Source organism: Lissotriton helveticus, chromosome 6, assembly GCF_964261635.1.
Source record: "Lissotriton helveticus chromosome 6, aLisHel1.1, whole genome shotgun sequence".
Classification (NCBI taxonomy): Eukaryota; Metazoa; Chordata; class Amphibia; order Caudata; family Salamandridae; genus Lissotriton; species Lissotriton helveticus.
The window spans coordinates 473,214,618-473,358,796 of NC_136067.1; positions in this window are offsets into that span (position 1 = coordinate 473,214,618).

A 144,179-nucleotide genomic window follows, 5' to 3' on the forward strand; every position below is an offset into this window, starting at 1 on the left:
TTGTGTCGCTACAAAACACCTCTGTCTGTCAGCTGGGGAGGAACTCTGGCGCTCCCTGGATTGCTAAGAGCCATGGGTGCTGCTTGCTGATCCGCGATGGGCCTGAGTTCGAAGCTGAGTCCCCATCTGCTGTATCACAAGAGATCTGGGCAAGGCGATAGCTGCCAATCACCTTCCAAGTGAGCTGCACAGGAGTACAGGCATTTCCTGGCAACCAAGCTGCCCAGCCAAAGAGGTGGCCGGATGATGAGTGCATGTCGCAGCCCCACCTCCTCTGTGATGGCCGACTATGGTGGGCAGCTCCCTGAGGGAAGGAGAGCCGGAATCAGGCAACCGCGCCAGGTCTGTGTGCTGCAGCCAAGCAGCCCACACGGCAGGCTGTTCGAGACCAGAGGAGGTCTCCACAACTGATACCCTCAGCAGTTGAGGGCTGAAAAGCACCAGGTGATGGGAACTGCACCATGTGTTTACGGGCAGGCCCCTTTGGTGATTTCTGCTTGCAGAGGACCCCATGAGGTCTCCCAGCAGACGTGGGCAGGGCATGTCTGCCCCACAACCTAGTCTGTATATTGGAAGCCAGAAGTGGTTGGTGGCTGCATTGTGTGGTGGCAGACAGCTGGGGGGCAGCGATTCCACTCATGAAGGACCCAATGAGGTCGCTCGGCCAATGGGGGAATTTTTGTTTAGGAGTAAATACCACCTTGGTATTGCTGGCATTATGGGGGCATGGCAGGACTCATTGGCCTGAGCAGAGTGGCTTGGTCCCCCCACTGCATTTCTCTCAGCAGCTATACGACAGAGTGGGCAGCTGTCACAAATTTGAGGGCATTGTCTTTGACATGGCGTGTGCCCTGGGCGGGGTCCATGATTAGGAACTTTCTGCCTTTGGGAGGAGCAAAAAGAGTAATACCACAATCCCCTGAGAAGGCACACAGGAATTCTGGTGCCCTAAGGTTCTAGGTGGGGGTCACCCCATAAATTTTTGTAGAGGGGCAGGGGAGCTGCAACCCTCTAGATTCACTGTTATAACAGTGATATCTGATGATGTATGTGTAATGAATCTATAGCCGTTTTATGTTCTCAGGTTATATTTTATGTGCTATATGCATTGTACAAAGTGATTTATGTACAAGGTACGGGTACTGGTTCAGTACACCGGAGGGGATGGTATGTTTGCCTGATTGAAAATGCTCATGTTTACACAGCAATTTATGTGCAAGGTGTTTGCCTGGCAGTAGCATCCCAATAAGTAGTGTGTTCAGAGACTGGATGTTACATACAGGCAGGGTGCAAAATGGTGTGTTCATAATGTTTGATGACGTGTGCAACTTATAAGTATTTACTTACGTGCAGTACATGCTGTGTAAGGGCCTTTACCTAGAGGCAAAGTGATTTATGTGACTGTGGTCAAATATGTTTTGTGCATATTACAAAGGATATTCTTATATAACCTTGTGTGTGTCTTACAAAAAAGCTTTACACATCACCTCTGGAATATAAGCCTGACTGCTCAGCCAAGCTACCAAGGGGGTGAGCAGGTATCTTAGGAACCTGCGTGCAGTCTGGTACTGTCATGCTGGCTGGGCAAGTGCACACACTTGCCAGTCCTAAAACCTTCCCTTACATTCATATTAGTCACACCTATGGTAGGCCCAAGGGCAGGGTGCATTGTAAGCATAAGGTAGGACAAGCCCTGATGTGTGTGGCCTGTCTTAATAGTGAATTACAGCCATTTTCTTTTCCACTATTGTAAGGCTACCTGTTCTCCATAGGCCAGAATGGGCTGCTGGAATTATTACACCCTATTATCCTAGCAGACTCAGAGAACATGGTAGAAATCCAAGTTTAATATGCCTGAACTCAGAATAATAAAATACATCTTTTAGTAAAGTTTATTTTAATATCCTGTGTTTGCAAATGCTACTTTTAGAAAGTTAGTATTTGCTTGCCTAACCATTCCAGCCCGCCTCTGCTAGGATGTGTATCTGCTGTCTGGTTTCTGTGAGTGACAGGGCTGGGGAATTCCAGGAGACAGGCTGGGGCTGCCAGGTGGTGAATAGAGATATTACACCAGGATGGGTGAGAGGAGTGCCCCTTGACTCTGAATAGGGCTGTGCTCTGCCACCTCAATGCTGGCTCCACCCCCTGGGGAGCTTCTGATGTCTCTGCCCTGCACACTGAAAGAAAAAGCCAGAGTCTCCAAAACAAAGTGCTCAGGAGCTGGACTGGATTAGGAAAAGGCCCCCCTGGCCTGAAAGAACAAAAGATTTGCAGTATAAGTATAGGAGCCCTGCTCCTAAGAAATCAGATCTTGCTTGAACCAAGAAGAAACCTCTGCCTGAGGAGAAGGAACTGGGAAAGCTGAAGGAGGAGTACTGTCCCTGTCCTGAGGGATTGGCCTGCAGTGGTTGCCTTGCTGCTGAAGGAGAGGACGAACCTGCAAAGACTATTACTTTCAAAGATTTGTGTTTCAAAGATCTCCAAGGACTTGTGTGTGAGCTTGCCCCCTGAGCGGAGTCCCAGGACCATTGGACTCCACCCTGCCTTCACAGAAAGCTGTTGGAATTGCCTGTCTTCTGTTGCCGCTGACGCCATGAGCAGAGTGCGCCTGATCGAACCCTGTCCTCTTGCCGCTGAAGCCCTGAGCAAAGTGCGCCTCATTGACCCCTGAAGTCCGTGCCGTGGCCGCCCCGCAGCGGGCGTCTCCACTCTTCTTCGAGCTGCAGCACGCCCCGTACCTGAACCGGGTCACACCGCACCTCGCCTAAAACCTCCTCCCTTGGACACACTGCTCGCTGCCACTTGCGCCTTCAGATCAACTTGCACCGTACAATGAAGTACGGTCTCTCGCTGCCGCCGGCCTCCCTGCACCGTCCCATACGAGTCGGCATCCCCGCCTACCAAGGTGCAGCTCGAACATGTACGCCTCAAGCGCCGCATCATCCTGTGAAGGTCCGCCACGAACCGGGCCGCGCACAGCAAACGCCTGAGGACTCGAATTGTCCGCATCACTCCCCCAGAGTCCCGCCCTACGCCTCGCAACTCGATGCCTACTGCGAGCCGGACTCCCGGTAGAAAGCCACCGACAAACATCCCCGGTTCGCCTTCGGCTGCACCCGCATCAATTCGTGTCGACCTCTACAATCCTAAGGTACTGTGTAGGAATCGCACCACAAGGTGCACACCTCGGACCAGAGCGTCCGCTTCGATTGCTAGACTCTTTTTGATTCACTTTTAATCGCCTAGAGTCGCCCCGAGGTGTGCGAAGCACACAGAACTAAAAATTAAGCATTTTCACAAAGACTCTTAATCCTTACAAAGTATTGTGGCCTGATCTGAAACGTTATCTGGGTCTTGTATTAAGTCTGCTTGAGATATATATAAACTACCTATTTTTGATAAAACTAGACTGGTGTCCATTTGTGGTGTGTCATTGAGTTACTGTATGTTGTCTTAAATGCTTAACCCATCACACCCTGAAGTTTAGCCTTGTCTGCTCGCGCCACGCAGCCTAGAGGGTGAGCAGGGTTTATTCTAAAGAGTAAGTCCCTTGTCCTGACTAGAGGAGAGGGTCCCTGCTTGTCACAAGTACTCACCTGTGCCAACCAGAGACCCCCAAATCTAACAATGGGTTATTGATAATGTTAGAATTGTGTTGTTTAAAGAATGTGTTTGCAGTGTTTGGATTCAGATTTTCTTCAGATTTCCTTCAGAGTCTCTCTCATACACACATTAGAAATGTAGGTGCCCTTTCGTTTTCATTCAGAGGTCTTTCCTTTTCTATCTTCCTTTAGAGCCAGATGCTTTTCTGCCTGCCTTTCGATGAAGATTCCTTTTTCCCTCATTTAGAGCAGATGTTTGCTACAACCTTTCATAGGATTTCTGGCAGAACTCTGCTATTTTGTCTTCTCTTCAGGTTTCTCTAGCATTTCCCTTACTTAGCATTGTATGGAGGTTCCTTTTCTGGGAGAATAGATTTGCTTCATTCTGTTTAGAACAACATCAAATGTTTATATTTGTTCTTAGGATTTTTAATTTCTTTAGATATATTGAAATATGCATTAACATAGTGGCTATTAAATTAAAAATATTCCTGTATATTTGAGTTTGTCACTATGCAAATCCTTTTTTAAACCTATATGGTTTTTAACTTAAACATTCTTTGACTTCCTTGTGTGCGTCGCAATATTGAAAGGTAGCAAGTGTGATGCCCGCCTCAGTCAGAACTAAAGATTTATCAGGGGGCTCTTACAGATGTAGGATTAGCACCAGAATGTACATGAAGCAGATGTATGTATTTATTCATTTTTCGTTCATTATATAGCGCAATCTCGGCCTGAGTGCATCAATGTGCTTTACAGAGTGCCATAAATAGCGATTACAGGAGATGTAAAACAGCAGGATGCATTCTGGAAATACAATACAAATAGGAAGCATACGGTAATGTAGAATATAAGCTGGGGCTGAATATACAATGGGGGAAGGTAAGGATTGTCAATGCAGTTCTGAGGTAGTTACAGAAGCTTGCGACACAAGCCGTGGCATCATAGGTCGGGATAAAGCTAGGCCTGGGCGGTAAATTCCATTCCATTCGCAGAATTTGTGGAATTTGGGTAATTTTGCGTTCCGCGGAGAGCATGAAATTGCTAAAATTCTGCGTTCCGCGACTTCACGAAATTTTTTGCTTGTTCGCGTTCTCAAATGTGTGTTCACGAGATTTTTTCCCCCGAGCACGCAAACAGCGATTGTGAACAGTAAAAAAGCATTGCAAACAGGCAATTCCGCGTGTTCACGGAATTTCTGCGTGTTCGTGTAGAATTTTTACCGTTTCGCGGAGATTTGCGTAATGCGATTACACAAATTCCGCCCACCCATAGATGAAGCAATATGTTCCGAGGTCAGGAGGTGTAGCTGGTTTGACTACCGAGGCTTGACTATGGCAGTGCTGCGCTATGCGGCCTCCCCAAATACACTTTGGCTCCCGCTGAAGGCTTCATTGAACGCTGCGGCCAGACTGATTACGGGCACCAAGTGAAATGCCCACATCTCCTTGGTCCTAAAATCTCTAAACTGGCTGCACTACGAAGCTAGAATTCAACTAAAGATTGCATGTTTATCGCACAAAGCCCTCCACTTCAAAACCCCCAAATACCTGGCACAAAAGTTAAAACTATCCAGAGAGGGAGACCGTCAAGGAGTGCTAATTCCTTCCTCCTGAAACCCCAGATCTTCCGCAAAAAGAGAACATGTCAATGATCGTTCTCGGGATCTGCTCTAAAAATTTGGAAATCTCTTCTAACGGAAATCCAGAGAATCTCCTCCAAGGTTGCTTTCGAACTGGAAGCAAAAAGATTCCTCATGGACATATTCATACCTTCATAAGAAGAGCGATGGTCAGCTCTTAGAGCATCCGACACACTCCAAGAATGGATCTCACTCCCGGTATTTTTCTATTGTATTTGCTCCCCTTGCTGTTATATTTTCAATGCCTAGCACATTTTACGCCTAGCCAAGGCCTATATTGGTCCTTTCCTGTGTACAAGTTTAGCATTTTCTATATATATTCCCTATTTGAGTCTCGTACTGATGTTACCTCATTCCCTCAATGTGTAAAGCCCTCTGATATCCTTCGGGATCAAGTTCGCGCTATCTAAAACTTTATAAATAAATAAATAAATTTGGGAGGGAGGGTTTAGGTGTTTGTTGAGAAGAGATAGAGGTTTTTCATGTAGTGTAGGTAAGATTGATTGTCACGTGCTCCTTTTGGAACAGCGTTCCAAATTCTGAAAACAATCACTGACAAGGAGCAGAATAGAGATGTATGAGTCTTGCATTTGGGTGTAATCAAGAGAAGAGTTTTAGAGCTTCGAAGTGGTCCCTTTTTGCCATTTTTTGAGATTTATTTGGCGAGGTATGTTGGATTTCCAGAGTAGAGGGCTTTGTGGGTAATGCAAGCTGTTTTGAATATACTTTTAACTTCAATTGAGCAAAGTGCCTTAATACAGATGCACCCAAACACATACAAGAGATGAGACACCAGCATTTATGAAGGACTAAATACAGCAAAGTTACCAAAAAGCTGTGTGTTTATGCTTGAGTTAAGGTGAACAATAGCACACTCAGAACTCACACAAAGCAATCTAAACACCAAAATATATTGTGCCTAAAGAAGATGCAAATTAGTAGGGCATAATTGCCTTCTCTGAATTATACTGAGCAAAGAAGCAAAGTGTGCAAACCATCCCCACTTTTCTTTCACCTACCTTCTAAAATTTGAGCACAAATTCATAATATGAAAACGTTGTCAAAGGTACTTTACAGTACAAGAAATGCTTTCTGTGTATATAGGTTTTATTAACAGGTTTTGAAATGAATTTTCGAGCCTTTTAATAACCAAGATACCAGACGTAAATGGCCCTCTAGCAAGAAAGGAAACATATCAAATCAGCTCTAGGAGTCCCTAAGTAAGCATTCATTATCACTCACATATCATCTTCAAAGTTTTGGAAATGCACTTACTTTTTAATCAAATATCAGTTTGTCATTTTCATGAAATATTATATTTTTCATTCATAATCAATAAACAAATGTTGTCCCACAACTCCAGTTCGTTATTTTTATTTAGTGAAAGTACACCATTTGTCTCCACTTAACATTTGTTTTACCTTTTTTTTTATTGATTCCATTTTATCTTCAAAATTAAGAATGACATTTTCAAAAAAGCACCACTGTCAATAAACTTCAATGAATCATTTTCTGTAGGTGCATTCATTAATTTCGTTAACAAACATTGTGTATTAATACAAATGACATTTAAAAGCACAACTTAAACCTCAAAGAGGTCAGGCGACGCTACAAAACAAGTGGAAGCAATGCTACACAATAAAGTTAAGATCAACATTCCGTTCCTCTCAAACATTGACATGCCTTTTTCAACACATGTACTAGCTATGAACATGTTTTTTAACAATCTAATTCATCCCAAAATACCAGCTTGTCTTTTTCTCCATATACGCTATGTTATCCCTTTATATGCGTTTATCATTTGCTGTAAATGTACTAATGTGCCTCCAAATATCTGCTTATGGTTTAAATGAATGTGACAGTACCAGTCTACAGCTTATTTCTGACAGGTGAAGAGTCAGCAAGTATTGCTAACTGCACTGGTGTATAATAGTGTGCATAATGACATCAATGCTGTTGTACACTCACTAGAAACAGATTTAGTGACAGATTAGCAATTTACAATTGCAGGAATCCTGACAAAAAGTGAAGGCTGTCGCATCCTCCTTATTTTCAACGTCTACACATCTATACACACTTAATAGATGGAACTGGACATCTGATGTTTTTGTGGATGCTTCACATCCACAAAACTCTAAATTAGACCCATAGTATTCAAAAACGTTAGTGCCATAGACGATAATGAAATATTTGGAAGTAAGGGTAGCTCGGCTCTGCAAACACAACCAGTGCAACAAGAGTGCTAGAGAAATTGCGAGGCGTTCACTTTTGCACAAACTATAAAGCAAGAAATAAAAGAGCCATAATATATCAAAATCAATCAGAAAAAAAAACACATTTCCCAAAAGACAGTCAAAAAACTATGCATCGTTCCTTGAGAATAAACAGGTTATAAAATTGGCTGCTGAGTATCCACTATTCTGTCATAGGATTGGGCATGAAATGTTTGTTTTAATATATCCATGTGGTTGCATTTAATGTTTATAGCTTCACCCTTGTGTCAATACTCACAAATTATATTCTAATGGTCTTCTGTTTTAAACGTTTGTATTTTCTCATTTATTGACTGTAACACTCCTAGCATAATTTTTCATGCAAACAATGTTCATTTTAATTTGAGAGAGGAGGAAGACAGTAAGAGAAGGACAACAGGGACATGGAAGGCAGAATGTGACAGAAATGGAGAGTTTTAGTCAGATGAGAGTAACAGGGATTGAAATAGAAGAAACGAAAGTCAGAGGGGCTGTGAAATGACAGTTTATAAATGGGATAAAGTACCCTCTGCTGTATATTATATGGGTGTTGCAAACAACACTGGGGAGTTCCTTGACCATATACAGGATCAAGATTGAAGGCTGAGTTTCTCTATAAGGACACGAAGCCTGAGGCAGATTGCAAACATCTTTAAAATGTACTTCAAATTGTATTTTATTCTTTATAATACATGGTCATACCATTCTACTTCTCATCCCAATGAAATTCTTTGATTCATGTTCTTTCATGAAAGAGACAGCATAGTTACAGACATGAAGAACAAAAGCAGAATTTAGTGTAAAGTAAAACAGATCAAAAATGAGCTGGAAATGTGTTGCAAAAAAGATATTAGAAACAGTTTAATGTAAGTAAAATTAAAGCAAATGATGGGACTCACAATGAGTAGCTATTTAAAGATGTGTTTTATTTTTCCTATGATTACTTTTATTGTGCTATAAATGAACATGTTACTATAAATATCTCCTTCCTACTCAGCACTGCTCCATTGAGGAAAAATTAAGATCAGAAAAATGAAAAGTCAGTTTTATTTTAGCTGCTTTATTTAAACTGCTGTCTGTATGGTGGTCTGTGACCTGCCTTTTCCCTTGGCTGCTGGCAGGAAGATTATGACATCACAGTTAGACTGTAAAATCGCATATTACATGGGATTGTGAAATTCCTATATGAATGCCCTTATCAAATTCCATTATGATCTGTGACGTGTGACACACCTAGTCACCAGTAATAAATAAAAGACATTAGAGCTCAACTTTAATAACTTATTACAGTTATGTTCTGATTTCCAGGGCCAGACAGGCGGTACCGGGAGCTTTTTACCGGTAGGCTGCCAGGGTGGGGGCCAGTTTTGGGCACCTGCGGGCCTATTTTTGTTACCTGGGGCCAGCAATATCGGCCCCCTGTAACAAAATTGTCCGAAACCAGCCCTAGCAAACAGTTAAGCCGCACCCCTCCTCCCGAGCTAGACGAGAAGTTTGCCAGGGCTTTATTTGGTTCCCAGTCCGGCACTGCTGATGTCACAGTGCCTGCCTCCAGAGCCAGCAGCTGACGTGATAAAAATTAAATGTTGTTTTTCATTCTTTTGTTCTGTTTTTCTAGGTTACAGTGACAAGCAGGAAAACCACACTTATTTTTTACACTCATAAGATATAGAGATTCTTCTGCATGTTTCTATACGTTCTGAGCTGCTGCTTTTTTTATTTTTAAAAAGATCTTGTATTTAACTGATTCTGATTGCATTTATGGACCTCTCCTCGGCTTTTGACCTAGTCAACAGATCGAAGTTGTGGGCCATTTTGTTAGAGATGGGTATTGATGAGGCCTTGGTCACTTTTATAGCTACCCTGCATCAAGAACTCTCTTCTAGTGTACACGTGACAAATGAGGGCAGGTGTACCACTCCCTTTAGATCATTAAGGGGGGTGCGGCAGGGCTGCATCTTAGCCCCCTTGCTCTTCACCATCTATATTAACGGCCTGGGTGCACACCTGGGTGGACAGGAAGCCGACGTCCCGCATGTGGGAGCAATTAAGATCCCGGCGCTCCTATACGCGGATGACGCCGTGCTGATTGCCCGCACGGGTGTTGGCCTCCAGTGCCTTTTGAATGCATTTGGTTCGTTTATGGAGCAACTGGATCTTAAGATAAACGTAACCAAGTCACACACAATGGTGGTGGGTCGAGAGTGTCGTAAGAGGAGAAACAAAACATTCACATGCAGGGGGGACACAGTCTCTAGGGTATCTACATTCCCCTACTTAGGTGTACTGTTCGACCAGAAAGGGTCTTGGGGTCCGCAGGTAAGAGCTAAGAGGTTGGCTGTTATCAGATCTTCTTCAGCGCTCCTGGGCTTCGCCGGTAGGCTAGGGGCTAGGCCCATGGAAGCTATATTAAAAATCTATAACAGTAAACCCGTAGCCATTGCCTTATATGGGTCCGCATTGTGGGGTTACGTAAATGTGGAACCAATTCAAAAAGCGGAAAATAGATTCATCAGAACCCTACTTTCTGTTCCCCAGTCGACCCCAACGTATTCGACCCATAAAGAAGTGGGCCTACAGTTTCTTTCTGACAAGCTGAGCATGGCCCCCTTGATCCTTTGGCTGAAAATGTGGATGAATGAAGAACTCCCACTGAACCACAAGATCATGTCTGACGTGCTGTCCTTGGACAGATCCAAAAAGATCCCTTGGGTGGCTTATTTGAGCAGGGCATTTTCAGATCTTGGTTGTCCGGATCTTTTTTCCTCCCCTGAGAATATTAAGATCCAAGACATTGAATTTGTAAAAAAGTCATTTCTGGAAAGGAAGGAAGCACGCCGTGAAGAACGCGAATTGGTAAAACCGGCAGTGAGGGACCACTGTTTATTGGTCAACTCATTATCACTTGCACCTTACCTTGGTTTTGTAACAATCCCCTTCCATAGGTTTCTTTTAACCAAATTTAGATTTAATTTGTTACATTTTTATCTAGGTTCTTTTAAAAATTGGCAGAAACCAGAATTAGCTCTGCCCTGTAGCTGTGACCAGTTCTCAGTGCAGGACACGATGCATTTTGTTATGTTTTGCGGGTTGTTTTCAGAACCACGGAAAAAATATTTGTTGCCCATACTCAAAAAGGCCGGCTTCACCCAAGTAAGACCGGCTTTGCTCTATCTACAATTATTACCCAACCCCCATGTTACTTTTTGCATTGCTAGTTTTCTGGTAGCCGCCTCAAGGGCGAAAGCTGTTTGTCAAGATTAGTTTTAGAGTAAAATGTTTTTTACCTTTTTATACTTGTGTGTAAATGATATACTTTTCAATTGTATGTTAAATTGCTATTCATTTAATGTTTTCTGTATAATTAGGATAATTTTATATGAAATGTATTTATTTTTTTTGCTTTGTATGGCTTTTGAGTAAGCCGAATAAAGTTATTCTGACTGACTGATTCTGATACTCCATTTCAACAAATAAATAACAAGCTTATAATTTGTTTAATTTTGCACTAGAGGTACTATTTTTATTCTTTGTGTTTGCAAACATGTTATTTCTTTAATATGAAAGAGTTTCTCACTAAAGATTTAAGTGGTTTGTGGGAAAGTTGATGGTGTGACCATGTATTATATGAGATAAAGTACCCCACCGTACATAATGAGGATATTGCAAGTCACCTCAGAGTTCCATTACCTTATAAAGGGATGTGGTCATCGGCCTCATTCCTCTACATGGTTTTGGAACTCCTCAATGACTTGCAATATCCTTATAATATATGGCAGGGGGTTCCTTATCGCTATATTACAGTTGAGCAGCTACGGCATTTCGTTATTACAGGTGTCTAGAAACGTCATAGGTTACCTGTAATAAGGAAATTAGAGATGGGCTTTTACACACAGAGAGCATGCACCCAAGTATTAGAGATAGAATGTATAAAAGAGAGAAACTGTGTTTATGTGGATGGGTGAGTGAGAGAGAAAGGGATGTTACATGGAAACTGGAAAAAAGAAAATTGACAGCTGAGGGCAGAAAGAGGAAAGGTGTGGGATTGAGGTAGTGAAAGAAATATAAAGACACAAAGGGGAAACAGTTAACGAGTTATAATGATAGTAAAATGAAAATATGCAATTTTATACACCAGTCTTCAACTGATTCCATATTTTACCATAAAACATAGAACCTAGTAAGCATGCATCCTCATGCATAGCCTGAACTATAATAGTTGTAATATAAGTTGGTCACTTGTGTAATTTAAATAAGTATTTTTATGTCTCAGCTCTGCAAAACGTTGCCTGGATTTCCTGATAACCAGTGGCGATGACGTATGAATTATCATGAATATGCCGTGTGAATGGCACACTAAATATAGCAATAAACTGTTCGTTAAAGTAAAGAGGCACTCGTTTTCCGAGTTACAGAGAACGGACGCACCAGTAAAAGGCCTCAGCTTCTAGCTCGGACATTACAAAGCGCACGTTGCAGCAACAGCGCCGTTGTGAATTTCTGTGAATATCGCATTCCGTGGCATTTCTCCCGTAGAATAGGATGCCTTCTCCTCGCGGGGTCTGAATATTGGGGGGCGGTGGCGGGGGTCGCGAGCGAAGAAACCCTGCTTGCTCGCTCAGCCATCCTTAAGCTACAGCAGGGGAACATCATTAACATGCTGCAAACAAGCCTCCCCGCCGAACAGCCAGAGAAGCAAGAATGACAGCCATAAAGCATGTCCGTACAAAGGCCCCCCTCTAACAGAAAATGTACCTCTCTCTACGAATCCAGACGAAGGAGCCTTGGTGAATGGATTTGGGGTTGTCAATCGCGGGTTGCATGCAGTACAATTCTGTAAATCCTTCTCATGTAAGTAAACATGCAGTGTTACCGCGGTTCCCGGGAAGGTTTCTTGAGCGTAACAGTGATCCCACACAAGAAACAAACACAGTGTAACACGCAGGAAGAAGTGCTTGTGTCCACCTTCTATAAAATAAACAGCAATAAACAGCAAGGGCCATGTGGTGGGGATGGGGGGGGGGGTCGAATCTGCATAAGTGTGCTCTTTTAGTCTTTTCTATTCCAAAATGTCTGTCGACGCATCTCTAATGCCCAGAATCAATTAGTCCATTTCCGAGAGAGCGGTCAGCTCGTTATTGTACTCTCGCAGTCTCTCTTCGCCCATAAGGACGTACATTAGAGAGCGCGTGAAGGCCGTGCACTTAAATAAGAGTCCAGCAGCAGGTGGCTTCACTCCAAGAGGCATTCACCTCTTTTCTTGCAGAGAACACTCTGGTATTCTCACTTATAAGCTGGCAGGGGAGACTTCCCTCAGTCTCATTTTAGTGTTCGCTTCATAGACCAATTTCCACAGTCCTTAAGTGTTTGGCAAGACATCGTTACAGCATTTTTTTCAGAAGGAGCAAAGGAAATAAAAACAGCACTCGTTGAAAAATGATTCCAAGATTACGCAGCTCCGTGTGTGCCGAGTTATTGATTTACAGTTACTAAAAATGCAATTTTTGATTACAGAATTAAAGAATAAAAAACAGTTCAATACTCTCGATGGCATAGTGCAGGCAATATACGTCTCAGAAGGCAATTAGGGTGGCTTATTTAAGTGCAAGGCTTCTTTAGTTTCTCCGTCCTAATATCTATAGCCACGCAGTAAAATGTTTCAATACACAGGCTGCTCTGGGATACCGGCGAGACTATGTGAAACGAGCAAGGTAGCCGCCCATCTTCGACTCTCAGCCAGTCACCAACTGCCTGTCCACTGTGACCCGCAACCCTGGAGATGGCCACTCACAGAAGCTGTGAAGATGTAGAACCAAGGTGGAACCGGCAACCTTCCCAGTTTTTGCACCAGTAATAAATACAGGTCAGGAATGTCTCTTTGCATTCCGTGGTTTGTACTAATGCGATCCCATTATCAAGTCAAGACTACAAGTCCCAAAATGCAATCTTAAATTAAACGGGACTGAATGAGTTACCTGGAAGCTTATGAGAACTTTAATAGGATGGATGAACCATTCTCGTGATGTGTCTTCATGCAGGCGCTCATTTTTAATGCAGTGCCCAGATCTGCAGCTGAAAGGATGCTTCATCCAGAAGCTTCAGACCATGTTCCTCGTGACACATATCTCCAGGGTAAATACCCAGCAGCTCGTACTTGATCGAACCTACATGGGCAACTTCCACACTGAAATCTTAGATCTCCTACACCTGTCAGCTGGTCGCTCAAGGAGGCTTTGTGACTCGACGTACATGGTTTAGACCCAGTCTCTACTGCATGTGTGCAAATGCTTGGTGTGCACCTGCTTCCACGGGAAAGGAACAGCTCCAGGCTCACGTGTGACTACTGAGAGTATCTATGTGCAGCCATTTTCAAAGAGCAGTCTCGATTTCTGCTCGGTCTGTGAGTACACACCTCGTCTCTGTATTCAGTCGGCTAATGATTCGTCCTAAGCGTATGATGCACTTCTCTGTGAACCCCTCAATATCCAATGTCATCTCCAATTTACATGCTTAGCCCCAGGGTGCAGAACGCTACAAGCTACTATGGACTATTAACTCTAATGCAGGCTCGTTCTCTCGTATTCCTTCATTACCAGACCTTCACAAGTCTTTCTTTCCCACCACCACTAAAGTGCAAACTCAGCCTCTGATGGATGTGTGTGACCAGACACCATGAGGATCTATGCAACGAATCACACACAGAGTGATGCGCTAGTTTTTAGTGCACATGTGAAACCAATCTGCAGCAAGAAAATGTTCCCACAACATCTGATTCAGGCTTTCCTACCACAAAACTTTATGCCTAGCCACATATACGGTGCAGTCTCCGCCCTCAGGTACATATGTGTGCACATGCCTTTATTAGCCTCGTTGTGCAGCATCGGCCAAGGTGAAGGCGCTGACTTTGTTGCAGTTGTATTAACAGGCTCTTCACAAGACTTTTGTGCCGTTACCTCCATTGTGCAGGTTAATCTTCTAGGGGCTGTGTGTGTGTGAGAGAAAGTGAGAGAGAGGGGGGGAGGGAGTCTGTATATACCAAACATGTTTGCAAAACATATGTCTGGAACTCAACAAACTACTTTGATTAGTCTTCTCCAGAGATCCGATATCATTACTAGTGTATTTGCATGTCCCTAAACCATAAATCTCTCAATGAAGCTAAAGCGTTTGCTGCACATGTCTCAACATAACCATGCATGCTTTTGTGGGCAGCTATTTCTAATGTGCAGGTGCTACTTTGGTGCCCATCTCTACAATGTTCTGTATGATGATCTCACCAAGATACGTGCTTATTCCCAAGACACCTCTTTGACAAGACTCCTATAAATGTTGGTATATTGCTAGCTCCTCCGTGCAAGCTCAGTCTCTGGTTTATTCATTAATCCAGGCCTCCAGAGGTCTTTAGATGTAGCCACCAATGTGCCAAAGGTTAACCTTTGTAGTATGTATCTAACCAGGCTCTCTGTAGCGGTACATTCATGTGCAGGAGGAATCTGTGACTTACGTGCCATTGCTTGTCAACCATGGTCCTTCAAACCCTCTCTGGAAAACAACCAGCAGTGTTTAGGCTGCACCACTGGTGTATGTGTCTAATTATGCCTCAGAAGCATCTCTGGCCAGCCTCTGCCTGGATGCAGATTTAACCTAGGTGTATCCCCCGATAAGACAATCTCAGTGGCCGACTTTGGGAGGCAGCAATTCGGTGCTGTGAGTTTATCAAGCATCTCAGAGGCCATCTCCAAAATCGATGTTCAGACTGTTCTCCACGTGAATGACCTGCACAAACCTATGTGTGAAAAGTACTAGTGCCATTAAATGTGCCAGCTCAGTCCCTCGTTATCAGGGAGTTTCTCAAAATGTTGCTTCTAAAGTCATATTTAAGTTACAAATTTAGATTTGGACACGGGAGCCCATAATCTCCCAACCACTTAGCACGAGGCCTCTAAATTTCAAGCATCTCTAATGAGCAGGTTCAATTACACAAAGGACCTCAACAATGCGTTTTCTCGTTTCTCAGCTGATTACTTTTCATGTTGTTCCTTCTCTAGTTCTGTGTGCAATGGAAGGCATTTTGCTTGCTAACAGATATATGAACCTTTAAAGTTAAGGGTATTTCATTTGCAAACAGCAGAGCCCGTCCAGTCCTCCATGCCTTCACTTGGTTGCCATTATCTGGTCCTGTCGTATGGTTGCATCCTCACAGAGTCGACCATTGCCCACTGGGCGTTGAATGTTGAAATAGTACTGCACTGCCGGATGCTCAGGACACTGCACCCCAACCCGCCGCTGACATTAGCATCAGTTGCTTTAAAATTGTATTATTTTGGGCCATATAATGCGCATTATTCTGCGTCCAAGACTATACCTTGAACGTTTGATGCCCACTGGCCATGGCTTTGATGGCGAACCTTTGTACAAATGTAATATGCATCTGTGCTCCAAGAGATTCCCATGTGCCTAAATTCAATATACATCATGGCCATTGATGCAGAATGCAAGATCACTCTTTTAAATCCTGCAACACCCTCTCTTCTTTCATTCCTTCCTCATTTGCCACAGTCTCTCCCCCACCTCCCTTCTTTCTTAGTCCCATTGGTCTTTTCTTCCGTCTTTCCTGTACATCTTCTTTACTTCGCCTCCGCTTCTTACATTTCTCCCTTGTGCCTTTTCCTTCTTTTCATTACTCGCCCATTAAGTTCACAATCTCCAGTCACCTCTACATAGCTCCCTCTTGCTTTCCTTTCTCGTTCTTCCTTCCTTTCATTTTTTAATTCCTTCTTACCTCATTGTCTCCTTCCATCCATTATAACTCCTCTGATACTTTCTCTCCTCACCCTCATTTCCCTCGTTTGCTCTTCATTCCAGTGTTCTTTCCACTTACTGCCTTAATTTCCTCAACACGGTATGTCTGCCTTTTTTCCACTTTTCTACCCTACTTCGAGTATACCTTCCTTCGTTTTCTTCTTCCTTCCCCCTTCCTTCCCTTCCTGCTCTCTCCCTTGCTTCCGTCCGTTTGACTCCACTGTGACCCCCTTTCTCCTCATGAATGTGGAGAAGTATATTCGGCTTTGTTGTACTTTGCACACTGGACTATTTATAGAGGGGACGTGCCTTTGCTCTCCCTTTGCTCTGAATGTTAATAGGAGAGTCAAGGAGATACTGTGAAGTGAGCCTGTATTCGGCTGCACAATGCTTCAGTATGATGTACACAGGTCTTCGCTTGTGGCTTCGGTGACGGCAATTATGAGGTATGAGCTATGTGACACAAATCTCTGACAAGCTACACCTGGGGGAGACAAATGTGAAACCTTTGTGGCAGAACTGACGTGTCTAATAACGTTAATAATTGCGACACCCCGCCCACAGATTCTTCCTTGCCGTGAAAGGTCCCCACGTCATCTTACAGAGCACGGGGAGCACGGTTGGTGGGAAGGGAGCACGGGGGAGCATGGACGGTGTGGCAATTCACGGATGGACAGTGCCCTTGCTGTGCTTTCCCGGGCTCGCGTGGCACGGTACTCTGGCGCGCGACTGTGGCACAAAGCTCCAATAATGAGGGTCGTCTCCCGCTAAGAAATGCTTGGCGGCCTTGTGAGGGGAGGGACGCGTCATCTAAATTCGGCAATACATTGTGAAAAGGAACAGATGCGTGGCATGTGATGGTCGTATGGTAGGTGGGATTCAGGTACGTTAGCAACACCAACGTGCAGACACAAAGCTGCGTTGCAACTCAGTCCACACTTATGTACCCGTGAGGCGAGGCGTTTTTGAAACAGTTGAGCCAGTGTGGTGCTTTCTGTGGACAAGTCACCACCATGTCGGCGCCTTGAGCGTGTACACTCACTCAGGGCTCGGAGTACTGCAAAGGCGAGAGTATTCGGAAGCCGACCGAAGCTCTGCAGATTCGAGTCAGTAGTGTAGCAAGGGTGCAATGGGGCTGATGCAAGCGGGGCAAAAGGCCTTTTGACTGCTGTTGATGTGGTCCACTGGGCCCCTCAGGGCCCGGGCCCCGGTGCGACCGCGCCTGCTGCACCAATGGTAACTACGACCTTGATACGAGTAAATGGCAGCGTGACGTGGTTGACAGAATGACACACAAGACAGAACAAATATGGACTAATTATTCCTGTGGAGATGATCTTCACAGGGGGGGGGGGGGTCGCCACACTGCATGATTGATGGTGCACGTGTGAGTCCAGCAGATTCAGCGTAAAGTGTGTCACAGAAGTGGAAGAAGAGTGCCTGATTGAGGTGCCACGCCGGGGTTCACTCAGCGCATCCTTTCGCCTCCTTTTGAGATGAGGCACATTGGAGGCACAGGTGTGCAGGAGGTGAGAGGCTGGAGTTTGTTCATTGGTGCTTTGGGGAATTGCTGTTGCCTTTAACTGGGCAGAAGCAACAGTGCGCAGTGGTTTGAGGTAATACAAGGAGGAGGTATGAGGACGCAGAGGTGGCTCAGTGAGTACACTGTGGCCTGCACGCCAAGAGGTTGGATGCCATCAGGCCCGCCTAGACTTCAGTCCTTCTGAGCTCTGTCTATTGAGCACAATTAACCTGGAGATTATATTCGATAATAGTGAGACGTGCAAACTACGTATGAAGAGCCATGTAAAGCAAGTTATTACTATGACAAGATAACCACCTGTATGCCACCAAGGCGGCGGGGCGCCAATGACTGCGCAAGCCGCGGTTTGGGGGGAGGGTTAATAGGTCGGGGGTGTCTTTTCTCAACTCTTGATGTCGTGAATGAGGGTTGCTCCTGTTCCAGAAACGGGGAGCTCGTGCAGATAAGGCATTTCTCCTTGTACTATAACACCGAGGACGGGTGAACGGGAGGCCAGCGGGTTCTCTGATGGTTTAAAACTCCTAGGAATCAGATATGCGGCATCCAAATGTTATGTGTCAGCTACGCTTGGGGAGCCGTCCGCATCTCCAGGCTCCTGGGGACAAAATCAACCAGCATCTGCTGCACAACAAGCGAAGAGAGATGACAGCGGAGCCTGCTGCCCTGACATCCGCTAGCAGCAGCATGCAAGCCCCGGGACACTGGATTAAAAAGCGAGGTGAGTTCTCTAGGCGCGATAAAATAAGGAGTCAGCAACTGGGTCAGTGGGCGCCAAGCAGAGCACCGCCGCTGCTTGCTTTCCAGCAGGGGTTAATTGACGTATCGATTCGGTCACCACCGTATTACGGATATTAACAGCTGCGCGCCAGGTTCACACACTTCTTTATCGCGCCAATAATGAGAACGGGCATTAAAACAGGAAGCCAGACAGGTTATTGTAAGGAGCGAGGTTGTTACACAAAGGAAAAGGGGGCGCACATGACTCAAATCTGCGCCTCATAGTCTCAGGCTGCAGGTGAAGGTAGCAGGAGCACACATCCTCGTGTCACGGGCACTGGCTCTCACGTTGGCATGAAGGCACGGCTGCCCTCTTACAAGGCTTACGTAAATGTCTCTCACTTAAAGAGTGGGCGTAAGCAGACCCGCCTACTGAACATAAGTGTTATAACTGTAAACGGAGGTGGACTTAGCCAATTAGAGGTATCCAGGTGTAAAGGATGTTTCCCTGGCACGTTCCATGCCACCCCTGGCACTGCCTTTGGCTCCCTCATCTCATGGCTCACATGAAGTAGACATGGTACTCTGAGCCCTGCTAACTGAGAGCCGCTGTTTAGCTGAGAACCTTCATGCCATGCGCTTTCCATGGCTCCTCAGCAGGAAACAGGAGCCTTTTGAGGGGCAGAGGGCCTTGTGAGGCCATGGAGGTTATATGGTTGATTATGTGACCTATGCTACGTCCGGTATTATAGCAACGCAAGTGACATGTGCAGGAGTTTTTTTTAAACATATTGGCTTTAGTCTGAGCATTGATAATACGTGTATCGTAATTAGGTAAGCACACTTGTAATGCAAACGTTTATTGATGTCGGCCCCCTGGAATGAGCTAGGGCGTGTGCCAGTGGTAAGGGGTTCCCATTTCCTTACTTATTTCAGATTCACGAGGAGAGAGACTCATGTCTTCAGATGGCCCGAAGTGGCGTAGTGCTGGGTGTGTGTTGCAGTTGTATGTCATGGAGGCCTCACTGTACACCAGACTTCGGCGAACCGCCCAGACGCAGGAAGGGCACATGGTCCAGGAAGCGAGAAGCGAACGTCTCAAGTTGGAGAGCAGGTGGGCACCTGATTTACTCTTTCTGGTAAGTGATGGCCGGCTGTCAACAGGCGTGGCAGGGTGCCCGCCTTCCCAATAACTTGATATATTGAGACATAACATGCAGATAAATGAACACGCCCTGTCCAGAAGTGCTCATTTAGTATGTCAGGTGACACAACGCCTGTCTCCCCACGCCTTCTCAAACACTGACTGTACCAGGAAAAGTCAACAAGCAGCAACAACTCTCCTTCCCTGACAAGAGTTGGTGGATGGGGTGTCTGGAGTTTGAAGTACAGCACATTACGTTATTTTTTACAAAGGATTGAAATGAAAAACATGCCCATTTCCACTACAACACTGCCAGATCAATACACGGCTCCGTGCCCACAGAGAACCTGCCAGGCAATCCAGTCTATTCTGCAGCCTATGAAGGTTGCTAGAGAAACAAAGTAAGTCTATGTATCCGCGTCCCCACTGCTTCTCCTGCTGGAGATGTATGAAAGACCACAGTTCAGGATGCACAGTGATGTATGAGAGAAATGAGAGCGGAATCTCAAAACTGCATGTTCTGAAAACCAGACCACAGCAGCAGGACCCACCGCAAGCCAACTTCAACCACGCAAAGCTCCCGGTGCGCAAACAACTGTCAGCACTCAAGATTGGGAGTAGTGGGGGGCACGGGGGCTGATGTACATTGATAAAAGACAATTAAGTCAAATAACTCTTACCCTCCTCTGCTGCAGCCAAGAGTCCCCAGCAGAACACGAGCAGAGACCTGAGCGTCCTCCACGCTGTCATGTCTGGAAATATACAATCCAATCCTAGGGGCTCCAAACGGGGGAGATGTTGCCAGCGCTGTAATCTCCCCCAAAACGGTGCAAAACCTCACAGCGATCCGGGACCGAAGAGGAGAAGGTCGGACGCCTCGTGGAGATGGTGGTGCGCTCTCATCTCATCCAGCACCAGGGAGAGCAACTGCGGGGACGAGGCGCGGAGAGGCGGGCGGGCAGAGGGAGGCGCAGGGGAATCCGGGGCGATCCTGGGAAGCTGCCGGCTGGACCGAGGCAGAACGAGGCGCCGGAGGGGCAGATCAGCACAGACAGGCGGCGGGCAGGGGGAGATGGGTAGAGATCGGCTCTGCACATAGGAACGTGGAAGGAGGAGGAAAGGGGAGGGATCCAGACGCAGCAGAGAGCAGTGCAGACAGACTGCTACAGCGGCAGTACCAGCAGCTGGACTCAACCATCCCTCGCGCACGTAGGGGAAGGAGCAGGAGCTGCGCAGGCAGAGACCTCCCCAACAACAGCCCAGTGCGCAGAGGCACACGCAGACCAGAAGCGCAAACTGGAATCAAACGCGAAAGAAAGAGCCAGCGACACCTTCTCGCAGTCGCTGTGCTACCCCCACCAGTGCCAGTCTGTATCCGAGGCCAGAAAATTGCAATGCACGCATCTTTCCCATGCGAATTATCCTCCAAGATCAATCACATCGAATCAAGGCAATCAAACTTCAATCGAACTTGAGGAGTTCCAGTGGGTGTGGGGGAGGGTTCATAGATCTGCCCCCCGACACCCAGGGCTTCTTTTGATTTGTCCCCAGGTTCCGATACGAATTAGATCGCCGTTGGTTTTTTTAAGTGTAGGAGCACCGGCTATACAGAGTATTGGCTGGGAAGGCAGAGGATTGGGCGGAAGCCGTGTGATCCGATGACAGGGCGATGCTCCCCGGGGTTGCACACTCCTTGGGCAGCAGGCGCTTTCACGTCTCTGCTTCACAGCATTGTAACAGAGCGCGCTCACTTCCCTCCCGAACTCACGATCTCGCTGCTGCTGCACTCCTACAGAATCCGCAAGAGGCTTCCCACGGGCTCCAGAAGGGAGGGGTGCCTCTGACACGCGCATATCCCTCAGCAGCACAGTGATGGGATCCGGGCAATGAAAGTAACCAGCCCGAAAGGGACATGATAACAGTGCCCGCTCTTTGGCGTGCTTGGACCGTGGATTTTATGTGTTTGGTGATCGGTTGGTAAAAGAAACGCCGGTAATGTCACTGCACAAAGAGGAGTGTGGAGGTCTGGCGTCACAGGTGTACTTCAAAGGGGTGGGGGGGTTACCTACACAGGGTGGCATGTAGCCAACAGACCACAACCATGCCACCCGTCCCTAGGGATTATCTTGAACCCCGAACTCCAATGAGATCACAGGAGATTGCTGAGGTCACCAAACGAATCAGCGTCAAAGGTTGACCCAAAACCCCGGATTTGGCGGCCCTGAAAGACTAGCACAGGTCTTGGCTTGCAGATGCAACATTACTGAACTGAAACCTCCCTTTCAGAGCGATTTTTTCTTAGCATTTCCACCCCTAGCCCCTTTGTTTTCTGATACATCAATACACATACATTTGTGACAAAATACAGTTGCATCATCGACAATACAGACCAACACTTTTTTCTTCTCAGAAAAATGTCTCAAGTTTATTCTGTTATACAGCACACAGGTAGGGTTGGCTTACGGGTGATCATACGAGTGCAGCGCCGTTTAGGATTAACAGCTGACACCCATCCTGGAACACTCTCCAGCCACCGGGTATTACGTTGCCATCTCATTATTTATCCGGTGCTGTATATTTCATATTGGGGCTGAGGCCCAAATATTTTTATGTGGTTGTGCACCTGCCACCACAGATCGAGGTAAGGCCAACATCCAGCTGTCAGGCTACCCACTGTCCATTCCAGGACAAAGGGGTAGCTGTTGCATTCTTCTCATGGTCCCCTATGGTCAGAAGGCTCTCATATTTAGGAGCCTCCTCACCATCTTAGGGGGTATTAATCGCTTTTCGCATTAAGATCACCCTGTAACTCCGCTTGCGACACTGAACAGCGATTTACTGTTCTTAGCTCCTCTGTTCTCGCTGGGTGGGTAGGTTGCAAATTCCTCTGCTGCTGGCTGATGAAAGAGGAATGTCTAGGTGTGTTGCACACCTAAATAGACTGCCGACCTCCAGAAAGTGACATAATTCCTGGGAAGAAGAGATCTCATGTATAAACAAAAAGAGAGAAAGGGAAGTCGATGCTTCCACTCTTATTCTCCAGGGAAATATCAATTAAACAATAGAAAAGTGAAGCTAGAAAGTCAAAGAAGCTTTTAACAGGGATCACTCATGTTTGTTAAAAGGGCCCTCACCCACCAACCTAGTTGGTGACATGTTTTATCATTGGGCCTGCACCAGAGAGGCCGAGTGCCTCTCCGGTGTGCTACGACGCCTGATTACAGCGGAGTGTTTTTTTTTCGGTGACAAGTGCTGGTCCATAGGGTGAGATTAAAATGAACTTGCTGCTTCCGAAAGAAATTTTTATTAGGTGGAGAATAAGGCAAGGTTAAAAAGACATGGTGGATGCTGTGGTTGAGTAAATTGCTCAAGAACATCCAAAATTAAGAAGTCGGGTCTAGATGTTTCAGCCTCTGAATGCTAGTTGCCAGGCTTTCGTCAGGACCGGAGACCATGGTGGTGTGTGCACGCTAAGGCGCATCCTAACCTATGGTCTGTAAATGGGACCGAACTACTCACGGTTCCACGATAACTACCTTCCAGATTATAGATCGCCTTTTACGAACTTGTATGGAGAAAAAAAGGGGAGGGAAACGTAGAAAAAACACAAACATAAGATGTGATAATACACAACCAATTGCGTCTGGTTATCTGCCCTCAAGCTGATCGATCCTATTTGTGCCTTCGCTGGTGTCCGTCAGTAGGTCATGATGGGGAGTATTTAACTCACAACCAAATGTGAATCTGTGGCTGTGGCAATGTAGTGGCACTAATACGCGTTGTGCCTGCTTTGGCTAAAAAGATCAAGATTAAATTTGTCCATGATCGTGATCAAATAAGTGAAATGCACTTGCAACAGCACTAAAGGAATATCAAAGTGCCTGTATAAAATTCATACTAGATTAACAAAAGAAACGCTGTGTTGCTGACTTGTTAGATAAATATTTTGTGCCTCCATTTGTTAAAACAACCCAGACAATGGGTAAAAAAGAGCTTACATTTGCCGTAGCGAAGTTTTACTGCATGGGTCTCGACGGTAGGCAGTGACTCGTAGTCACACGCTCGTGGGCACAGGGAAAAAAGTAAAGAATCACTAACCCGTAACATAGCCATCAAATACCTTATGTCATCCTGTTAGTTGTAAGAAGACTTACTCATCCGTAGTACACCGCCTGCATTGTGCCTAGGTAGTGCCCATATCCGGGACCCCTATGGTAAAGCTGGGCTGTTTGTGAAAGCTATTAGTAACTCGCGTCCATAGAGGGGATGACTTTAACATGAGAAAGCGTGATGATGTGTGCATCGCAGAGAGTGCACCGCTAACCTCATGAGCGTGTTGGTATGTGGAGAAAGGAGGGCGCATGCACTCTCAAAACACCGTCAGTTGTGATGACGCTATCGCATGGAGGCGTGGCGGTGCCTATGCTTACATTTCTCTGAGTGCACCGCTAACTTCATGTGAGTGATGGTATGCAACAGTGAAGGTGCGCATGCGCTCCTACAATATTCTCGCTTGGCTCAGATGCTAATGTTTACATATGTAGCCTCAGGTCTTGGTAAATAAATAATGCTGAAGCGATTGGTGATGTGACTATTTGTATGTGTGTTAGACTGCATACAAACAGTTGATGGAAGTTGTGATGGCAAGTTCTGATGTAAAGTTTGCCTTCAAGTGGTGTTCAATTGCTCTGAGCTAAATTTACCATTGTAGATACAGTAAATAGTACTGAGACATATGTTGTTCGGTGTGTGCGCTTTGAGCTGGCGCGCTGTATAACTGTGCCCACACTGTGTTCTGATTGAGCAAGGTTTCACTCGTAAAGAGACTTGCTTGAATTCAACCCTCTCGAAATATTATATAATACTTTAATCAACATGTTTTGTCTTACTAATAACGCACCACACAACATTTCTAGCATCTAGGGGAAGCTTGCATATGTGCTTACACTAACAGTAACTTGAGTGACCTAATATGGCTGCCGCAACGGAGGAACTTTTCTGCGCATGCGTCTGTCACACTCACGTGACGTGACGTATTCTTTGCTTGGTGGGAAATCTTTGCTTCTGTGCACTAGAACTGAAGATGGCTGCTCTTTTTTCATGTGCTAACGCTTGCATTGCTGCTTTTACTAAATTGTTCGTTCTGCTTAATTCCTAACGCTGTAGTTAAAATAAAGTAATGGGAATAGAGTAGAGATAAGTGGTATACAGTGCATTCATTTATTCTTTGTTCTAAAACTGTTTCTCTTTGACTTTGCTACTAGCTCGTATTTGGGCCTGATGTGTCATTGCTGAACTCCATCTTGAGATTCTCAACGCGCATTTACTGATTTCTCCTGAGCCCACAAGCCATGGCACTGAATCCATGCCGACGACAGTCTTGCCTGCGATGCACCTGAGAAAATGAACTATTAACCCTCAGAAAGGAAGACAACTTAAAAATCTTCGTATAGATTGTATTTGTTATTGAAACATCCATTGTTGGGTGGAATAAAAGTGAATGGGAAAATAAAACTATGGAAGGGAACATTAATTTGAATATTTGAATGAAATGATCTCATAACTAGTATGGTGTGATGACCTCTCCTCGTCTTTGATCAAAATTGAGGGAATACACAAACTTGCAACATTGGGGGGTGGTACACTGCCCTGGAAAATGGTGTAACTAAAGTAGGCTTAGCTAGTTTGCTTGTCCGTCTTGTCCGAATAGCTGACCTGTCACTGACCCAACGCACTCAATAGGCAATCAAGAGTAGGGGTGCTGCCGGAGCACTCTGTCAGAAGAATCGATAACCCAATCAGGGTACTGGGAAGAAGAATCAATAACCCAATCAGGGTCCGACTGTTAGCTGCAGAGAGGGTTGCGACGCTGGCGTTGCACTTTAGCTGTGGGTGCCGGTCCTGACCTGCGGTGGTCCTGTCCTGATCCAATCTGGTCCGTACTTATCCTGATTCTGATCTGCACCTGTTCTATCCTGTTGGCACCTGCATTATCGGGGGTCCTGTCCTGTATCCCAGCCCATGACCAGGGTTGGTCTTCACACCACTCTAGGTAAATATAAATTAATGTGGGTATGTCATTGTATTGTTTCTTTTTTTCTTACCCTTCCTATGTTTCAATGCTTAAAGAAAGTCTCATAATATTTTCACATCATCTTTCTATGATTATATTCTTCCTAATTGAACGAGCTTTGATTGAATTGGTATGGACTCTGACAATTAAGAATTTACATAGATAAAGTGTTTAAATCTTTCCCGAGTCTGTGATTATTTTATGAATGCATAGGTTTTGTTTTTACTGCCTATTATGCTAACACCCTTGATCCTTTAGAACTCTAGTTACCAGTGACAAGGATTGGTAAGACAAATGGTATAGGTCCTAGATGGTTAATTTAAATTTCTGATCAAGGTGTAGGTTTTCCTGTTTCAAAGTGTGTACGTTTTATGGGCCCAGGTGAGTATGTAAAACGAGCAGGTGAGCCCACGCTCTATCAGTTCAAGAGCCACTTTAAGTGTAGATAGCCCTTTGTCATCTCTGTTCAAGGTGGTTATCAAAACAATGTTTTGGAATTTCATGCATGTTTTGATTATCTGCTTCAGCTTTTTAGTACTGTGCCCCACGTAATGTTGTCGTTCAGACCCTGTTTGTGGTGCCCAGATGATACACCCAGATCTCTTCTTTTTCAAAAAGGGCACCCTGTGTGTTGTTGTTTTGTTTCAATTGTCTGATCACTGTCCAGTGGATATCATTAGTGGTATGATTTAACTGAATAAAGTGATCTGTCATCTTTGTCTTGTTTTTTTGCAGTGGATATTGCTCTGATGTTCACATATCATTTGCTTGATCTTCCTGGTGGTCAGGCCAAGGTACCTTAAGCCACATGGCCACGTGATAAGATATATCACGTTGCTTGAATTACAGTTTGTGTGGGCTCTCTGGGTCCAGATTTTATTAGGTTTAAGTGTAAGTGTCTTTGAGGCAGAGGTAAGTGTGGTGTCCTCCGTTCTATCTGGAACTTGGAACACTCGGAGTGAAGAGTGTTCCTGGAGTTCCAGATGTATCGGTTGGCCCGGGCTTCACGGATGTAATATCTTGTACTCCGAATAAATCTCCTAATTACATTTACCTCGTTTCCTGTTCCTTGATTAAAGGAGAACACTTCACTGGCGACGATCGGGTTGACGGACCGACTGAATTTCTAAGCCCGGAGCACTGCTTGTCGGAGACCACGATTTCCGTTGTACTTTTCTGGCGTATATTCTCTCTACAACTGCTGTCGCATGCAAGCGCGACCGAAGCGATCTACTGACGTGAAATTCCCGTTCTTTTGGTGTGAACGGTGAGACTTTAGCCCATTTCTGAATAATTTTCATGTTTTAGTTGTTTCTTGTGACACACATTGTCTCAACAACCTCGCGCAGTGTCAATTTCTAGCGCATGCGCAAAGAATATCGCGCTGAAGCAGCGAAGTGCACGCTCTCTAGCGCATGCGTAGAAGACATCACGCTGATCGCGCTGAAACGCCGAACATTCCATTTCTGCAGTGTGTTTTCTGTTACTAGGCAACACAACCTTTATGAAGTACTTACCTTGCAGAGCCTATATTTCTCCATGATGACAAAACAATGCTTATGACTCACAATTGAGTTTTTCCTTCATCAATTTTTCTGGGCTATGATCTCACAATAGCTCATATATTTACTGCAAAAACCCTACTTTTCTTTATTCTACAGTACATAGTGTGTTTTATATTTTTTTTAACACTATATTCAACATGGAAAGTTTCAATGATCCTCCTCCATTCTTACCTACGCCTTGTGACCCACTTTTAGAATGGAAGCAATGGAGAGAAGGTTTCGAAGCATACCTAAAAGCAATTGGTGGCGATAATTTCACCGATAAACGTAAACTTGCAATTTTGAAACACTCTTTGGGTGCAGAAGGCAGACAGGTTCTTAGTCATCTACCACCTCTTACAATGGACAATTCAAGTGATGAAGGAAATGTTTACGAAAATGCCATTATGCAACTTGATAAACAATACATCAAAAAAGTAAATGAAGTTGTTTCACGCCACACATTTTTGAGCAGATCCCAGTTGCCTAATGAATCTATTGATTCTTTTGTTAAAGATCTAAGGATTTTGGCTGCCAAATGCAATTATCTTGAATTTCATAAGGTGTGTGTTGGTGGGTCTTCCCATGGGAAAGTGTGTCGAGATGGTTTCTTTCCTCAGGTTGACACGTCTAGGTTGAGGTATCAACAAGATCCGACCACAAATCTACCTAGAGCTAGTTTTAGGTCAAGACAATTTCCTGTATGGTGCAAAGACTATGTGATGCACAAATAATTTGTTTTGATAATACTTTGTTACCGTATTTTTCTCTTTTTGCTGTAACCTTTATATTTCTTTTTGTTCACTTTTATATTTCCTTGTATGTATCTAAATTTGTGTTCCCTTCTATTATTTCTTTAAGGAGGGAGATGTGTGGTGTCCTCCGTTCTATCTGGAACTCGGAACACTCGGAGTGAAGAGTGTTCCTGGAGTTCCAGATGTATCGGTTGGCCCGGGCTTCACGGATGTAATATCTTGTACTCCGAATAAATCTCCTAATTACATTTACCTTGTTTCCTGTTCCTTGATTAAAGGAGAACACGTCAGTAAGATGACAGACAATACAATTGCCACAAGGGAAATGGCCCACTACATTCGGTAACCCCCAGGAATTTAGTACTGAGGGATTAATGTTAACCTCGGGTCTCTTTGGGCGAGTGTGCACCAGACAGTCTGTAATACTTCTTGCTCTCTTAAAGGAAAAGAGTAGTTCTCTCATTTCCTATTGCCGGTTTCGAGGATCTTCCAGTTTCTATTGATAGACTTCATGATTGCATTGGAAGCAGTGCTATATGTAGTCACACATGTCAAATGCGTTCTTTCTTCAGTCCTTGTGTTGTCTTCCAAGAGTGCTTCACAGGCTTGGTTTCTTGCCCGTTTGTAACTTTTGTTAAGAATGTGTTCTGGGAAGAAAAGATCTCACCCATGCCATGGCCAACTTCCAGGCCAGGTGGCCACAGCAAAAATACTAACCCCCTCATGGGCAATGAGGATACACCAAGGAGCTGCCTCCTCTAGTGTCTCCCTGTGGGGAACGTTGGCATCCACCAACTCTTTGGTCCACACACAATCCTAATTTCATCCTAACGGGGTAATCAAAGAGCCAGATAAAAAAATAATAGTAATAACAAAATATAATAATGGAGAAATTATGCAACATTTTGCTAATTTAAAGTCTGTTTAGTTCATTTTTATATTTTGTATTGAAGTAGTGGTTTGAGACTGATTTCGGGTTTTTTAAAACTACATACAGTTTTATACGCCATTGTTTAGAAAAACATAGTTAATTTTCCGCAGTTCTAATTTCCAGCAGTTGTCATCAAACTATCCCTTTGCTGTCAACTTTGACTCACCCATGGGACAACATAACACATGGGACGCAGCTCAGTGGAAAGGTCTGACATTTCCTATTAATGGTTTTCAAGGGAATAACGTCAGCTTTTGGGGAAGGTTACCAAGGCTGTATTTAAATTGTTAGTGGCGTTACTGGCTGCCGAGTAAGAAGTAACAATGGAGGAGGAACATAGAAGGAATTTAGCATTTATTTTTTCAGATTAACATAGCTAACTTGGGCCAAATATATGAGCGTCTTACATGACCACCAGTCATTTTTACATGAGAGCCAGATCAAACGTGTATTTTAAACAAGGGAGGTTAAGTGATTTGCCCCACGTTGTTCAATATCTATGTATCCTCTCTTGCCCCAGTGATTCGTGCCTTCGGATTTGAGTTAACCTCTTACGCGGACGACACTCAGATCGTGGTTTCAGTGTTGCCGGGAAAAGAGCTGGGGGTAGCAGCGAGATTCCAGGATTGTATGTCCGCTGTAAGTTTATGGATGGCAAAAAGCTGTTTGAAATTAAACTCCTCCAAGACCGAGGTGCTCACCTTTGGCTCTAATATAAACCTTTGGAGTTCTAATTGGTGGCCTACGGATATGGGCCCGCCACCATCCCCAGTTCAAAAGGTTAAGAATCTGGGAGTTATCATAGATAATCAGTTGACCTTTAAACCCCAGGTAAAGGCGTTAACTTCCTCCATACACTGGATACTGAAAACTATCAGGAAGGTTCTTCCCTTTCTGCCAGAGGGAAGTAGGAGAACAGTGGTGACGGCGCTAGTTCTCTCGCGCCTGGACTACTGCAACAGCCTCTACTTGGAGGCTCAACAGGGGGTGCTTAACAAACTTCAGGTCCTACAGAATGCAGCTGCCCGCCTGATCGGGGGCCTGTCCAAGTTCTCATCAGTCACCAAGGAACTGGAAAGGCTGCACTGGCTCCCGATAAGGAAGAGGATTCTATTCAAGTCCCTCTGCATCGTTTTTAAGGCACTGCATGGGGTGGGACCGGCGTTTCTCCAGGAGCTTTTCCAGTGGTACAGACCAGGGAGACAACTGAGGTCTGCCACAATGGGACTGATCAAAACATCACGAATCAGGAAAGTACACTGGGGAGGCAGGAGCTTTGTGGGAGGCGCAGCGAAAGCTTGGAATTCCCTCCCTTTGTCCCTTAAATCAAACACCAACCTGCTGGCCTTCAGAAAAAATCTTAAAACCTGGCTTTTTTCCCTCTAAACACTAACGTCTGAACCTTTAGGGAGTACCACTTCAGCGCCAGGACACCGACTGGTAATTGTGCGCTTTATAAGTGTTATAATAAATAAATAAAATAAATAAATAAATAGAATCACAGGATAATAAGCGAGACTGGGATTCAATATTGTTCCCCAGTACCAAAGTCTCCAGTTCTAATTATTATAGGACTCCATTTAACAGAGCGGGTCTAGTCAACGACGGGCCACTATGGGTGAAAGTGGAAGCATAAGGGCCATTTCTAGGTTCTGAGTTTTGTGTTTTTTTTAACAACCTTTATAATGGAAGTGAAAAGTAATGCTGTAAAAGTTTCAGTTTTGGTGTTTATTTTTCACTGACTTCATATTTATTTAAATTTCAAGATAATTTCATAGATTACTCAGCATCCTTATTTGGAAATACAAAGTGTGTTAAGGTATAGTCCGTCCTGTCACCTGCTTCTCTGCAGACAAAGGGGTATATTTATGAGCCCCTCTGCATCGCTCTTGCACCATGCAATGTGGTGCAGTAGCGATGTTCTTAAAAATGAGGGGGTTATCTATGAGAGCCTTGCGTCAATTTTGAACCCCATAAAGTGGTACATGCGTGACACAAAGCTCAGAATCAGATTTATGAAGCCAAGCATAGCTACCCCGCATGGCTTTAAGTGGCCTCATTTGTCTTGAGTAAGGCAACATAGTACAATTTGCTGTGTTGTCTTGCTTTGCTCTTCGGAAGCGTTGCACGAGTATTGTGGTGGGTGTTTTCATGCAACACCCATGGATTTTGACACCACCCTCAATTTACAAAATCATGTAAACCAGGGAAAGTGCCAAATCCTGATGCCTCCTGAGGTGAGGCATAACAAGGAGAAATATCTTTATTTCTCCTCTTTCTATGTGTGCTGCTGTTAGACTTGACATCTAGGTGTGGTTTCTCCTGACTTTTTGCCTCTACCTCCTGTATTTTTGATGCTGTGCTGGATATCCTTTTTGCTGGCTTAAATGCTCTGGGCACTTTGCCACTGCTGAACAGTGTCAAAGTGCAAGTGCTCCCTGGGTAAATTATTGTTACAATTGGTTCACCCTGATTGGCATATTTGATTTACTGGTAAGTCCCTAGTAAATTGCACTGAAGTGTGCGAGGGCCTTTAAATCAAATGCTACTAGTGGGCCTGCAGCACTGATTGTGGCACCCACACAAGTAGCTCTGAAAAGGTAACTCAGGCCTGCAACTGCAATGCTTGTGCACAATTCTTAACTGCCATGTCGACTTGGCAAGTGCACCCACTTACCAGGCCCTAACCTTACCTTGTCTTACATGTGAGGCACCCCTTTGGTAGGCCCAAGGTACCCCCTTGGGCAGGGTGCTGTGTATGCGAAAGGTAGGACATGTACTGGTGTCTGTGACATGTCCTGATATTTAAATACTATTAAATTCGTTTTTCACTATTGAAAGGCTATCTTGCCCCATGGGACAGGATAGGAGTTTATTTATAACATCTTATAAATATAACTTTCCATTGGGACAAGATAGAGAAATTAAGTTTAGTCTCTCTGAACTTAGAATTTATTAACACATCTTTTAGTAAAGATGGTTTTTAAATTCTGTGTTTAAAAATGCCACTTTTAGGCATTTTCTTGTTTAACCGTTCTGTGTTCTCTGCCTGTTTGTGTATTGACTGTCTGGTTTTAGAGTGGCAGGGGCTGTGGATGTACATTAATTATAGACTGCCACTGAGGGGTTTGAGTTATGCCTATCCCTACCTGGATGACTCAGAACTGGGGTGAATAGACCCTGGCTGATTTTAGATTAGTGGGAGGAGATTTCTTTGCACCTGAGTAGGGCCTGTCTCCCTTGCATAATGTTGTCTCCACCGCCTTCAGTCATGCTGCACCAGTGAGGACAGAACTGGTTTGGACTGGGCTTAGAGACCCTTGCATAAAGAGAACAAATACATTTTGGAGTATAAGTATTAGACCTAAAACCCCAGAACTTTAAACTACTTAGGCAATCAAGAGGAACCTTTACCAAGGAAAAGAGCTAGAGAAACTGTGGGAGGAGTACTGCCCCTTTGCTGTGTGCTGTCTGGGGTTGGCTTGCAGTAGCTGTTTCTGCCAAGGAAAGGAGAATGACTTTGCTGTGTGCTGTGTCCTCCTACTTGAGGAAGAGCTCCAAGGGTTTGAATAGAGGTTGCCTCCTATTCTGAGGTCTCAGGGACACAACAACTCCCCCCCAGCCCTCTGAACTTCCTTGCTTGGGAGATTTGACCTGCAAAAGGTGCCTGTGACTGTGTTGGGCCTCTGGAGGTTGTTCCTGCTGTTGGAAGCTGGAAAAGCAATGCAACTACAAGAAAGTAGACACATCGCTCTTCTTGCAGCAGTTTTCCCGATACAGCACCGCGGTGCGAGAAGAATCACCACGCATTGCGGTGCCACTGCCAAAACCGATGGAGCGCCTGTTGCCGCTGCAAGAAACAACGCATCGAGGGATCCTGGCTGAAGAAACTGACGTAGCCCAGCTCGATGATGCTGCATCGATCACCAACGCATCCCGCATTTCCATGCATCGTACCTGTGTGGCAAGTTTTCCAGCCGCATTACCCGCGATTAGAACCATCTCGGAATTGATGCATCACTTCCCCCTACAGACCAGATTCAACGCATCACTTCTCCTGTGTGCAGCAGAACTGTTGCATCGCTTCCCTAGGGTCTCAAGAACTGACGCATCTATTTGTTTTTTGACGCTTCCCATCTCTGCGGCTATTTGGCCTTGTGAATTTTGTCAAAACTACAGTTACTTTGAGAGAAATCATGCATCCATAATTTTCCCTGTACTATGTTGTTTGAAACCTTTAAATGGCATATTCTTAATTTTTGTATGTTGGATTTTTGTCATTGTGGTCTTGTTGAGTTTAGATAAAGATACTTTATTTTTCTTAACTGGTGTTGTGTCCATTTGTGGTGTTATCACTGTATTACTCTGTGCCTTGAGTACAAATACTTTACACATTGCCTTTGGGATAAGTCTGTCTGTTCGTGTGAAGCTACCCAGGGAGTGAGCAGGGTTTATCTGAAGTGTGTGTCCCCCTTACCCTGACTAGAAGCAAGGGTCCCTATATGGACAAAGGTACTTACCGCTGCTAACAAGAACCCCCCATTTCTAACATTGGTGGTCAGCGGTGAGAATTTAAACCTGTATTTATACTTGACCCACAGTGATTGGTGCACATCACTAATTTAGTTCAGATCACTATGCAACCACATAATGTGTTTTATTTTTGGTTCAATTTATGATCTGACTCTTGAGTTATCCACGCATCATGTCTCTAAATGGTAAATCAGCAAGTGAGGCTGCAGAATTGGAGTTAGATATTGAAATGTTATTACAAAGTAGAGCAACTCAAGCAATTCTGCAAGAGCTTTGGATGTCCCATGAAGAGCCCTTCTAGGAAAGAGGAGCTGCAGAAGGCCTTAGGGGCCTGGTGGGGAGCCCGACAAGCTGATGAGGGAAGTGATGCAGATGTGGGTGGGGGGTGCCAGAGAATGGTTTCAGATCCCGGGATTTGCCTGTTGGGAAAGCAGCCTCTATGGCTGGCAGCAATCATTCTTCCAGGAATTTGTCGCCAGAGGAAATGGGGGAGAATCAAAGGGTCAGGGATCATACATTGGAGGTTATGAGGCTCCAGATGAAACAATTGTAAATGGAGAACCAAAAAGCTGCCATAGAGAAAGAAAAGATGGCAGAAGAGAGCAAGAACGCTCGTGCTTTGGAGAAAAAGAAATTGCTTTAGGAACAGGAGTTGAGCATGAGAGAACTGGACATTAAAGTCAAACAGGTGGAGTCCAGTAGAAATGGTGGCAGCGCACAGCCAGTGCAAGGGGGTATGGTTTACATTCCCAAGGACCTCCTACAGAATTTCAAGAAGGGGAAGGATATTTATACTTTGTTTGCATCTTATAAGGCAGTACTGCGCATTCATGAGGTCCCAGAGAAACATTGGGGGGCGGGCCTGTGGAAACACTTTGAGACCACTGGAAGAAATACCCTGACACCTTTGGAGAATGCTGGAGCTCTGACCTAACCCAATATGAAGGAGGATTTATGCCTCCCATATGGGCTCACATTTGAGCAGTACAGGGCAAAGTTTAGGTCCTTCAAAAAACTTGAATCCAATGCTTGGGTTGAGTGTGTGAACATGTATTGCAAAACACTGGATGGTTGGATTAAGGGCAGCAAGGTATCTGATTACCAGGGGTTGTACAATCTGATTGTAGGAAGCTCTTGAGTAATCTTTGTGTTTCAGCGCTGCACCAGCATCTGATGGATAGTAAGCTGACTAACCCCAGGAAGCTGGCTCAGGAGGTGGACTGCTGGACAAGTACCAGAGTCCACAAGGGGTTTGTGGGCAGGGTCCCCAGCAGAAGAGTGGAAGGGGCAAGGGTAACCAAAAAACTTCTCTAAAGGGTCCCAAAATAATTCCCAGGGTAAAAATTTCCAGTTCTAAGAAGCCATGGCCCCCTAAGTGAAGCCAGGCAACTGGGCCCTAGCGATTTTTATGGATGTGGACAGGAAAGCCATCTTGCAAATGATCCCAAGTGCCCCAAGGCACCACCAGCACCCACTGGTACACCATCACCCGGGTTTGCTTTTGTAGTGCAGGGGGAGGAGTTGGTTGCTAGTGAGGGTGGGGAACCAGTTGTAATGACCCTTGTGTAATTAGGATAAAGAGAGATGGTCCAGGAAACCTGCCTGCCAGATAATACTGAAAAGTACCTGCAGTGGGTGACCATCAATGGGTGGAGGGTGTCAGGCTCTGAGAGACACAGGAGCCAGTGTGACATCAGTCAGGTGCCAATGGGTGTCTGAAGAGCAGGTCATCCCCAATGTGCCTCACCCTGTAGTTGCTGCAGACAACTCCGAGTGCCTGTGTAAGGTGGCGCAGGAACCCTTTGATTGGGGGGGTTCTCAGGTTCCTTGAAGGTCATTGTAAGTCTGCCCATGCCTGTTGACTGTCGGCTTAGCAATGACCGGTAGAGCTCACATCACAAGGAGGTGGAGGGCCAGGCTTATTTAAAGATGTTGGCACTGCCTGAGTGGGCCTGTGTAACCGCTCGGTCAATGACAGCCAGTAGGGGTGATCAAGAGGACCCATAGCCTGCCAGAGGAGGAAGGACAGGGTATGTGGGAAAGCATCCCCAAAGGTCCCATGGTCCAGGAGGAGGCAGAACCAGAGAGGGATTCCCTGGAGCCTACAGGGGAACAAGTAGCCAAACTGGACATCCTGTCTGAGCTGACCCATTTGCAACAGGAAAGAGGTCCCTCCAGGGAGGAGTTCCACAAGGTGCAGATGGAATGCCCTACCCTTGTTGGTTTGCGGGCCGAAGGCTGCAGACCAAGCAGCAGATGCTCTGTCCAGATCACATTTAATTCATTGGGAGAATGGACTCCTTTACAGTGAGCCTAAGGTTGCTGAGCCTGGGGCAGCCCCTGTGCTGGTGGTATCCGCATACTACAGGACCTTCCTACTGGGTCTGGCTCATGACTTACCTTTCGCAGGACATTTAGGGTGTTGCAAGGCCTATCACAGGCATGTCACCCACTTTTACTGGCCACAAATGCAGAGGCACATTGGCACATTTGTAGGTCTTGTCAGACTGGCCAGGCAAGTGGCAAGACAGAAGGCAAGTGTAAGGCTCCTCCATCTCTTTCCTGTGTTGAGCACCCCTTTCGAGCAGGTGGGCATCAATATTGTGGGGCCAGTGGAACCCAAGACAGCCTTAGGCAGCACGTTTATCTTGGTCTTGGTACCAAGAAGCTGTCCTTCTCAGTACAATCACGGCACCTGTGGTGAGCCTTGCATTGATGGGGACCTTTACCCATGTGGGGTTCCCCAGAGGTGGTCTCTGACACTGGTACAAACGTCATTTCCAGGTATATGAAGTCACTGTTGGAGGAGTGCTCTGTAATGTAAACATTCTGAGTGAACAAAGAAAGGGGGGACCGGGAGCTCGTTATAGTCCAGTGTCCGTGCTCCTCAAGTGGTAGCTAAATCAAAGGGGTCACTGTTCCCGGTTTTGGGTGCGGGATGTAACCCAAACTGAAAGAGGAGATAAAGACTAGAATAGAAAGGAGGTGGAAAAAAGGGGGTGAAAGAAGAGAGAGAGGCAGAGGTTCATCCCCAGTATCAAGTATCCAATCCCGAAGGGAAGGGCCACGTCGTGCCTCTTAGTGGCCCTCACACACCCCGAAGAATGTCATGCTTCATCATCAAGCTTTTTTAGCTCCTCGTCGGGCTGGCGCTGCAATGCCCGACAGGCCCCCAAAGGGTCTCTTTTATGGAGATCTTTTGAAGAGAAAAGCCATTTGGTGGATGTGGGTGTGTGGGGGGGAGCGAGAAGGGATCCAGTGAAAAAGTGGTAGTGAGGTGCGTGCAGGTATGGGTTAAAATTACCTAGGGGTTTCCACTGGAGGATTATTTATTTTTGTGGTACCCCTGATAGGTTAAAAAAAACAAAATGTTAGTGACTCGCAACAAGGCATAATGTGCCAGTGTGACTAAACACAAGGTCGACATGTTTCACGCTATGTAAGTCCTAGTGATCAGTAGCGTTTCTTCAGGACCTAAAAAGGAGAGTGTTGGTGTATATCACTAGGGGCACGGGCAGGATGACCAGTGCTCTTGAGGCGCTGTTAAATGCCCAAACTGCACATACAGCTGCTCTGGATGTGCCTGCCAGTGAGGAGAGCACCAGCAGGAGCAGCATAGGAGGCACCCTTGTCCCTGAAACAAGGAGGAGCAGGTGCCACGCTGAGGCCACAGGCCAGCAAGACAGTGAGCAGGGTGAGCAACCTACAGGTGTTACAGAGAAGCGAGGAAGGAAATGACTTTTTAAAGTTCATGGTGACGTGAACCAGGACCGATATCATTGCTGTTAAATACTTTTTGGTGCACAGTTGTGCTTTGAAAATCTACCTCTTTACCAAATTAAACTACATTTGGTGCATACTCCACCTGTCTGTGTATCTTAACTCACTTAAAAGTAGTTGCATGTGATCTCATCCCGCCTGTGTCTGCCATCAGTAGGTGTTGCAACTCCAGATGCGTGTGGTTCAGGCACTGCTTCCTCATCATCATGGTCCTCGCAATCTGAGTGTTCCACTGCTGTGCCCTTCTTGACCGCAAGGTTCTCCAGCATAGCACAGGCTGCAATCATCTTGCAGTAGATGATTGGTGTGTACTGGCGGGCACCTCCACTCTTGTGGAGGCATCAAAACCTGCTCTTCCACATGCCAAAGGTACGCTCCACAATGTTACGGGTTGTCTTGTGTGCCCTGTTATATCTCCTCTGACTTGGTGTTGTAGGGTTGAGGTAGGGAGTGAGGATGAAGGACCGGAGGGCATATGCACTGTCCCCTAATGGCAAGAGAAAAAACATTACTCACATGCACACACACACATCCACCTGTAATACGTTTCAAGGGAGTTTCACACAGTGTGTTACCTAGCAAGTATCCTACTCCAAATTCCCCCACTGTCAGGCGTGCGTAGATCACGCTGTTTTGGAAGATGTAGGAGTCGTGGGTACTCCCGGGGAATTTGGCTACTAGGTCAGTGATCATGTACTTGGAATCACAGATCACCTGTACATTTATGGTGTGGGTGGACTTCCGGTTCCGATAAATGTACTCTGTGGCAGCAGGTGGGCATATTGGTATGTGGGTACCATCAATACATCCAATTATGTTTGGGAAATGCGCCATCTGATAAAAGTCTGTCTTTGTCCTTAGCAGTTCTGCATGCGTTGCAGGGAAGCTGATGTACAAATGCATTCTCTGCAACATGGCATCAAGGAATTTTTTTAAGAAACGTGACAGACAGCTCTGGGACACCCCACCTACCACAGCAACCACACTCTGGTAACTCCCAGAAGCAAGCAGGTGTAGGCTGCACAGCACCTGCACATGGGGTGGGATGGCGTGTGCCCTTGTGGTTGGATGTTCCAATAGTGGGTGAAGGTCCCTGATTAGGTCCAGGATAGTTTGGGGAGCCAGCCTGTACCTTTGGAGGATCTCAGGCTCAGTAAGCTGGAATAAAGTGATCCTCTGCCTGTACACCTGCTCCTCCCTCCTCCAGACCCTCGCACCTTCTGCCTGTAGCCGTATCCGCCTCACAATGACATAGAATGCCGCCATTCTGGTGAAAATGTTGCATTTTGGAGCCTTTTTTATACCATGCACCTGTTTACCACCTGATTTGAATCCATGGTAAATACCGACTCTCAAATACCGAATTTCATGCAAAATCGGTATTTAAGAGGTTTTCTACATCTCATAAACTCATTTTACCATTTCTTATTTTCCGATTCGGTAAATTTACCGATTCAGTAATGTTTCCGAATTGGTATATTTTCCGATTCGGTATTTTTTCAGAATCGGTAAATTTACCGATTCGGAAACTTTACAGAATCTGTATTTTTTCCGATTCGGTAAGGTTTCCGATTCGGTAACTTTACAGATTCGGTAAATTTACCGATTCGGATGTTTTCGGGTCCCCTACATCCCGAATGCCCAATACCGGTCGGTAACGGCTGAAAATTGGTAAATTGGCCGTTACCGACCGGTATTGGCCTTTCTACATCTGGCCCTTAGTCAGGGAAAAATCACGGTAAAGAAGGAATTTGGACCATCTTACTGAAAAGCAGTACCTGTCTTAGCTATCCACGGAACAAGATCAGTGTTACTACCACCCCTTGCTGGTAAAAGGGAGAACAGAGTTGTGTCTATCGACCTGGTCAAACTACATCATGTGGCCGATAATAAGTAGTAGGCCTAGTGAACTTCCAAGATGTAGCAGACGACCAAGTCTTGTACAATCCAAGAGTTTCAAACTGAAAGACTTATCACCTTTGATAAACCTGCAGTAAGAAAAGAAGTACTATGCAACAAAGCCATGGAACTTGTGCCTCTGGATACCCAAATAACAGTTCGTCAAGAAACACCTGTCTACAATGATATAGCATCTGACTATACCAACATAGCAAAAGAAGATACAGCTCCAGCGATTTCAAGTAATCCGGATGCAATTCCAACAATTGACAGAACTGCCTCTGGCTATTTCATCAACTTTGATACCTTCTCTAAGGATCCCAGTGAACCTAAAGCAACGCCAGCAAATAAAACTTTCAAAGAAAAAATAACAGAACTCTTTCATCAACTTGAGAAAACCTATCTGGTTTCAACATTGGGTTGAGTTTTGGATTGTGTTAGGTGTACTTTTTCTCCTGCTTTGGCTCATACTGTGTTAAGTTTGGGAAGGATGATAGATGGAAAATACAGTACAATGGACACAGCAAGTAAGAAAATCAACTTGCACCTGAAACCTCACAAATCATCTCATCGTGAAAAAAGAGACCTGCCATCAGTAAACATCACAGCCGTTCCTATACCTGTTGGTATAGCAAGGGACAGAACTGAGTATGACATCTATGGCCCGGTGGAACTGCTGAAGATTCCACATCCGTTTAAGGTTTCTTTAAGTGACTTTGTCTCACCCAGCACATTTTCTGATGATTGGGACTTTGAAACTGTTAATAACATGATGACAGATTTAGAAATGTCAGCTAAATTTACAGAACATGAATACCTAGATGGTTCATCAGATTATGAACAAATGTATTGTTTTAATCATTATGGTCACCATTATTTGCATAAATCTGCAAGCCTTAGAAATGTTTTTACTTACAATCAATGGGAACATTGTCCAACCCCGCCAAAAGGCAGTTCAAAAACATTTTATGAAAAGTTTCTGTACTTCTCAGGGTTGAATGTTACAAATCCAGAAACGTTTTATTTTAAAAATGAAAATAAGACAGGAATGAAAACAATGTTGACCAATACCAAATAAATTTATTCTGTAAACTTTTATGCTCAGCTGTCTACATTAGGGTTTTACTTTTGGAAAGACAAAATTGAGACAAAAACTGTCTGGGGCACAAAAGATTGGCAGGTGCAAGGTTTAGAAGCCTTGTTCGGAGCCTGCATTAAACCACAACAAATAATGTTTTTAAATGACACTGTTCAACAAACTTCTTATCTTGGCCTGGCTAAGATAAAAGATTTAAACAAACCGTCCATACCAAAGCCCTCACCTGACAGCAATAACTCTGTGGATGAGGAGGTTGACGTAAAACAGATTTTTATTCAAAACAGAACTAATCCTGATTGGAAAAAATGGTTAATATGGCCCACAGACACGAATAACTGTCAAGATAGATTCCTGAACAAAACACAAGGGTTCACAGTGAATAGGCCAGCTCCAAGATACTCCCAGAGACAACATCCAGGGATCGTAACTACTTACAGTGTAGGAAAGCTATGCCTTGAGTGGCTACAGAAATCTACACTTCCAGAAATCAAACAACAGTTATCTGTACTTAAAGAAGGCAATGATTTGTGAGATTTCTTAATGGGGCCTCGCAAAACACGTCAAAAACATTTCATATATGCTGGTATATATACGCTGCTTACAACGAAGCATGGAAAATAACGCAAATGGAAACTGTAGAAAGAATACGAGAAATTGATCGTATTAATTTAGAGAAAAGCCTCTCTGTAGTGGACAATGGGTTAACAACTCTGTCCTCCAGAATATATTCTTTGGACAGCAGGGTATCCTCTGCAATTGACATAATAGAGCAAGACTTGCTAATGTTACAACATGGACAGTCTCAATAACATTCTATAATGCTGCTAGGCTGGACGTTACAAAATCTCTGTTCAAGCGACGTGCCATGACGTTTAATCAATACCACATCATTGTTTACTGTGTTTAACCTTACAGATAAACAAATCTCTTTGGCACAAAAAGGAACAGACTATCTGGTGCTGAGCATTGAGAAATTGGAAAGATTACCTTTGACAGTTTCTGAGAAACCTGTCATTGAATGGATAATACATGGCACCATCACAATACCAGTGACGATTTCCCAATTTCTGTATTGTCTACAGCATATACCAGTATGAAAGGTTGGGTAAAGAATACATTAAGTCGACCTGGAATTTACCTTACACACACAAATGTTGGAATGGGGAAAGGAGGTATTCTTTAGTGGTAACTCACTAAGTGGTACACTTTTGTACCAAGGTATTAATTTACATGGAGCCTGCGAAGGTTCTGCAAATAACCTCTCATGCCACCTGCACGGTTCACCCTCCACAGTGATAGAACGAATTTTCAGGCAGCTATCCAATGGCAGCTACGTTATGCTCAATGACCATAGCTGTTGTGGCATGTTGCCAGGAAAAGCGTATCTAGTTAGTGTGTCATCCAGGGTCCCTTGTTGTATGCAAGTATTGTATCCAAAAAGCAAGACAGAAAGGGAGACGGTGTTATGGCCTTCACTGAATATCTCTTCTATACCAATTGATACTTTAAGCAGAATAAAAAGTCCTTCTTTTACAAAAAACTGTGCCGCTGACCTCGTCTAGAGAAACGTATGATCTGCAAATTGCAAGGACTTCAGCAGAGATACATGCATTATTATCAACAAACTGCCCAGTACATTTCGCAGAAATGTTAAGTCAAATCTTAAATATGTTTGATACCAGTGGCATCGCACATGTATTTAAGACGATTTTTTCCGGACTGTTAGCACCATTGGAAGCAGTCCTCGGCATTTTTCCAAATATCGTGAACTCTGTGTTCGGCGGCCTGCCTCTCATCTTGGGACTCGTAGCAGGAATTCTATTTTTATTCCTATAATGATCTCTGATATATCAGGTCACTATATTTTAGACATTACACAGATAAAAGATCTCTCCTCCGTACCAGTAGTAGTTTGTAGTGTAGTTCCTATATTCCCAATAGGCTCTGCGCATTGGAATTATATATTCTGTAGTTTAGACATAGGACTGGGGTCGACTAGGTCGCTACCGAATAGATTAAATTTAATTGCGAGTACCAGCTAGCTCAGAGGTCAGTAGAAACTTTCTTGAATTCACAAGAAGGGATTAGTTTCTGACAACCGCATAAACATGACAACTTTGTTTCCCAAGAATAAGAAATCAATCTCTAGAGTCGCGGAAACAATAGATAGGGCATGGGTACTAAAGAGGGTTTCTAGAGGCTACAGAATGTACTGTGCCACCCAGAGAGATCCATCACCAAACTCATGCTCATTGCCATTGCAGCCTGCCTGAAATGTTTGTGAAAACATGACATGGCACACACCTTGTGTGCCATGTCCACATACACTGCATGCAATATATGTAAGTCACCCCTACAGCAAGTCTTCTAACCCTAAGCTAGAGTGCATTATCTTACATGTGAGGACATAACTGCATAAGCAGATATGCCCACGTTCTCTGAGGCCAGAAACAAAGCCTGCGCCAGAGGAAGGTGTTCACACCACTTCCAGCAGGATGGCTAGGCATTTAGCATATCAAGGCCAGGTACTTCAAGACCCCTTTGATATATGACCCCATTTTCTCCCTTACCTGGGAGATACCACCTCCTGTCCTGAGGCGCATTTGGCACCAGGACAGGCGAGTAGTTAGATATGCAAGTAGGCACGCCGCACTACCCAGTCACAGCCCTAAGTTGGGCTGCCTGGTGTGCTCCATGAAAGCAGGATTTCACCATCTTGGTTTTGGTGGAATTAGGAACTCTGGGATAGGGTTATGTCTAATTCACCAAAATAAGTGGGCATATAAGGGTTGTAGTGTCCCCAAGGGCAAGTAACCCATTGTCTACCACCCTTCACACCCCTTAATGTCACTAAATGGAGCATTTAGTTGGCCCCTTGGCACCAGGGAGTCAGATTTGACTGACTCAAATAGAGGAAGGACAAAGAAACGTCGAAGAACGTGAGACTAGAGGACTAAATGTGAACTTTAGCACCAAACCCTGCCTGCCTGCGACAATTCCTCAGACCCGACTCGTCCTGCAGTTGTGTATCTTCAACAAGCCCCAGATGCTGTCAATCAGCCAGCATCTCCCATGAAGTGGAGGAGCCACTACTCTGCAGCCTGCAGTCTCTGCCCGTGGCATTGGGTACACCAATTTGCTAACCACCGGGTCCACTGTAGCGGGCCTCTCTTAAGTCCACTGAGTGATTACTCTTCGCTATATCAGTCCATAAGTGTTTCCATTCCTCTTCTGTAATATCCCTCCCCACCACTTGCTCCCAAAAGTCATGTAACTCGCCCGTGGTGCATGTACCGTTGAGAGAGGAGATCACCCCCTTCATGGTGCCCGTCCTCTGTACAAACTGTTCTACCGGAGTTCGTTCTCTGGTGGCTGCTTCTCTAATCCGAGGCTGGGATACCCAGTGTTTAAGTTGGAGATATTGGAAGTGATCGCTATTTGGGACAAGAAACCCTTTGGCATCTCTCACATGTAAGCACGTCAAAATTGTGACCATTAAGCAGCCACCCTCCCTCCATCCATCAAATAGGCCTTCTAGCACTGCTGAGGGTAAGTCTGGATTGAAGTGGATAGGGTGGAAGGCAAAGGGAAGGATGTCCATCTCCCATCCCTCATAAGGTCGTCCCATATCTTGAGGGTGGTTTGTGTCGGGGTACTAATGTATACATTGGCCGGCCTGTCTTTCTTCTGCTTCTAAAGCACATCTCAAATCGATCTGCCAACTATTGCCCTGTCCGTGTGGAGCCAAAGTTTGTCAGACTCCCTCATGGACCACTCTACCACCACCCTCAGTTGGGCTGCTTTGTAGTACAGGGTAAAATCCGGTAAAGCCGCTCTCCCCTCATTCTTCACAAGTCGTAATGTGTGTAACAGGAGGCGAGCCCTCCTATTCTGCCATATGAATTTAGTTATATGAGAGTGGAGTTTGGGAAAGAGATCGCGATCCAGATCGACCAGGATTGCCCGAAACAGATAAAGTAGTCATTTTTATGGCGTTGATCCATCCAAGCCAAGAGATATACAGTAGTGTCCAGCACTTGAGGTCTTGCTGGAGTTGTGACAACAAGGGGGGTTAGACCCCCCTTGTTGTCACAAGGGGGGATAGAGGGAGACCCTCTATCTGTGGGATGAGCTGAATACCCAAGTATTGAAGGGAACGTTTGGCCCATGGCCCACTGAAAAGGGGTCTGTCCCCGGAGCTGCTAAACTGCTCCTTCTAGGATTGTGAGGTTTAGAATAAAGGATTTTGACAGGTTGACTTTGAAGCCCGCTACATCTTCAAATTTTCGAAGTTCTGCCTGCAATGCCTGTAATAGGGGGCCTGGATCTGTAAGTGTCATCAAGATATTGTCCGCAAATATCGAAACCTTATGGTCTATACCCCCAAAACATATCCCCTTAATCTCTGGGTTAGCCCTAAACTGAAATGCCAGAGGTTCGATGCTCAAGGCAAATAAAAGAGGTGAAAGTGGGCAACCCTGTCTCCTGCCTCTACTCAGGGCAAATGGGAGAGACATTGACCCGGTGACCTGGACTCTTGAGTGTCGGTGCTTATAGTTGTCTCTGACCATAATATTAAAACTTTTGCCAAAGCCGAAGCGTCGCATAGTAAGAAAGAGGAATGACCAATCCACCCTGTTAAAGGCTTTCACGGTATCTAGGCTAACCAACATCGCTGGAATTTTAAATTTGGAGACTTTTTCGATCAGGTGTATTGTCCGCCTAATATTGTCATGTGTCTGTCTCCCCTTTATGAAGACAGATTGGTCAAGGAGGATTAGTGTAGGCATAAGGTTTTCTATTCTTGTGGCCAGTATGGCTGAGAACAGTTTAGCATTTAAGCTTAATAGGGCGATTGGCCTGTAGGAGGCGCAATTCTGGGTTTTTTTCCCCGCCTTGGGAATAGCGGTGACTGCTGCCTCAGCCATGGAGGTTGACACATTGGAATCCTCCGCTATTGCATTGAACAGAGAAGCAAGGTGAGGTATAAGCTCCAACGTGTATGTTTTTATAAAAGTGCAACACTAGAAAATTCCCTCACAGCCTATATAATTTATACATTTGAACATTGTTCATATTGTTTTCTTAAACCTTCAAACACAACAATGACTCATATAATTTCCTGATTGTACTTTATTTTATATTTATTTATTTTATCATCACTTTTTATCTCTTTCTTTCAACTTATTATATTCTTTTTTTCATTTTTTGTAAATATAACATGTAAAAATGTAGTACATGGTTTATCTCAGTTCCACATGATACATAAATGTGTCAATATTTCATTGCTAATATTTTAATACAAAAAAATATACATTGCAAAAACAGAATTGATTTAAAAAAGAAAAACACATTCACCCCTGGTTATAGAATACCATACATGCTATCACACTACAATCACTCTGATTCATACACTTTCACACCAGGCATATACATCCAGTATCTGTACACAGTAGAGTGTATTATATGACAGGAAAGGCCTCTGCCATAATAAGAACTACAGATTGTTCTACAGGGTTCCACGCAGGGTCGACGCGCGTTTCGGTGGGTTTGGTATATTACAACCACTTTCCTCTGGACTTATGCAGATACTCACCCTTCACTTTCAAACACCAGGGGATCTGAAAATACATAAAAGAAAACACTGTTGTGTTTGTACAAAAACAGCACTAATATAGGGCATTTTATATCTAGCAAACTAATGTGGTTGGAACCAGTATGGACACACATCTATTACAATCGGGGGGATACACCAATCTCATACTAATTTATCATTATATACAACAAATCATCAAAAAGCTAAATACATCTATTCACTTTTTTCAAAACCTATCCCTGTTTCCAGAAACATAGTCACAATCATGCAAATAAGAATAGCCATCACTAAGACTTTTAGAGAGAAATAGAAAAAAAAGGAAAAGGGCCCCTGTGAAAGAAAAACTCTTTATGAAGAATCAAAGAATGAAAAGAGAAATGAATATTTTTATACTGTATGTATACCAATTTACTTACAATAGTTTATAAAAAAATCCATATTAAAACTCCAATTTTAGGTCACCTTGGAGAGGGACAAGCGCGAGGCGTTCCAGGCCTACTACTCTGCACTATATCAGAAGGAGCCGCCATCCCCGGAGGTGGTGGCAGACGTTCTGAATAATTATACGGGGGCAACGCTGCACCCGCACTACGCTAAGACCCTGGAAGGCCCCATCACCCAAGACGAGGTACTAGCAGCTATGAGGGATCTTCCCCTTGGGAAGACTCCGGGACAGGATGGTCTGCCCCTATCTTTTTATCGCATGTTCCAGTCCCAGCTGTGGCCACATCTTATAAGGCTGTATAACTCCTTTACTGACACTGAGGGACCGTCTCAGGATATGGGTATGGTGGAGATAGCATTGATTCTAAAGCCAGGGAAGGACCCCACACAGTGTGCGTCGTATCGCCCCATTGCCCTGCTAAACACCGATCTCAAAATTTACACCAAACTCCTGGCGAAGCGTCTAGACCCCTATATGCCGGGCCCTGGTGGATCCAGACCAGGTTGGTTTTATCCGCAATCGGCAGGGGGGCGGATAATGTATGCAAAATAGCGCATTTAGTGGGTAAGGCGCATGGCTGGGGGATCCCGGCTTGCCTTCTTTCGTTGGATGCGGATAAGGCGTTTGATCGAGTGGATTGGACTTTCCTGTGAGCGGTTTTAGGTAAAATTGGATTGGGCCAGAGCATGATCACCCGGATCATGGCACCATACCTTGTCCCACAGGCTAGGATTCAGATCAATGGCCGTCTCACGGAGCCGTTCACCATTTACAGGGGTACCAGACAAGGGTGCCCGCTCTCACCTTTCTTATTTGCCAGAGATGATTCGTCAGGCGCCCGATATCTGTGGCGTCCACATGGGGGGACGTGAGAACGAGGTGGTGTTGTTTGCGGATGATCTTAACGCGCCCCCGGGAGTCCCTTCCGGCCCTTCATACTGCGCTGTGCCTTTTTGAACGAGCTTCTGGCCTCAAAATTAATCATAGTAAATCCTGTGCTCCCAACCTTACCATCCCGCAGGAAGAGGTCTCCCTCCTGGAGAGCCTGGTCCCATACCAATGGGCCTCCCACTCCATTCTCTACCTCGGTCTCCAAGTGACTCCCTCTCTCGACACGTGGACGCAAGCTAATTGGTGAGACTGTCGCAGGTCAGTGCTTGAGGACCTGAGGCGGTGGCGGCCGCTGATGCTATCGTGGATGGGCCAACTCAACGCCATCAAGATGTCGGTCCTTCCCAAAATCCTATATCTTTTCCAATGCCTCCCCATGCCCATTCCGTTACATTGTATATGCAGCCTCCAACGCGACCTCACAAACTTTATTTGGGGTGGGAAGAAGCCCCGGTTTTCGAAAAAGCTCCTGATGGCACCGAGGGATAGGGGGGACTGACATGTCCCAATTTAGCGGACTATTATTGGGCCGCACATCTTCAGTATGTAGTGGAGTGGGTGGTAACAGAGAGTGAGAAGGGATGGATGCACATGGACCGGGCCGTGATGGGACAAACTATCTGGGATCTGGCCTGGCATCACCGGGCAGGCGTGCTCTAGGAGTGCCTATGTTGCGATACCCACAAAAACAGTCCTGGACATTTGGGATAAAGTAGCCGTACGCAGAGGCCTCACGACCTTTCCTTCGCCACACACCCCGATACAGGGGAACCCATCCTTCCCACTGGCATATCACACACGGGCCTTTGCCAAATGGTCGCCAGGGGACTGCCGGGCTATAACGGAACTGTTCGAGGGGGGTGCGCTTAAATCCTTTGCTCAATGTAGGGAGGAGTTCCGAGTCCCGTCGACGGCAGGGCTACAATATGCCCAGCTGAGGCACTGGGTGTCTGCGGAGGACATGCATCAGGCAGCTACGCGGGCATTCACTCCCTTTGAGCGCCTGGCCCAACATCCCATTGAGTCAAAGGGGCTTGTATCCCGAATCTACCAGATTTTGCAACAGCCACAGACACCGCCTTCCCACCCCTATCAACGCCGATGGCAGGAAATGTTGGACGTGGATATTTCTCCCGCGCAGTGGAGCAGGTTGTGGCGGGACATTCCCAAAGTGTACTGTAGCATTCCGCAACGGGAAAACGCTTATAAGCTCATGACTCAGTGGTACTACACGCCACAACTCCTCCACAAGATGTTCCCCTCATCCTCCCCTTTGTGCTGGAGATGCTGATCTGAGACGGGGGACTTCATTCACATCTGGTGGGCCTGCCCGAAGCTGACTAAATTCTGGAAAGAGGTCCTTAGCCACATCATGAGGGTGCTGGGGTTCCCTTTGCCTAAGGTCCCCAGTGCGGTCTTGCTAGTCATCAAACCTGCTGGCCTGAAGGCGCTCACCAGGAGCGATTGGATTTTGGCGCTTCAAATGTTAGGAACAGCCAAGCAGCTCATTGCTCTGTATTGGAAAAAACCTGGGACCCTCCAACCGCTGCCTGGTTTGTGCGTTTATGGCATGTTGCCACCGTGAAACTCTTCACAGCGCGATTGCAGGCACGCGACACACGCTTTAAGGCTGTTTGGCAACCTTTAATTAAATACCTATGCACGGTTGAGCATGCCCACCAAATTGAGAACACTGCACCTTTTCATGGATGCTGTTATTCCTTCGGACCGAAGCAGGCTGATTTCATAGCGGCTCTCCTGCCCTGTGATCCCACCATGGCCGGCATAGGGTTGGCCTTCATGCCCTGCTCTCTCATCCCCAGCGCACACTGTTCTTGCTCTCCCTGTACTGTCCTTCTGATAAAAGCTCAAAAGTCTGGTAGAATGTAGAAGGAGCTTTAATGAACAACCATCAACAGCAGAAGTTACAGCAAACTGTATTCTCAGTTATTGGAATGTAATCATTCTAACAGTGATGTCACTGTCCATGACACTCTTAAAGATATAGCAACATAACACATCCCCTATACTTATATAAAAGATAATTGGAACATTGATGAGAATACACAACAACACAAAATAAAAAGAAGAACAAAGAGTAGTAGTGAACATTAATGCATTAATGCATCACATAATCATTGAACTTCTTGGGAAGTTGTAAAGACCTCCTAGGAGTATTCTTTTGGTGACTGGTGGAAGGAGAAACATTGGGAGTATAGGGAAGTTTAGGACTATCAGAATAATGATTTCTGACATCATTGCATTTGGCCAGTTTGGACATGTTCCAAGTGCAACCATTGTCTAAAGTGACAACATTTTTCTTAATGGAAACAATGGTGAAAGGACCAATAAAGTTCGAAACACCCTTGTGACCAAATTTCGGCTTTTTCACTAGAACACTGTCACCCACATTCCATTTCCTGTGTTTGACAACCATTCTAGTATCATAGCGTTGTTTGTATTTTTGCTGATAATTTGTCAATACAGTCCTCCCTCTCACTTCCCTTTCTACACTGTCCTCAACCACCTTTTCCGGAAGCCAAGTTGGATTTAGCTTTGAACAAGTTAATCTACCTCTCAAAGCTTCAAAAGGAGACCTTTGCATAACAGCATTGGGAGTTGTGCGATGTGCCCACCATGTCTCCCTTAAAACATTGCTGAATGAAGTCTTGGACTCTAAAGCCCTCTGTGCACAGCTTTTTACAACCCTATTCATCCTCTCCGTGAGACCATTTGCTTGAGGAGAGTAAAGAGCTGTCTTCTGATGAATAATACCGAGGCTTTTCAAGAAGTTGTCCATCTCACTGGAAGTAAATTGTACCCCATTATCAGTGAGTAAAAACTTGGGAACACCTTCAGACCCAAACACATCTTTTAAGAATTCAATCACAGTTCTTGAGTTAACCACACTCATGCATTTAGACACAACCCATTTTGAAGTGTAATCAACCAATAAAACAACATATCTTTCATGTGAGGGCATGAGCACAAAAGGGCCGGCAATGTCTAGGCCTAATTTTGTCCAAACAGTCACAGGAACTTCTACAGGTGACAATGGGGAGTGTCTGGTGGTACGTGACTTGTCATTGACTGCACATAAATGGCAATCTTTAACTACGGTTTCCACCATGTGATCCATTCTAGGCCACCAATATACTGCCAACGCTTCTCTTTCAATGCAGCGGAGTGGGTGCTTTAACAATACTCTCAGCTAGCTCTAATTTGGGTTGAATTCCGTTCCCCGAGATAACGTGTCCCAAATATGTGACAGACTCTAAGCCAATACGACACTTTTCCTTTTTTACTGTAAGTCCACTCTCGTTTAACTTATCTAACACAGATCTTAACACTTTGTCATGCTCACACATGTCTACACCATGAATTAAAATATCGTCCTGAAAGAACATTACATTGGAGAGACTGCCCAAAATAATTTTCATCACCCTTTGGAAACATGCGGCTGCTGAGGCTAAGCCAAATGGCATTCTTAAAAAACGGTAAGCACCTAGAGGTGTAACAAACGATGTTAAGTGCCTGCAGTCCTTATGCAGCACAACTTGATGGTAAGCAGAAGAGAGCTCAAGCACACTAAATATCTTTGCTCCTTTTAGGATGCTGATACTCTCAGTTATGTTAGGCAAAGGCTGACGGTCCACCCAGATCCATTCATTCAAACCGCGAAGATCCACACACATCCTAATTGATTTCCCACCATCTTTGGGTGCCAGAACCACTGGACTCAACCACTCTGAGGATTCAATCTCTTCAATCACTCCTAAGCTTAGTAATTTCTCTATTTCAACTCTAAGTGGCTCCAGCATCATGTTAGGTACTTTCCTGACTCTGTGTACACATGGTCTGGCAGATTTTTTAAGGATGATTTTATGTTCAAATCCTTTCAGACACCCCAATTTATCAGAAAAAACATTAGGATAATCATTAAAATATTTACTAGATTCACATACTATATTTATCTGGGGATGAAGATAACTGGAAAGAAAATCTTTCATCAGCATGACTTGATTTTTTGGATCTTCAGCTCCCGGATTAAGAATAATCCCTAAATCATGTTGATGTCGCCATCCCAGGAGATTGTCACCTCTGACAGCTACATAAACTTTCCCAGATATACACACACCACTAAATGAAATGTTGGCCACAATATATCCTAAGATCTCTATCTTTGACTTGTTGTAGCTAAGGGGAGAGATATCAGAGGGTAATAATTGAACATTCTCCAACCCAACCACTTCATCCCAAATCTTATTACCAATTAACGTAAAAGGAGACCCAGAGTCTGCCATGAGTTTAAATACAAATTTGTCAATTTTCACTTCACAGAATGGCATAAAAACACGTTCTGTGTCGACCATTGCATTATTAACATTTGACACCACAAGTGTATGTACAATATCAGAGTTTGGCTCACTAATTTCTCTCTTTTTTCCAGATCTACACACACGTGCATAGTGTCCTTTGATACCACAGTTATTGCAGATGCTATCTCTAGCGAAACAATGGGGAAAATTAGAAGAGTGAGAGAAACTCCCGCACCTGAAACAACGTATCTTTTGGTTACTTATAGGACGTTGTTGGCGAGAGTCACGCTCCTTGGAGAAAGTAGACTCTTTGGACGAAGAAGGCCGACTATCAAAATTGGGCAAATGTCTTTTGGATAGGTTTGTTCTTAGAACTTACATTGACTTTAGCCACTTCTTCGTGACATTCACCAAACGGTTCATCATCTTCCAACATATGTATAGAGTCAGAAACTTTCTTTTTACCATCACTGACAGTGTGACTATCATCCTCTTTATTTTTTCTTATTTCCTTTACCCATGTAGAGGTATTCTCCATACCCTCCACTATGTCTAAAGCTTCTTTCAATGTAGGATTTTTGGATAATAACTTCTCTTGAACTCTTGAACTGTTCGTGCATCGAACGAGTTGATCTCTAACTAGAGATTCGGATAAATCACCAAAATCGCAAATTCGAGAGAGAGTTTTCAGAGCTGCGACATATGTGCCCACACGTTCACGAGAACCTTGGACACGAGTAAAGAACCTATGTCGCTCTAATACAACATTAATTCTTGGACCGAAATATTGTTCTAGCATAGTCATAGACATCTCAAAAATGTCTGCAGGTTCCCCATCAGCCCCACCAACAGGTATGATGTCCATACTGTCATAAGTGTGCCTGCCTTCAACTCCTAAATTGTGCAATAAGATGGCTTGTTTTCTAACTGCTGAAAACTTTTCTCCTCCAATAGCAACTAAGTACGAATCAAATAGGTTTCTTCATCTCTTCCAAGGAAGAATGGGTTCACCCTCCTCCGAAAGAAATGGAGGTGGTTGTGACATGCTAGACGTAGTAGCCATAGCGAAGAAATAATAGGCTTACTCAAAGGATGTCTTAATAAGATAAAAGAATGAACTCAAAAATATAGGCTGTTTTAAATGTCTACTACATACCTAGATTTGTAAATAACCACTATAATCATGTAGACCAAATAAAATACAATATAGAAACTTGAGCGTGATTTAAACCTTAGAGTGCACAATACTGTAAGGATTATAATCTATAAATATAGTTGTGTGCATCAGTGTGAAAATATCAATATAATTACTCTTGATGCACAGCTGTGTGCATCAGCGTGGAAGATAATGATTGATGTGCAGCCGTGCACATCGGCGTAATGGAGGCAGTGATGATCACTTTGGCAATGGTGCTCTAAAACAGAAAGTTGTTGCACTTGCACATCGGTGTTTTGGAGAAAATGATGACCGTTTTGAATTTAATTAGTAATTTTGCTGCTAATTCCTGTCAGGAATGTCAGACAGATTGCGCTGCCGTGCGCATCGGCGTTGCCATAGTGACTAGGTAAAACAAAGATGGCCGCTGCTGCGTGGTGACGTTTCACGCGATAAGCGTGATGACGCGATGTACGTAGTGATGCGATATGCGTGGTGGCGTCACACGCGACTTGTAAGCAGTTCGGGTCACAGCTTTAGAACCCGGTAAGAGCGAGAACAGAGACGTAGCAGTATACACGCAATAACATTCGTAGCTGTAGTCACACGTGATGGCTTGCAACCAGTTCAAAATCAAACAAGGAATAACGGTAAGCGCCAGTGAGGCGAGAACAGTACCTTATTCTTCGTTTCTGAAGGTTTAAAGTTGAAAAGTCCAGAAACGAATTTTTTTTAAGGTGGTCCAAGTAGAATCGTCCACATCTAGGGAGGTTTCCAAACGAAGAGAAGTCCAATTAAGCAGTCCAATTGAAGGTTGTAGATCAATCCAGCAGATGCAGATAGGTATTCAAGGAGAAAAATGAATAAATCCCAGAGTGAATTCAAATAGATTGATAGTTGTAGTTAAGTCCAGTTCAGGTTGATCACATATCCACAATGTAAGATCCAATTAAATGCTCAAAAAATTATTATTATTTTTTTTTTTGGGAGTAAAACCAAGTCCAAAATGAAATTCTTATGGTAGGGGAGTTGATGGTTGTAAGTGCTTGTCCCCAATCAAGCCAAGGTCCTCGTCGCCAGTGATAAAAGCTCAAAAGTCTGGTAGATTGTAGAAGGAGCTTTAATGAACAACCATCAACAGCAGAAGTTACAGCAAACTGTATTCTCAGTTATTGGAATGTAATCATTCTAACAGTGATGTCACTGTCCATGACACTCTTAAAGATATAGCAACATAACACCTTCTCTTCTCCTTCGACCATTTCTTATCGTCTATCCTTTTCTTTCTCTTTCTCCACTGCTCTGTGGGTGCCTGGGCCCTTTTGGGTCGATTGTTGAATCCGGGTGCATTGCCTGTCTGTTGCAAGGGTGGACACTAGGGGTCTACCCTCCACACGGGACCAGACTATGCTATTATCTGCATTACAGAACGTGGCCGGCCCCTTGTGGGTTGTAGGCATAACGCTGTATATCATCTCACCTGCTACGTAGAGAATTAGAGAATTGCATGTACTATCCAAGCACGCGGCCGGCCCTGGATGGGTTGTAGGCTTAACGCTGTGTATCTGCTGGTCCTGTGGTGTGTGATCTTTTTTGAAAATAAAAAAAAGATTTGAAACAAAAAAATAGTAGAAGGAAGATACATATATAGTGTATACCAAGTGGATATTTGGTACTGTAGCAACTGTAAATGCATTTTACAATGTGTTTATGTTATGTGCTACACTAGTTCAGTGGTAGTTATTGTTTGTTATTATGGTTTACCTGCATACAGTTTTTAGAATGTTATGTAGTTAGTAGGGCAAACTAATGTATTTTGTGTATGCTAGGGACATATTGCGGTGTTTGTAGATTAATAGGTGACTGGCTGCAGGTTTTTTAATCAATATTGTATGGAGCATGTTTGCTTGTTTTGATACCTGTACCTTGCAATATGTTGTGAACTACGCTGCTGTTTTTTGCTACATTGCTTGGTAATAAGTTAAAAAACACCTATATGCGTTGTATAAGGTGTTTTGTGTGTTATTGTCTGCATTTTGGTTAAGGTGCTTTCATGGATTTTATGCCTTATAATATGTATAATATAGTGTATTAAATGCTTTGTGAGCCGGCCAAAAAAAACCAAAAAAAACAAAAAAAACCCTCAAATTTTAGATCAAATACTGTTGTCCGACCGGATCATCCAAAAGTAGTCACTCTGTTATCCTATAAATAGAGGAGCATTCTACATAAGGTCCATACTAAGAACACCTCGAAGGAAACTAATACCTAACATCTAGTTCCTTACCCAAATTATAATTATTGTGGGGTCGAAATTGTATTGGTAGGTATCTTCTTGGGCTATTCAGGGCAGGTAGGTGAACAAACAAGAAATTCTGCGAGAAAATCAGTGTCCAATAATTAGATATGATCTAATTATAATCCGAACAGAAATGTCACATACTAACCTTCACATAAGCTCTCATATGCTGTCAAAAAAGATTTTTCTTCCACTTGTAAAATGCAGTCTCCAAAGTATCTGGCACCGATGTATAGGGCTTCCGGTGATACTTGGAAACCATAGATGTGGCTCATGCCATGCTTGTGATGCGGCCCTGGAGACAGATTCCTTCTGCTATAATAACATCAATGTGAAGTTGAGATTTCTCACTAATTGCAGGAGTAGCAACTTGTATATGTACTCCTTTGCCCTTGTGGGCTGGCATATATAGGGGAGACAAGCTGTGAGTTTCGACTTCGTTTCAGCGAACATAAGTCCGTTATAAGGACAAAAAAAGTCTCAGTTACGTTGGTACAACACTTTTGAGACACCCACTATCAGGAATCTGATCTTAAGTGGTGTATATTAGAGAAAATCCAAACCAGAATGGGTTAACTTGCTGAGACAACTCGCAAGAAACGTGAGACCTTTTGGATCTTCCATTTGGATTGCATACGTAAAGGGCTGAATGAGGATATAGCCTGGTATGTGACCAAAACCTGATAACACCATGATGATGTACCAATTTTTTATCCTTTGCACATACGCAGCATTTTATTTGTGTAAGGTACTTTTCTAACCTCTTTATTATTGGATGTTAGCCATTTATTGGTGTCTCTGCCCATTATAGGTCAAGTAAATTAGAGCGCCTCTAAATCTGCATTGAAATGCAGTTCTTCTATTAGATATCTGTATGTTCTAGTGTGATGTTAGGATCACCCACTCTAGAAATCCAATTGCTTTTTAAATGTATACATTCACCTTTTTTGATTTTATTACCATGACCTCAATATGTATCCACCTTCTTTCTGTAATTATCTTTCTTTCTTTTCACTTGGGTGCAGTATTTTGATTCAAAATGTGATTATTGTTGAGGTTTAAGATGGCGTTCCTTGTAATGAGGAGACTTGGTAGCCCTTGTCTATGGCTATTACACATTAAGAACCCTCATTATTTATTAGTCACGTGATCTTACATATATGGGCCACCGTATTGACATTGTTTGGTGGCGTTGACTCGAATATATGTTAATTGGTGTTGGTGTCAAATCAATTCATTTTTACCTTATAACAATCCCCTTTCCCTGTTGGTAAAGGGCACAATTGAGTTTGAAATACAAACAATGAGGTGTTTTGAGATGGCGTCTTCATGACCAAATAAGTATACAATCCCTCATTTATGTCCATGATTGATTTAGAATTCTCCCCATATGGTATCGCGAGATTGATGTACATGTGCGAATCCAATGACCGTAAATTGCGGTTTTGATTCATACAGGTACTCAACATTGTCTAAGTCAAAACCAATTGATATTCTTTTCTTTTTTGTAATTGAAACCTCATTTATTTTTGCGAGGTATATACATTTCCTCACTGGATATACGGTCTTTTGTGAGTTTCAAGATGGCGCCCGCGATAACAATGATTTACGTAACCCATCGTTAATGTTTACTACCCACCACTGTTACTGGGGACCACCTGATTTGTCAGGATACAAGACTTTTTCGTGCCACGCTAGGATTTAAAAAGTTGGGAGCCCACAATTCTTTCATTTCGTGGGACTCATCGGGCAGTGTGGATGCAGGAATTATTCCTTCTGGGAACTAAGGTGAGAACCGAATGATGCCTTGTGGCATATTGGTTGTTAGTTTAATACGGGAACTGCTTGGGTGATTTTTAAAAACATGGGAGGGTAACTGTTCCAGCGCAGGAGACCTGAATTCCAGGTTGTCTCGTGTATCTAGGGAAAAAAGGAAAAAAAAACAATAGTACTTAGACTATTATTGCCGTAACTCGTTTGGCAAATGCGAATAATTTTAGTATGCTCTGTGGCCACTTATGATGTATGTTGGCTGAATTTATACAAACTGACAGAGTTTATATACTTTTGCGAGTAAGAAGTTTGGCATAGGTTGGACGCTCATCAGGAACACTGAAGATGGTGTAATTTACATGCATCACAATGTGAGTCTATGTGTCTTTTAGGCATAACAGGCAACCTATATATCGGTGCCTGATACTTTGGAGACTGCATTTTACGGCGGAAGAAAAATTGACAGCATATGAGAGCTTATGTGAAGGTAAGTACGTGTCATTTCTGATCGGATTATATTATAATTGTGGATCCAATGGATCATATCTAATTATTGGATGCTGATTTTCCCGCAGAATTTCGTGTTTGTTCACCTACCTGCCCTGAATATCCCATGAAGATACCTACCAATACAATTTTAACCCCACAAAATTTATAATTTGGGTAAGGAACTAGATGTTAGGTATTAGTTTCCTCCGAGGTCTTCTTAGTATGGTCCTTATGTAGAATGCTCCTCTATTTATAGGATAACAGAGTGACTACTTTTGGATGATCCGGTCGGACGACAGTATTTGATCTAAAATTGATGTTTTAATATGGATTTTTTATAAACTATTGTAAGTAAATTGGTATACATACAGTATAAAAATATTCGTTTCTCTTTCCATTCTTTGATTCTTTATAAAGAGTTTTTATTTCACATGGGCCATTTTCCTTTTTTGTTTTCTTGGTGATGGCTATTCTTATTTGCATGATTGTGACTAAGTTTCTGGACACGGGGATAGGTTTTGAAAAAAGAGAATAGATGCATTTAGCTTTATGATGATTTGTTGTATATAATGATAAATTAGTATGAGATTGGTGTATCCCCCGATTGTGATAGATGTGTGTCCATACTGGTTCCAACCACATCAGTTTGCTGAATATAAAATGCCCTATATTATTGCTGTTTTTGTACAAACACAACAGTGTTTTCTTTTATGTGTTTTCAGATCCCCTGGTGTTTGAAAGTGAAGAGTGAGTATCTGCATAGGTCCTGAGGAAGGTGGTTGTAATATACCAAACCCACCGAAACGCGCTTCGAGCCTGCGTGGAACCCTGTAGAACATTCTGCGGTGTAACAAACCCTAAGCCTCTATTTAAGAGAGCTTCTTCAGTCTCCGATAGGGTGTAGGAACTCAGGTTGATCACAAGACTGTCTCGTTGCTTGTCCCTGCTCCTTCTTGCGGTATCTTCTTCCCATTCCTCAGATCCATTGTGGCTGGTTGTGGAGGAGTTGCCCACTGTACATGGCGATTGGAACCTGGTCTGTTGCGTCCTCTCGCTCCCCTCCGGCCATACCCTAAAAAAGGTTGCATATTGGGATCGTATTGGAATTGTGGAGGACCAAATTGTCCCATTGGTGGTTGAAAAGTAGGACCTCCAAACATCCAGGGGTTCGGCTGATACCATGGTGGTACTTGGTTTTGGTAGTTGTTTCTCCAATATCTTCTATTCCCTCTTCCTCTGCTTCTGTTTGCTTGCCCCCCCCCGCAACTGAACTATCTGAATCACTAGACAGATCTTCTGAACTAGATGTTGCATAAGTTGATCCACCTTTACCTCCATTCCTATTAAACGGAGTAGGCACGTTGGAGTTGCTGGCATAGGGATAGATTTTCTCAGTAGAAAACCTAGCAAGATCTTTCTTACATTTCTCCAACTTGGCAAAGAGTATGGATTCTTTAAACTCTTTATTCTGTTTGTTACTGTCTTCTTGATTGGTCTTGAAACTAGGACCTTTAAGCGTGGTTCTAATTTGGCCCTCCAGAACCTGGATTTCGATAAGGATTTTATCGGCTACTTTCTTGGCGGTTTTAATGATCAGGACTAGCCAATCCCGCGTGCACATCCAGGCTATCATGGACCAATACTTGAAAAACTCTTTGTCTTCTAAGAAAAGCCTGGGGGCATTAGTGACAATCAAACCAGTTGGTGCACAGTTTCCGCGAAGAAACTCAGCCATGGTCATCCCATGGATTATTGTTCTTGAATGGCTTTTTTTAAGCATTAAAACTTTAGCCCAACCTTCAATGTTGGTGCTAACTGCAACCGGTAGATGTTCCAGGAGGCTAGGATTCTCATTAAGGATAGACTGAATTTCTTCCTCCTCAAAAGCAAGACCCAAATTTGTGGCCATGATTGAGATGGACAAAAAGATGAAAAGTAGTTGATAGTGTGACACAGAAAGAGTGAATTCAAGAGAAAGTCCGTGATGGTTAACCTAGACGTAATGTTGAGGGGTCCCCTTTTTCATGTTATTGTTTTATGAAAGTGCATCGTCAGCCCATTAAGCCCAGGGGCTTCGTGCCGTTTGAGTTTTAAAATTACTTTTCCTACTTTCTCTAGGGTGATCGGGCCATTTAGTTGGTCATTCCCCGAGGGTGGGACTTGTGTTAGATCTAGGGAAACTAAGTATTGTTGTTGCATGTCTTTATCGCGGGGTGTGCCTGTCTAAAGATCTTCATAAAACCCTCCAAATATGCACACCTTTACCTTGTCAGTGTGTGTTAGGTTACCGTCCCCGTCACATATGCCCCCTCTGTATTCCCATTCCCTCATTTCGCGTAGCTGTCTAGCTAGGTGAGTCCCCACCTTGGCTCCCTGGGCATGGGACATCTGGCGGAGCCGCAATTGAATGTATTCTGCCCTATTTGTATAGATCGCCTTGATTTTTCCCTTTAGCTGTTGTTGCAGTATCCGAGAGGGCACCTTCTTATGGTCTCTCTATACTCTCTCCAGTTCGGCCTCCAGTTCCACCCTTTCCTTAGCCCTCTGCTTATTCAGTGTGGAATTCAGTTCAATACATTTGCCTCTGAAGACTGCTTTAAATGCGTCCCAGTTGTTTTGGGGTGATATGGTCTGGAGTTGGTTTAACTCAAAATATTCAGTAATTGTTGCATTCAGTTCCTCCTGGAGAACCCTGTCCCTTAGAAAAATTGGGAAATACCATCTATGTATGCCTGCCCCGCTGTATCCTCAAGACAGGCTGATTGTCACTAAACTATGGTCCGATATAGTGATTGGGAGTATCTTCGCTGCTTGGAGAGAGCGCAGTAGGGATTGACTTATAAAGATGTGATCCAACCTAGAATAAGCCAAATGTACGTGTGAAAAGAAGGTGTAGTCATTGGTGGTTGTCTATAACATCCGCCACGGGTCTTTCAGACCTAACGCATTTTCAGTTAGATCACTTTGGGAAAAAAGCTTGTGGCCGCTCTATGGGTGTGAGTACTGTCCATCTCAGCATGCCAGGTTAGGTTAAAGTCACCCATAAGAACCGTTGGACCTTCTACGAACCCACCTATCAGGTCTAGTAGGGAGGTCAAAAACGTTGGCTGTCCTATGTTGGGTGCATAGCGGAGATGAAGGTGCATAGCCCGCCTCTCAACATCCCCTTTACCATGATTACCCTGCCCCCTTTGTCTGCCTTTATGGCTTCAGGTTGGAATTTGACATGTTGCAAAACAAGAGTGCCACTCCCTTCTGTTTAGAGCAAGCAGATGATCTATAGACTAACGGGTAGCTTCTGTGGCGAAGTCATAGCTCCTCTGTTTTTTTAAGGTGTGTTTCCTGCAGCGCTACCATCTCAAACTGGTGGTATGTCAGATATTTCCATATTTTGTGCCTTTTGAGGGGCGAATTCAGACCTTTTACATTCCATGATGCTATTGATACTATCTTGTAGTTACTCACCCCTTCTCCTCTCATGCATCTCCATCGCAGCCACAACCTCCCCAAACTCCTCAAATCATAATCAGAGACTGACCAGGCTGGCAACGGAGAGATCCTTTCTAATCCCATCCTACATGATTTGTCCGACTATTTCTTGTGAAGTTGTGAGCACCACCAGATTCCCCCAACCCTAAAGCAAAAAGAACAAGTAACCCAGGAAATCTTATGCTGAGTAGCCAACGGGTCCCCAGCAGGTTCAATCTTGGAGATTAAGATCAAGGTCGCGGGTGATATTGACAGTGCCCGCAGCCCTGACTGTCGGTTGCATTGTGCATAGATAACCAAATACAAATTTATGTTAGACTATGGTCCATCACGGAAAGACATTTGTGAGTGTCGTACAGATTAGGCTTCATCGACATTTCGCCCCTAGTTTTGCACGTCCAGGGGTATTGCTTCCCTGTTATAAAAGTGTGACCTTCACAGTAGCCCTCGTTGTCACTTTATCATCATTTTTAGCTGGGTCTGTTTTGGAGATCGTGAGCCATTGGGAGGAAGTTCCTTTTGTCATTGCCGACCCTCTCGCGTGTCCCTGGCCACCCTAGACTTAGGGGATCGGGAGACCCAGAACACGAAGTCCTTCCTCCAGGTCAGAGATGTGGTGAGATTTGTTATTGAGTTCAAAGGTCAGACCAAAGGGGAATGTCCATCTGTACCTCATGTGGTCCTCTCCAAGCATAGATGTTATCAGTCTGAGTTGTTGTCTGCACACTAATGTGGATGGGGCCAGATCTTGTAACATTAGGCACTTATAACCTTGGAATGAGGTCTCTTCTTTCTTTCTTGCTGCTTGTAAAATCACTTCTTTTGTTTTAAGAATGTGAAGCTTAACAAGGATGTTGCATGTACGTCGCCTTTCCCTCAACTGCTGATTCCCCATGTGATGTGCCCTATCAATCTTAATCTTCAGCTGGCGTGTCCTCAAAATCTCAGCAAAAAGCCCCTCAACAAAGGCCTCCAGGTCCGGCACCCTTCAAGGTCCCTTATTCTACTGTTCTCCCTTCGAGACCTGTTTCTAAATCTTATGCTTTCAGGAGCATGTGTTGAAGTTGTGTCTGGAGTTCCTGTACCCTCTCATGTAACTTCAAAGTGTGAGTGTCCAACTCTTGTGTCTGGCCCTCTATCTCCAGGACTCTAGTGCCCAGAGAATCTACATCTTGCTGGAGGGAAGACATGCATTCGGTGAGGTTGGCCTTTAGCTGGTCAATGAGGTCTTGCTTAATCTCTGAACAGAGCTCAGCTTTGAAGTCCCTGAGTGAGGCCACTAAGTCCTCCCTGGTGAGTGCCATTGTGCTTGCTTGTCCCCATTCATCATGGGCTTGTCTCCTCCCCATAGTCGCAAAAAAGCTCGAGACCTTGTTTGCTGTCTTTTTTGGTGGCATGTGGCCAGCGTTGTAGGGCTTCTCCACTTGGGAGGTCAACCTCCCATCCAAACGACGGCCCCTTGTGTTGGCTAGTGCTGTTTTGTGACTTACTGTCAGTGAGCAGCAAGTTCAGTAATATATCTCACTTAATTCAGCATTAGGTGGCCATCTTAGGGTCAGGTGTGCAATGTAACTCTGGGTACATCAAAGCGCTGCTCAGCTGCCTTTTGTTTTGTGAAACAGGAGTTGTGTGCACCAGGTTATTTTCCTTTTCTTCCTAATCTCATCAGATTGGCCATTCTGACTTTATTTCATGTCTCTGGTGTGCCCCCGGTCCAGGCGCCTACTTGGGGTCTGGCATGTCCCTCAGGATATGGCCCAACTTTGAGACCACTCGCCCCTGGCTACGGTGGGGGTGAATTCAGGGAGGGCACCCACCCTCAGGCTTCAGCAGCACGCCGCTCCACAGCAATTACGCGGCCCCCTCTCACCTCCTCAGCATGCCGGGTAAGTCCCCACCTTTATTGCGTGGTCCGGGGCCGCACACCATTCAGGTTGTGTGGGCACTTCACTGTTGCGTAGAGTCTGCCGCCGGCACCCCACAGTCGGTGTGCTTTACTTGCCAGTGTGCTGCTCTTGCAATCCTCCTCGTCCGGACAGAAGTACATCCACTAGACCTCATTCGCTCCTCTGTCTTCGAGCGGACAAGGCCATCAGTACCATTTTGTTTGCTCGCTCCACACTGCTTCAGGAACTCACATAAATCCATGAGGTCTGTGAGCCAGATTTGATCGCCCTGGCTCCTGTTGGTCACTCCACTTTCTGGACTGTTTCTGGTGAAATCTGGCTATCTTGCTGTCTCGTAGAAGTGTCCACCTCGCCGTCTTTCCTGGCCACACCCCCAAAACCTTAATTTTTAATACATACTTCACCCCTAGGGAAGGCCATAAATAACCCAGATGGCATGGTGTATTGTATTTAAAATGTTGGACATGTACTTTTAAGTTTTACATGTTCTGGTAGTGAAAAAGGCCTAACTCTCCCCTAGGATAACATTAGTTACGTTCTTACATTTAATAAATGATTACCTTTGAGTGGGAGCAGGTTGGAATCTCGTGTTTGGTGTCGGAGGTATTGTACTTCAAAATCCTCTTTAAACGTTAAAATATTAAAATCAGATTTTAAGTCAAAATGCTGAAAATGCCACTTTTAGAAATTTGGCATCATCTTGTCCTAACAATTTTGTGCCTGCAGGATATATCCTGGTTCCCATAACTAGGTGTACTTGGCGACTGACCTTTGTGTATTCCTCTCAGACAGTATCACCATAGAGTATCCTGGCAGGATGGGTCACCTTGGTTTGATGGGGTGGGGGAAGAGCTGTCATCTTCCACTCTTGTCCTAAAAAGGCACTGGACCAGATCACTCATTAAGGACTTCACATTAGCCTATTGTGACTCTAGACTGACTGGGACCAGCACAGTCAGACAGGAAATTCCAGACTCCTGTGGGAGGGGAGTGGAGGTGAGTGTGCCTCTAGAAGTGTCTCCCACTTCAAAGGGGGAACCAGGTATAAAAATGGGACCCTCAGACCCACTCTTTATTATTTATGAACCCATGGATTCTACAGAAGAAGGACTGCACTGCTGCTAGAGGTCTATCATGCTTTCTTAGGTCTTCCCTGCTGTCTAAGAGGGAAGGTTGGACCTGCACCCTTCAGGCGAAGTTTAAGTTACTCCAAGAGTCAGCTGACTGGCCTCCTGTTTTGAGCTGAGGGACACTACAAACTCCTGAGGCCTCTCTGCAACTACCCAACTGACCTGCTGCAACTGGACCAGCCTGAGCCCTGCTGGCCTCTGCTGTAGTGAGTACCAGATCCCAAAGAGGTGCCTCCCAAGTCCTGAACCCTTGGTGTGGCATCAGCTGATCTCCTCCTTGCAGAAATGGAAATATCCTGAAGTTTTGGGCTCTTCTCGACTGCAAACAGGCCCTTTCGCACCAAGATCCTACATAGACTGCCATTGTGAAGCTCCAGTCAACCTGGCTCCATGCAACAGTGATCACAGGCAATGCGATATCTGCACTTTGCGTTACAGCATCAACAGCCCTCAGTGAACGCATATGCAGATCTCTAGCAAGGACCATCTGCATCACCTGGCAACATATTTGTGCTACGGTGAAAAAAGTTCATAAAATCCAGCCAGCTCTTTGTGCTAGAGCATTCATGACACTCTCCAAGATCCTCCACCACAAGTGACATTATTTGGGCTGGACTTTACAAGGTAACTTTTTCAGTGGTGCTAACTTGGTCCATGCATCTGGCCTGCTCTCCATTGTGGCAGGCCAGGTCTTGCACAACCAGAGAACAGCAAGTGACACCTTGTGCTTTTAGGTGTGATACTTACCTGCATCCTTTAAACTTGCGTATGTAAAGAACGACTGGTTGCATTGTTTGTCCTTTTAGTGTCAAATAATTTATTACATTTTACTCTATTTTTGTACTAAATTGGTGTGGAGGATTATTTGTGATATGTTTTCACTATTTTGCTGATTACGTGCTGCAAAAATACTTTAAACATTGCCTCTAAGGTATGGTTGACTGCTTTTGTGCCAAGCTCCTAGAGGGTTAATGGAAGGTTAATGTATTGACTTTTTGTGGCTCACACTGACATAGATTGTAGCTGGTGCTTGAAAAGGGTTTCGCCCCCCTCAACTAACAACTGAATTTCTCATTGGGCCAGTAACCCACTCCAAATACTAATCAAATTTCTTATAATTATGCACATACTACCTAATAATACCATGTTATAAAAACATACATGAGAGCAGGTGGACATAGATATTGTGACTCTCTCCCAACAGTTCATATGCCTATCATACCCTGAAACCTATAATTACAGTACTCCCCAACACTTCTAGATGCAACAATAAAGTGTACTTATCAAAAAATACAGGCCTACTGGATTTATCAGGAGGTCACTGCATTAATCAAGCAGAAATATGTGACATTAATCCAATGTAATACTATTACATTCACTGGCTATAGTACCATCTTACAGTGATGTTCATTAATACCTGCAATGATAACTGCATGGGGAATGTTGCGTTTTGCTCTTGGGGGTGCGCTGCAGCCATGAGGAATGGTTTATTTGGGTCTCCTGGGCTCTTCATTTTGCAATTCCTATGGAGCCTGATCTTAACTGCTCTTTTTCCTTTCACATGAATTATTCTCTGTATGGGCACTTTGCATTTCTCCTGGGCCCGGGCCTTCCCCAGTAGTGCCCCCAGGAATCCAATGCAGAGTCCTATTGTTTCCTACACCGTCAAGGTCCTACAACCTCCTTTAACCAATTGCAGAACACCTGAGTCATCAGACATTAGGGGCTCCCATTTTTTGGAGGTCACATTTTTGCAGTACCAATTCCACAGAAGATCCAAGACATCTCCTGAGTGTCCCCAGCAGGTCCAGCCTTCTACTGTTAGCCTCAGGGTTTGAGTGGCCAGTGCCAAATGCCTTGAAGAAACAAGTTCTCGTTCTTGGGAGCCAAGTGAAATCAGAAGTTCCTGAGTCTATCTTTGCACTGTGGTCCAGTGTTTTTCTGCTACTGCTGGGCATTCCTCCGGGTTGGCTTGCCGGCGGTCAGCACTGTACTGGAAAGTGTCTCACTTATGCAGGGTTTTCGAGTGGGGGGTGTACATTTTCAGCATCCAGATACCTCTACCCAATTTTGGAGTGACACATCATCACTCCACCCCAGTCTCAGCTTTCCTGCAGTGCATTTGAGAATTTCAAGAAATGCCATAATAGTGTGGTCTGTTGAAAATCTTCTAAGAGTGCCTAATCCTTGACCCTAACTGAAACAGCTACCTGTTCCCCTCAAACTTCCTGTGCTTAAATCCAGCGGTCTGTTTAACTTCCTTTGTTTCTGTGAGGTTGAGCCTGCGATCTGAGAAGAAATTAGCACATGAATATTCTATCCGGCCATCTCCTCCCCCAGGAGCTGGCCAAATTATTAGGAAACAGCCTTATTGTGTGGGTGGACTTTGAACCTCCAGCTGACCAGCAGAGGAATTAGCTCGGGTCAGCAGGGTGATTCAAAGGCTCAAATATAATTAGGATCAGAGTCAAAGAAAAATATAAATCGTGAAGTGCCATATGGAGTGCAGGTAAGTGGTATTTAATGTGAGATCTACATTTTGGATCCATTTTTACAATATAATTGTGGCATCATGCTATTCTCCAGGCCTAACTGTGGTGAAACTCTACTTAGGTGCAGATTTCATCCAGGATATATAAATCAATGGAGCACTAGAGATATACATACTAGATCTGTTAAGGCCCACACATAATTTAAAGCGTGTTCATATGCAACCAGCTCAGAGCCTCTTATCTTTGTTGAGCAGCAGTCGACTTATCTTTGAAGGCAGACACTAGTGGGTAGCACTCCAATCCATCATAACAGAGCTTACTGTGAGTGAAACTCAGGTAGTGTGACTCACTCATGACAAAAGTTCCTAAAAAAGGAAGTAAAAAAAGTTTTAAAAAATCCAGGAGAATTAAATGGGGGGAATCCATTTCTCACAGTGCTTTCTGAACTCATAAGTCTACAAATACTATGAGAATCGGGTTGGGCAATGCACATGTAAATACAGAAGTGAAATAGCACTGATCACATGTCCCTGTTTCTAAATGTTCAAAATAATTTAAAAAAGCATAATTTGCATGTCAGTGATCTGTGTGAAAATAATACCACATAAATATGTGGGTGAGATTCAGTATTCAGGATCTCCTCCAGCATCATAGGTGTGGCTTTCCTCCCAACGTTTGCCTTCAAAACTTCTGTTTTGCCGACTTTGTTTTTGCTGGCCTTAGGACTATATGCACATTTCCACTGCTAACCAGTGCTAAAATGCTAGTGCAGTCTCCTTAAAACATGACTGGGCTTACAGCCGAATGAAAGAGGCTGACCATGGCCTTTTCTCAAACATGGATAGTAGATGACTCATACTACCATGGCAAGCAGCTGACTAATTGCAGCAATTTTTCATGAATGAAGATAATGACTCATTGTCATTTCCTGTCTATCATGATATGAAGAGGCACTTGCATTAGTGCTCCTATATTTATCTACATGGCATTGTGGCTGTGCAAAAGTGCGAGACAAGCCAAAGAAATTGTCAGTTTCCCACTCACTGGGTGCCCGGCTGGGCCACATGTGAGTAATCACTCCCTTTGTTTTCACTCACATGACTGGTGTGCTCAACTCTCTGACAATTCATTACTCATCTATTTTCTGTTGTCGTTCATTGTTAGGTCCTGATGAGAACCCTTACTGGGCGTGGGGTCGAAATGTCATTAACACATTAAAACACACCATTTTATACTGTTCACAATTGTGGTGGAAGGCTACGAAAAATCATAACTATGTATTGAATAATGGTTGTTTTAATTGATTTTTAAATCTCAATATATGTTGTAAATTTGCCACTCTGGTGCTAAAGTTCATTTGGGACTCTGAGCACCTTTTTTCTATGGCACTAAAATAAAAACATATTATTTTCACAAATATTATTGTCCTGTGTATTGCATTCTGTGTGATTGGTCTTCTTTTTCAGCATCACTATAACAATGGTAACTGTCATTGCACATCTATAAAGTTAAGAATCCGATACATTGTCCGCATGAACCAATGTCTCTTTAGTACATGTTAATTGCCCTGGTTCCTTGTCAGTAGGGTTGCTCTTGTTGCTTATATACAACTTTTAGAAAGTTGCCATTATCCTGCCGTATTCCTTTTGAGCCTTCAGCCTGTCTCTGGGTCACATGATTGGGTTTAGCTGACAGTTAGGCTTTGTATATTCCTCCCAGACAACCACAGACAATGGGGAGCTTAGGTGTGACTGGATGGGCCACAACTGGCAGAATGGGAGGGAGGAGTTGGGCCCAGCCCCACTTACACTTTATAGGCGTGTCCTCTCTCCACAGAAAGGGCTGCACCTGTAGTTAGTCTGGAGCCAGAGGCAGGACACTTGTGCACATCAATGACATGCCTCTATAAGCTTCACTCCACTTTAAAGGCACAATTGGGTATAAATACTCAGTACACTTCTGGGCCTGCGGATATTCTGCTAGGAAGAAGGACCGTTGTGCTGCTGAAATAACTTCCACTCTACTGGACTGCTACTCTGAAAAAACTGCTGCTCAGCTGTGGTGACTTGCTGCCTGCTGCCTTCTTGTCAGAGTGAGAAGGGCTGTACCTGCATCTCTTGAACCCAGGGTGACTCCAAAGGCTTAGTGGCTGACCTCTTGATATTAAGCCTCAGGGAAACAACAGGCTTCCACAACCTTTCACCTATACCTGGACTCTGCCATCTGTGAGTCTATTTTGTCAAGTGGTGCCACCTCAGTCCTGGAAACTTGGAAATTGGTTTAATGATCTCTACCAGTCTCTGTGGAGGCAGTGGAGCACGCGTATCTCCCCTGCTACACAGTGAAACCCAAGAAGAACCACTGCTTCACTGCTGCTGAGTGAATTTGACCCATCATAAAGACCTGCATCACCTATTCAGAATCAGAACAGTGTAACACATCCTCAGCACAGGTCCTTGCACCCTTTGTTAACGTCAGACTTGCCGATGATTTCAGACTCCACATTGCATCCTTGCAGTTCCTCAGAACTGTCTCATTGCCTCAATGCACTCAGCATCCTCAACACTTGACTTTGCATTGTAAGCCCCTTCTATGTGATCCACTGCATTGCAGAACAAAAGCATCGCTCGGCTGCATGACGCCTCTACGATGCGAATACTTGCAACAATCTGCAAACCAGAATTTAAGGTGCAGCGTGCATTCAGCTGGCCTATTGGGTCCATATAGTTGGCCCACGCTCCATTTATGTCAGCCTGAATTTGTGACTTTGTCTAAGTCTGGCATGACCATATATCCACAAGTTGGCGCGTTATACTTCTTTATGCTATTTTCACTAAAATCCTTAAAATTGCATATCTTTGGTTCTCCGGCTCTATTTTCTAACTTGGTTTTTTATGCTTTTTTGTGTGTGATGATTTTTACATTATTACCGTTCGAAGAGTTAAGCCTGACTGCTCTGTCTCAAGCTACCAGAAGGTTGAGCACAGGTTCATTTATAATTGGCTTGTGCCTCATCCTAACAAGAATTGTGGTTGTTGCTTGACCAGAGTTTACATTCCAATCACCTAACAACCCAATCTATTACAATGATTATGTATACTAGACTATTCTACAGAGGAGTTAGGCTTTTACTTTTTTTTCTTACATAAACCATCATCACTATCAGTGCTGGAGATCCAAACATCTGTTGAAAGCAATCTCTTAAGTTTTTTAAAATATTTTTATTTTTTATTTTACAGCCACAAACAGAAATAAATTACATGGACAGAAGATTTCGTAAACAATATACCATTATACCAATAGTGATCATAAACAGGAGAAAAGGAAGAAAAGAACCAAAAAACATATAGGAGCATGAACAGAGACCAGAGACATAACCAGATTATAATTTGACAAATACAGATTAGACGTTCATTCCCATAGAAGACAAGATCATGTCCTTTTAAATTTATGCCAAGACTGAGGGCCTCTAGCTTTAGCTAATGCCATCTCTATTTCATAGATTTCCCTTAGTAAAACCCCAAATTCATTAACACTTGGACTCTTGCTCTGGATCCAGGAGTGAGCTATACATAAGATAAACAAGAACAAGCTGATACGATAGAAGGAATGGATTTAGTAAGACAACCTAACTCTGAGAATATTCCCAACGCCAGCTCTTTCTCGGTGACTGCAGTATCGTACACAGCCCAAACAGCGAGAGCAAGGGTGATATCAGACAAAAATTCTTTCAGTTTAGGACACAAAAAGAACATATGGCATAAATCTGCGGCAAATTCCTGGCATTTTTTACAGTGTGATTTAGTATTGTTTGAGCCAGTAGCCCATTTAGAAATTCGCTCCGGAGTATAATAAAGCATACAAATTAATCTAATTTGCTGGAGCTTCAGATTGACTGAAGTTACTGCCGAGTCTATTGTCAACTTAATTTAGCTGCTATATGTATGCCGTCGTCACTGACCACCCCATTAGTTTCTGGTAAGTGTTGCCGATAACACCATGTCTAGTATCCCCAAAAATGCAGACAAAACATCAGAGGAGCTAGATAGCTCTAGCAAACCTGGGCTCTGAATAAAACAGTCCCCGATTTGCAAGTACTTGTAAAAATATTTTTGTGACGAGCTGAATCCTTCTTTCAAAGACTAAAAAGATCGGAAACCCTGTCCATCGTACAGATGACGCAGCTGAGTCACGCCCTTTCGTTGCCATTTTTTTCCGACGTGGTCATGAAATATACTCGGCAATATAGGATTCCCCCATAGTACAATATAAACATGCAGATCAGGGAATTTGTATACCTTAGAAATTTTGCGCAATATATTAGTTATGTTCCTTACTATCTTGAATCGCACCCTCTTGAAGTAATTCGGATCAGATGTTTTATATAGCAAGTGCACAGAGTCGGATCCACAAGCCAGCTGGTATCAAAGCCAGCTGGGACCAGCTTCAAATCCTTTGACTAAACTCTGTATTCGTCCAGTGAACACAGCCCAGAAGTACAACTTAAAATCTGGAAGTTTGACCCACCCTGCTCAAATGATAATTTTATATATCGCAAGGCTCTCCTGGTACGCCGATATCCCCAAATGAAACTACAGACAGCGCTAGCCAGGCACTTAAAAAAAGTGTGGGGCACCCTCAGAGGGATGGTATGAAAAAAACAAAAAAGATTCGGGAGGACATTCATTTTCACAACATTACATCTCCCATATATACTTAAGGTGAGCCGGTACTAGCATTGTAATGCAACTACTTTCCTCAACAAAGGTTCCTAGTTCAATGAAATAATATCCCTAACTTGACTACTAAGAGAAACTCCCAAATATATTGCATTCTTTGTAACGCCTAATGCCATTGGGAGATTATCAGGTTGAAAGTTCAGTAGTGTCTGTGTTTTGTTCAAGTTGAGTTTATAGCCGGAAAAAAGCCAAATCGCTGTGCCTCAAGAGTTTTAGCAGTCAGAGCATTTACCGGCTGACTCGAAAAAACAGCAATATCATCAGCATATGTGGTCAGTTTGAGATCCATCCCATTTAAAGTAGCCGGTATTATATTGGCACTAGATAATAGACATTTAATAAATGGCTCAATATAGATGGCGAACAGCAGCGGGGATAGCGGACAGTCATGCCGCGTACCCCTGTGGATTGTAAAACAAACAAATGACTGACCATTAAGTTTGATTGCTACTGTTGGACTCCTATACAGTTTTTGTATTACCGAGATAAACCTTTGACCGAGGCCCATGGAAGACATTGTTGTCCATAGAGCTCCCCCACTTACTCAGTCAAAGGCCTTCTCAGCATCCAACGTCAGCATCCCCAGCTGCTGACTGAATTGTCCCGAGACATTAAATGCCGCAATTGCGGTAGTAATATGTGCCACCGTGTCTCTTCCCGGAACATCCATGTTGTTGATCTGAGACTAACAGATGGATGATGGGGACCAGTCGCATGGCAAGACTTTTAGAAAGAAAGTTTGTGTCAGCATTTATGAGTGCAATTGGCCGGTAAGAACTCATTTTATCTATAGGCTTCCTCTTTGTAGGAAATACAACAATATTTGTACCGTTCCAAGAAGGGGGAACTTCACCATCTTTCATAATCGTGTTACAAAGCTTTAGGTACATTGGGGCTAATGTACTTTTGAAAACTTTATAAAATTCCAATGGGATCTTATCCTTCCAAACTGCCTTTCCAGCAGGCAGAGCCTTAATTGCTTCCTCAACCTCCCTGAACCCGACATCTTTTTGCAGAAGCTCAGAATGTAGAGAATCCAAAACTGGCATTGCACACTCCTGTATATAAGCTGAGGCAATTTGTTGATCAAAGTGACCAGAATCACCATGCAGGTCAGCATAAAATAATCTAAATTGTTCTAAAATATCCATAGATCTTTTATAAATCAAACCGTCTACCCCTTTAATTGATTTGACACATGATTTGGCCCTGTGGTCTGCCATTTGATTAGCCAACAGATGACCCACTCTTTCACCATATTCATACTGATTTGTTCGAAATGTATGATAACTATGTGCAACTTTGTCCCTTAACCTTCTCTTAATCTTGGATCTAGCCTCAATAACCTACTGATAAATCAGTTGTTCAGCAACATCCTTAGAAGCGTTAGCTGTAGCATGTAGGCGCAAAAAGTCTAAACAGCACTTTTGTACTAGCTCCAGCTGGAGGAAACCCTGTCGATTTTGTTTAATGACATATTGCAACATGGTGCCTCTTACACATGCTTTTAGACAATCTCATACTATCGCAATAGTAGCCGTGCCCCTATTATTGTCTATATAATCCTCTAGTACGGTTATTATAAAATCATAGAACAAGGTAAATTCCCTAGCAGGTTCATGGACATTAGACTGCAGCTGCATTGTTAACATGACCGGATTATGGTCAGATGTAATTTTGGGACATACCATAATGAATGCGTTCTCCAAAATAGCCCTACCAGCGAAAATCATGTTTATCTTTGAATAGTGTTTGTGCGGTGCAGAATAGAAAGTAAAGCCTGGTATGACTGGAAATAGCCTTCTCCACGAGTCCTCCAACTGGTGCAAATGGAGGAGTTCTAAAACTGCAGCCTTGGTTCTGCACATTCTACACGTGCAGTAGTATTAATAGTATTAATCTTTCTATCCAAGATACAATTAAAATCTCCCATCACGATCTTTTTACCAGACCACTGGAGGAGCTCAGAGATTAAATGAAAAATAACATCCGAGCATTCGATGTTCGGGCCATATACAATGCATATTGTGAACGTACGCCCAGAGATTAACATCTATGAAATAACCCATCTCCCCTAAGAGTCCGCCACTGATTGGAGGACAACAGCCCCACATCTCCTAGATTTGAATAAAGCCACGCCCTCAAAAGAAATAGTTTGCGATTGGCACACAATAACAACATACCCCAGCCGCTTTAACAAAGTGTTATCCTTATATGCAATGCACGTTTCCACCAGCCCTAATATGTGGGGCTTAAATACGCGTAACTCTTCTGCTGCTAGCCATCGCTTGCCAGCTCGCTTGAGTCCGGCTACATTCCAGCACATACATTTAATTTCTGACATCGGATAATAAATGTAAACCCAGTCCCGTCGTCCTTACCCCAAATACGTACCCTTTCCCCCAGTGTTCTGCCCATGTGAAGTCCAATAAACGGAGGCTTTTTAAATCCCCTCTCCCAAAACGCCCTCACCGTCCTCTTCCCCTCTTCCCCCTCCCCCACCCTGGTACCTAGAAAATGGAATTGGCCCCTTCCTTGCTGTCCCATGTTGACAGCATGCTGAAGACACCCTCTCGGTCCCCCCTCCACCTCCCCCCGTGACCACGTCAACCCAAGCAACCCAGCACATCCTAGCCCACCAATATTATTTTGGATATCATATCTAATAAGACAGCAGCCAGTTTCAAAGTCATGAATCTTAGGTATTGTATCTAAAAAAAAAAGGAAAAGAGAGGGGAAGACCTCTCTTATATACTGTGAACCTTGAATTAAAAAACGTAGAATCATTCCTTGCTGGTTGCTTGCCATCTTGAAAGAGCTTGTTTTGTGCCCTGCTCGTTAAAGAAGAAATGTTGTTGTCCGTCTTTTATAATTTTGAGACTGGCTGGTTCTTTTAAGAACACTTGTAAACATACAGTTTTAAGGAGATCCGTTAACTGGCGGAGCTTCCATCATTGGTCCATAGTTACCTTACCCAAATCGGACTGTACAAAAATGGACTGTGTATCCACCCTAACTGGAGGTGATTGGCGCGCCTTAAAGTATATAGCTTAGCATAGCAAAAAGTTGCCCAGACAGACTACAATAGGTCTAACAAAGTTGGATTTCACATGACTTCCTTGGGAAATTGATAGTGGCAATATATGTGCTCATTGCACGTGGGTGTCCATATCCCAATCTCCACGATCTGGGAAGGACTCCTGTAAAAGTATGACTATGAAAGTCTGCGGATCACTGCCTTCCCTTCCTTCTGGAATGCCTAAAATCCATAAATTCTGGCGCCTCTGCCGGTTTTCTAGATATTCGACCTTAGACTGCATTAACAACATTTGGGAGCCCTGAGTCACCAGATTAACTGTATACAAATTAGATTCTTCCAACACAGCTACTAGCTGCTGAAGGTCCATCACTTCAGAGGAGAGCAGACTGACCTCTGATGTTACCTCTGCCAAGGCTTGCTAGATTTCCCTTCTGTCGTCATTTGCCTGTTTAAAGTGTGCAATCTCTTAAGTATACAAGTGAAACAGAAACTTTCGCTATCATCTGTGCTAATCTGAGGGGATCTGGGGCTGACATTGACAGGCGTAAATGAGTGGGAATTAATGAATGAGTGAGTGAATTATTGAAATATGGACTGACTATAGCACTGAGTGGCATGTTTTTGCATGCCTGTTTGAAGGGAGATGCATTATTCGCACACAATTGAATTTGCAAAAATGGTCCTAGTCATCAAAGGATGAAAACTCTTCAAGGATGTAACTGTGCACTGAAACTTGAGTGGATCTAACCAAACATATGCGCAAGAGCTAATGCCCCCATATATTTGTTGGCAGACAGTCTGCTGGAGCCTTGGTTAAACAAAAACACTACTGGATGTGTATAACCTAGAGTGGTTGCACATAGAGATTTGTTCAAGTGGGGACTAGACGTGCACCATGTAGGTTATTGTATAGAAAAAAGTGTATAATTGTTGTTTTCTATGCAGAGTCTGACATAATCCAGTGTGAGTGAAATACCCAAACCAGGGTATAAGCTTGAACGGAGGACGTACCTTCATACAGAGGCAATTGGTTGTATCCTCAGAAAAATAAACCATAAGCTAAAGCTGCACCCTGAAGGTGCTTATGCACTAAAGCCTGTGCTTTGATTGCAATAAACAAGCTAATAATAGTAAACTTTGTTCACATGTGTTCAAAATATGATCCTGTGGGTGAACCTGCACCCTGGAAATGACTGCACTTAAAGTCTTGTTATAGATTTGGTGTACAACAGGGGATGTCATGGTGGTGGTTGCAAAGAGTCTACAGGCTCTCGTTTCACAAGTGCACTGGATTGTGAGTCTTTATGTATACCATGGTAAAACAAATGCCTTACTTAGAGTATTATCTCACACAAAAGCAGCTGCAATTTTGGCGAAACAAAAGGGTGCTAAAACAGAGGACTGTAGGAGGAGGGAGCTGGTTACACACAGGCATTGGATACTGTTTCTGAATTCTAGAAGAAGATGCATGCATTAACCTATGGACGTCTATTTAGAAGCAAGTACAAGACTCTGAGTCTGAAAACTTTACGAGGGTGCACACAGGGAGATGTGTGGGGGTAGTCAAAGCATGCAGTGGAGTCTACACCTTTATTCCGGAGGTTGTTTTAAGTACACGCTTAGAGTGTTTGGTCAAGGATGTTCAACAAAACAATGATAAGGTTTCTGTTATTAGCCAATATCACAGAGTCTCTTGAAAATGTCCCATAAATCAATAGAGCTGATGTGTGGCATGGAGGTATCTACATAGAGACTTTTGCCCATATTATCACATACAGGGGCTAAGAATGGCCACTGTTACAAGCAGGTTCTTGGTTAGATTAGATAGAGAACATTTGGGTAAACCTGTTTATGCACACTGTTACTAGCAGGTTCTTGGTTAGATAGATAACATTTGGGTAAACCTGTACCCTGAACTGGGTGTATAAAGAGGCTTGTGGTAGCCTTGTTAAACATGCACACCCAAGGCTGACACTCCTCCTTGCTGTTGGCAGATCACATGGGTTACAGGTTGTTGTTATACAGGTGCATCAAAATGTCAGTCTGTATTCTGCATAGAGTTACACACAGAGACATATTTCGCGCCTGTGACAGAACCAACGGAGCATGCGTGAGGCCGAGATGTAAGCGGCAGCGCCTGAGTAGGAACGGGACCTCCCCTTCCAAAGGAAATGATTGGGTTTAGGTGCGAGTGACTAGAAAACCGGTAATTGAGCCAGCGGAAAACCCATATTTGGACAGAATACCGCACCTGCCTAATTGGTAATTCTGACCAACGTACTTAGGACAGCATGGTATAAATACCACCCACAGCTAGCTCTCACTACCATTCGAGCGGAGCTGCGTGTGGGGAAAGACGGTGAATACTCGTCCCCGGTCTGTGAGTATACTTGGCAGGGCAATTGAACTTCTCTTCCAAAACCAGTGAGTAAGAATTGATCATCAACTCCTTTGTTCATTTTCTCATTTTGTCATCTGCTCCTGTTTATCTCTCCTCTCAGATTGCACAAAATAGCAAATAACCCCCAGACGCCCCTGTGAGCTCATGAAGCAAGCAAACCATATCTATTAAGTATGACCTACATTTCCCTGATATTATAATTCAGACAGTCTTGTGTGTTCCTTGTGTTGTGTGTTTTGTAAGTCTTTTCTTTTACAGGGCAAACTGTGCTATATGGTTTGTTCCAGGTGACTGCACCTGTAGAACCTACCCACAACCTGTGTGACCATTTCTATTTTTCTTTTTCTTTTTCAGGTCATGCAATTGCATGTATCCTGAGCAAAAACCGCTGTAGGCACATTATAGCCTTTTTATCACTTAAAAATATCACTTTTTGCTAACTAACATTATTTTTTGAGTTATTAATAAGAAAAAAGTGAGTAAGGTGGGGAAGTTGTGCTTCCGTCCTGAAGAAGGAGCGTTTGCTCCGAAACATGTCGACGCACACATGAGGTACTGTCCATTATCATGACAGATGTTACCTCGCACTTCACTTCTTTTTAATAGTGCCAGCCCGAGGTCCTGAATAAGATTTTTTCCTTCACCTACGAGCCAGGTACTTTTTAAAAACCAGTCACTATCTACCACCACTCACTTATTTGCTTTATCACATGCACCACACACACCACACATAGTCATTCATCAGTGCTACGGCATTGTCGTAGGTCGTAGCACGCCGCATCCCGTTAGAGGGGTGCGAAGACCCCGATGATGAAGCATGACACCAAGGGGCCTTTTGGTGTGTGAGGGGAATTTTTAAAAACGCTGAGTGCTCCCATATCCCTTGGGTAACACATCTCCTTTGGTAGGATTCCTTTTGTTTATACATGTTAGCTTGTGGAGTAAGAATACTACTTCGTTTACTCTACCTCCCTTCTTTGTTAATTTTGCTAGAGTTTCATAGCCAGCATGGGTCATATTTAGAAGGACTTTGAGCCACTTTCAACTTATTTTCCCTATCTTAAAGGTGACGCTAAAGTGATGAAAGGGCCTTGTAAATACACTCTCATGTTTGAGCCACTTTCATGTTATTTTCCCTATGTTAAAAGTGACGCAAAAGTGGTGCAAGGGCCTTAAAAAATATGCCCTCATGTGTGTTAGGGCATTTTTAGTCACTTCACCATGAGTCTGGGTGAATAATGTGCTTACTTGATGTGTTTAAGAACGTTTCTTGAAATCATTTAGGTTACTTGATATGTATTGATAGAGTTTCATAGTCAGCATGGACCATATTTACAAGGCCTTTGAGCCACGTTCACGTTATTTTCCCCACGTTAAAAATGACTTTAAAGGTGGTGCAAGGTCCTTGTAAATACGCCCTCATGAGTGCTTTGCAAATTTAAGTCATTTCCCCGTGGTGCAAGGTCCTTGTAAATACGCCTGCATGTGTGCTTGGCAAATTTAAGTACTGACAGGGTGTACTTGTACATAGAAGTTGTGCTGTGTTTTCAAATTATGACATGAAAATGGTTCATAAAGAAAAGGAATGGTTTTTACATTTATGACAATGACAAAAAGGTGTCTGCTTCTTTAAATTAATATATCACTTCTCACCATCAATCTGGGAGAATAATTTACTTGTTTGTCGGTTAAAAAATTGTTACTTTAAGACATTTAGGTTTCACAATATGTACTGCTAGAGTTTCATAGTCACTATGATGATAATGATGTACATTTAGAACTGTGTAGGAGGCATGGAGAAACTGAGGCTTCTGTAAGTGTCAAGGGAGGTGAGCCGCTCTGTTGCATACAGTCCTCATCTTCTGCGTACTCTTGGATATGCTAGACTACATCTGCACAATGAGATACCTAAGCTGAGGAAATACAGGTGATGTGATTGTGAAATGAGCAAAAATATTTGCACGTTTTCCAATGATATCACCTGTGTTTCCTAACATTACGAATCACATTGTGCAGATGAGGTTTAGGCCTGTCCAGGGAGACAGAGGAGGTCTGGCCTTTGTTCAAGAGTGCAGTGGACATGACTCACTTCGATGGTAGGCCTGCACATGTATTATCTCCTCTGTACTCTTCAACAAGCCTAAATTTCATCTGCAACCCTGAGTAGGCCTCACCTCAAACAAACCTCTGAATAGACCATACCTTATCGGCATTCTGAACCAATCATTTAAAATGATAGGGGCAGATTTATGATGGCCGTGCGACTCTTTTGCGCCGCCATTGCGTCACTTTTGTGACGCAGCGGCGGTGCAAAAGATGCACCATGTTGCAAGATAGGCCTCACTTCATCTGCAACAAGATACCGTCAGCTTAAAATGTATATATTTAGGACTGTGTAGGGGGCATGGAGAAGCTGAGGCTTCTGTAAGTGTCAAAGTTGTTGCATACAGTGCTCATCTTCTGCGTACTCTTTGATATGCTAGACTACATCTGCACAATGAGATACCTAAGCAAAGGAAACACAGGTGATGTGATTGTGAAATGAGCAAAAAAATGTGCACGTTTTTCAATTACATCACCTGTGTTTCCTAACATTACGAATCACATTGTGCAGATGAGGTTTATGCCTGTCCAGGGAGACAGAGGAGGTCTGGCCTTTGTTCAAGAGTGCAGTGGACATGACTCACTTCATTGGTAGGCCTGCACATGTATTATGTCCTCTGTACTCTTCAACACGCCTAAATTTCATCTGCAACCCTGAGTAGGCCTCACCTCAAACAAACCTGTGGATAGGCCACACCTTATCAGCATCCTGAACCAATCATTTAAAATGTTAGGGGCAGATTTATGATGGCCGTGCACCTCTTTTGCGCCGCCGTTGCGTCACTTTTGTGACGCAGCAGCGGCGCAAAAGATGCGCTATGTTACGACATATTTACAACTTGATGCATCTAGGCAGATGCGTCACGCTGTAAAGTTCTGTGCTACATGAAACCTGCGTCAGGTTTCATGTGGGCGTTTTGTTGCAGGGTGGCCGTTCACTTGCATGAAAGCCCTGTAAAACTAACACAGTGAAATTAACAAGATTTCACTGAGTCAGCTTTATGGCATTGCTGAATCAAATCCTTACGCCTGTTTGAAACAGGCATAAGGAGTGATGCACCATGCAATGTGTGGCTTACCACTGTGCATTGCAGTAGTCATGTCGCTCTTGCGACGTGATTTCTGCAATGCGCCGCTTTTGCGGTACAGATGCGTGACGCATCTGTGCTGTTTTTGCCCCATGGTGCTCCCCATTGTAAATGCGGCACACCATGGGTGGCAGAGCAGCGGCGCACGTTAACTGGTGCATCCCTGGGGATGCGCCAGTTAACATAAATCTGCCCCTTTACATTTAAGTATGAGCAGGGGACACAGAGTCGGTGAGGCTTATCCAAGGTTAAGAAGAGATGAGTCCTGTTCACTGAAAACTTGGACATAGGCCTCACCTCCTCAGCATCGCTGGACATGGCTAAATAATATCTGCAAAATGTTACTCTTGTTAAACAATTTTACTATTATAGTCTCTGAGATTTGTCTCTTACTCTGCAACATCTCATTGTTGTTCTCTTTCTTTAAAGATAACGACAACATCAACCATGAGTGATAATGAGCAATCTGTTGATCTTGATCTTATCATTGAACTTGTCATTGAAACGTCAGTGGAAGTAGATCCCTTGGATGATTTATATCCTGTGGATGATGAAGAATATGATGAGGATGCCGATTTGTCAGAATTGTATGACATAGGGTGGGAAGCTGACCTGCTTGAGCCTATGGAACTATAAAGACTTATTTTTAAAAGTTACTGGAAATGAAAAGTAACCATGTTAACCGTTTTATTTAAAATTAAATACAACTTCAAAAACAGTTTGTGTGAAGTGTCTTTAATAAAATAGTGAAATATGCTAATAAAATTAGTTCAGATTCACATATAAAAGAGCACAGGTCAAATGTAGAAGCATTCCATTTCTTTGCTACTATTTGTGAGTTTTAAATTTGTCAATGCACTAAAAATTATTGTATGTAGAATTGACAACTAGTGTGTTAATTTTTTGACGACTGTTATTGATTTACTGTTTGGTAATAGTGGTTAATACCTTTTTTAAAAAATATTTACCACAGATTCAACTGAAGATCTTTTGAAAAATTCAAAAATGCCCTCAAGGCAAAGAAAAAGAAAAGAAGCAAAGCAACTTACACCCCACCTTGGTAAACCTTTGCAGCAGTCCTCTACAATAAAAACTTGTCAAGTCACCATAAAAACTCCGGGTAAGACAACAAAATCTTTTTTAAGAAACATTTGCAGACGAAAAAGTATCACTACAGAACATGTTTTAGTCCAGAAGAAGAGAGACAATTTAAATGGGAAGGAAAGGCCACTCAAAAATGTTACTGCTAGAGCAGAAGATAACTCTGTGCATGGTAGTAGAAGGAAAAATCTGTTTAGGGACATTCGTAGACGAATGTTCCGCAACAGGATAATTGGCAATTTGTTAAAAAATATTAGGAAAGGTCAACAGAAAGTGGCTTTTTATAAGAGAAAGAAAAATGTAGAGAAAATTATTGATCAGGCTTTCGAAATTAAGAGAAAGTTATTTATTTTGATAATCAATAGAATTAGGAAACTAAGCAAGGCAGTTTATGATTTCAAATCAAATAGTAGATGGAAGAGAACAGTTAATCGTAGTAATTTTTGTGAAGTTTTTTCTGGAGAATGGATGCATAGTTCAAGTTGTGAGGCATTTTTTAATGAGGAGAGTTATTTTCAGGATAATGATTTGGTGCATGCAGTTGACACCAGTGGTCGAGCATATGAGGTGAAAGATAGTTGTCCGGTTGAAAAAGAAAAACTTGTGTCAACAGAGGCAGAAGAGGTGTTAGGTGATGAAGTTTTAGGGAGACGTGCTAAGGGTCCAGTGTACACCTGGAAGTGTAGTAGTATTTGCAGTGTGCGACAGGATTCCATCAATTTGCTTTGTGATTTTGTACGGACATTTAATAAGAAAAGTTTAAAACAGAAAATGAAGTTGTTGCAGGAATTAGATCCATGCAGAGTGAGAGAAGTGACAGGTTTGCATGGTCATTCACTGGCTTTTCTTTCCAGGAGAGTATGCCAGAGTGTTTTTCATCATTTCAGGATGCTAGCAGTCCATCATAATAAAGTGAGGAAATTAGTGAGAATGTTGTATTTTGCTAAGAGTCCAGCAATTAAGCTTAAACAATTAAGCAGTGCTCTTTTGCATGGTTCTGATGTAGATGTGAAGAATATTTGTGAAGAAATTGAGTTTTGTTACTTTGCAAGTAAAGAGGAGAATGTTGAAATTGACCCAGAAGAAGAAGGTAATGTGGAAGAGAGTGTACAGGTTTCCAGTACAGATAATTTTCAGAAGGAAATTGCCACGTTTCAGGTGAAATCAAGTGAGAGGCCTAATTTCACTTGTGTGTGTTGTCGACGCACTTACTATAAGAATCAGACTAAGTTAGTGGATTTATATGCAAAAAGTGAAAGGGAAAATAATAGTGAATGGAAGGATTTTGCAACATACTTGATGGTAGAAAATTGTTTTGATTTGGGATCGGATCAACGTGTGTGTACTTATTGTTGTAACAAATTAAATCAAAACCGGATGCCTGCTAGAGCGGTTCATAATAATCTGGAATTGGTTGACATTCCTTCTGAATTGAAGGATTTAAATACTTATGAATCTATTTTGATTCAAAGTGTCCATCCCTTTCAGGCTATTGTACGAATGGAGCCAAAGACAGGGAAATTGCCTCCATCAGATTTACAGAGAGGATTAAAGGGAAGAGTTGCTTATTTGCCTCTAGATTTGAAGAAAAACATTAATACAATTGGAGTAGAGAAAGTGGAAGAGGAACCTCTGGTTATCTTAGTTAATGGGGTTCCGACAAAGAGTAAGAAAATTTGGCAAGATTTAGTGGATGTTAGGAAAGTCAAAAAGGCAACATTGTATTTGATGAAAAACAATGAGTACTACAAGAATGTATGTGTTGCAGAAGAGGAAGTAAGTGAAGAAGAGGACAGCGATTTGTGTGCTGGACAAATTGAGAAAGTAGAAGCCTCTAAAAATGAAGAAATATATGAACATTATACTGTTCATCCTTTGCATTCCAAGGAAGTCTTGGGGAATGCTATTGAGTTGTTTCAAATGAAACAAGCCAAAGGGAGTCCCATTAGTGTTTGGGAGGAAAGTTTGGAAGCTCGGTGTTTCCCACAGCTATTTCCAACAGGTCAAGGAGGAAGATATGATGAGCGACCTGATCAAATTCCTGCTTCTGAATACCGGACTTTACGATTGTATGCAGAAGATCCTAGGTTTCGTCAATGCATTCCCTATTTGTTCCATCTACTGTTTGAAAGTGATCTGTCTGGAGTGTCATATGCAGTGAACCACATCTTGAAAAGTGGTGTACAGATGCAAAATATCTCGGCAAGGGGCTTTATGGATAAAGTCAATGTGCAAGACAGTATTTTGGATTCTCACCTGATTAATCTCATGGCATGTCAGCGTGGTACTAATGAGTACTGGTACCGTCGTCATGGTGATTTAAAATGTATGCTGAGGAACTTAGGAACTCCCACATGGTTCCTCACTCTCAGCTGTGCCGAGTATGGCTGGGAAGACTTACTTGAATTTCTACGAGAGGCAAATGGAAATATTGAAAATATCGAATTCAAGACACCCGGAGAACTGTGCTCTTTGGATCCAGTGAATGTATGCAGGTACTTCAATCATAGATTTGAAGCTATGATGTCTTTCATCATGAACAAGAAAAATCCACCTCTTGGAGAGGTGTTGGATTTCTTCTGGAGAAAGGAGTATCAAGCAAGAGGTGCTCCTCATATACATATGCTGCTATGGATCAAAGATGCACCCAAATTTGGAACAGATCCGGATGACTTAGTGATGAGTTTCATAGAACAGTATTCTACATTTGCTGTTCCAAAGACAAAGGAAGACAAAAGCCTAAGAGAACAAGTTTTACGCTTTCAAAGCCATCGTTGTGGAAAGTACTGTTGTCGTAAATTCAGAAACAAGGACAAGTTCTACACAAAATGTCGTTTCAGCTTTCCACGACCGGTGATTTCTAAAGTAAGAGTGAACAGTTTGATGTCTTCGCTGCGACATAATGTGACGAGGAAATCACCCAAAAATACATACAATTTGAAAAGAAACGAAGAGTCCAAGTACATCAACGACTACAACCCAGTGATTTTGTCCATGTGGAATGCTAACATGGATATACAGTTTGTGGCTGATAACTGTATGGCTGTGGCTCGGTATGTGACATCTTACATCACAAAAAAAGAAAAGACAGAATTGAAGGATATGTGGGAGGACATTTCCCATGAAAAGAGCCTCAGTAAGAAGTTGTACAGTTTCAGTCTGAAGATGTTGTCGCATCTAGAAATCGGAGCTTACGAATGTTCTGACCAGTTATCTTCAGCAAGTCTCTATGCTAAATCAAGGAGTATCATTTGGGCGAGTCTTGGTCTTGCTGCAACGCGTAATCGAGTTCTGAAACCTGTACGGGAAATTGAGTATTTGGTGGAAAAGGAGCCAAACAGTACAGATATTTTGAAGACCAACATGTTGGATACATATTATCCAAATAGAAGCAGTCACCTCGAGAATGTTTGTCTGTATGAGGTTCTACAAAATTACATATTCAAGAGGAACATCAAAGAAGATATTGATAAAGGAGTGTATGCTGTAATTGGAAGTGAGGGATGTCTGGTCAAGCAAAGAAAATGGCAATTGGTAAATCATCGAAAATTGAGTGGCGAATCTCCTGAAAGAAAAGAGTTTTTCTATTTAGCTCTTTTGCAACTTTTCAAGCCTTGGCGTGCAGAAGAGGAACTGCTTGGAGATTTCCTCTGTTACGAAGACTCTTTCAATGCAGCCAAGGAGACCATAGAATGTCCTGTTTTTCCAAAATATCTACAAATGTTGAATGCGGAAATCGAGCAGGAAGCAACAATTGCAGCCGAGATTGCTAGAGACAGTTCTCAGGACAGTCAGAGTTCTGTTTCATTGAGTCAGGATCCACTAGGAGGACCAGTTATCGAAAATGAAGCTGCCACTGCCATGATTGAAGTGGAAAGAGCCATGGCACATGCTCAGGAGGATGCGGTTAACTTAGAAGATTTGGAAAGACAACTCAACGTTGAGCAGAGGAAAATATATGACGAAGTTACCAACCAAATTGATCATGGATTAAGTCATGAGAAGAAAGAGTGCTCATGTACGTCGTTGAAGCCTGTCCGACTGTACGTGAGTGGAGAAGCAGGAACTGGAAAAAGTTTCCTCATTAAAGCAATTTCATGTTATTTGCAGAAAAGGACTGAGTCATCGCTGTCTTGTGTTGTCACCGCTCCAACTGGACTGGCAGCACATAACATTAAAGGTATTACTTTGCATCGTCTACTGATGCCGCCAGTGGAGCATGATAACAAATTACAATACCACAAGTTATCTGGAGATGCTTGTTGTGAAGTTTCAAGAGTCTTGAGGAAAATGAAACTTCTTATCATTGACGAAGTAAGCATGGTTTCCAATGTCATGCTTGCCTTTGTGCATTTGAGAATGCAAGACGTTCTTAAAACAGAGTATGATGTGTTATTTGGTGGCAAACACATCATTGTTTTCGGTGATCTTCTGCAGCTGACACCAGTGAAAGGACAACCAGTGTTTAAACTACTTACACATGAAGATACCAGGAAGTGCCTAGGGAGCATTGGCAACGTTAATATATGGTTAAACTTCAATTATGCTGAACTGCCTGAAAATATGCGTCAAGCGAAGGATGTAAATGTAAATGTAAATGTAGTTGAGCTTACATAGCGCACAGCTACCCACAGTGGGTTTCCCGGCGCTTGCTTAGGGAACCCTTCCTGGTATTCCCCTGTGAGATAGCAGGGTATCCACAAGGTGAAAGTCAGGCATCCCGCCGCGAGGGGCCGAAGGATGAAGATTATAAGAATATTCTACAAGATGTTAGAATCGGAAAAGTGACCGAGCATGGGAAAGAAGCTTTATATGCACGATTACTGTCAAATTTGTATCCAGAAGAAGACATTCTGCCAGAGAATATTTTTCGGAAAATTACTGAGAAGAAATCTGGAATATGTTTGATGCCAACTCTTGCAGAATGTGCCATCTTCAACAACAAAATGTTGAATTTAGAAAACCAAGAGATTGTGAAACTGGAAGCTATTGACAGAATAGAGCATATGGGAGCAACAATTATTTTGTCTGAGAATTTAAAATCTAAGTTGGATTCATTAGAGAAGACTATATCTAAAACTGCTGGTTTTGAAAAGACTCTGGATGTGTGCTTAAATTGCCGTATCATTTTGAGAAGGAATTTACATGTTGAAAGAGGTCTGGTAAATGGATCAATGGGTAATGTTGTTGATTTTGAGAAATACAGAAATAGAGATGGAATTGAATTTTTAAAAATTTAATTTGATGGCATTGAGGAAGTACAGCTAATTGGTCGTTGCTCTGCTAGGTTTTTGCTTGTAAAAATTGGCAGTTCTGTGTTCAAGGAAGGTATGGCATATGTGGCATTGTCACGAGTCAGAACTTTATCGGGATTGTACTTGATTGAGTGTGATGTCACAAACATTTGTGCGGATCTAGATTGTGTTAAGGAATACAATAGGTTAAGAAGAGAGTATGCGCCACATTTGCCTCAATATCCTTTGTTTGAGAAACGTGTGGTAGGCCGGAAACGAAGAAATGTGACCAATAGTAGGGAGGTTGTAGCAAAAAGACGAAAAGTCGATGAACCCGAAATTATAAGCAGAAAGAAAATGGATTCTGTTGAAGATGTTGTTGGTTTTCAATTTGAAAATAGTTCTGGTGTCAACTGCTATGCTAATGTAGTGGTTAATGTTGTCTTTTCTCTAGAAACTTTAAAAGAACAGATTGTGATCAATTCGGATCAAAGTTTTTGCTGTTTATTGAATTCTGTCTTAGAGAAATGTAGCACCGATAGAACAAAAATAGAAAGTGTGTCTGAAATTCGAAATCTGTTAGACAAATGTTCAGGTCAAACGCAATTCTCTCAAAATATTCAGCAAGATTGTCAGGAGTTTTTAATGTATATGCTTGATGTATTGCAAGATGAAGGTGTAGATGTAGATCATCTGTTTGGCCTTTCTTATCAATGGCAGCATGACTGCGAGAACTGTAGGGTATCAAGTACTACTAGTGTAGACTCAGAAAGATTTATATATTTAACTTTGCCAGACAGTAAATCAGTGTCCTTTAATAAGCTAGTAAAAGCAGCCGATCAAAACATGGAGTGTAGCCAATGTAAGTCTGCAATGCTGTCCACATTATTTATACGAAGTTATGGCCAGTATGTCATTTTAATGTTCCAACGATGTAGACCTGATGGAACGAAATTGACAACTTTAATTAAAAATGTTGTGGCTTCGCAGTTGTCAATATCAGGAAGGACTTTTGTAACTGCAGCAATTATATATCATGACGGTCCTTCAACAACATCAGGACATTACACAGCTTATTTGAAGTCTAGAAACGGCTGGTTATTCTGCAATGATTCTGTTTTAACTTTTAAAAAAAATTGCCTTTTGACCTTAAAAATTCTTACCTGGTGTTTTTACAACCAAAATTTTAGGGAATCTCGGGATTTGCTCTGAGGAATTTCACGAGGTTCTAATGGCTCCTACACTATTTGGCCTTGAGGAAAGTATAGTACAGAGTGAAAAGTTATTTTTGAGTTTTAAGTAGTTCCTGAAAAAAAAGAAGGTTTTCTTACAGAAAGTGGTGGGCACGGATTAGTTAAAGGACAACAGAGTATTTCCCAAACCAAACGGTGTTCTTACCATAACACTTGACGTCATGTAAAAATAACTGCACTTTGAATGAGTTCTGAAAAACTGTTTCTTTTAATAAGCTAATTCAAGCAGCCAATCAAAACATGGAGTAGAGGTAATGTAAGTCTGCAATGCTGTCCACATTATTTGTACAAACTTTTGGTTATAATGTCATTTTAAAATTCCAACTATATAAACCTGATGAAAGTAAGTTTTCAACTTTAATTACAAATGTTGTGGCTACACAGTCGTTGATTTTAGGAAGAACATTTGTAACTGCAGCTATTATATGACATGATGGTCCTTTGACAACATCCGCTTATTACACAGCTTATTTAAAATGTAAAAAAAGCTGGTGCTTCGGAAATGATTCCCATTTTACTATGATACAATGTTGCCTTTTGACTTAAAATATTCTTACTTTGTGTTTTCAGAAGAGAGAATTTAGGGTAGGTAACTGGCCTATAATGATTCTAGGAGTTGATATAATTGTATGTACTGTTTTAAATTGCTTTGTCATTAACAGTGATCAAGAGAATTAAATAATTGTACTGGTCATAGAGGTAGTGTAAGTGTCCCTCATAGTAAGCAGTATCAGTGTCATAAGAAATGTGGAACATGAGTGAGCAAGAAGGGTGAGATATTACTAGTACAGGATTGTGAAAATGATCTTGAACGTTTTCTTTCGGAAAGTTGTGGAAAAAGAAAATGACGGGATTTGCTTAGAAGAATTCCAAGAGTTATAAATGGCTCTTACACTATTTGGCCTTGAGGAGAAGTGCGGTAGAGAGCGAGAAGTCATTTATTGTATGTAACATATTTGTCAAAACGATGGAGCTTTTCTTTCAGAAAGTGGCGGGCAGAAAATAATAACAGCACAACAGAGTATAAGCTGTTCATAGGACATCCTTCAACGTCATGGAAAGTAAGTTACTTTTGAGGAGTTCTGATTTCTGATTGGTTATGTTATATGGGTTTTTTAAACACAATCATTTTGATTGTGTGTTCTTTTCCCCGCTGTTATATGATGAATACCTTCAACCCCCTATTTTTAGTGAAATTTGATATATTCTGAGAACAGCAAAAATAAACCATTTAACATGTATAATTAATTCTGTACTTTGTATAGTGAATTTTAATTTGTACTCATCTTCTCTCATGCTCACTCGTCTTTTACTACCTTCTATCAATCCTCCTTACATACTCACATTGCCTTTTGTTTTATGCTCTTTCACCCTTGTTCTCTAACTCCACTTATATTTCAACCTTTGTTTCCCTATTCCAACTCTGCTTTTTTCTTTTTTCCCTTGCACTATTTTCCAGCTTTTAAACCTTCTGCTTCGCTTGTCTTTTCCATCTTTCCTCCCCTTGTTTTCTAAATTAAATATTTTTGGGTTCTCCTTTTTTGGTGCAATCAGTTAGTATAACTCACCCTCACTCATTTATCTTTCTTTGTTGCCTCACTCAGTCTGTATCTGACACTCTTTCATTCACTTCCTCTGTCTCCTCTCTACCTCACTCTCTTTTCCTTATTCACCCTTTCCTTATATAGTTTACCTTACTCACTTTCTTTTAGTAGCTTACACAACTTCAATTTAGTTTTCTCTTCTATCCTTCTTTTCTGTCACTGAAAGTATCTTCCTTTTTTTTCTCTTAGTAATTTACTCAATTACAATTTCTTTTTGTCTCTGACTGTCTATCACCGTTTCTTTCTCTTTTTTTTCAGCATGTTTATCTCTAACTTTATTTCTTTGTAAAATTGGATGATTTTCAATCTTTTCCCTTGTCTTTTCTAATTTTTAAATACATGTTTTAATTTTTTTCTTATTTTTTGTTCTTTCTTTCACAGATTGAAAGTATAAAAATAAAAAAGTGACTAAGTTAACGACAATTATAAGGTAAGTGTTTTGTACTCTTTTCGTTACATTTCTATCACATTTAACTTCTATTAGTTCCACTGCTTTATTTCTTTAACCCTCAGTTTCCTGCCTTTGCTACTCCCCTCATTCCTTTTTCTATTACTTACTTACTCTACTCCTTCCACTCCTTTTCTCAGTCCCTCTGTTCTCATAGTTCCTCACTCCTGTTCACTCACTCCGTCTCTATTACTCTCACTGTCTCTGACTCATCACTCTTTCACTACTTGTTCATTATGCTTTCTCCTCATCAGTGATGTCATTTGAGATGTCATCAGTGATGTCATCAGTGATGTCACTGACCATGTCATGAATGATGTAATATGTGACATGATCAGCAGTGGATTGCGGGTGCGCGATATATAGTTAGTGCAACTAACTATATATGCGAATTTCAATGGTTCAATGGTTTTGTGTGAGTAAAATAAGGTTTTGTAAATGCTAATTCCTAACTATATATGGTGTATAACCTATGTTTTTTTTCAGTGAATATATATATATAGACCGCCAGTAGGTAATATATATATTAATGATCTATGGGTCAATATTGAAGTAATGAATGAAACATCTATGTTTGAATTTTGGACTGTCTACAAACTTTAATTTAACATGTGTATTTTATTATCGATTTTCTTTACCAATACATTAGCCACTAAAATGACAAACAGTCACAAGCACTAAGCTATTAATAACACAGAGATATATATATATAAGTGAACAGATTGAAACGAAATTGTTTTCAAAGTGGGGCACTTAGCCCATCACTACAAGCGTTATTTATGATTTCATAATGTAAAGGTTGATAACAACTAGTGGTTGGATAACATGTGGATAAGAAATTGATACAAGATTGTATTGTAATCATGCAACAAACTACCCCCCCCACAATGCATCCTAATTGCCAAAGTGGGAAGGAGGGTATAAATAATAGAAAGTAATAGAAAGTAAAAACGGACTTGTTACTACCGTGAACAAGAACATTTACTGTTCGAAACGCGTAGGTGGAGGAAGTTTTACTGAACTGAATTAAATTTGCTTTAATCATCCGAAGAAGAGTGCAGTGTTTTTCTTGAATTACAAATATATATATATATATATATATATATATTACCTACTGGCGGTCGCCAGTAGGTATATATAGTTAGGATTTTTTCTCTATGGGTTTTTTGAAAATTCTATGTCTAATAACTTTGGCGTTTGTGGACGGAATCGGCTGAAATTTTCAGGAAAATGGCACATTTTGTTTCTGAGCAGCCCTTGAAAATTTGGGGGGGGTTCGTCCAGTGGGGGCCGAGAAAAAAGGGGGGTCCCAAAACGTGTTTTTAACATTGAGTTTTCCATAGGGCGGTTGGCCTCACTTTTAGCCCGAACGGCTGAATGGATTTGCACGAAACTTGGCAAAATTGTAGGGACTGGTAGCCCGATGTGCCTTTTGTAGGTCTCAATATATGTGCTCCAGTGGATTTTGAGAAATTAACGTTTAAAAAAAGATATATATCTGTAACAGCGGACCGGTTAGCGCTCTGGTTCGCGGACTTTTCGCGCAACGGAGCTTTGTGAAGCGAAGCTGATTGGTTCTCCGGCGTCTGTCAACATTCCAAACAGTCCGTAGCGGCCGCCATCTTGTCTCTCGGTAGGATCGAGAGACAAGAGGAGGTCAAAACAAAGGGGGAAATAACTATAAGGGGGCATAGTAGATCCTCGCTGACCCCCTAGGTTTGATGTGGAGGTTTTAAAAGGGCCCCGCGGGGCAAAAAAAAACCAAAATAATAATAATCGAACGGCTGAATGGATTTGCACGAAACTTGGCAAAATATTAGGGACTGGTAGCCCGATGTGCCTTTGCTAGGTCTCAATATATGTGCTCCAGTGGATTTTGAGAAATTAACGTTGAAAAAAAGATATATATCTGTAACAGCGCTCCGCTTCGCGTACTTTTCGCGTTACGGAGCTTTGCGAAGCTGATTGGTTCTCCGGCGTCTGTCAACATTCCAAACAGTCCGTAGCGGCCGCCATCTTGTCCCTCGGTAGGATTGAGAGACAAGAGGAGGCCAAAGCGAAGGGGGAAATGACCATAAGGGGGCATAGTAGATCCTTCCTGACCTCTTAGGTTTGATGTACCATTTTGCCAAGTTTGGTGTAATTCCGTTCAGCCATTCAGGCTGTAGACGTATGTAAATGTCCTATGGAAAATTGCATGGGGAAAACACATTTGAAAGTGTTGAAATTTAGAACCAATTAAAATGTTACTTTGGTTTTGTATTTGTGTGTGATGAAAGTTAATTGGTTATGTATATATGTCAAATGAGAGGAAACCACAGCCATTTTGTGATACTACTGTCTGAGGTACATTTGTGAGGAATTTTTGGTGGTGAATTTCTGGTGTTTGATTTACACAGTACTAACACTTCTGCTACTTTTAAAAAGGTGAGTTGTTAATTTGTAAGGGGAAGTATGTTGTACACTTGAAGATAATTTGAAAAATGTTTTCTGTTATTTATTTGCAGTCCTTCTGTTATACTAAATACTTGATGAAGTTAGTTTTATATTATGTATTACTAAAAACGATAAATGAAAGTGATTATTTTTTTCTGCAATTTACAGCAAGCAATTTCAAAATAAAATGGCTCACAATGAAGAGACCGTGGCAATTTCTTTTGAATTGTCCACTACATTGATTGAAATTGAGAGCACCAATAATGAAATATTGTCACAAGGAGGACATGACTTGTATGATTCCATTAGATTGATTGAAATGGACAGCACCAAGAATGAAATATTGTCACAAGGAGATGACTTGAATGATTCCACTACATTGATTGAAATTGAGAGCACCAATAATGAAATATTGTCACAAGGAGGAGATGGCTTGTATGATTCCATTAGATTGATTGAAATGGACAGCACCAATAATGAAATATTGTCACAAGGAGGAGATGACTTGAATGATTCCACTACATTGATTGAAATTGAGAGCACCAATAATGAAATATTGTCACGAGGAGATGACTTGAATGATTCCACTACATTGATTGAAATGGACAGCACCAATAATGAAATATTGTCAGAAGGAGGAGATGACTTGAATGATTTTTTTGATCAATCTCTTGATGGCGAATTTATCGAGTGTTTGGAGACCATAGAGTTACAAGAATCATCATTGCAGACTTTTAATGAGGAGATTCCAGATGAGATGATTGAAGAGGAAATTACTGATGAGGACATGTTACTAGTTGTTTCAAATTTAGAAAATTCTGAAGAATAAATTTATATTTAGAAATCAAAAATTGTTTGAGACATTATTTATTTTTATTTTTAATTTATGAGGTTGTAGCGAAGTGATTGTAGTATAAAATGAGACTTATAGTATAGAGTGCAACATTTTTATGTTACATGGTAAGTTTACTCATATTTACTTCCCTTCTGCCACTATATTATCTCCAATGTGTATTTGACATGTCTTCTTCATCTCCGGCCTCCTTTCTCTTAGTGTGTGTCTCCGATGCATCTTATCGCTGGTATTTTGTGTAATTACAGAAGAGAGTAAAATAAAATAGTTCGGAACGTGAAAAGGGGGCAAAGTAGAGTACTCCTCACCCCCTAGGCCTTTTTAGGCGGTCCCAAAAGGATCAGTTTCTGCTTTCCTGAGAGATTATGGTATGAGTTCCATATACCACAATAACTTGCATTACAACATGCAAGATATCTATCTCCTATTACCAACTTTTGGAGATATTCGCGCTAAGCGCGAATATCTCCAAAAAGTAACACCTGCCCTGAGCAGTTCTTAGCCATGTTATCCAATGGGAGGTGGATAACATGGCTAAGAGTATTAGCTCGGTAATGCATGAATATCGCTGAGTTTTTAGCGATATTCATGCATTGCGGCCGTTTATTATCGCATTTGCGATAAACCTTGATAATAGTAAGGTTTATCTTCGATAATTTCTGACGATGCTTAGTGGTAAAAAATTGGTTGGTAAGCATCGTTAGCGATAAATATCGCTTAACTTTGGTAATATGCCCCAACGTCTGTTAACGTTCGATTCGAAGGAAATGAGGAAGTGTTGAAAAACATTGTCTGCGCCATCTTGCCTTTTTTGAAATGCCACACTTTTGTCGTGCACGGCAGCCATTTTAGATGTCTTGACCAGACCCACTCTCTGCACGCTGTCGATTCGTAGCATGGCTCCTCACCCTCGTAAGCATCTCCCCCAGGCACTGGTCACCACCGCTCTCTGTCTTATGCATGGGCAATAAACCTTCCCCCATCTGCGCTGCTCTTCCCTGAGAATCACACTCTGTGCCCGCCCGACACCTCCCTTTCGCCCTATTCACTACCGCACCCTCTGACACTCCTCTTCCTCTGTGTCCGAATGTCCAGGCCGGTCCTAGGCTATCAGCTAGCCCTGCAGATGTAGTTTATGGCCCCAGCTGTAAAGAATCACCCCTCTTCAAAGGAGTTATAGTAGATCAAGGCCCACACCCGATGTGATCCGTCACAGCACACGCGTTCCTACTATCTGAAAACCATCCTGTATTGTGATTGGGGAGGGGACCGAGCCTGAAGCGGAAGATTCCAGGAATGACTCTTTGTACATCAAAGTTTTTACAATTATGTGTCACATTAAAAATATATAGCACTCCAACAAAGTAGTAGGAATATAAAACTTTAATAACATATAAATATATACAACAAAACAAAAACAGTAAAAACATTTAAACAACGAAGAGACCGTGGCAATTTCTTTTTAATTATCCAATAGATTTATTGAAATTGACAGCACCAATAATGAAATATTCTTGTCAGTAGCGGTCTGTTGTGCGAATAGTTCCAAGGCAGCAGAACGCGCTGAAATCTAGATGGCACGAAAGTGATGTCTAGTAAGTTGCCGCCCAGCAAAAAACGGCGTGGGGCGCCGCGGGGGTGAGTGAGTCCAGTAGGCACCACAGCTATTCTTACCGGCATTGCAGAATTACTGCTGGGGACAATGCCTGTGCTGTAGCAGGGTCACAGCAGAAACAAAAAGGATTCTGTTGAAGATGTTGTTGGTTTTCAATTTGAAAACAGTTCTGGTGTCAACTGCTATGCTAATGTAGTGGTTAATGTTTTGTTTTCTCTAGAAAATGTAAAAGAGGGGGAGGCAGTCCAAAGTTCCGTTAAAAGGGCAAAGGAAAGGATCGGTGGTTTGAACTATCAGTCAAAAAGGGGAGGGGGTGCAATAATTTTTCCTACCGGGTCACACTGTGCTTTCACCGGAAGTGAGGTCTGCAGGATTGTAGTAATTCAAAGTGAGGCTGGCGCCAGCATGGGAGCGCCGACGTCCCGCGGATACAGTTTCGTCACTCCACGGGCGATCATGGCAGTCATTCCCCATCGGGGGTCGGAGACTCCCGCGGCTCCTCTAGAATCTTCAAGGTCGTGGAGGACTACGGTGGTGGAGTCAACCAGTGACCGGGCCATTTCTTTATGTTGGGCCCGCTCTTGCCAGGTCGACCGCCATTTTGAGAGTTCGGCAGCTACCGGCGATCGCGGGGTCACATGAGCGGACGGGCTCCACCCTGCCGGGCGAGACGTTGCAGCATGGCCACAGTGGAAGAACCGTTATCTAGGTCGTTCCGAAACTGTGCAGCACTGTAGTTGTTAGGATGCCACCGCCTGGAGCGCTGAGGGTGCAGCTGGGAAGCCTCCACCTGGGGAGGCGGGAGAGGCCTGTTCGCACCGTCTCTCCCTCCCAGTGCACCCCACGGCGTCTCGCTTGAGATTTGTTATGGCCGGACCAGGCGATGAGGACGAGGGGGGGGTCGGAGGCATGTGCAAGACATCCCCCTCCAGTGTTGTCGCAGCCATTATAAAAGAAAGAAGTGTCCCGTCCGTCTTCGGGCCGGGCTTCCGGTGGATGTCGGCCGGACGCCCCTGGCTCTGGCCCCATGAACGGGTTTCTTGGTTTATCGGCTGCAGCCGGATCCCGTCGGCCTCGGCCCCCCGACCGTTGGTGGTCGGACCGGAAGAGCATGTGGCGGGACTACCTGCAACTCTCAAGGGCCACCGCGGCCGGACTGGGAGAGAGAGGGGAGGGTCGAGGAGACATTCCCCCCCCCTGCAACTGTTCAGCGTTGTAAAGGCAATCCCCTGGCCGGGTCCCGCTGGTCTCGGCCTCTCCTCCGGCTACACCCTACGTTAGGATCTCCTGGCCGAGGCGTGGCAGCAGGACCTGCCTTATATGGGCTGCTCCCGGCTGGGCGTAGCCGGAACCCTGCCCCACCTTGGAAGTTTCCAGAGTGGGGGTGGATGTTCTACTGACTTGCATTTTCCCTAGTCTATCGATTTTTTTGGCGTGGCAGGCGGTGGGACAGCGAGGGGTGATTTGGTTTCTCTTACTGTTTTTCTGGTCTCTCACCACTGGCATATTTTAACGTTTTCTTGTTTCTAGGACATTAATAGGTTTTATCATTACGTTATGTTATCGTTTCTTTGTTCGTTGTTTAATAAAAGTTCATGTTCATCAGTGGCCTACTGATTTTCGTTTTCCTATTTTTTTCTTTCCAGGTTGTTTCATGGTAAAGTTTCTGTTAACAGGATACAGTGATCACTTCGTTATTATTGCATATGTCCTTTTCACTAGGGGTGCTCTCTGGTCGGGCCAGATGACGTATCTCTAGTAAATGGTCCGGGTGAAAAAGGTGCATCAATCAGTGGGGAGTAGATAGGCATGACAGATTACAACGGGGGAGAACGGTCCGCATTACGTACCCTTTCACTACTTGCAAAGATTTTCCTACGTTTATTTGCAAACAGGGAATACCTCCAAAAAGAACTAATTCCCAAACAGTCAATGTTCGGACAATCAATCAATCAATGAGGAATGAAATAGGTACGACGTGTTAAAGGCTTGCGTTACCTACCCTTCACTATCTGCAAAGGGAGATAGAATATTCCTATTCTTCCTCGTTTGCAGGTAGAGAAGATCGTTAAGAGAATTAACTTCGAACAATTCAATGCTCGATTGAAACAATCAACAAGGGGTACTGTGAACACAAATGAACGCCGCTTATATACATACGCATTGCTATTTTCAACAGGTTGTTCCTAATGTTTCTATTTTAGCGAGGTCAAAAGAGATCCCATTAGTGGCCTACTGATTTTGCTCGATTCCTTTTGTTTTTTTACACGATTTTTCGCTATCTGCAAAGACTAAACAGAGTATTGCGACTCTGTGCTTGTTTGTAAATAGAGAATGAACCAAAGAGAACAATCAATCAAATGGAGAGAGAAGCAGGCACGACGGATTACAAAGGGGGAAAGGGCTGCGTTAACTACCCTTCACTATCTGCAAAGAGAGAGTACTCCTAATAGAAATGAGGGGTGGGGGGCAGCAATCAAAGCAGATCAGTGTGCATAAACACGAAAAAAAAAATTCTTACCACGTACTTGACATTCGACAGCTTATGATATTTGCTATTAAAAAACCATTGAAATTCACTGAAAAAACCATAGGTTATAGACCATATATAGTTAGGAATTAGCATTTACAAAACCTTGAAAATTCACTGAAAAAACCATAGGTTATAGACCATATATAGTTAGGAATTAGCATTTAAAAAACCTTATTTTACTCACACAAAACCATTGAAATTCCAGATATAGTTAGTTGCACTAACTATATATTGCGCACCCGCAATCCACTGCTGATGATGTCACATATTACATCATTCATGACATGGTCAGTGACATCACTGATGACATCACTGATGACATCTCAAATGACATCACTGATGACATCACTGATGACAACATCCAGTGACTATGTTTCTGTAAAGTTAAAATATGTCTTACATATTGAAGAATGAGTGGATGTATAAGTGTCTGGACGAAGGATTTAGTAGGTGCATGACTGAATGTATGAGTGAGTGATTAAATGTGTCTCACTGAGTGCATGGGTTAGTGACTAAACTGTCTTAATTTGTGCATCATTATGTCTGTTGTTCTGTAAACTGCTGCATGTGTTGATCAGTAGCTATATGAGTAACTATATGGGTTATTGATTGATTGCCCAAGTATTTGCATGGGAGACTGAGTGTGTGTGTGGCTGGATGGGAGGTGTGTGACTCTGTACAGATCAATGTGTACTTGTATCAATGATTGTATAAGAGAGTAAGTATGTGTTAGTATATGGTTGAAAACGTAAGGTGCTCTATGTTTAACTGTATAGAGTAGAAAATGGAAGTGTGATTGATTCTTTACAGGACTGACTAGGTGTGTGAGTAACTCCATGGATGAGTGGCAGAGTGTGAGTGTCTGTATAGGTGTATGAGTGCATATGATTGTGTTGTAAACATGAGTGATTGTATGTATGAATGATTGTATGGGTGAATGAGTGAATGTGTGTGTAGACGTAGGAATCAGTGAGTACGTATGTAGTAACTAGTATTGGTGTGTCAATGGTTTCAAAAATTATACTCTGTTTTTAACACTGGGTGAAACAGAGGTTATATTAAAATGTGAGGAGATGCATTGTATTGTCACATGAATGATATCATCAGTGATGTGGTCATTGATGTCAAATGAGATGTCATCAGTGATGTCATCAGTGATGTCATTTGAGATGTCATCAGTGATGTCATCAGTGATGTCACTGACCATGTCATGAATGATGTAATATGTGACATCATCAGCAGTGGATTGCGGGTGCGCAATATATAGTTAGTGCAACTAACTATATATGGAATTTCAATGGTTTTGTGTGAGTAAAATAAGGTTTTTTAAATGCTAATTCCTAACTATATATGGTCTATAACCTATGGTTTTTTCAGTGAATTTTCAAGGTTTTGTAAATGCTAATTCCTAACTATATATGGTCTATAACCTATGGTTTTTTCAGTGAATATATATATATATATATATATATATATATATATATATATATATATATATTATATATATATATATATATATATATATATATATATATATATATATATATATATATATATATATATATATATATATATATATATTACCTACTGGCGGTCGCCAGTAGGTATATATAGTTAGGATTGATTTCCATAGGGAAATCGCAACGTTCTATTTGGAATAACTTTGGCGCCGGTTGAGGAATCAGCAACTTTGCCTCGCGGCTCTCTGCTCCTTCCCTGAAAGTTTGGGGGGGATTCGTCAAGCGGGGGCCAAGATAAAAGGGGGGTGCCAAAATGTGTTTTCCCCATGTTAATTTCCATAGGGCGGTCTGTCGCACTTTTAGTTCGAACGGCTGAATGGATTTTCACCAAACTTGACAAAATTGTATGGACTGGTAGCCCGATGTGCCTTTGCTATGTCTCAAGATATGTGCTCCAGAGGATTTTGAGTAATTTAGGTTCAAAAAAATGTATATATCTGTAAGCGCGCCCCGGTGCGCGTACCGGGGAGCGCTCCGGGCGCGCCATGCGACCTGCGCACGGGAAGCTGATTGGCTCTCGGGTGTCTGTAAACATTCGAAACAGTCCGCAGTGGCCGCCATCTTGTGTCTCGGTAGGATCGAGACACAAGAGGTGGCAAAAAACAAAGGGGGAAATGACCAAAAGGGGGCAGGGTACACCCCCCCTGACCCCCTAGGTTTGATGTGGGGGCCATAAAAGGGTCCCTCGGGTAAAAAAAAATAAAAAAAAAAAAATTCGATTTTCGCGGGGGGAGCGCCCGGTACGCGCACCGGGGAGCGTACTTGGTGAAAAATAGTGAAAATAATAGTGTAAAATAATCATTTTGAGTGATTACAGGTAGGGTAGCTCTGAAAAGAGCTTTTGGGTTCTGTGGCTGTTTTAGGTACCTACAAGTACGTCCCACACACACCCACACGCACACAACCCCACACCCACACACTCCCCGCACACACCTCACACACGCACACCTCCACCCACACCCAAACACCCCACACCAACACCTTACACATCCACACCCACAACCACACATCCCACACACCCAGACACACACACACACCTCACCCCCAACACACACACACGCACACACAGATACCTCAAAGACACACCTCACACATCCCACACACCTCCCCCCACACACACACGCACACCTCACAGACACATCCACACATCCCACACATACACACACATCCTACACACATACTCCCCACACCCACACACCCCACACACACCTCACACACCCACACTTCCACCTACACCAAAACACCCCACACACCCACACCCACACACACCTTACACACCCACATCCTCACCCACACCCACATACCCCACACAGATATACACCTCATCCCCCCAGACACACACACACACACACACATACACACCTCACAGACACACCCCGCACATCCCCCACACACACCTCCCCCACCCCCACACATGGGGAAAACTCAGTGAAACACTAAAATAATAATTTAAAGTGCTTAGAGGTAGGGTATCTCTGAATAGAGTTGTTGTGTTGTGTGGGTGATTAAGTACCAACATGTAGGTACCAATGCAGAGTCTTAAATTCAATGTACACCGTTTACTCTGTAGATAATTTGCATGTTGTTATAGAAGTTATTGTGGTATATGGAATCCATACCATAGTCTGTCAGGAAAACATAAAGAACATGGAGGCAGGAGATGAAAAAGAGATGTCAAATACACATTGGAGATAATATAGTGGGAGAAAGGAAGTATCTATGAGCAAAATTACTATGTAAAACAAAAAAGTTGCACAGTATACTATAAGTTTGACTTTACATTATAATCAATTTGGTAGTAGTTTAAGAATTACATATAAAAATGGAAAATGTCTCAAACAATTTTAGAATTATTAAATATAAATTTATTTTTGAGATTCATTTTCAAAATTTGATAGAACGTCTAACATTTGACTGTCCGAAATGTCCTCTTTTTGAGTGAACATAACTTCCAACATTTGACTGTCAGAAACGTCCTCATATTGAATTAACAAATCCACAGATTCTACACATTGTAGAAGTTCATGGTCCCGTGATTCATCCATGAACTCCAAGTCATTGGGTTCAATGATTTCCTCAGTGTTCATCTCTAGGACAATTTCAAAGGAAACGTTCTGTTCTCCTTCCATTTTTGTGCTGAAATTTGCATTAAAAAAATCAGTAGAAATATGGCACTGTTCGGTTTAAGTTCAGACAGGTAGTTGTGATTTTTTAACAGTGAAGTTAACTTTGGGCAATGTATGGTAACAGGCAGGAAGTAGAAATATAAAAAAGTGCGTGTGAAGAAACGTAAGTAAATTCATAATTATAGGAGAGAAGCCTAAGTCAATCCATAAATATAACAGAGGAGCCTATCTCTATCTATATCTATAGCAGAGGAACAGTAAATAACTATCAGAAAACGTTTTTAAAAAATAACTTAAAGTGCCCCTTACAAATTATCAACTTACTTTACAGAGAGGTGAAGAAGACAAAATGTGAAAATCCTTTCAAGATGTACCTCAGGTAGTTGTAGTCAAAATGGCCGTGTTTCCCTCTCATTTTTTATTTATATTCATGTACATAACCAATCAAATGTCAGGAAAAAAAATAGAAAATGAAAGTAACATGTTAATTGGTTGTCAATTCTAACACTTCAGATGTGTTTTTGTGAAGTAATTTACCTCAGGGTATTTAGAGAGGTCTACAGGCTAAATGGCTCAATGGAATTCCATCGAATTTGGGAAAATGGTAGGGATTGGTATGTAGTATGAGCTATTCTATATATGGTGAAAGTGTCTCCAGTGGTTTTTATGTAAATTAACTTTTAACATTTTTTTAGAGCGCTTCCGGGTGCGCGCCCCGGTACGCGTACCGGCAGTGCTACGGCAGTCCTCCATTTTGTTTTCGGTAGATTTAAGACAGAAAATGGAGGACAAACAACGTTGGGAATGGGTATAAGGGGGCATCGTAGGCACTGCTTGACCCTCTAGGTTTTCTGAGGTGGTCTTAGGAGGCCGAAATAGGCAAACAAACAAAAAAATAGTTTTTATTTTTTGCGGGGGGAGCGCCCGGTACGCGCACCGGGAAGCGTACCGGGGAGCGTACTTTGGTGAAAAATAGTGAAAAAAGTTAGAAAAAGATAATCATTTGGAGTGATCAGAGATAGGGTAGCCCTGAAAAGGGCTTTTGGGTTCTGTGGCTGATTTAGGTACCTACAAGTAGGTACCAATGCACAGTCTTAAATTCAGGAGGAATATTCTATTCCCCTCATCAGAAAAGTGCACACCATCTCCCCTGTAGATATCTTGCGTGTTGTAACGCAAGTTATTATTGTATATTGAACCCATTCCATAGTCTCTCATGTAAGCAGAAACAGATTTATTCACATGTTTCCGTGCTTTCTCAAATTGTGGACAAAATTGATTGGACCACTTCCATTTCTGCCTTTGGCATATATTGGAATATACCAAGGAAGTTTGAGGAAAAAGTGCCATCAATTGATAAAAGGTGTCCTTCATAAGCATTTCCAGACCTACCCCAGTCAAAGTGCCCAAGTCATTTCCTCCACAGTGCCCAATTAACAGTTCAGGGTGTGGCAAATGCAAAAAGGTTTTCACCAATGGTATCAATTGGTGACATTTCAATCCTCTGTGGCCAATCCATTTAATTTTCACATTTGGTAAGTCAAGGTTGTGGAAATTTCTGGTAGCTGCATACCTTTGAGCCCAGTGGATATAGCTATGTCCAATAATCCAGACAGAATACATGGTGAGAGGAGATTCTGATGCAGTCAGATGAAGTGTGGAAAAGAAATGGCAGTTGGAACAATAGGAGTTTGCAAAAAAAACCTGTGGAGTTTCAGTGCTATTGAATCACAAGCAATGATTGGTAGAATGAGATAGTTGAAAACTGAAAGTTAGGGTGCATGGTTGTGTTCTGTGTAAGAAGTATTTTGTTTGGTTAAAAAAAAGTCATTTAAAGAAACATTGCACCAGATAAGCTGGTGTATTCGCAGGTCAAACATCTTTGCTGAGGTGATTTGCAACATTGTAAAATAAACTTTTAACCCTGGGAGCTCAGTGAGGAGGGAGTGGCTATGGTAACAGGTAGAAAGGGCTGAGGGGGGGAAGGGTGTTGGTTTGAAAATAGAGAGGGAAGAGATTTGATTGGTTAACAAAAAGGGATATCTGTGTAGAATTAGAGGTTTTCTGTGCCTTTATGGTTTGCAGTGTCTGGAGAACATATCTTTTGCTCTGCTAAAGAAATATTGGTGTGTGTATCTGACACTGTTCTGAATCTCCTAAAATATTTGTAAAGGTGAGTTATGATTCATTTAATATAGATAGAGACTTGTATACTCTATGGAGAAGATTTGGAAGGAAATTGTGGTCTTTACATGTTGCTTTGTGTCATGCTTTTTGATAATGCTTGGTAAAAAGTTTTTACTGCATAGAGTAATTGTATTTTGTAAAATTGTGAATTTTTAGTCGTGACATGGAATGCTTCTACGTAGGACCTGTGCTGTGTTTTGTAAATGTTATGTAAAAAACGATTTTGGGGGAAAAAATAGCTTTTACATTTGTTAAAAGGAATAAAGAATGTGTGCATGTTTAATAGAAATACATTTGACTCTTTACAATGATGTTACCTGTGTTAACTCAGTGTAGGAAGCATATTGAGTTTGTTTGCATAGAGGAATTGTATTTTGTAAAATTGTGAAGATTCATGTGCAAGATTTTGCCTCAGTATTATCCCTGCTGTGAGGCAGATGGTTGTAAATATGATCTGTGCTGTGTTTCCTAAATGTGATGTCAAAAACGATTTTGGGGAAAATAAATGGATTTTACATATTTGAGTATAATGTGGCGCAAAGGTTTAAAAAATGACGCATACATGTGTCACTTTTTAAATATGGGGAAAAAAGGTACATGTTTGGGCTTTCCTGGGGAGCCTAGGTGGTGAGGATTTTATCTAAGTGTGCAGTGGACTAGGCTTTATGAAGCATAAAAATAGTTTTTACATTTTTTAAAAGGAATAAAGAATGTGTGCATGTTTAATAGAAATACATTTGACTCTTTACAATGATGTTACCTGTGTTAACTCAGTGTAGGAAGCATATTGAGTTTGTTTGCATAGAGGAATTGTATTTTGTAAAATTGTGAAGCTTCATGTGCAAGATTTTGCCTCAGTCTTATCCCTGATGTGAGGCAGATGGTTGTAAATATGATCTGTGCTGTGTTTCCTAAATGTGATGTCAAAAACGATTTTGGGGAAAATAAATTGATTTTACATTTTTGAGTATAATGTGGCACAAAGGTTTAAAAAATGACGCATACATGCGTCACTTTTTAAATATGGGGAAAAAAGGTACACGTGTGGGCTTTCCTGGTAAGCCTAGGTGGTTAGGATTGTATCTAAGTGTGCAGTGGACTAGGCTTCATGAAGCATATCCCTGTCTGTATTCTTAGACATAGGTGTCAATTTGACTCTTTACAATGATGTTAGCTGTGTTTTAAAACAGTGTAGGAAGCAGATTGAGTTTGTTTGCATAGAGGAATTATATTTTGTAAAATTGTGAAGCTCCATGAGAAAGCGTTTGCCTCACTCTTATTCCTGTTGTGAGGCAGGTGCAAGATTTTGCCTCAGTCTTATCCCTGCTGTGAGGCAGATGATTGTAAATAGGATCTGTGCTGTGTTTCCTAAATGTAATGTCAAAAACGATTTTGGGGAAAATAAATGGTTTTTACATTTTTGAGTATAATGTGGCACAGAGGTTTAAAAAGTGACGCATCTACCTACATGCGTCACTTTTTAAATATGGGGCAAAAAAGGTACTTGTTTGGGCTTTCCTGGGGAGCATAGGTGTTGAGGCTTGTGTCCAAGAGTGAAGTGGATTAGGCTTCATGAAGCCTATCTCTGCTGCATTCTTAGACACAGGTGTTTTGAGGCAAAATCTTGCACTTGTCTCACAACAGGAATAAGACTGAGACAAACGCTTTCTCATGGAGCTTCACAATTTTACAAAATACAATTCCTCTATGTAAACAAACTCAATATGCTTCCTACACTGAGTTAAAACACAGGTAACATAATTGTAAAGAGTCAAATTGACACCTATGTCTAAGAATGCAGACAGGGATATGCTTCATGAAGCCTAGTCCACTGCACACTTAGATACAATCCTCACCATCTAGGCTCCCCAGGAAAGCCCAAACATGTACCTTTTTTCCCCATATTTAAAAAGTGACGCATGTATGCGTCATTTTTTAAACGTTTGCGCCACATTATACTCAAAAATGTAAAATCCATGTATTTTCCCCAAAATCGTTTTTGACATCAAATTTAGGAAACACAGCACAGATCATATTTACAATCATCTGCCTCACAACAGGGATAAGACTGAGGCAAAATCTTGCACCTGCCTAACAACAGGAATAAGACTGAGGCAAACGCTTTCACATGGAGCTTCACAATTTTACAAAATACAATTCCTCTATGCAAACAAACTCAATATGCTTCCTACACTGATTTAAAACACAGCTAACATCACTGTAAAGAGTCAAATTGACACCTGCGTCTAAGAATGCAGACAGGTATATGCTTCATGAAGCCTTGTCCACTGCACTCTTAGACACAAGCTTCACCAACTACGCTCCCCAGGAAAACCCAAACAAGTACCTTTTTGCTCCATATTTAAAAATTGATGCATGTAGGTAGATGCGTCACTTTTTAAACCTCTGCACCACATTATAATCAAAAATGTAAAAACCAATCATTTTCTCCAAAATCGTTTTTGACATCACATTTAGGAAACACAGCACAGATCCTATTTACAATCATCTGCCTCACAGCAGGGATAAGACTGAGGCCAAATCTTGCACCTGCCTCACAACAGGAATAAGACTGAGGCAAACGCTTTCTCATGGAGCTTCACAATTTTATAAAATACAATTCTATATAACTATATAACTCAATATTGTCTTGGGAAGCATAGGTGGTGAAGCCTGTGTATAAGAGTGCAGTGGAGTTAGACATAGGTCTGATCTTCTTTGTAGTTGTGGACAGAGCTGTCTTCCACTATATTTTTCAATACAGGCCTCACCTTTTGTGCACCACTGGAGAATCCCCACCTGATCTAAAACCCTGTATTGATCGTTTGCTTTTTGTCATTGCTTTGTTGTTTGGTAATAGTGGTCTATAATGTGCTACTGTTTTTCTTTAACACAGATTGAAATCGTTATTTGAAGAAAAAGCAAAGATGCCCACAAAGGAAAGGACAAAGAAACAATGTAACCGGGAAAAATCAAAAACAGCAACGGAATTACAGCATTCTTCCCCAACAGATACTTCAGAAAACAGGAACAAAGCTCCTGGTAAGACAACTAAGTCTTTTTTACGCAACATATGTACATCCAGAAAAAATGATGGACACCATGTAGAAAAAGAAAATGAGAGAGTAAAATTGAAAAGGAAGGAGAGAACTTCAAAGAATCCTAAAACTGGAGCAGGAGAGAATAATATGTATAGGAATAGAAGGCAGAATCAGTTTAGAGACATTCGTAGACGAATGTTTCGCAATAGAGTGGTTTTAAATTTGTTAAAAAATATTAAAAAAGTTAAACAGAGAGCTGCTTTTTATAAGAAAAAGAAAAGTGTAGAGAAGATTGTTGATCAGGCTTTTGAAGTTAAGAACATTTATTTATTTTAATAATCAATAGAATTAGGACACTTAACAAGACAATTGATGTTTTCAAATCAAACAGTAGATGGAAAAGAGTAATTAATCGGACTAATTTTTGTAAAGTTTTTTCTGGAGAATGGATGCACAGTTCAAGTTGTGAGCCATTTTTTAATGAGGAGAGTTACTTCCAGGAGAATGATTTAGTGCATGCAGTTGACACCAGTGGTCGAGCGTATGAAGTGAAAGACGGTTGTCCGATTGAAAAAGAGAAACTTGTGCCTAGAGAACCAGAAGAGGTGTTATCTGATGGAGTTTTAGGGAGACGTACTAAGGGTCCAGTGTACACTTGGAAGTGTAGTAGTATTTGTAGTGTGCGACAGGAATCAATTGATTTGTTTTGTAATTTCTTACGTACATATAGTAAAAAAAGTATAAAGCAGAAAGTGAAGTTGTTGCAAGACTTAGATCCTTGCAGAGTGAGAGGAATCACAGGTTTTTAAGGCCATTCACTGGCTTGTCTTTCTAGAAAAGTCTGTCAGAGTGTTTTTCATCATTTTAGGATGTTAGCAGTGCATCATACCAAAATGAGAAAATTAGTGAGAATGTTGTATTATGCAAAAAGTCCAGCACTTAAGCTTAAACAATTAAACAGTGCTCTTTTGCATGGAACAGAATTAGATGTGATGAAGATTTGTGAAGAAATTGAGATTTTTTAGTTTCGTGAGCAAGAGGACAGTGTAGAAATTGAGACAGCAATTCAAGGTAATGTGGAAGACAATGTACAGATTTTAAATACAGAAAAGGTTGAGAAGGAAATTACCAGGTTTAAGGTGAAATCAAGTGAAAGGCCGAATTTTACTTGTGTGTGTTGTCGACGGACTCATTATAAGATTCAGACTAGGTTAGTTGATTTATATGCAAAAAGTGAAAAGATGGATAATTATGAGTGGAAAGATTTTGCAACTTATTTGTGGGTGGAGAATTCTATTGATTTGAGTTCTGATCAGCGTATTTGTAAATATTGTTATGACAAATTAAATCAAAACAGAATGCCTGCTAGAGCTGTTCATAATAATCTGGAGTTGATAGACATTCCCCGTGAATTGATGGATTTAAATACATATGAGTCTATTTTGATTCAATGTGTCCATCCTTTTCAGGCAATTGTTCGCATGGAGCCTAAGATAGGGAAATTGCCTCCTACAGATTTGCAGAGAGGATAAAAGGGAAGAGTTGTTTATTTGCCCCTAGATTTGAAAACAAAATATTGATACAATTGGTATAGAAAAAGTAGAAGAGGAACCTTTAGTTATTCTAGTTAATGTGGTTCCAACAAAGAGTAAAAAAATCTGGCAAGATTTAGTGGATGTTAGGAAAGTCAAAAAGGCAACGTTGTATTTAGTCAAAAACAATGAGTACTACAAAGATGTATGTGTTGCAGCAGAGGAAACAGCTACAGATGAAGACAGTGATTGTTCAGGCGGCCAAATTGAAAAAGTTGATGTGTCTAGAAGTGAAGAAATATATGAACATTATACTGTTCATCCTTTGCATTCCAAAGAAGTAATGGGAATGCAATTGAATTGTTTCAAATGAAAACAGCAAAAGGAAGTCCCATTAGTGTATGGGAAGAAAGTTTGGAAGCTCGTTGTTTTCCACAGCTATTTCCAACAGGTCGAGGTGGACGATATGACGATCGACCACTTCAAATTCCTGCATCTGAATATCGAACTGTAAGATTATATGCTGAAGATGCAAGGTTTCGTCAATGCATTCCCTATTTGTTTCATCTACTGTATGAAAGTGACTTGTCTGGGCTTTCTTATGCAGTAAACCATATTCTGAAAAGTGGAGCACATCTACAAAATGTTTCGGCGAGGGACTTTATGGAGAAAGTGAATCTGCAAGATAATATTTTAGAATCTCATCTAATCAATCTCATGGCATGGCAGCGTGGTACAAATGAGTATTGGTACCGTCGCCATGGGGAATTGAAATGTATGCTAAGAAACTTAGGAACTCCTACATGGTTCCTCACTCTTAGCTGTGCCGAGTATGCATGGGAGGACTTACTTCAATTTCTAAGAGAGGCCAATGCTAATATACAAAATATAGAATTCAAAACACCTGGAGAACTGTGTTCTTTGGATCCAGTGAATGTATGCAGATATTTTAATCATAGATTTGAAGCTATGATGTCTTTTATTACCAACAAAAAAAATCCTCCCCTTGGAGAGGTTTTGGATTTCTTTTGGAGAAAGGAGTATCAAGCGAGAGGTGCTCCTCACATACATATGTTGTTGTGGATTAAAGATGCACCCAAATTTGGAACAGATTCGGATGAGACAGTGATGAGTTTCATTGAAGAGTATTCAACATGTGCTGTTCCGAAAACTACGGAAGAAAACAGTTTATGGCAACAAGTTTTACGCTTTCAATTCCATCGTTGTGGAAAGTACTGTCGTTGAAAATTCAGAAACAAGGACAAGTTCTACACAAAATGTCGTTTCCGCTTTCCACGACCAGTGATTTCTAAAGGAAGAGTAAATAATTTGGGGCCAGATGTAGGTAGCCAAATACCGGTCGGTAACGGCCGAAAATACCGATTTTCGGCCGTTACCGACCGGTATTGAGCATTCGGTATGTAGGTGATAGGAAAGAGGCCGAATCGGTAAATTTACCGATCGGTATAGTTACCGATCGGTATTTACCGATCGGTATTTCCAATGCATTCCTATGGGCCTTGGAATGCATTGGTAATGCCGATCGGTAAATGCCGATCGCTAAATACCGATCGGTAAATACCGATCGGTATTTTCCGATCGTCCGATACCGACTTTTACCGAATCGGTAAAATATACCGATTTTTTACCTACATATCATTTACCGATTTTTAAATACCGAATCGGTAAAATTCGGTATTTAAGAATCGGTAAAATCACATTACCTACATCTGGCCCTTGATGTCTTCTCTGCGACATACTGTGACGAGGAAATCACCAAAAAATAAATACAATTTAAAAAGAGACGAAGAGTCCAAGTACATCAACGACTACAACCCAGTGATTTTGTCCATGTGGAATGCTAACATGGATATTCAATTCGTTGCTGACAACTCTATTGCTATGGCTCGATATGTGACGTCTTACATCACAAAAAAAGAAAAGACAGAACTAAAGGAAATGTGGGAGGACATTTCACATGAAAAGAGTCTAAGCAAGAAATTATACAGTTACAGTCTGAAGATGTTGTCGCATCGAGAAATTGGAGCGTATGAATGTTCTGATCGATTGTCATCAGCAAGTCTCTATGCCAAATCTAGAAACATCATTTGGGTGAGTCTAGGTCTTGCTGCAACACGAAATCGAGTTTTGAAATCTGTACAAGAGATAGAGTATTTGGCGGAGAAAGAACCAGAAAGTACAGATATTTTGAAGACAAACATGTTGGATACATACTATCCAAATAGAAGTCATCACCTTGAGAACGCTTGTCTCTATGAAGTTCTGCAGAGATATATTTATAAGAGGAACATCAGAGAAGATATCAATAATGGAATATATGGAGTCATTGGATGTGAAGGATGTCTAGTGAAACAGAAAAAAGGTCATTTGATTAATCATCGCAAATTGAGTTGTGATAATCCAGATAAAAGAGAATTTTATTATTTGGCTCTTTTGCAACTGTTTAAACCATGGCGTGAAGAAGAGGAACTTCTTGGAGATTTTCTCTGTTATGAAGACTCCTTTAATGCAAAGAAGGATACCATAGAATTTCCTGTTTTTCCAAATTATCTGCAAATGTTGAATGAAGAAATAGAGCAAGAAGCCACAATTGCTGCAGAGATTGCGAGAGACAGTTCTCAAGGCAGTCAGAGTTCTGCTTCATTGAGTCAGGATCCACTAGGAGGACCAATTATCCAAAATGAAGCTACTACTGCCATGGATAAGGTGGAAAGAGCTATGGAACAAGGTCAAGATGATGAAGTTAACTTAGAAGATTTGGTGAAACAACTAAACCTTGATCAGAAACAGATATATGACGAAGTCACAGAACAGATTGAACATGGATTCAGTCATGAGAAAAAAGTGTGCTCATGTACATCATTTAAGCCTGTCCAACTGTACGTGAGTGGAGAAGCGGGAACTGGAAAAAGTTTTCTGATTAAAGCCATTGCAACTTATCTGCAGAAAAGGACTGAATCACCGCTGTCTTGTGTTGTTACTGCTCCAACTGGGCTGGAAGCACATAACATTAAAGGGATTACTTTACATCGTTTACTGATGCTGCCAGTGGAGCATGATAACAAATTGGAGTATCACAAGCTATCAGGAGATGCGTGTTCCGAAGTTTCGAGAGTCCTGAAGAAAATGAAACTTCTTATCATTGATGAAGTAAGCATGGTGTCAAATATCATGCTTGCTTTTGTGCATTTGAGAATGCAAGAAATTCTTAGAACAAACTATGATGTCTTATTTGGTGGAAAACATATTATTGTTTTTGGAGATCTTCTGCAGTTGACTCCAGTGAAAGGACAATCTGTGTTCAAAATGCTCAACCATGAAGATACCAGGAAGTGCTTAGGGAGCATTGGAAACGTTAATATATGGTTAAACTTTAAATATGCAGAACTGCTTCAAAATATGCGGCAGGCAAATGATGAAGATTATAAAAATATTCTACAAGATGTAAGGATCGGAAAAGTAAGTCAGCAAGGGAAAGAAGCTTTACATGCACGATTAATTTCAAATTTGTACCCAAATGAAAACATTCTTCCAGAGAACATATTTAAGAAAATTAACGAGAAGAAATCTGGCATATGTTTGTTGCCAACTCTGAAAGAATGTTCCATGTTCAACAACAAAATGTTACAGTTAGAAAATGAAGAGATAGTGAAACTGGAAGCTATTGATAAAATAGAGCATATGGGAGCAACAATTATTTTGTCTGAAAATTTGAAATCAAAATTGGATTCATCAGAGAAGACTATATCTAAAACTGCTGGTTTTGAAAAGACTCTGAATGTGTGTTTGAATTGTCGTGTCATTTTAAGAAGGAATTTAAATGTTGAAAGAGGTCTAGTAAATGGAGCAATGGGTTATGTTGTTGGTTTTGTGAATTACAAAAATAGAGATGGAATTGAAATTTTAAAAATTAAATTTGATGACATTGATGAAATAGGACAAATTTGTCGTTGTTCAGCTAGATTTTTGCTCGTGAAAGACTTATATGTTCGCCGAAAACAGTTTCCAATTTGTTTGGCATATGCGGTGACAATTCATAAGTCTCAAGGTTTAAGTGTAGATAGCGCTTTGGTGAACATTGGAAGTTCTGTGTTTAAAGAGGGTATGGCATATGTGGCATTATCACGAGTCAGAACTTTATCAGGATTGTACTTGATTGAGTGTGATGAAACAAAGATTTGTGCAGATTTAGATTGTGTAAAAGAATACAATAGGTTAAGAAGAGAGTATGCTCCACATTTGCCTCAATATCCTCTGATTGAAAAATATGTGGTAGGCCGAAAAAGAAGAAATGAGAGTAATTGCAGTGAGGTATCAGCAAAAAGGCATAAAGTAGATAAAAGTGTAATTGTAAAGAGAAACAAAAAGGATTCTGTTGAAGATGTTGTTGGATTTCAGTTTGAAAACAGTTCTGGTGTCAACTGCTATGCTAATGTAGTAGTTAATGTTGGTTTTTTTCTTCAAAATTTACAAAGACAGATTGTTGAAAATTGGGAACAAACATTGTGCTGTTTATTGAATTCTGTGTTAGACAAATGTAGTAGTGATAGAGCAAAAATAGAAAGTGTTTCAGAAATTAGAAATCTTCTAGATATATATGTTCAGGTCAAAATCAATTTTCACAGAATATTCAGCAGGATTGTCAGGAATTTTTAATATATATGTTTGATGTATTACAAGATGAAGGAGTAGATATAAAAAATCTATTTGGCCTTTCTTATCAATGGCAACATGACTGTGATAACTGTGCTTCATCAAGTACTACTAGAATAGACTCTGAAAGATTTATATATTTAACTTTACCAGACTGCAAATCAGTGTCTTTCAATAATCTAGTTAAAGCAGCGGATCACAATATGGTGTGTACCCAATGTAAGTCTGCAATGCTGTCCACATTATTTCTACAAAATTATGGTCACTATGTTATTTTAATGTTCCAACGATGTAGACCTGATGGAACTAAATTGACAACTTCTATTAAAAATGTTGTGGCTTCTCAGTTATCGATATCAGGAAGAACCTTTGCAACTGTAGCTATTATTTTTCATGATGGTCCTTCTACAACATCAGGGCATTACACATGCTATTTAAAAACTTCTAAAGGTTGGACCCAATGTAACGACAATCATTTGACTTTCAAACAACGTTTGCCTTTTGGCTTTATAAATTCATATCTAGTGTTTTTACAGCCAAAATTTAGGTAAAGGTAATTGGCCTATGAAGACGGGAGGAGTACTCATATATACTCATACATCTGACACTATTTGGCCAAATGGAAAGGTGCAAGAATGAGTAAAGAGTCATGACTGAAAAAAGGAGTATATTAAAATTTTGAAAATATTTCAGATGTTCTTGGAGCTTTTCTTGTTGAAAGTCGATGAAATGGATTTCTAAGTGAACAGCAAAATACTATGCAACGAGAAAAGGACCTCCATGATATACTATTTGGCCTCAAGGAAAAGTAAGTCAATCAAAGATTAGCGTACATTTGTCATTTGTCAGTATGTAAGGTTTTTTTTAAAACACAATCTTTTAGATTGTGTTTTTTTTTTCCCGCTGTCATATGATGAGTAATTTGAACTCACTACTTTAAGTGAAATTCAATATATTCTGACAACAGCAAAAATAAACTATGTAACATGTTGTAGAAGTTATTCTATACTTTGGATTGTGCAAATTAAATTGTATTCCCATTCTCTGACACTTACTTTCCTTTTTTCATCTTCTTTCAGCTCTTTTTACTCACTTATAATGTCTTTCTCTCACTCTCTGTAACCCCCGTTCACTTACTCCACTTCTTTGACAACCCCTCATTTTCATTTCAACTGTGTGTATCCCGTCTCTCCCTTGCATAACTTTTCAGCTTTCAGTCTTTCTGCTTTTCTTCTCTTTTCCGTATTTTCCTCCTTTGCTCTTTTAGTAATTCCTGTTTACTCACTCAGCAGTATTATTGCACTCTATCACTATAAATCACCCACTCTCCTTAGCTTATCTTTGTTTGCTCTTTACTTTTGACCTCTTCTCTCTGTTTTTCGTTCACTACTTCTATGTCCTCAGTGCCTCACTCTACTTGTGTTATTTTTACTTGTGTTTATCTACCTTCTATCACTTCTTTTACAACAACTTCACTGCTCCTCTCTCATTGTTCTTCATCCCATTTCTTTTACTCTGGTTCCGTTACTATCCATCATTTCCTTTCTTTCACTGTCCTTCTGTTTACTTTCATCACCAAATTATTTTCTCTCAGTACCACTGTTTTAGTCGTCTTCTCCTCTCTTTCCTTTTTTTTGCAGACTTACTTTTTTTCTTTTCTCACTCATTGTACTCCACCTCACTCAGTTTTTCTCTTAGTGTGTCTACGTTATAACTTCCTTAGTCCATTTCCTTCAATTGTTGGATATTATTCTGTCACTGTATGACTGTTCTTATCTTAGTCTCAGTTATCTTCTATTCCTTATTCTTCTAAATGCATCCTTAATTAGACTGTTTTCTGTCTCAGTCATTATCTTTTTACTTACTTCTGTTTCCTGATTTAGTTTTGCTAACTCACATTGTTTTAGTATCTTTCTTACCTTCAGTTCATTTCTCTGTACTTCTCTCTCTTTTTCTTAGTGAATCTATATGCCTTACTCTTTGTAATTTTCTCTCCTTCTATTTCTTTTTCCCTCTTTTTGTCCTTCTACCTTAGTTTATTTCCCTTTCTGTGTTCTTCACTCTCACTTTATTTCTAAATAGAGTGTTATGATGTTTTTAGCTCTTCATTTGTATCTTTTAATTTAAAATACATATTTTACTAATTATAACTTATTTTTTCTTCTCTCTTTCACAGATACCAACTGTAGTAAAAAAATGTAAGTTACATTTATTATATGGTAAGTATGACTAAAAAAACTGTAGTTTGTTATCACCCTTTGCTTTAAGGTCACTAACATTTTCTCAATCTACCTCACTCCTGTGTTTTTACTCTGCTTCTTTCACTTATTCTTATTCTCCATGTTTACTCCCCTTTCCCTATTTACCCTCTCATATTCAACTTCTTTTGATCCCTATTTTTTACTTCACTTACCCTCTGTTCCCTTCCTTTGCTTCTTCACTCATTCTCTTTTTCTTAATTATTTACCTTACTCCTACACATATAGCTCATCCCCCTCTCAAAACATGCACACACCTGTAACATACACCCACACACACACCACACACACACCTCATACACACAAAAAAACCTCCCACACACACTCTTCAAAAACACACACACATTCCATACACACACATACATCGAACACATATACACCCCACACTCATACACTTTTCATACATATTTCACACACCCTCATTTCTACCCACACCAAAACAGTCCACACAACCACACCCACAGACACACCGTACACACCCAAACTCCTACCTACACCCACTGACTCCCTGTAAGTCACACACATTGCATTACTTAACTTTTTTTGCTGTTTTACTCAAGCCCATTCAGGTACTGTTTCCTTTACTCTCTATGTCCACTCTCTATGTCACTCACCATGTCACTCACCATGTGTTATCCTAATTCAATATTTCTCCCTCTTTCACCCCTCTTTACTTATACTATGGGTAGCGCACCGGGGAGCGTAACAAGGGGAAAACCAAGAGAAACAGTAAAATAATATTTTAGAGTGCTTTGAGGTAGGGTAGCTGTTGTGTTGTGTGGGTGATTTACTTACTGCACTCCTTCCACTCCTTTTCTCAGTCCCTCTGTTCTCACAGTTCCTCACTCCCGTTCACTCAGTCCGTCTCTCTTACTCTAATTGTCTCTGTCTCTTCACTCTTTCACTACTTGTTCATTATGTTTTCTCCCTGAAGTTCAAGCACACTACGTTATTTACATTTCTTTGCTGTTTCAATTATTCCCTTTCTGTTACTTCTTCTTTTCTTCTTTCAGTTTTTTCTCTCTGTCAATCCACATGTTTTAACTTTAGTGGATTTTATCCATCTTATTTCATCCCTCTTTAGTTATGGACATTTCTTTTTTCTCTCTCTCCCTCACCAGTGTTATTTAAATCTGGTTCCGTTATTACCTTTTATTTGTACATCATTTTTTCACTTTCCTTTTACTCTTTACAGCCACTCACATTCTTCATGTGCCTCTGCTTTAGTATTATTCTTCTCTCGTTCTTTGTTTCACAGCCTTATATTTTTTTTATTTTCTCTCTTACACTTTCTTATATCTTTTACACTCTTTTACTATGTATTATACAGTTCCTCTGTGTTGCTCTCTCTTGCTGTCTGTCTCTTAACATTACTCTCTCTTTCTCTTTCTCTTATGCTCTCCTTCTCTTGTTTTTTTTTTTCGTTTTTTTTTATTGCGCTAACGGGGCGCTCTCCGGTGCGCGCACCGGGAAGCGCTCCTATGAGAAAAATGAAGTCAAGAGTGCTAAAAATTTTAGTAATTTCTTAGAAATGGGAGGTAGTTCTGAAAAGAACTTTTTTTTAAATGTTTTTGTTGTTTTATATTTTTTTTAATTTTTCTGAACATTTTTTATTTTTTTGTATTTTTTGAACAATTTTATGTTTTTTTTGGGTTTTTTTGGGGGGGACAATGAAAAACAGGCATTAGAAAGGGCTCAACAGGAGCAACAAAAAATTGTTTTACTTCTTGGGGCGTTTTGAGCACTTGTGGTTTTCAAACGCTCTATTAATTAAAATTATACTCATATTCCCATATGAAATTAGTTCACCACAATAAATGCACACTAGCTTCATGTGCACAAAATTCTGTTGAATGTTTGGGACTGTCTCCCTCGCCTCTGGTCCCGATAGAGTTACCTGTGACGATGTACTGGCCACAGGAGTTGGTAGGTTATCTTGGAGGTGACGCAGCTCAGCAGCGCTGAAATTGTTTGGATGCCACCTCTGCATGTGGCGGTGCATAGTATAGTTACCAAAACTATACTTTTTGTTTGTACCTCTAGACAAAACATCTTTACAAATGAGGCATGCCACATATCGGGCATTGACCTTTTTTTGGTCTCGAGGAAAAGAATAAAATTACCATATAAAATGGTCTTTGTGGTGTGATTTGCGGAGCTGTTGAGGCAAGAACTGCCTCCGCTCTACGTCCTCTTCCTCTTCTTCTTCCTCTTCCTCTGGGTTCAGAAGGAACTGCGCAGGTGGTCCTTCCTTCCTAGGTGGTTGTGGTGGGGGTGGGGCTCCACCAGCTGCAGCTACTACAGATGCCAATATTTCAACAAGGAGAAACAGGTCTTCCTCTCACAAAGATGAAAGTCAGAGTGAGGAAAAAAGGAGGCGTTTTCATCATTTGGGAAAAAAAATAGTTCTAAACCAATGAAAAGTGTTATTTACAGGTCACATGACCTATCACGCTTACGTTACGCGTCCCGCTCCGCGCCCGGAGCGCTTCCGGGGTGCTGCGCTTCGCGCCTCGTTCGCGCTCCGGAGCACTTCCGAGTGCGCGAACGCGGCGCGTCATAAGACGCATTACGCGGCAAAGCGATACGTCGCGCTTACGCGACGCGTCGCGATGTTGTTCTCGAACGCGGCAGTTGTGCACACGGGACGTTTCCCGGTGCGCGGACCGGGTCGCGGCATAAAATTGAGCTAACGGGAAGCTACCCAGTGCGCAAACCGGTAGCGAAACTAAAAAAAAAATATATATATATATACATAAAACAATTATATTAAATACATATAAAATATATTTTTCCTTTGAAAAAAGAATACATTTAATAGCTTTTAATATTTGCTATTAAAAAACCATTGAAATTCACTGAAAAAACCATAGGTTATAGACCATATATAGTTAGGAATTAGCATTTACAAAACCTTGAAAATTCACTGAAAAAACCATAGGTTATAGACCATATATAGTTAGGAATTAGCATTTTTAAAACCTTATTTTACTCACACAAAACCATTGAAATTCGCATATATAGTTAGTTGCACTATCTATATATTTCGCGCACCCGCAATCCACTGCTGATGATGTCACATATTACATCATTCATGACATGGTCAGTGACATAACTGATGACATCACTGATGACATCTCAAATGACATCTCTGATGACATCACTGATAACAACATCCAGTGTATGTATGTTTCTGTAAACTTTAAATATGTCTTACATATTGAAGAATGAGTGGATGTATAAGTGTCTGGATGAAGGATTTAGTAGGTGCATGACTGACTGTATGAGTGAGTGATTAAATGTGTCTCACTGAGTGCACGGGTTAGTGACTAAACTGTCTTAATTTGTGCATCATTATGTCTGTTGTTTCGTAAACTGCTGCATGTATTGATCAGTAGCTATATGAGTACCTATATGGGTTATTGATTGGTTGCCCAATTATTTGTATGGGAGACTGAGTGTGTGTGTGGGTGGTTGGGAGGTGTATGACTCTGTGCATAGATGTGTGAGCAGTTGATTCACTAGATGTATGGGTTCAAAAGTGCATGTGGGAACAGCTGTATGGGAGGTTGACTGTGTGCATGAGTGTATTGGTGAGTGAATGGATATCTCAGTGCTACATGTCAAAGTAAGAACATATGTAAAACACAGTATATGTGAGAGTTGACATATATAAATAACTGTGCATAAGAGCCAGTGAATGTGTGAGTGGCTGTATGGATCATTCTGAAATTGTATCAGGGATTGTATAAGAGAGTAAATATGTGTTAGTATCTGTTTGAATAAGTAAGGTGTGTATAACTGTATAGTTGAGGAGATGGAGGTGTGATTGATTCTTTGCATGACTGACTAGGTGTGTGAGTAACTCCATGGATGAGTGACACTCTGTGAGTGTCTGTTTACACTGAGTGTATATAAGGTTATATTAGAGTCTGAAGAAGTTCATCGTATTATCACATGAATGATGTCATCAGTGATGTGATCAGTCATATCAAATGAGATGTCATCAGTGATGTCATCAGTGATGTGATCAGTCATATCAAATGAGATGTCATCAGTGATGTCATCAGTGATGTCACCAGTGATGTCACTGACCATGTCATGAATGATGTAATATGTGACATCATCAGCAGTGGATTGCGGGTGCGCGAAATATATAGTTAGTGCAACTAACTATATATGCGAATTTCAATGGTTTTGTGTGAGTAAAATAAGGTTTTAAAAATGCTAATTCCTAAGTATATATGGTCTATAACCTATGGTTTTTTCAGTGAATATATATATATTCAGTTGTTGCAGGTTTCACAGTTTTGTGGCAAACGACTCTCCTCCTGGACTATACTGGGCGCTGAAGAGGCTACATAGCCGAAATGCATACGCCCGTTGTTGCCAATTTTTGAAATAAAGAGCCTCCAAGTTGTTCCCGTATCGTGGCCTCTGCCTTTGGTTCAGGAAGGTTTCTGGATATATTGTACATCGCTAGCCAGAGGCTTGTTACAGAGGTCCCTGTACATAAGCTGGCCTGGTCAACACTGGCTCCTTTTGCCTCGGTGAAAATAACTTTGTTTTCAAGTGATTGAATTGACCAGGCCCACCATTGCTAACAGGAGGAAAAGAAGCGGTGTCGGAGTCACTGAGCTCTGCCATGGGAGAGACGCATTGTCGGACTTACCCCCATGGAACAGATGCCTGTGAGCAACGGTTGTGCAGTTGGGGACTCAAGGAGGTTGTTTGTTTCTTCAGGCACGTCAGGAAAATGAGAGAGGGTTCTACATCATTCTGCAATTCGCGCAACCACTTGGCCGCCCGATCCCAGCTGATTGTTGCATGCTGGAATATGCAGTTCATATTACATCTAGGGAACAGTGAAAGGTGATTTTTGTCATCGGAAGGGGCGGAGCGAACTTCAACTATTTCAGTTGTTGCAGGTTTCACAGTTTTGTGGCAAACGACTCTCCTCCTGGTCTATACTGGGCGCTGAAGAGGCTACATAGCCGAAATGCATACGCCTGTTGTTGCCAATTTTTTAAATAAAGAGCCTCCGAGTTGTTCCCCTATCGTGGCCTCTGCCTTTCTTTCAGGAGGGTTTCTGGATATATATATGGCCCCTGTCAAATTTTCTTCAGAGCCGAATGGTCGCGACTGTCCGAGGGGACCCGAGGGGACACTTTATGACATCGGATGCAGCACGAGTGAGCCCATTTCAAGTATATTTCACTCCACAAACTGACATTTGTTTGACCTCCGTCATCACCAACCAGAGTGTGTATTCTACAGCATTCTGGGAGCTGTAGGAAGTATTGGACTCCAGCAAATCAGCAGGTGATGGGTATTTTGGTGGGGGAGGAGCGACACACCTCTTTTATATCTGTGAAGGAGAGCGGGACAGGCAAACATTCTTTCTGTGAAGGGCGCTGATGAGGGCACAGACAGTCGCCCGAAATGCGTACGCCGCCACTATTTACTGCTGTGCCTTTTAAATAAAGCTTACCTTTGGACTCCCCTCTGGGCCCCAGCCTGCTTTCTTGGGAGCAAGGTGTTCTTGGATATATATATATATATATATATATATATATATATATATATATATATATTACCTACTGGCGGTCGCCAGTAGGTATATATAGTTAGGATTTTTTCTCTATGGGTTTTTTGAAAATTCTATGTCTAATAACTTTGCCGTTTGTGGACGGAATTGGCTGAAATTTTCAGGAAAATGGCACATTTTGTTTCTGAGCAGCCTTTGAAAATTTGGGGGGGGTTCATCAAGGGGGGGCCGAGAAAAAAGGCGGGTCCCAAAACGTGTTTTTAACATTGAGTTTTCCATAGGGCGGTTGGCCTCACTTTTAGCCCGAACGGCTGAATGGATTTGCACGAAACTTGGCAAAATTGTAGGGACTGGTAGCCCGATGTGCCTTTTGTAGGTCTCAATATATGTGCTCCAGTGGATTTTGAGAAATTAACGTTTAAAAAAAGATATATATCTGTAACAGCGGACCGGGCAGCGTCCCAGGACGCGTACTTTTCGCGCAACGGAGCTTTGTGAAGCGAAGCTGATTGGTTCTCTGGCGTCTGTCAACATTCCAAAAAGTCCGTAGCGGCCGCCATCTTGTCTCTCGGTAGGATCGAGAGACAAGAGGAGGCCAAAGCGAAGGGGCAAATGACCATAAGGGGGAATAGTAGATCCTCGCTGACCCCCTACGTTTGATGTGGAGGTTTTAAAAGGGCCCCGCGGGGCAAAAAAAAACCAAAATAATAATAATCGAACGGCTGAATGGATTTGCACGAAACTTGGCAAAATATTAGGGACTGGTAGCCCGATGTGCCTTTGCTAGGTCTCAATATATGTGCTCCAGTGGATTTTGAGAAATTAACGTTAAAAAAAAGATATATATCTGTAACAGCGCACCGCTTCGCGTACTTTTCGCGTTACGGAGCTTTGCGAAGCGAAGCTGATTGGCTCTCCGGTGTCTGTAAACATTCCAAACAGTACGTAGCGGCTGCCATCTTGTCTCTCGGTAGGATCGAGAGACAAGAGGAGGCCAAAGCGAAGGGGCAAATGACCATAAGGGGGCATAGTAGATCCTCGCTGACCCCCTAGGTTTGATGTGGAGGTTTTAAAAGGGCCCCGCGGGGCAAAAAAAAATAATAATAATAATAATCGAACGGCTGAATGGATTTGCACGAAACTTGGTAAAATATTAGGGACTGGTAGCCCGATGTGCCTTTGCTATGTCTCAATATATGTGCTTCAGTGCATTTTGAGAAATTAACGTTCAAAAACAAGATATATATCTGTAACAGCGCTCCGCTTCGCGGAGATAAAATTATATCTGTATTACCTAGCTGTTGCTAACACCAGTTAGCGACGGCTAGTAGGAGATAGCGACCATCTTGGGTCCCACTTTGCATGTGAGTGATATTTATCACTAATGACATGCAAAGTGGGCATGCCAAGATGTTAGCGACTGGAAACAGTCGCTAACATCGCTATCTCCTATTATCAACTTTTGGAAATATTCGAGATAAGCGCGAATATCTCCAAAAAGTAACAGCTGCCCTGAGCAGTTCTTAGCCATGTTATCCAATGGGAGGTGGATAACATGGCTAAGAGCATTAGCTCGGTAATGCATGAATATCGCTGAGTTTTCAGCGATATTAATGCATTGCGGTCGTTTTTTATCGTATTTGCGATAAACCTTGATAATAGCAAGGTTTATCTGCGATAATTTCTGACGGTAAAAAAATCTTTGCAATGCATCGTTAGGGATAAATATCGCTTAACTTTGGTAATATGCCCCAACGTCTGTTAACGTTCGATTCGAAGGAAATCAGGAAGTGTTGAAAAACATTGTCTGCGCCATCTTGTCTTTTTTCAAATGCCACACTTTTGTCGTGCACGGCAGCCATTTTAGATGCCTTGACCAGACCCACTCTGTGCACGCTGTCGATCCTTAGCATGGCTCCCCACCCTCGCAAGCATCTCACCCAGGCAGTGGTCACCCCCGCTCTCTGTCTTATGCATGGGTAATAAACCTCCCCCCATCTGCGCTGCTCTTCCCTGAGAATCACACCCTGTGCCCGCCCGACACCTCCCTTTCGCCCTATTCACTACCGCACCCTCTGACACTCCTTTTCCTCTGTGTCCGATTGTCCAGGCCGGTCCTAGGCTATCAGCTAGCCCTGCAGATGTAGTTTATGGCCACAGCTGTAAAGAATCACCCCTCTTCAAAGGAGTTATAGTAGATCAAGGCCCACACTCGATGAGATCCGTCACAGCAGAAGCGTTGCTATTATCTGAAAACCATCCTGTATTGTGATTGGGGAGGGGACCGAGCGTGAAGCGGAAGATTCCAGGGATGACTCTTTGTACATCAAAGTTTTTACAATTATGTGTCACATTAAAAATATATAGCACTCCGACAAAGTAGTAAGATTATAAAACTTTAATAATTTATAAATATATACAAGAAAACAAAAATAGTAATAACATATAAACATTTTTAGGGAAAAACAACGAAGTAGCGGTCGGCTGTGCGAATAGTCCCAACGCAGCACAACGTCCAGATTTCCGGCGGGGGGTGGGTCATCAGTAGCAAACTGTTGTGCGAATAGTTCCAAGGCAGCAGAACGCGCCGAAATCTAGATGACACGAAAGTGATGTCTAGTAAGTTGCCACCCAGCAAATAACGGCGTGGGGCGTCGCGGGGGGTGGGTCATCAGTAGCAAACTGTTGTGCGAATAGTTCCAAGGCAGCAGAACGATGGCACCAAGGTGATGTCCAGTAAGTTGCCGCACTGGTTTTGGTATCCTACAATGCTGCTCCGAATAACGGCGTGGGGCGCCCCGGGGGAGGCGGCGTGAACGGGCCTCTCCAGGTGGAGTCTCATCTGTTTTAGTGGGGCGCCCCTTTACCGTTTCAGTTGCCATTCCGTCCGCTTTTGGTCCACTGTGTCAAAATCCGCCATTCAGCTGAGTTGCGCCCACTCTTGCGGTGCAGCGATAGGCGGCTGCCACAGGACTCTCAAAATGGCGGCAGGCTCTTTCCTTTTTGGGCGTGGTCCACTGAAATGGCCCTGGGACACCTTGGAAATCGGACGCTTGTCTGCTAGGTCTTGGACCCCATTCTCGAAAGCGTCCCCTCCGCCTTGAGAATTCATCAAAAGTTTTGGGGGCTCCGACTCCTGCAGGCTTCTGGTGGGGAGCGGCTGCCATGATTGCTCGCGGAATGACCACGACGGAGCTACGAGATGGTGGTGCTCTCATGCTGACGCCAGTTTAGTCTGAAACATCCAGAAACAAGGTGGGGCTTTCATCGTTTGGGGGAAAAAAAAAGTTTTCATCCAATGAAAAGTGTTGTTTTTAGGTCATATGATCAAGCCTTCCATCATTAGGAAACCAAAAGTAAAATGAACCAATGAAAAGTTTTATAAACAAGTCACATGACCTGTTATGCGGCATAGGGTATAAAATGCGGAGAAAATACGTTGGCACGTGAGGCGGCGTCAGTAGCGGACTGATGTGCGAATAGGCCGAAGGCAATACAACGCGCCAAGATCCGGATGGCACCGAGGTGGTGTCCAGCAAGTTGCAGCACTGGTGTGGCCATCCTACAATGCTGAAAGTCGGCGTGGGGCGCCCCGTTGGCCTGTGAGTTTGCGTCAGTAGTGGACCGATGTGCAAATAGGCCGAAGGCAGCACAACGCGCCAAGATCCGGATGGCACCGAGGTGGTGTCTAGTAAGTTGTCGCACTTCTGTGGCCATCCTACAATGTTGAAAGTCGGCGTGGGGCGCCCCGTTGGCCTGTGAGATGGCGTCAGTAGCGGACCGATGTGCGAATGGGGCCAAAGGCAGCGCAACAATATTTTCTGACTGACACCACAAGGCGCTGAGATGCCAAGATCCGGATGGCACCGAGGTGATGTCTAAGTTGCGGACTGATGTGCGAATGGGGCCAAAGGCAGCGTAACAATATTTTTTGTATGGAAGATACCACTAGGCGTTGAGATGCCAAGATTCGGATGGCACTGAGGTGATGTCTAGCAAGTTGCTGTACTGGTGTGGTCATCCTACAATGCTGAAACTCGGCGTGGGTCGCCCCATTAGCCTGTGAGATGGCGTCAGTAGCGGACCGATGTGCGAATAGGCCGAAGGCAGCACAACGCGCCAAGATCCGGATGTCACCGTGGTGGTTTCATAGTTGAGAGGCACTTCATCTGCAGTGGGGCGCCGAGATCCGGATGGCACCGAGGTGATGTCTAGCAAGTTGCTGTACTGGTGTGGTCATCCTACAATGCTGAAACTCGGCGTGGGTCGCCCCATTAGCCTGTGAGATGGCGTCAGTAGCGGACCGATGTGCGAATAGGCCGAAGGCAGCACAACGCGCCAAGATCTGGATGTCACCGTGGTGGTTTCATAGTTGAGAGGCACTTCATCTGCAGTGGGGCGCCGAGATCCGGATGGCACCGAGGTGATGTCTAGCAAGTTGCTGTACTGGTGTGGTTATTCTACAATGCTGAAAGTCGGCGTGGGGCACCCCATTAGCCTGTGAGATGGCGTCAGTAGCGGACTGATGTGCGAATGGGGCCAAAGGCAGCGCAATAATATTTTCTGAAGAGAAGACACCAAAAGGTGCTGACATTCCAAGATCCGGATGGCACCGAGGTGGTGTCTAAGTTGCGGACTGATGTGCGAATGGGGCCAAAGGCAGCGTAACAATATTTTTTGTATGGAAGATACCACTAGGCGTTGAGATGCCAAGATTCGGATGGCACTGAGGTGATGTCTAGCAAGTTGCTGTACTGGTGTGGTCATCCTACAATGCTGAAACTCGGCGTGGGTCGCCCCATTAGCCTGTGAGATGGCGTCAGTAGCGGACCGATGTGCGAATAGGCCGAAGGCAGCACAACGCGCCAAGATCCGGATGTCACCGTGGTGGTTTCATAGTTGAGAGGCACTTCATCTGCAGTGGGGCGCCGAGATCCGGATGGCACCGAGGTGATGTCTAGCAAGTTGCTGTACTGGTGTGGTCATCCTACAATGCTGAAACTCGGCGTGGGTCGCCCCATTAGCCTGTGAGATGGCGTCAGTAGCGGACCGATGTGCGAATAGGCCGAAGGCAGCACAACGCGCCAAGATCCGGATGTCACCGTGGTGGTTTCATAGTTGAGAGGCACTTCATCTGCAGTGGGGCGCCGAGATCCGGATGGCACCGAGGTGATGTCTAGCAAGTTGCTGTACTGGTGTGGTTATTCTACAATGCTGAAAGTCGGCGTGGGGCGCCCCATTAGCCTGTGAGATGGCGTCAGTAGCGGACTGATGTGCGAATGGGGCCAAAGGCAGCGCAATAATATTTTCTGAAGAGAAGACACCAAAAGGTGCTGACATTCCAAGATCCGGATGGCACCGAGGTGGTGTCTAGCAAGCTATGCAGTTGAGTTGTGTGCGCACTTGCGGCGAATAGGTCGAAGGCAGCATAACAATGTTTTCTGAATAGGAGACACCACAAGGCGTTGAGATTCGGTTACCACCGAGGTGATGTCTAGCAAGTTGCCGCACTGGTGTGGCCATCCTACAATACTGCTCCGAATAACGGCGTGGGGTGCCCGAAGGGGGGGGGAGCCGGCGTGAATGGGCCTTCCTAGGTGGAGGCTCGTCTGCTGTAGTGGGGCGCCCCTTAACCGTTTCAGTTGCCATTCAGCTGAGTTTCGGCTGCTCTTGATGCTACAGCGACAGGCGGCTGCAAGAGGACTCTCAAAATGGCGGCCTGTTCTTTGGATTTGGGCCTGGTCCACTAAAATGGCCCTGGGACACCTTAGAACTCGGACGCTCGATTTTTTTTTCCTTTCCTGTACATGCAAAAAAAGGTAAATGCCCGGTACGTTACACGCTTCATCTGCCACGATGAACTCTCCAGATGAACCGAAAAAAAATATAGTTGTGGTAACTATACCATGCATCGTCATATGGAGAGGTGGCACCAATTAATTATAGTGCTGCATAAAAGAGAGATTTGGAGGAGAACCCCTGACCTGCTAGTACATTCATCAAAGAAGTGGCACTGAGAGCTTCAGAGGCAAGGGAAACGGTCCCAAATATTTAGAAGAACTTTGGAAAGATTAAAATGACATGTTTAGATTGTGGCAAATTAATTTCATGTGGACAGATGAGTGTTACTCTAATAAATACAGCATATGAACATCATCATAGTCGATGGTTGGTAGAGACATTTTGACTATATCCTGGACCTGCCCGTCCTCGCCCAAAATGGCGCCGGAATAAATGGGACTCGTAACTCCTTGTTGTGTACTGGTTGCAGAACCTTGAAATCACGAGATACGTATGCAGTTTTGAAGCACATGGCGGGCGGGGACGAGAATTGATTGAATATTTCGACATCCCTATTGATATTAAGTTCTGATGTGTTATTGATTACTGTACTGTTGAAAGTTCGAATTAACGTCACCCATGGTACTTGCCCGCAAATGTATATCTAGATAATTTTATTGTAACTGGCCCTGTCGTATTTTAATTATAAAATGTACGTCCACCGATTCCGTAACTGTTAGACACCTTAGTTCTTGCAACCTAATGGCTCGCCCGTTACGTTCCTCTACAGTGTAAATGTCTATTCATCATATACGATTACAGTTTGCTCTGTGGCAGGCCCACGTGGTTATAGGCTCGTATTTGTATAATGAAATTTTCACAATAAAGGTTTTTAAAAGAAAACATGGTAGTAGTATATACATTGGTAAAGTTTTTAATAATAGTGACTGTTTTAGAATCATTAAAAGGCAGGTGAAATAAAGCAGACCAATTACATGAAGGGTAAAAGGTATAATACGAAGGAACGCAGTAAAGATAAATGGTCAAGGGCTGTTGTGTTTTCTATTCCTGCAACATAAAGTGATCGATAAGAATCTCATATTCAGGCTTATCGGCGACTAAGACAGCAGGTCGACCCTCTTTTGCTCAACGGCTCCGTCATGGGACGAAGAAACGCTCTTTTTCTCGAAAAAAGAATATATTTTACTTGCAGGACAGTTGTAAAATTTCCGGGAAAGTACATTAGCCTGGAACATTATAACATATATTTAAGAAAAAATAATGTTCGGAAGTAATGAAAAGCGTAATTTTTAGGTCATATGACCAAGCCTTTCATCATTACAATAAGAAAAGTAAAATGAACCAATGAAAAGTTTTATTAACAAGTCACATGACTTGTTATGCTTACGTTACGCGCTGCGCGCCCCGGATGACTTCCGGATGCGCTAACGCGGCGCGTCATATGACGCATTACGCGACAACGCAGGTACAGAATATAGTCAAAATGTCTCCACCAACCAGCGGTCGGAACACAACCCCTTTCAGCAGGCTAAATAGTTCTGTTAAATGACAACAGAAGGGACAGGCAACAAGAACCATCAGTCAAAGAGGGGAGGGCTAGTTCTTCTCTACCGGGTTACATTGGGGCGCTACCGGAACTGATCGAATTGGTAGTCTACAGTGTTTCTGGATGTTTCAGACTGAAGCTGGGGTTAGCATGAGAGCAGCACCATTTCGTAGCTCCGTCGTGGTCATTCCGCAACCAATCATGGCAGCCGTTCTTTATCGTTATTTTGGGCGGGGTGGGTGGCGGAGCCGAGCTGTTTTGCAGCCATCATTGTGTGGAGTTCAGTTCATCTCACTAGTTTTGTATTTGTCATGAGGGGTTGTTCCTAATGTTTCTATTTTAGCGAGGTCAAAAAGAAATCCCATTAGTGGCCTACTGATTTTGCTCGATTCCTTTTCTTTTTTTTTACACGATTTTTCGTTATCTGCAAAGACTAAACAGAGTATTGCGACTCTGTGTTTGTTTGTAAATAGAGAATGAACCAAAGAGAACTAATTCTAAAACAGTAAATACTTGGATAACAATCAATCAAATGGAGAGAGAAGCAGGCACGACGGATTACAATGGGGGCAAAGGCCTGCGTTAACTACCTTTCACTATCTGCAAAGAGAGAGTACTCCTAATAGAAATGAGGGGGGGGGGGCACCATTCAAAGCAGATCAGTGTGCATAAACACGAAAATGTTTTCACTTACCACGTACTTGACATTCGACAGCTTATGATATTTGCTATTAAAAAACCATTGAAATTCACTGAAAAAACCATAGGTTATAGACCATATATAGTTAGGAATTAGCATTTACAAAACCTTGAAAATTCACTGAAAAAACCATAGGTTATAGACCATATATAGTTAGGAATTAGCATTTAGAAAACCTTATTTTACTCACACAAAACCATTGAAATTCCATATATAGTTAGTTGCACTAACTATATATCGCGCACCCGCAATCCACTGCTGATGATGTCACATATTACATCATTCATGACATGGTCAGTGACATCACTGATGACATCACTGATGACATCTCAAATGACATCACTGATGACAACATCCAGTGACTGTATGTTTCTGTAAAGTTAAAATATGTCTTAGATATTGAAGAATGAGTGGATGTATAAGTGTCTGGATGAAGGATTTAGTAGGTGCGTGACTGACTGTATGAGTGAGTGATTAAATGTGTCTCACTGAATGCATGGGTTAGTGACTAAACTGTCTTAATTTGTGCATCATTATGTCTGTTGTGATGTAAACTGCTGCATGTGTTGATCATTAGCTATACGAGAGGCTATATGTGTTATTAATTGGTTGCCCAAGTATTTCTATGGGAGATTGAGTTTGTGTGGGGGTGGCTGGGAGGTGTGTGACTCTGTGCATAGATGTGTGAGCAGTTGATTCACTAGGTGTATGAGTTCAAGAGTGCATGTGGAAAAAGCTACATGGGCGGTTGACTGTGTGCATGAGTGTATTGATGAGTGAATGGATATCTCAATGCTACATGTCATAGTAAGTACATATGTAAAACACAGTACATGTGAGAGTTGGCATATATAAATAACTGTGCATGAGAGCCACTGAATGTGTGAGTGGCTGTATGGATCATTGTGAACTTGTATCAGGGATTGTATAAGAGAGTAAATATGTGTTAGTATATGTTTGAATAAGTAAGGTGTGTATAACTGTATAGTTGAGGAAATGGAGGTGAGATTGTTTCTTTGCATGACTGACTAGGTGTGTGAGTAACTCCATGGATGAGTGACAGTGTGTGAGTGTCTGTATACACTGAGTGTATCTAAGGTTATATTAGAGTCTGAAGAGGTTTATCGTATTAGCACAAGAATGATGTCAAATGAGATGTCATCAGTGATGTCATCAGTGATGTCATTTGAGATGTCATCAGTGATGTCATCAGTGATGTCACTGACCATGTCATGAATGATGTAATATGTGACATCATCAGCAGTGGATTGCGGGTGCGCGATATATAGTTAGTGCAACTAACTATATATGGAATTTCAATGGTTTTGTGTGAGTAAAATAAGGTTTTCTAAATGCTAATTCCTAACTATATATGGTCTATAACCTATGGTTTTTTCAGTGAATATATATATATATATATATATATATTACCTACTGGCGATAGCCAGTAGGTATATATAGTTAGGATTTTTTTCCTATGGGATTTTTGAAAATTCTATGTCGAATAACTTTGGCGTTTGAGGACAGAATTGGCTGAAATTTTCAGGAAAATGGAACATTTTGTTTCTGAGCAGCCCCTGAAAATGTGGGGGGGTTTCGTCAAGGGGGGGCCGAGAAAAAAGGGGGGTCCCAAAACGTGTTTTTCCCATGCAATTTTCCATAGGGCGGTTGGCCTCACTTTTAGCCTGAACGGCTGAATGGATTTACACCAAACTTGGCAAAATTGTAGGGACTGGTAGCCCGATGTGCCTTTGCTATGTCTCAAGATATAGGCTCCAGTGGTTTTTACGAAAATTAACTTTGAAAAATATATATTGGGCTACATTGGGCTATATATATGTTGGAGCCCAAATGTAGCCCAATGTAGCCCAATGTAGCCCAATGTAGCCCAAAGATGGCCACCAGAGACAAAAAAAAACAAATGTAGCCCAAATATCAGCCAGATGTAGCCCAACTATAGCCCAATGACAGAATGTCCCAGAGTGTTCTAAAGAACAACTAGAGTGCTAACAGTCCTACTTATTACAAAGGTATGGCACACCTGAAGCCATCTTGATTGGAATAAAGTGGTAACTCTTAAAACATTTAATGTAAAAAGGAACAAAATGAGGGGGTTCATTTTGCCCTAGAAAGTATGATTAGCGAATATATGACGAAATCCCGCATACCATCAGTCCGCAAAAAAAATCCCGCATGTACTATTAGGCCGCAAATTAAAATAACGAAAACTTTTAGAACGAATATGCCTTTAGCATACACTAAACAACTAAACTACCCTAAACCCTAAAACACTACCCCCAGCATGACCCTACACTACACAAACAGTACAACACTACCCTAAACCCTAAAACACTACCCCCAGCATGACCCTACACTACACAAACACTACAACACTACCATAAACCCTAAAACACTACCCCCAGCATGACCCTACACTACGCAAACACTACAACACTACCCAAAACCCTAAAACACTACACCCCAGCATGACCCTACACTACGCAAACACTACAACACTACCCTAAACCCTAAAACACTACCCCCAGCATGACCCTACACTACACAAACACTACAACACAACCCTAAACCCTAAAACACTACCCCCAGCATGACCCTACACTACGCAAACACTACAACACTACCCAAAACCCTAAAACACTACACCCCAGCATGACCCTACACTACGCAAACACTACAACACTACCCTAAACCCTAAAACACTACCCCCAGCATGACCCTACACTACGCAAACACTACAACACTACCCTAAACCCTAAAACACTACCCCCAGCATGACCCTACACTACGCAAACACTACAACACTACCCTAAACCCTAAAACACTGCCCCCAGCATGACCCTACACTACGCAAACACTACAACACTACCCTAAACCCTAAAACACTACCCCCAGCATGACCCTACACTACGCAAACACTACAACACTACCCTAAACCCTAAAACACTACCCCCAGCATGACCCTACACTACGCAAACACTACAACACTACCCAAAACCCTAAAACACTACCCCCAGCATGACCCTACACTACGCAAACACTACAACACTACCCAAAACCCTAAAACACTACCCCCAGCATGACCCTACACTACGCAAACACTACAACACTACCCTAAACCCTAAAATACTACACCCCAGCATGACCCTACACTACGCAAACACTACAACACTACCCAAAACCCTAAAACACTACCCCCAGCATGACCCTACACTACGCAAACACTACAACACTATCCTAAACCCTAAAACACTACGCCCAGCATGACCCTACACTACGCAAACACTACAACACTACCCTAAACCCTAAAACACTAGCCCCAGCATGACCCTACACTACGCAAACACTACAACACAACCCTAAACCCTAAAACACTACCCCCAGCATGACCCTACACTACGCAAACACTACAACACTACCCTAAACCCTAAAACACTACCCCCAGCATGACCCTACACTACGCAAACACTACAACACAACCCTAAACCCTAAAACACTACCCCCAGCATGACCCTACACTAAACAACCACCACAACTCTACACTACACTAACACAACACTACACTACACAACACTACACTACACTACACAATCACTAACCCACGAAAAAATTAACACAAACCCACTTACCTCTCTCGTCATCGTGGTTTTCACAACGCAAATGCATTTACCATACATGCCTTTAAAACGTCATTCTTTGTAAAGGCATGCGCAATAAATGCACATGCGTTTTGAAAAAATGCGGGATAATGGTATGCGAGGTCAATGACCTTGCGGGATAATGGTATGCGGACTGAAAGTCTGCGGGATAAAAAATGCGGGAAAATGGCTGCAAACCATGATTAGCAGCAGACTTCCCTGGTGAGCACTAGCTTTACTACAGTGATCTAATGAGCAACTAGTGTGCTAACATTCAGAATTTATGGCAAATGTGTGACACATCTGAATGCCTTCTTGATAGAACCAAAGTAAACAAGCATTGAAAATGCAATAGATCTCGCTCTCGTTTAAGTTAAAGCCATTCTGTTTGTAATGAGGTGGCTTTTTAGCTTTGCTTTTATTAGTGTTTTTAAAACTTTCATGTAAATAACATGCATATGAATGCATATATGTATATGTATGCATGCATTTATATTTATATAGATATGCAGATTATATATGTATATTACCTACTGGCGATAGCCAGTGGGTATATATAGTTAGGATTTTTTCTCTATGGGATTTCTGAAAATTCTATGTCTAATAACTTTGGCGTTTGTGGACGGAATTGGCTGAAATTTTCAGGAAAATGGCACATTTTGTTTCTGAGCATCCCCCGAAAATTTGGGGGGGTTTAGTCAAGGGAGGCTCGAGAAAAAAGGGGGGTCCCAAAACGCGTTTTTCCCATTCATTTTTCCATAGGGCGGTTTGACTCAATTTTAGCTCGAACGGCTAAATAGATTTACATGAAACTTGGCAAAATTGTAGATATGGTTTGCCCGACGTGCCTTTGCTATGTCTCAATATATGTGCTCCAGTGGATTTTGAGAAATTAACGTTTAAAAAAAAATATATATCTGTGACAGCGCTCCGGTTAGCGCCCCGGTTCGCGTACCTGACGCGTAACGGAACTTCGCGAAGCGAAGCTGATTGGCTCTCCTGTGTCTGTCAACATTCTAAACAGTCCGGAGCGGCCGCCATCTTGTCTCTCGGTACGATCGAGAGACAAGATGTGGTGAAAAACGAAGGAGGAAATGAAGGAAAGGGGGCAAGGTAGACCACTCCTGACCCCCTAGGATTGATGAGGGGGATATTAAAGTGCCCCGCGGGTCAAAAAATAAAAATACATTTTTTTTTGCGATTTTACGCCGTAGAGGCGCGTCCCGGTACGCGAACCGGGCAGCTCACCGGGCAGCTAACCGGGCAGCTAACCGGCAGCGTAGCTGTCAACATTGTAAACAGTCCGGAGCGGCCGCCATCTTGTCTCTCGGTAGGTTCGAGAGACAAGATGTGGTGAAAAAAGAAGGGGGAAATGAAGGAAAGGGGGCAAGGTAAACCCCTCCTGACCCCTAGGATTGATGAGGGGGATATTAAAGTCCCCCGCGATTTTTCGCGGTAGAGGCGCTTCCCGGTACGCGAACCGGGCAGCTAACCGGCAGCGTAACGGGAGTCCGCCATCTTGTGTTTTTGGAGCGTCCGGTTCGCGTACCGGGTAGCATCCCGGTAAGCGTAACAAGGGGAAAACCAAGAGAAACAGTAAAAAAAAAATTAAGGGAATAGATTTCCAGCAAACTTGGCAAAATTGTAGGGACTGTTTGTTTGATGTGCCTTTGCAAGGCCTCAAGATATGTGCACGTGTGGATTTTGTCTAATTAAGGTTAAAAAAAATATATATATCTGTAAGCGTGCTCCGGCACGCTTACGTTACGGGTTTTGTTTGCGCTGCAGAGCCGATATGTCACGGTTATGCGACGCGTCATGAGGCGTCTCACGTGGCTACGTGATACGTCACGTAATAAAGAATATATTTTACAGCTATAGATATTAGCTTTTAAAAAACCAATGAAATTCACTGAAAAAACCATAGGTTATAGACCATATATAGTTAGGAATTTGCATTTACAAAACCTTGAAAATTCACTTAAAAAACCATAGGTTAGAGACCATATATAGTTAGCTGGACATTTTATTGACATAAAACCAATGAAATTCCATATATAGTTAGTTGCACTAACTATATATCGCGCACCCGCAATCCACTGCTGATGATGTCACATATTACATCATTCATGACATGGTCAGTGACATCACTGATGACATCACTGATGACATCTCAAATGACATCACTGATGACATCACTGATGACATCTCAAATGACATCACCGATGACATCATGACACACCAATACCAGTTACTACATACGCACTCACTGATTCCTACGTCTACACACACATTCACTCATTCACCCATACAATCACTCATACATACAGTCACTCATTATTACAACACTATCATATGCACTCATACACCTATGCAGACACTCACACACTGCCACTCATCCATGGAGTTACTCACACACCTAGTCAGTCCTGTAAAGAATCAATCACACTTCCATTTCCTCATCTATACAGTTAAACACAGAACACCATACTTCAGTGACATCACTGATGACATCACTGATGACATCTCAAATGACATCACTGATGACATCTCAAATGACATCACTGATGACATCATGACACACCAATACCAGTTACTACATACGCACTCACTGATTCCTACGTCTACACACACATTCACTCATTCACCCATACAATCACTCATACATACAGTCACTCATTATTACAACACTATCATATGCACTCATACACCTAGTCAGTCCTGTGAAGAATCAATCACACTTCGATTACCTCATCTATACAGTTAAACACAGAACACCATACTTTTCACACATATACTAACACATACTTACTCTCTTATACAATCACTGATACAAGTACAGATTGATATGCACAGAGTCACACACCTCCCAGCCAGCCACACACACACTCAGTCTTCCATACATCCACTCATTCTTCAATATGTAAAACATATTTAAACTTTACAAAAACACACAGACACTAGATGATGTCATCAGTGATGTCATTTGAGATGTCATCAGTGATGTCATCAGTGATGTCACTGACCATGTCATAAATGATGTAATATGTGACATCATCAGCAGTGGATTGCGGGTGCGCGATATATAGTTAGTGCAACTAACTATATATGGAATTTCATTGGTTTTATGTCAATAAAATGTCCAGCTAACTATATATGGTCTCTAACCTATGGTTTTTTCAGTGAATTTTCAAGGTTTTGTAAATGCAAATTCCTAACTATATATGGTCTATAACCTATGGTTTTTTCAGTGAGATATATATATATATATATATATATATATATATTTTTTTTTTTTTTTTCACAGAAAAAACATAGGTTTCAGGGGTGTTATAGTTAGCTGGCCATTTCACTCGTACAAATCCATAGAAACTCTTCCATTATAGTTAGTTCTGCTAACTATAATTTGCGCGCCCGCAATGCACTGCTGATGATGTCACATATTGCATCGTTCATGACATGGTCAGTGACATCACTGATGACATCACTGATGACATCTCAAATGACATCACTGATGACATTGTTGTGTTTCTATCTAGGACCCTAATTCAATATTCCCGATTTATGCCCTTATGTGGCTATAATAAATAATATCCTTATAAAGGCATAAGAATCATATCCATATTTAGTAATAGCCCATGCAGTCCAAATACGGCATGGCTACTCCTCTAGACTCCTAGAAAGTACAACGCGTTCTTTAAACAAACCAAGCCTCCAGCAGCCCGGGAAATCCCCCTGCTCTTGTTTTGATTTGCACAAGAACTCCTAGAGTCAGAAAGAACTGTTAGTTCTTGGTGACGTCTTATGTCCAACCTTACGTCAAACCCGGCACCTTTCAGGTATAAATATACCAACGTTGCCTTAAGCAAACACACAGTGGTTTGGAGCATAGCGGCTATCTACTTGCCCGGAAGCCCAGCTGATGCGAGGAGCCGAAGGAAGCCGCCCCTCCCCTTTGACGCACTGAGAAAGACGCTGTTTTTTTCTCCAGCCGAGAAAATCCAGCTCCGGTGTTTCCAGCCACCCTTGCGGGTTGCTGGGATATCGAGTCCTGAGAGAGAGATACAAGACCTCCTACATTCTATCACCAAGGTACGGAGCTGACTAAACCCTTAAGAGATTTCTTGATTCAGATTCTTGGCAAAAACCCAACTTAACTTAAACTGCTACTTACTTACTCCTTCCTACGTATTAGGCTTAGATCAGGAACACCGGGGTAGGCGTAGATTAGAAGCACCAGTTGAGTACGTTAGTCAATGTTTTTATGTATGTATATATTTTATCCATTTTAAAGTATCATATGGCTAATAAACCATATCAATGCTTTTACAGTATTATTTCATCATACTACTTTTACTGTACGCACTTTACTTTATGATAAGTATTGCAATTGTGGCAATTCATTTCTCTTGCATGAGAAAGAAGACTGCTCAATAAATACCACCTTTTATTGAAAACGCCCGTCTCTCTATTTCTCTGCACTCTGGTGAAACTAAGTACGCACGATTGACTGAGTGAAATAATTGTCTATTTTTTTCACACGACTCTAGAGATACACTCTTTATTCTGAGGGAGCAAAGTTGTCATGTTATATGGTTGTCAGAAGCTAATCCCTTCTTGTTTATCCAGGGATGTTAAACTCCTCCTTGTTTACTCGAGAAAGTTTCTAGTGACCTCTGAGCTAGCTGTCAAAACTAATTAAGTCTAATATAGTCAGTAGAGACCTAGTCAACCTCCGTCCTACGTCTACACTGCTGTTTATATTATTCCAATGCGCAGAGCCTATTGGGAATATAGGAACTACACTACAACATCACTGATGTGATGTCATGACCCTGTTCGCAGGGCCAGTCGCTCCACGCACCGCACGGCTCCCCGTGTGTGACCAGGACTTCTGCCCTTCACCACTGCTGCCGCGAGTTCACCGCTGCACCACCTGCTGTAGGCCCGTGTTTTTCTGAGTATTTTGTTATCTGTACCCAGTATTGTTTTCACTTTGTGCCCTGATTGTTTCCTGATTGCCAGTGTATTTTCTAAATTTCACTGTGACTGTTCCCTCTTCTGTGCCCCCCCGCTGCTCCCCTGCGGCCTGCCCCTTTCTCTTCTGTACCACGCCCCCTCCTAACGCCCATTGGCTGCCCCGCTCCCGCCTCCCAGCTGCTCCTCCCTCCCACTTCGCCACTTATGGAGGATGCTGCGCGGAAGCGCAGCGGACGCGTGCAGCGGGCGCGCCGATGGCGCGCCAAAGGGAAGCCCATCTGCGCCCATCCGTGCCTGGACCGCACCCAGTGCTAGAACCCCTGGCCCCTGCCAGAACAGGACACCCGAATGACATACGACGCCGCCGCACTCATCGCACTCAACAACGGACGACCACCCGCATGCTACCAAGCCACCCCAAAGTGCACCCACGGACCCTTCACCTGTCAAGCCTACAAATTCACCTGCCCCCAACCCCGCACCCCGCCCGCCAAACCTAACAGCAAAAACCACCACCTCAAGTGCATCCTCCTCAACACCCGCTCCATTCACAAGCCGGCCATTGAACTCTGGGACTTCCTCGACACATCAGCACCAGACGTCGCCTTCATTACGGAAACCTGGATGAACGCCTCCTCAGCCCCCGACATCGCCATAGCCATCCCAGACGGCTACAAAATCACCCGGAAGGACCGTATCAACAAAACGGGAGGAGGAGTCGCCATCATCTACAGGAACACCATCAGCGTCACGACCAACGCCGAAGACATCATCTCCACCGCCGAACATCTACAATTCCAGATCCACACCGACCTCCAGACCACCCTCAGAGGAACGCTCATCTACAGACCCCCAGGCCCGCGCACACAATTCAGCGAAACCATCGCAGATTTCATCAGCCCGCACGCCCTAGCCTCACCAGAATACTTCCTCCTAGGAGACCTGAACTTCCACCTGGAGAAAAACAATGACAACGCCACAACCACCCTGCTCGACAACTTCTCCAACCTCGGACTCAAGCAACTAGTGGACACCCCCACCCACCTCGCTGGCCATATGCTCGAAGCCATCTTCTCCGCCAGTAACCAAGTTTCCTTCAACCACTCCACCGGACTACACTGGACCGACCACAGCTGCATACACTTCACCTTCAAGAAGACTACATCTCACCACCTCACGCATCGGATCCCCCACAGATGCTAGAGCAAAATCACCACAGAGCAGCTAACCACATCACTGAGCCAGAATCCACCAGCCGACACCAACCTACCTGACACCAACAACGCAGCCCACAACCTCACACAGTGGATCACCAACTGAGCCAACAACCTCGCTCCACTAAAGAACCCCCAAGGCAAGACCGGCATCAGAAAACCCTCATGGTTCACAGACGCCCTCAAAGCCCCAAAGAAATCCTGCTGAACACTCGAAAAAACCTGGCGCCACGAACGGGCAACAGAAAACATGACATCGCTCAAAAACGCCGCCCGCGAATACCACCAGCTGATCCGGGCCAGCAAGAGGACATCGTTCAAAGAGCGACTGGACAACAACACCCACAACAGCAAGGAACTCTTCAGCATCGTCAAAGAACTCTCCAACCCCAACGCCAGCAACAACGACATCACACCTTCACAAGACCTCTGCAACTCCCTCGCCACGTTCTTCCACCGCAAGATCGCAGATATACACGACAGCTTCGGACCCCAAAACCCACCTCCGGCCACCAAACCAGGAACCCCCACCACCACCCTCAGCGCATGGAAACCCATCAGCAGTGAAGACACCATCCACATCATGAACACCATCCACTCCGGCTCTCCCTCCGACCTATGCCCCATCACATCTTCAACAAAGCCGACACCATCATCGCACCCCACCTTCGGAACGTCATTAACAGCTTCTTCACGTCAGCCACCTTCCCCGAGAGCTGGAAACACGCAGAAATCAACGCCCTTCTGAAGAAACCCACAGTGGACCCCAAGGACCTCCATAACTTCCGCCCATCTCTCTTCTCCCCTTCCCGGTGAAAGTCATCGAAAAGACCATCAACAAACAGCTGACCGCATTCCCCGAGGCAACCAACTCGCTCGACCCTTCCCAGTCCGGATTTCAAGCCAACCACAGCACCGAGATCGCCCTCATCGCTGCCACAGACGACATCAGAACCCTGATGGACAACGGAGAAACAGCCGCTCTCATCCTCCTAGACCTTTCAGAAGCCTTTGATACCGTCTGCCACCGCACCCTAATAAAACCGCCTCAACAACATCGGAATCAAAGGAAAGGCCCTGGAATGGATCACCTCGTTCCTCTCCGGCAGAACCCAGAGAGTCCGGCTCCCCCCTTCCGCTCTGCGGCGACCGAGGTCATCTGTGGCGTACCCCAAGGATCCTCACTCAGCCCAACCCTCTTCAACGTCTACATGAGCCCCCTCGCCACCATCGCACGCAAACACAACATTAACATCATCTCCTACGCCGACGACACCCAACTGATACTCTCCCTCACCAAAGACCCAACCTTCCCCAAAACCAACCTTCAGGAAGGCATGAAAGATGTAGCACAATGGATGAAGCAAAGCCGTCTGAAGCGCAACTCAGACAAGACGGAGGTCCTCATCCTCGGACAATCCCCCTCAGCATGGGACGACTCCTGGTGGCCCACGGCGCTGGGCACCGCACCGACCCCCATGGACCACGCACGCAACTTGGGATTCATCCTGGACTCCTCCCTCACGATGACCAAGCAAGTCAACGCCGTCTCATCCTCATGCTTCAACACCCTGCGCATTCTCCCCACCAAAACCAGAAGAACAGTCACCCAGGCCCTCGTCACCAGCCGACTGGACTATGGAAACGCCCTTTACCCAGGAACTACTGCCAAACTTCAGAATCGCCTCCAGCGCATACAGAATGCCTCCGCACGACTCATCCTTGACATCCCTCGCCACAGCCACATATCCGCCCACCTGAGAAACCTCCACTGGCTCCCTGTCAACAAAAGGATCACGTTCAGGCTATTCACCCACGCACACAAGGCGCTCCACAACATGGGCCCCGAATACCTCAACAGCCAACTCTCGTTCTACACCCCCAACCGCCAGGTCCACTCCACCAGCCTCGCCCTTGCCACCGTCCCACGAATTCGCAGAGCCACCAACGGAGGAAGATCGCTCTCCTACCAGGCAGCGAAGACTTGGAGCTCCCTCCCCAAACACCTACGACTGACCCAGGACCACCTCACCTTCAGGAAACACCTCAAGACCTGGCTCTTCCAGCAGTAGCAGCACCCCCCCCAGCGCCTTAATACCTCACGGGTGAGTAGCGCGCTCTATAAATGTCTTGATTGATTGATTGACATTATCCACTGAATGTGGTATAGTTTGAAATTTAAATATGTACTTTATATATATATATATATATATATATATATATATATATATATATTACCTACTGGCGGTCGCCAGTAGGTATATATAGTTAGGATTTTTTCCCTATGGGATTTTTGAAAATTCTATGTCTAATAACTTTGGCGTTTGTGGACGGAATTGGCTGAAATTTTCAGGAAAATGGAACATTTTGTTTCTGAGCAGCCCCTGAAAATTTTGGGGGGGTTCGTCCAGGGGGGGCCGAGAAAAAAGGGGGGTCCCAAAACGTGTTTTTAACATTGAGTTTTCCATAGGGCGGTTAGCCTCACTTTTAGCCCGAACGGCTGAATGGATTTGCACGAAACTTGGCAAAATTGTAGGGACTGGTAGCCCGATGTGCCTTTTGTAGGTCTCAATATATGTGCTCCAGTGGATTTTGAGAAATTAACGTTTAAAAAAAGATATATATCTGTAAGCGCGCTCTGGGCAGCGCTCCGGTCCGCGGACCTTAAGCGTACCGGAACTTCGCGTAGCTAAGCTGATTGGCTCTCCGGTGTCTGTCAACATTCTAAACAGTCCGGAGCGGCCGCCATCTTGTCTCTCGGTAGGATTGAGAGACAAGAGGAGGCCAAAACAAAGGGGGAAATAACCATAAGGGGGCATACTAGCTCCTCCCTGACCCCCTAGGTTTGATGTGGAGGCTTTAAAGGGGCCCCGCTAAGCAAAAAAAAAAAATTTTTTTTTTATTTTTTTTCGTGGTTAGCGCCCGGTACGCGAACCGGGAAGCGTTCTGGGGAGCGTATCACAATGAAAAATGAATGATAGACTTTTCAAATGCTGTATGTTAATTGATTGTTGGTTTTGTTGATTATTTATTTTTTTTTTTTAAAGTTTTTTTTATTGTGTTTCATAATTTATTAAACTTTCTAACATTTCATTGTCAGAAATTTCATAATCATGGAATATAGATTGTAGTCTCTGAGGTTGTAAAATGTCCTCATTTGCAAGGAGGTTATCTACTGCTTGTACACATTGCAGTAGTTCTTGGTCCCAAGATTCATCCATAAATTCAATCTCATTTGGATCAATGATTTCTGTGTTGGACTCTGGAAGGACAATTTCAAATGAAATGTTTTGTTCACTTTCCATTTTTCCTGAAATTTGCATAAAAAAATATATATTAGTAGAGGTAGGGCACAGTTGGGATTAATTTTAGATAGGCAGTTTTTAACAGAGAATTTATCTTTGGGCAGTGTATAGTATCAGAGTGGAAGTAGGAATATAAAAAAGTGTATCTAAATTTATAAGTACTACAGAGGGATAGTATATAACTAACAGAAAAAGTTTGCCATATTAACTTAAAGTGCTCAATATACTTCAGTTTTAAAAATAACAACTTACCTTTAAAAAGAAGTTGAAGTTATTAATGAAAATTCTAATAGAAATGTACACCAGGAAGTAGTAGTCAAAATGGCTGTGTTTCCTTCTCTTCCTTTATATATATTCGGGTACATAACCAATTAAATGTCAGGTAAAAAAAGTAGAAAATGAAAGTAACATTTTAATTGGTTGTCAATTCCAACACTTCAGATGTGTTTTGTGAAGTAATTTACCTCACGGTATTTAGTGAGTTCTATAGGCTAAATGGCTAAATGGAATTCCAATCAAATTTGTGAAAATGGTAGGGATTGGTATGTAGTATGAGCTAATCTATATTTGGTGAAATTGTCTCAAGTGGCTTTTGTGTGAACTACTTTCCCACCTTTTTTGATGGTGCGCTTCCCAGGAAGCGACCCGGTACGCGAACCGGTGAGCGCCCTGGTACGCGAACCTTAAGCGTAACGGGAGTCCACCATTTTGTGTTTCGGTCGAATTATGATACAAGATGGAGGGCAAATAATGTTCAGAATAGGTAGAAGGGGGCATGGTAGACTTATCTTGACCCCCTAGGTTTTGTGAGGGTGGCTGAGGAGGCCCATATGTGCGAGAAAAAAAACATTTTTTTTTAAAATTTCGCGAGGTTAGCTCCCGGTACGCGTACCGGGTAGCGCCCCAGGGAGCGTACTTTGTTGAAAATTAGTAAAAAAAGTTAGAGTAAAATAATAATTGTGAGTGATTAGATGTAGGGTAGCTCTGAGAAGAGCTTTTGGGTTTATGGTACATTTTGGTACTTATAAGTAGGTACCAATGCACATTTTTAAATTCAGAGTGAAAACTCTGTTGCCCTCATCTGAGAAGTGAACTCCATCTCCTCTGTAGATATCTTGCATGTAGTAACGCAAGTTATTGTTGTACAGGGAGCCCATTCCATGGTCTCTCATGTAAGCTGAAACAGATTTGTTTACATGCTTCCTCGACTTCTCAATTTGTGGACAAAATTGGTTTGACCACCTCCATTTCTGTCTTTGGCATATATTTGAATATACCAAGGCAGTCTGAGGAAAAAGTGCCATTAATTGCTCAAAGGTGTCCTTTAAAAGCATTTCCAGACCTACACCAGTCAAAGTGCCCAAGTCATTACCTCCACAGTGCACAATTAACAGGTCAGGTTTGGGCAAATGCATAAAGGTTTTCACCAATGGTATCAATTGGTGACATTTTAATCCTCTGTGGCCAAACCACTTAATTTCCACATCTTGTAAATTGAGGTTAGGTAAATTCCTGCTTTCAACGTACCTTTGAGCCCAGTGAATATAACTATGACCAACAATCCAGACAGAAAACATGGTGAGAGAAGGTTCTCCTGCAGTCAGATGAAGTGTGGCAATGAAATGGCAGTTGAAAAAATGTGAGTTTGAAATGAAAAAAACTGTGGAGTTTCTGTGTTCATGAAGTAGTAACAGTGATTGGTGGATTTTGATTGATGAAAACAGAAAGTTAGGGTGTAGAGATGTGTTCTTTGAAAGATGTATTTTGAGTGGTCAATAAAAAATCATTAAATGAAAGAAAGCACTGGATATGCAGGTGCACTGAGAGTTCAGAGTTCAATTGCAACATTGTTGTGTGAATTTGCAAACACCAGAGTTTCTCCAAGAGGTGGTTGCTATGGAAAATAGGCAGAAAGGGCAGAGGGGGAAGGGTTTTCATTTGAAAAAAAGTGAGGGAAGAGTTTTGATTGGGTGACATGAGAAATATGTGTGAAGAATTACACCATTTCTGTGCTTTTCATAGCTGCAGACTCTGGAGTGCATACCTTTTGCTCTGCTGAAGACAAATTGGTGTGTTTCTGAGACTGTTTTCAAACTCAAAGTATTTGCTAAGGTGAGAAAATATTTCTTTACTTTAGATAGAGAATAGTGTGCTTTAAGGAGAAAATTATGATTTATGTGGCGCAAATTGCTTGTAAATATGCTCTCACATGTGCATGGAAAATTTAGATTTTGAATGTTTGTGTTAAATAGCTATGTTAAAAGTGACCAAACCATGCTGGGAAGGCAATCAAAAAACGCTTTCATGTGTTTTAATGACATTTTAAGTCATTTTCTGATGTGCAGTGTTTAGAAATTATGATTTTAAAATCGTTTTTGGGGAAAAGGAATTGTTTATAAAATCATGACAAGGACATAATGGTGTATGGTTCTTTATAAGGCAATTGACTGTTCCTGATGTTATTTTTCTCATTTTAGTGTAAGACCTTTCTCTGTGGCGCAAATTGCTTGTAAATATGCTCTTACATGTGCATGAAAATTTTAATTATCAATGTTTGTGTTACATAGCCATGATAAAAATGAATCAACAATGCAGGAAAACCAATCAAAAAATGCTTTAATGTGTTTCAATGACATTTTAAGTCATTTTCTCATGTGCAGTTTTTTGAAATTATGATTTGAAATTCGTTTTTGGGAAAAAGGAATTGTTTTTAAATGCATGAGAAGGACATAATGGTGTATGGTTTTTTATAAGGCAATTGACTGTCCCTGATGTTATTTTTGCCATTTTAATGTCAGACCTTTCTTTGTGGCGCAAATTGCTTGTAAATATGCTCCCACCTGTACATGGAAAATTTTGATTTTGAATGTTTATGTTACATAGCCATGTTAAAAGTGACCCTACCATGCAGGAAAGCCAATCAAAAAACGCTTTTATGTGTCTTAAGGACAATTTAAGTAAGGTTATGGATACATTTATGATGACTGGTGCAATGAAGTAGAAATCACTTACTTCATTGGTAGGCATTTACAATAAAATGTTCTCCTCTGTTTTGTTCATCAAGCGTAACTTTAATCTGCAATCCTGAGTAGGCCTCACCTTAAACAAACCTCTGGATAGGCCACATATTATTGTCATCCTGATTTAATCATTTATAATGCTAGGGATAGATTTATGATAGGTGTATACCTCTTTTGTGCCACTTAGAAAACATTCTCCATGGGGAAATGACTTAAAATGTCATTAAGACACATGAATGTTTTTTTTTTTTAAACGTTTGCAAATTTTTTGGGTCACTTTCAACATGGCTATGTGTCTGCAACAGTCAAAATCTAAATTT